The sequence below is a fragment of the Orcinus orca genome, chromosome 12 (assembly GCF_937001465.1).
Source record: "Orcinus orca chromosome 12, mOrcOrc1.1, whole genome shotgun sequence".
Classification (NCBI taxonomy): domain Eukaryota; kingdom Metazoa; phylum Chordata; class Mammalia; order Artiodactyla; family Delphinidae; genus Orcinus; species Orcinus orca.
The window spans coordinates 48,466,373-48,584,865 of record NC_064570.1 but is presented as its reverse complement, the minus strand read 5'-3'; the positions used below and the strand labels follow the sequence as shown (position 1 = coordinate 48,584,865).

General features: G+C 39.9%; 1 protein-coding gene and 1 pseudogene across 2 annotated transcripts; one reads left to right on the top strand and one right to left on the bottom strand.

Moving 5' to 3' along the window:
• Positions 1–3,839: 3,839 nt before the first annotated feature.
• Positions 3,840–113,229, bottom strand: METTL24 (methyltransferase like 24). Of its 2 annotated transcripts, none has more exons than XM_033418663.2 (5): positions 112,446–113,229; positions 78,391–78,507; positions 70,784–70,923; positions 61,590–61,818; positions 3,840–5,632 (listed from the first exon to the last, which is right to left on the bottom strand). In XM_033418663.2, exons 1-5 carry the CDS (start codon positions 112,761–112,763, stop codon positions 5,318–5,320), a joined length of 1,119 nt encoding a protein of 372 aa, XP_033274554.2. In that variant the 5' UTR covers positions 112,764–113,229; the 3' UTR covers positions 3,840–5,317. The 2 variants fall into 2 exon arrangements, with proteins under 2 accessions (XP_033274554.2, XP_004264774.2); XM_004264726.3 differs by having other exon boundaries at positions 78,409–78,507.
• On the top strand, positions 46,941–55,793 carry LOC125960714 (40S ribosomal protein S8-like; annotated as a pseudogene).
• Positions 113,230–118,493: the final 5,264 nt, after the last annotated feature.

Genomic DNA, 118,493 nt, shown 5'->3' with positions numbered 1-118,493 from the left:
AACTACCTTAAATTTTTTTGTCCTAGAAAAACAATGTGATTTTAATCATTTTTGTAGAAATACCAGCCCCTGTCCTTTACATCATACCTTCTTTCTCTCATAAACTGAAAAATATTCTCCATGCTACTGTGAGTTGTGACCAAATACACTGACTCTAAAGTGTGTTTTCTGGGAATTGGTTAAAAAAAAAAAAAGGACAATGAGGAATGAGAAAGGAAGATTGAGGTTTTATATCCTAGGGTACCTTCTACCAATACTTGAGCCTTTAATTATTATTGTATTTATTCGATTCAATTATTATATAGCTCTCAAGTCCCTGAGGTCAAGAAAGATCTTCAGGTTAGCATCCTTTAATCAGGAATGAGGACTATTGCAAGCAGTGCAATAAACAACCATGTCAAGAAAAGGACAAATTGTGCCTAAAATTAAATTAACCAAAATGAGAAATATTGGTCCATCTAAATTCCAAAGACATTTTTAATACCAGAAAAAAAGTCAATAACAAATGATGATGAAATAATTTCACTGAAAAATCCTTTGTGAAATAGCTTTCTTTATATTCATATTCAACAATATTTATTGAGCACCTTTGACCTAGCAGGCTCCATGGTAGGCACTGGGAATACTGACATGGTGTTTACCCTCATGGAGCCTACAGTCTGCTGGGAAAGCCATTACACAAGCAGATCCATTAAAGTAAAAGGAGTGTGAAGCGGGGGAGAATAGAAGACATTGTAAGGAAACATAGCTGGGGGCCTTCAATATGGGAGTCCCTGAGAAAACGATGTTCGATCTGACACCAATCCTTGAGAAGTAATACTTTCTTGTACAGATAACTAATAGCTTATTTTTATTGATACATAATTGTGGTTTCTCAATAATGTTATGGAACCCACTTGGACTTTTGGTTATTATATATACCCACCTAGGGGCGATGTCAAAATATCCAATGACCGGTAACGCATGACATAGAGCAGTTAGAATAGAACCTAAACACAGGAATGGTGCAGGGTCCTGGAGGATGCCTATTGTGCTGTGCATTAATTGCTTGATCTTGGGGCGATCTGGGGGTCTTGTGGGAGGCAATGCAGTGGAGGAGAACCTCTGGAGGACTGAGGACCACAGTCATTCACCAACTCTGCTCCCTGGTACACACTGATTGCATATCTGTCCTATATATACTGAGTTTCTATATTAAAATAGTCTAGATTAGAATCCAAACTTAACAGGAAAAAAACCCTTATTACTTCAGACAATCTTATTGCATAAAACCAATCACTAAGAAAAACTTATAATATTTTATATGAGAATATAAATTGCTAGTTTTACACAGCAATTAGTTTTAACAAGTGTTGGGGACTAGCATTTCTCCATACAGCGCTAAATATAAAGTGTGACAATATTAAGCTTGCTTGATTTACTTTTCTTAAGGACAGAAATACAATAAAATTATAGAATTTCTAAATTTAAGCAGTTTAAGAATATCCTGAATCTTTGGATTACGATTTCATGTGATAAGTAAAGTTCAAATACCTCTTTAAATGTAAGAAAAAGGAACATATTTTAGCATACAATTAAATGCACTGAATTCACAAAGAACCAGCAATTGGCTAGTACAAAAAAGAATTATGTTATTGCTTAAAAGGCAAAATAAGTTTATCTCCAAAAGAAGAGAATTATATTATGTAATTGAGCTTGTAGGTACCTACCATTGTATAGTCAAGTAGAATAATCTGTTTAAATGAGGCCTTCATTTTTCATCTGGAGAAATATGACAACGAGGCCGGCTTCCTGGTATTAATTCAAGCTTTGCAAAATCCAAACATGTAACACTTAGGAAATGCAAATCTTGTACTGTATTTACTATATACTAAAATCTTATAGTCAAAGCAGAAATGCTTACATGAATAACTGATTTGGACTAAACACTGTAAATTCATGAATTTGCTTTTGTTCCACCCTGATGTAAATACTAGCGGACCTTCAGTCAATTCTAACATAAGTTTGTTTATCTCTTCCTGGCTCACTTCATTTGAACTATGTCAAATAGTTACAAATATTTATATGATAACCTATTATAACTGTGTCAAATACAATCACTCTAAGAAAAGGGAGAATGGGAAAACTGCTTTTCTTTGACTTTAATCTCAAATCGTGATTTAGCACAACCTTTTGTGCTAAAAGGTTGACCTCTGAATCTCTTACATCCTCATATGTCTTTCATCCAAAAAGGAACAGTTTTTAAAATCATCTGAGAAGAGCATTATTAAATTTCTATCTTCAGATTCATTTATGAGCACTGCTCTGGTAGGAGTTAATTAAGAGATGTATGTCACAGATATTCACATCTGAGCTCATATATCTGCAGGTCAAAGGCGAGTTTGAAACAAAGGAAACTTACACTACACTTCCAAGTGACTGGGCCTTCCCTAAAATCTAGGAGCAAAGTGCGGCATATTGGGACCAATGAGGGCCAAGGGTCATTTCCAGGACTTGCAAGATCTTTCCTGGCAACCTGAATATATTGACAGAGAAACTGTTGGGACCCCATATTTTTTCAGTAAGCCTCCATTTGGTGGGCACATTTTAATTAAGTAGACTGTTTAAATTAAACCTGCATGCTATAAAAATGATCCCAACTCTAACAGATTTGCAGGTCTGGTATTAGTAAATTTGTAGGCTTTTCTTCCCATTTACTAATCGGGAGGCAAAAATATGTCCTTACGTTTGTCAAAGGCTATTGAAGCAGACGGAGGAGGGGCCCTGCATGGGCTTTGGGATCTGGCAGTCTGAGATATGGATTCCTACTTCACCATTTGAATAATCTGAATAAGGTATTTAACCTCTCAGAGTTTCCTTACCTGTATAATTGGGAAAATTACACTTCCTTATAGGACTGTTTGGAGAATTAGGAATAATCTATGCACAGTACTGGGCACATAGTAAGCTCTCAATGAATAGCAGCTCTTGATTTTGTATGTTTGTTTTTTGTATTTTGTTTGTGTTGTTTTTGTGGTGCTCCTGGCACCTAGGGGGAGGGCCAGGGATGCTGCTAAACATCCTACAATGCACAGAATGGCCCTCCCTCCCCCAACAAAGAATTATCCAGCCCCAAATGGAAATAATGCTGAGGTTAAAAAACCCTGGCCCACACAATAAACATAATAATTCTAGAGGCAGGGAAACCATAGCAACAGTCAGAATATTCATCACAAATTTCAAACTCTCCATGAAGGGAATGAAGGACAGTCTTAGAAAAAATATCATAAAATAAGTACAAATAACAATTGAACAGGCTGCCTAGTAGGTGGGTGTGGGTGGGTGTGTTTGGGATTTATTTTGAGTTTGTCTTTATTTTTTTCTTAACAGTACTTCCATTCTTGCTCAGATATATATAGTGTGATGAAGTCAATGTTCTGCACCACCAATCCAGAATCAATGGTAACCTGTCCTGTACAAAGGGGGCTTTCAGTAATGCCATTAATCTTCAATCCCATGAGTTAAAAATCTTGGTATGAGTGTGAATACATCTAAAACCTAGTCACACTAGATACTTAGGATTAGTATACTTCATACCTTGGTATATAAGAAGGGTTAAAAATTTTAATGTATAAAAAGATCTGTGTTTACTTTAGTGTATAAAATTTTTATTAAAAAATGAAAGACAATCTGTGATATAATCCAAACAGGACTGAAGTTAACTTTGTTTTGGAGGCTACACCATGCAAACTAACAGTAAAAACCACTTTTGAGTTTGATAAACTTTTTGTACTTTTGAAATACCTAGGGACATTGAAAGCAACTAAACTGTTATTTCAAATCAAAGTTATTCAAGCTGGTCCTCTCACTTCAGTGACTTTTATTAGTGTACTATAAGTTTTAATATAAAAAACCTCATTTATATTTTAAAAAATCATCACTACTAATTCAGAAAGTCTTATTCCCTTTTGAACCCAAGTTAGTAAGATGATATAACTCTATTGTATTTTGGTTTCTCACCTGAGGAATGGTATTTTCAAACCACTGCAAAAAGCAAAAAGCCAACCCAGGGCATGTCTAGGGTGGAAGGAGGTAAAACGATGGGGAGAAGGAATCGAGGTCTAGTAGTAATCAGTACTTTATGCTCTCCCAAAATTCCTTAAATGAACAGTGTATGTATTCCTGCTCTCTTGGGATATAAAAAATACCAGAAGATGTACTTAATTTATAATAAGATAATAATTTGATTTATTTTTATACTATTTAATTAATTTATTTGAAATAGGATTTTTGAAAATCATTTGTAGGGGGAAATGTCTAATCCTCTAAATAGAAATGATAGAGATTGTTTGAACTACTGAGAACATGCATTATCTGCTTAATTAAAAAATATATACAAAAAAGGATTGGTATTACCAAAACACACTGTACCTGTCCCGGGAAAGAGAGAGACTCTGGCCCTCAGGCCACAGGCTTACAATGAATGCCAACTGGCAGCAAGGAAAAACTTAATCTTGGAGATAATAAAAAAAAAAAAAAGATTTGACACCATAGGCAAGTCAGAGGTTGAGAAATCAGGTTTGAAGACACCCAAGTTCTGCTTTGTGTTTAGTTTCATAGGAACAGAGGGGATTTAAGGCTGAGCATGAAAAGAATCCTGAGTTGAATAACTTGATACTCTAGTCTTTTAAACGCAGTTACAGAATTTGGTGTGTGTGAGTTCCCAGAAACCAGAATCAGTGGTTCTTATAAAGTCACAGCATGGCCTCAACAAAAACTGAGGAAGAATAATTGAAATCTACAAGGCTGTAAAGAATGTTATTGACACAGTGAACAAGAAAATCCTAGGAAAAGGTGAGTTAACATCAAATGAAAGGCCCTATTTTAAACAGCAGGCTACACATTTAAGGATCTCATCAACCCAGTAAAAACAGAAATGTGAAATAATTTCTTTTTCATGGTGGTAAATTCATGGATTACAGATACATAATTAATTTTAGGGAAAACTGAGATAAGTGTGGGATTATCTTCCAAGCTGAAATGAAAGAGGACAAGCATCCCCACTCTGTCAGAGGCAGACAGGCAAAGAGCCGGGGTTTGGGCAGATGGAGATTGACTACTGTGGCACTCCTGTGTCCATCCCCTCAGCAAGTGTTAACTGTTCCCCTACCATGTGCGAGATGCCAGGCTACGTGTACTACAAAGGCAATAACACAATCCCTGCCTCAAGCAGGTCACAGGCTAGTGGGAGACTGGACAAGTAAACCAGAATAACTAGAATCATGGACATGATCCATGCTGCAAATATTTCCTTGAGTTGTTGATGAGCTCCTGCATCCTATTTCCATCTTGTATTCACCCAACTCAGAGTATAACAGCTACTCGCATTGAAAATATCTTTCTTCAGGAATAGCTGAGGTTTAGATAAATCTTTGTAACTGTGAAAAAGCCTGAAATCCTGTAGTTCTAACTCTTTGAGGAGGCTGTACCAGAACCGCACAACACTGCTGTCACTGCCACTGACCTCAAACCCGGGCCAGTGGAGATGGATCTCAAAGATGAGCTGTCCAATTTGTTCAAGGACATCTTCCAGAATAAGATTTTCCAAAACTTTCCATTCTGCGCTTTCCAGATCTGCTTTGAGAACATCAATCTGTAACAAAATGATGAAATGAGATTAGCAGAGTCAATAAACATTGTTAAAAATACCACTGATATCAGAAGCATCACTGTGTAGCTACCTTCCAAGAAAGCAGAATTTTTCAAATTTTAGAGTTAGAAGTCTTTTTCAAATGGTCACTTATGACATGAATTCCTAACCTCACACCACACCAAATGTTAATATACAAATAATGAAATACCAGTCCGAAATCATGATGGACCTTCTTACTCTCTGCCCAGTGGGAATGGATGTCCAAGAAGGAGATGCTGGAGCATGTATATCACAAAGCACCATGTCCACAGCCTCTCCCCAGCAACCTATATGCTGCTCAGAGGAACCCAGCCATGTCCTGGCAGAATGGTAGCCTGCAGGGAGGGACTGACAAAGGGCCACTGCCTACAGGAACCATCTCAAAAAACCTTACCCCCCCACCAACTTCATCAGGATTGGAAGCCAGGGAAAGAGTTCTCAGGTATCTGAATTCTGGACTTGAAAAAGAAAATTATTAACATTATTCCATGATTGCTTTAAAAAGTATATACCAGTACAGTGTTCTAAAAAAATTTCTAATAAAACCATTCTCTGTTCATTTAATGAATACACGTTCACATTCCAGGTGAAATGGAACATAGGAAGAAGAGTAGGATGGGAGAGATTTTGCAATTAATCAAGCTACGAGAAGCAGCTCCTTTCTGCTGACTTTGCACAAAATCCGTTAGAATAGCAGAATACCAAATACTTCCAGAAAGCAATGAAAGCTAATTACTTTGCTCCTGGCACTATGCTAAGTGCTTCACCTCGCAATATTCATTTACTCCTTCATTTACTCCTCTCAACAATTCTACAGCGGTGTATCCCTATTTAAAGCTGAGAAAACCAGACTCAGAGATTAATCCATCCTCAGTCACATAGCTTGAGAGACAGTGGTGAACTCTGAACTGAGTCTGTCTACATGGCCCATGTTCTTAACCACGACATGATGTTGAATTCCCATAAACCACAAGAGGAAAAATGGTAACTCAGAGTTCCTAAAAGGCTTTGGTTTGGAAAATAAGGAGCGGGAGTAAGGGTCAGTGAGTACAAGTATTGTACAGTGAGTACAAGTATTGTACAAGTATTGTTATCAGCATCGCCATTTTACACTGGAAAGCAGAGCACCTTCCAGCTTAAAGAATCACTTTCCACATACATTATCTCAGCAAAACAGCCCTATCGGTACGCAAGGATTTGGTAAAAATGACTTTTCTGCTGCCAAGAAATGGAGGGAGAAGTTAAAGGGGATAATTTGACCACACAGAGGAAGGCTGGCACATTCAGACACAAACGGGAATAATCAACATGCAGGGAATCACTGCAATAGAGCAAAGCCTATAGTTCCAAGAGGTGACAGCAAAACCCTAAACAGCTCTTCAGGAAGCTGCTAACTGAAGTCACCAAAATCCTACCCATGAAAGTGAAGTATCTTTGACTTTTCAGAAGGATGAATAAGAACCAAGGCCAATCCTGCCCCAGCCTCTCCTTTCTCTCAGTGCATGTCTATTTGACAAGCTTCTCATTTGCAGCTGAGATGTGAGGCTCTCAGTGAATGGTAAAATTCCTTGTGTCATTTCAGAGTTGACTGGAGGAGATGCATAGAATTCAGATATAATTGATCCAAGAAAATGGCCTTTGCCCGGCATACTGAGACCCTGCAGGAGAGACTTTCACTCACTTGCCTTGGATAGTACCTCCTGGTCCACCAGAGAAAGAGTGATAGTAACAACCCCAAGAATATCAGGAGGCCTTAGAAAAGGCTAGATATCCATAAACCAGATTTTTTGTTGTTGTTGTTGTTCAATGCTTCCAAAATCAAAGGGAAAAGTTTAAAGAAACAAAAGCAACTTTCTTTTCTAAAAGGAAGCGAGCAAAGGCAGGTTTCATGTGAACATATACAAGGCTGAAATAATTCTTGTGAACTGGACACAATAGAGTTAATTCACTCTTTTCTTATCTCTGCTGCCCTGGAGCATCCTTGGCTTTGTTTAATCTTCAAAGTTTTAAGCAGAATATTCCTGAATTAGGGTAATTAGGCTGCCAAAAGAAATACTAAATCAAAACTTCACAGAATTTTTTAACTTATACAGAAAATATTCAAAATCAACATTTGTTGTGTCAGTTACATAGTCAAGAATATCTTAGGTTTCTTACAGGTTCATTTTTTACTATGGCTTTCTGTGAGTTTGGATATACTGAATGTGATCAATAAATCAAAGTATTAGAGGGGCAGAGTAAACTTAATCAGCCTAAAATTGGCCTAAAAATTATATTGGTGAAGTGTAGAAGAATATACTTAACATATTTTTTCAATCATATTTTTAAAACAAGCCATCAATCAGAAGTTATGAGCAACTGGACTAGAGCCCGCAAGCCACAACTACTGAGCCCGCATGCCACAACTAATGAAGCCCACGCGCCTACAGCCCGTGCTCCCCAACAAGAGAAGCCAGCCCAGTGAAAAGCCCACGCACTGCAACAAAGAATAGCCCCCGCTCGCCGCAACTGGAGAAAGCCCGCGCACAGCAACGAAGACCCAACACAGCCAAAAATAAATAAATAAATTTATATAAAAGAAGCTATGCGCAACTGGAAAAAAACAAATTATTAGGCTAATTCATAGCAAATACATGCTTTCTTTAGAAATGCAATTTTCATTTACAAAATGCTATTCCAACTAAAGAGCAAAAAGTATTTCAAACATGACCACACTCCCCCACCCGCTTTTGAATCCAGTGACTGAAAATTCTCCACTTCAATCAGAATTATAAAGGTTGATCTAAATCATGCAGCCCAGGGGTAGTACAGCACTGAGGAAGACATAGCTCTTTCCTATCTTCCAGCCTTAGCGCACAGACAGCCAAATGCGGTGAATAAAACACGGTTTTCTCTTCCAGTGTGCTTTTTCTATTTCTTGCATTCCAGAATGTTCTATTACCACAGCTATTTTGCAAGTGTAATTTCTATTATTACTGCGTAATGCACCCAATATTATTGTTATTATAAGGTGCTAAACATCTCTGAATAAGGTATGCCACTCTTAAGATTCTAATATCAGCTTTCAACAATTATGGCACTAAAAATCATGCAAATTACTATATCGGAATAATCAAGTGTCAATCCTAATACAGTTAGGTTAAATCAGGTTTCTTGAGAAAAACAACTAAATGTTAGCTCTCTGTAAACTCTGGAATAACTGAGGACATATTCTCAAAGGAAGTAGATGAAGCAACCTATTTGGTATAAAATCAGAGGCATTAAAGTAGTCCTCCCATCAAAGTTATCTCCTTTTCCTTGTGCCTGAAATATATAATAAATCACCTTTTATAGAACTTTTTGAGGAAATGAGAATTTTAATTTTAACTGGATTAAGATGTGAGGCCACCTGGCAGCTTCCTCTTCATGGGCACAGTTTATTCTGTGTTCATCCACCCAGAAATGCAGAGATGAGAGGAAAGGAGGGTAAGGTGCACTGGCATGGGTATTAGTTTGCTAGGACTGCTGTAACAAAGTACCACAGATTGTGTGGCTTCAGAAACAGAAATGTGTTGTCTCATTTCTGGAGGCTAGATGTCCAAAATCAAGGTGTCCAACACTGTTGGTTCCTCTGAGAGCTATGAAGGATACTCTGTTTCATGCCTCTCTCCTAGCTCCTAGTGGTCTGCTGGCAATCTTTAGCATTCCTTGGTTTCTTCATCTCTCTGATCTATGTCTTCATCTTTATACAATGTTATTCCTGTGTATGTGTCCAAATTTCCCCTCTTTATAAGGACACCAATCATATTGGATTAGGGACCCACCCCCATCATTATGACCTCATTTAAACTAATTACGTCTGGCTTGACTCTGACTCTATTTCCAGTTATGATCACATTCTGAGGAACCAGGGGTTGTGACTTCAACATATGTGTTTTGGGAGGACACAACAGTGTTTGAAGTAACTACTGCTATAGAGCTTTGGCAAGTATGTGTCAGGAGCCAGTTTTCTGGGGCCAGTGCCCAGGGAAAGTGTCCTGTACCAGAGATCCAAGGGCAAGCAACTACCTGAGGGAATTATGGATGTTGTCCTGATGGTCCCCTACATCAGCCAACACTGACAGCTCCAATCTTGCTAAATGTCAAACCCAAGGCAGATCAACAAGCCTCCAAAGCCAATTAAAACCATCATCATGAAACCCCTTTGCTTCATTCCCTGGGTCTTTCTTGGCCACACAACCAGGCCCAGCAGGTGTGGCTCCTGTTTGGCACCCTCCTGTTCCCTAGCCCATCCCTCTCCCTCCTCTGGAACTCCTTCAGGCAGTCAGTGTCCTCATGCCTACAGCTCCCCACCTGAGCCTTTTCCCCTTTGAGGGGGTTCTCCAGCAGGATAGGAAGATTTTGTTACATGCCTGCTAACTTTCAAGAGGGCAAAAGTGGAAGCTGCAACACCAGCATCATTTCTGCTGCATTCTATTGGCCAAAGCAAACCACGAGGCTAGCCCAGATTCAAGGGGAGATGAAATAGATGCCACTCTTGAGGGGAGGAGTGGCATACACAGAAACGAGGAGATAGTCATTGTTCACAGCCATGTCTGCAGATAATTGACCCCAATGATTGAAAACAATATTATTTTATATACAAATCCATGAATGAACTACAGTATTACCATAGACATGAGCCTTAAATGAACACAAGCAACACTCCAGGAAAAATGAATAATAAAGCCTTTATTCATCAGAATATTATTAAAGAAGGGACATTAGGGTATTCCCTGGCAGTCCAGTGGTTAGGACTCCGTGCTTTCACTGCTGAGGGCCCGGGTTCAATCCCTGGTTGGGGAACTAAGATCTCACAAGCCTCGTGGTGCAGCCAAAAAAAAAAGAAGGGACATTAATTAAAACATGGTATTTTCTGTTACATCTGGCTTTCCTTGGAAGTTGACAGAGAACATGGGATATCCAATGGATTAAAGATGACTAATAAAGAAAATTCTGAAAAGAACAAGTAAACATGTATAAGTCCTAGATATATTAGTCTACTAGGGCTCCTATAACAAAATACCACAGACTGAGTGACTTAACAACAGAAATTTGTTTTCTCACAGTTCTGGAGGCTGGAAGTCCTAGATCAAAGTGTCAATAGGCTTGGTTTCTCCTAAGGTCCCTCTTCGTGGCTTGCTGAAGGCTGCTTCCTCACTGTGCTCACATGGCCTTTCCTCTGTATGAGCACTCCTGGTATCCCTTCCTCTTCTTATAAGGACACCAGTCCTATTGGATCAGGGACCACTCTTACAACTTCATTTTAACCTTAATTACCTCCTTAAAGGCTCTATGACCAAACACAATCATATTGAGGGTAAGTGCTTCAATTTGTGAATTTGGGGAGGACACAATTCAGTCCATAACAGATATAAAACAGGTATTTTTGCTGTACTTTATTTAGAGGCAACCAGTATCTCTGCACGAAGAGTTTTAAAATACATCCCTGTTACTGCTATGGCAGCCCGGTTGCTGGAGAGGGCCAGCGGTTCTTCCTGCATAGCTAATGGCTACTCCAGTTCTGGGTAGTAAAAATGTGAGCCATCTAATTAATTGAAGGTAAGTCATAGACACTGTGGCAGATTTTATTTTCCAAAGGTGGTCTCACCATTAATGCCCATTTCACATGCTTTTCTACAATATGGCCTTGATCTTCCTCCCATCAAGAGATGAAGTTGATGTCCCCTCCCCAGGGATAGCTTCTTGGGATGCAACCTACACAGTCACACCAGGCCCTGCACTTAAAAGGGCTCAACACTTGGTTTAATGCTCTGTTGTCACTGACTTGAATTTCTTAATACGTTTTGAACAAAAGACCCTACACTTTCACTTTGTACTCAGCCCCACAAATTCTGTATCCTGTCCTGTTATCCTCCCCCTGAATCTTGATGGGCTTGTGACTAGGGACTACTAAAGTCTGGTAGAAGTGACTCTAGGTGACATTCAAGCACAGGCCATAAAGGTGATGCAGCTTCTCCTTTGTTCACTGGTACTCTTTCTCTTGAAAACTTTAGCCAACATGCAAGGTGCCCAAGTGCCCTGAGGCCACCATGCTATGAGTCCAAACTAGCCCTTGCAGAGAGACCATACGAAGAGACTCAATCAATATGAAGAGAGTGATGCCTGACTGACCCCAGTTGCTCCAGCCAGCATCTGACTGCAACCCGATAAGAGATCCTGAGCCAGAACTGCCCAGAAAAGCCCTTCCCAAACACTGACCCCCAGAAACTGGGAGAGATAATAAAATGATCAATTGCTGGTGTTTTAAGAAACTTTAAGTTTTGAGGGTGACTCATTATGTGACAGGAAATAACTACAACAGAGACCAAGTGCTGTTTATGCAAGTCTTCTTTTGAAACATTACAAGTTACTTGTATAGTGTCAAATACTATATTTTCCAAAGCTATGACTTCTAGAAATTAATGTATATTTAACCAAAGATATTTTCTTATTAAAAAACCAATACATAGTCATTATTTAAAAATTAAGGCTACAGATAAGCAAAAAGAAAAAGAATTAAAATACACATCATCTAGAGTTTAAAAACAATTCATTTGAACACCTGGTATATTTCTTGTTAAACATTTTTCTTTGTCTTAAACACACACACATACACACCCCACAGATTACAGCCTACATGGGCATAATTCAAATACACATGTTGTTTATAAAATTAGAATTATACTGTTTTAAAATCTGCTTTTTAATGTAACAGGCCATGAATATTTTTCCAGGCCAATAAATTTTCATCTAAAACGTTCTCTCAAATAGCATCCTTGGGAGCTTTCATAAGAATGTGATGGAGGTGAGTAAGGCCCCTGCAGGAGTGAGGGAGATGTGGAGGAGGCCCCAGACCTTCTGCCTCGATTCAACAGGAGCAGCTCCCCTTTTCCCTCTTTTATATGCTTGGAATCCCTTGTAAATTTTTGCTTAAGAAAGAGCTTTCCTGCCTAAGAAAAAAAGAATTTGGAAGCCTCCAGCTATAATTGTTTTTTTAACAATTTTTATATTGGTTTAATTTACTTAACCAAATTCCCCTTCTGATGGTCATTTAGGTTCTTTCCAACTGGATGATGTTACAAACTGACATGTTCAACCAACTTGCAGCTAAATATTTAAGTGTGTTTGATTCCTTCCTTAGAAGAAGAACACTCCCAGAAACAGAGTAGCAGGTTCAAAGCATAGGCACAGTTTACACCTTTAATAATTTTACTAACCAGCAACCCCTTCCTGTCCCTGCTCTTGAGAAACTGAGGACAAACCAGGTTGCCCTAAGGTGGGAAGCATGGGCAGGCAGACCACAGAAGGCTCCTCCACTGTTATCAGCCCAGTCTACACTCGCTTGTTTTCTTACCCTGAAGCCACATGACACTCTGGAGCATTCCTAAACAGACCTATACTTTTATGTCCCAGTGATTCTCTAGATAAGACAAAAACCATTTAAAGAAAGAGAAAACAAGACAAATCAATTTTAACTAAGTACATGTTAAACTGTTTTTATATAACTTTTTATTTTAAACATTTTAATAAAAAAATGCTTTATCTATTGTTCTATATTAAATCTTTAAAAGAAGATAGATTCTTTTTCCACCCAGAAAATGTGTATTAAAGCTTCAAACTGGCATTACCATCCCTCATAAAGCTAATTAATCATTATATTAGGCAAAATCCCTGGCTAAGAGCCAAAACTACATAACACCAATAAAATGTCAATATTAACCATACAGCTTATCAATCGACTAACACAGAACAAGGGATTTCCCATTCATACCAGAATTGACCTGCAAACACAGCTGCTTGCCTCACTATGGGCAGTCTGGTTCTGAGGCAAAAATCAGACACTACGTATATGGCATTTACAGATATATCTCACATTTTGTAAAAGATAGATTCCTGAAAAAGTGTGGAAATTGATTTTTGTAATTAGGCTCTATTTTTAAAATTATTATTTATTTCACCACTCATTGAGTTATTTATAAATATTTTTAAATTAATTTCTCAGCAATTACTTAGCACCCCAACAATACATGCTGCATTCATTCTCCATATTCACCGTGGTTTAGGTCAATATTCAATCATAATTTTAAAATTATTTTATCAATACAACTTCTTCCTGGCTTTTAGTTTAATTATGAAAAGTTGTTATTTAATGATTGAAGCAAGGTAAATCCAGGCTTTTATATACTGTCTGCTTAAAGCAAGATATATCTGCACCTACAAAATTAAAAGCTGAACACATTAGAAAGAGGATCTTGTTTTTGTAGAAAAATACAAGAAATTTATCTTAAGTGAAGAAGAGGATTAAAAGTCTCCTTAAAAGCCTTAAACTTCAAACACACTAAATCAGGCCCAATTATCATTGTTGGCTGGCAGAAATGTAACATTACAGGATTTTTGCTACCACTACAGAAAGGGGGAGATAAGACTTGCCCTGCATAGTATGGGAAATATGAAGGGTCACTCTAAGCTAATGTAGGAGCAATTCTGAACTAATAATAAAAGAAAATGATTTGTATGTAGTAATCGGCTCACAGAAGTGACCTCTGCAAGGAGCAACACTCTGTAAATGAATTTTAAAGGAATTAAGGGAAACATTTACAAACACTTTTTTCTTCTGCCAAATCTCTAGCCTATTCCAAAGGAGTTAACCTGAAGCTGCCGGGCAAGAACATTCTGGGCTGGGTGAGGTCATATAACATGTAACCCCAGAAACCTAGGTCAGAGACAGGAAATGGGTGAGCTGGTGACAAGTCAAGAAGTCAGCAGGGCTACAGGTGACATGCAACAGCAAGGAACCAAGCAGTGCAAATTTAGGCAGGATTGAGGTGGCAGCAAGGGACCTGGCCCAGGGCAGAGTCAGGCAGCACCAAGGACAGCACCAGGCAACTGCTTTAATTTCCATCAGCACAAAAAGTTCTATTGGACAGTGCTGCTCAGAGTATCACATGCATCAGAATCAGCTGGAGGGCTTGTGAACACACAGGTTCTGATTCAGTGGATCTGGAGTGGGGCCTGAGTATTTACATTTTTACCAGGAGCCCAGCTGATGGTGATGTTACTGGTCCAAGGATGACACTTTGAGAACCACTGGGCCACACATCGGACTTGGCCGATGACACTGGGTGAGCTTTTCATGGTGTGTTTGCAAAGAACTCAGCCTCAGCACAGGCTGGGTTCTCCCCCTTCTCATAAGCAGATGCAGAAAGTATCTACGCACTGGTAGGGACTTCCCTGGTGGTCCAGTGGTAAAGAATCCATCTTCCAATGCAGGGGACATGGGTTCAACCCCTGGTTGGGGAACTAAGATCCCACATGCCGTGGGGCAACTAAGCCCACATGCCACAACTACTGAGCTTGTGCACCTCAACAAGAGAGTCCACGTGCCACAAACTACAGAGCCCATGCACTCTAGACCCTGCACACCACAACTACAGAGCACACACGCCCTGGAGCCCGCATGCCACAACTAGAGAGAAGCCAGCACGCCACAACAAAGAGCCCGCGCCACAACGAAAGATCCCACATGCCTCAAGGAAGACCCCGAGTGCTGCAACTAAGACCCAATGCAGCCAAAAAAGAAAAAAAAAACGGGAGAGAGAAAGAAAGTATCTACACACTGGTCATCTTTGGCTTGGAAGGTATATGGTGGGCTTCCAACACCAGATGTTTTCTTTACTAGGATACAGTTAGGTCAGGGTTTCCTAAACATATCACCAAGGTGTTGATAAGGCTTGTACTCCTTGACTGTGTACAGAAAAATGTGTGTTTATTTCCATGAGCACTTTTCTAAGAAAATTCTAGTCTCTGGGACCTTGGCTCTGGGGCCAATTGCCTTATCACATGGGTCTAGGGCACTCAACCACTGCGTCACCAGGGAAGCCCCCAGTCAACCTAATTTTAAATACATTCAACATATTCTAGTATTCTTAGCTGCTAATAAAGAGTGGTGTCCCTGTTGAAAAATTTATTTAGAATTGAAATCTTCTGTGAAGAAGTAGTTAGTGGCAGTGAAACAGACCAGGAATCCATGCCTGCTGGAAATTAACTTATTCAGCACTTCCTGAATTGGTAAGCAACTTTCTAATTCTGGAATTACTACTCTTCCTCTAGATTCCCTATATATTTCTTTCTGGCCTCCTCCTCCTTTGCTCCAAAACCATAGCATTTCCTCTCCTTCCAGAATTCTTATGACCACCACATTGCACTCTCCCTTCCTCTCTTAACGCATAAATTTACAATGCATTAACAAAATGGATCTGCAAAATACACCTGGTCAGTTCTTTTAGCCTGAAAAATCTAGGTTTGAGTCATCATGTTAATGAAGTTAGTACTATTCTTGATCTGTTCTATACATCTGAAATTCTAGTATATGCTTAAGAAGCCAGATACTGACTTATTATCTTGACCATTCAATGAAATCTACACATTTGTATATTTTTATTGAAAGCACAGATGCTTTCTCTTGAAGAATCAAAGCAAAACTCAGTCAGTCCTGAACTGGAGCAAGAAAATAAAGATATCTTTAGTCTTATAACGCTCTCATAATAACATTCACTTTAGGCAATTTTAAGTTGAATGTGTCAAGTCTTTCACCTGCAAAACAAATGTAACTTATAATTGGGGTATATCCAGGTTTTGTGAAGCTTGAAGCTTATTTAATTTGAGGACCCTTTTTAAGAAAAAGAATATAAAATTACAAATACAGAATTAGGTAAAATCACTTCTGCTTATAATCAAGACATATGTACAAGTCCCAACTCAAGAGAAAAGAGGATTAAATGATAGCAAACTATAAACAGATGTATGGCTAAAAGCCAGAAAATAAGGGAAAAAATAAAAAGAGTTTTTTAAAAACCTACAAGAAAAAAATTCAAGCAGTACCAGTTTTGAACCTCCTGTTAAATTTATGTAGCAATTTCAATGAGGGGAGAAAAACTTTATACACAGAAATATCAGTGCCGACTATCACATATGGAAATTATCAATAAAATACCCAAAGAAATCTGCTAGATATTCAGACACAGCTTGTATCTAAAGCCTCATCTTAGGGAAAATGTTAAGACAATGATGGAGAAATAACCACTCATTGGTTCTCACTGGATATTACTTAAAAGTCCCTAACATTTGCTCTAGATGCGCCATCCCTCAGAACATACCTTTTTATCTTATACCTACTGGTAATAAAAAAAAAAAATTAATAGCCTACTTTAATCAAGCACTTGCTATATGCCCACTCAAGCAGCATGCTAAGCACTTTTCATTCAATGCCCCAATTCATCTCCCAACAAACAAATGAGGTGTTTAATTATCCTCATGCTACAGATGGGCTAACTGAGGCCTAGGTAGGTCACACAACTTGCAAGAGGTGAAGCCAAAGCCAAACCCAAGTAGTTTCCATAGAAACCTGAGATTCAGAGAAGTTAATCAACCAACCCAGGTCACACAGCTATTAAGTGGTAGAATCAGGAAATCTAACTGGGTCTGACATCAAAACAGACGTTCTGAACACCATATTTTTATATCCTCAGAATGTTAAGGAAACCAAGCACAAAATATGATATTGTGGAGGGTTTCTGGATTTACAGTTCCCTTTGCAAAAATGACAGACAGGTGGAAAGCAAATATGAAGTGTTTATTAACCTAATACATCTTTGTTGAGCTCCTAGCATGTGTATGGCCCCCTTGCTGCCATTCTTGGGGGTAAAAGGTAGCAATTAGGCCTGGCTTTAGACAAAACACCCACATTTTAGCAGTTGTATCAATAGCTTATTTTATCATTGGAACTAGTGCCCTCTCCCCTTTGTTCCACGTACTTTTTCTAGAATAATAACATTGTCACTATATTCATTTCATAACTTTTGTATGACCAAAAGGCATAACTTGGGGCTGAGACATTTTCTTTACCAAGTCATGTTTTATAAAGTTCCATACAAAGTAATATAAATACATAATAATAAGAAAACCACCATTTGCATCTGTGGAGGCTGGAACAACAGACACAAGACTTGTGTCCCTTAGCTAAAGAGGGGTTTCCTCCCGCTAATTCATCCCCTCCACACCAAAAATGGATTATGTATTCCCTTTAATTCCTAATTTCAGATTCAGGTCCAACCAGAAAGGGCCAGGTCTATAGCCAACACCATGTCATGTGTTAAATTGTCCAAAAAAAAAATTATTTGAACCCTAGCATACCAAGAAACAAATATATGACATTCCATCCACCTCAGGCCTCTCCATTCCCTAAAGGGCAATAATTTGGGATGCTGTTTGTTTGTTTCTGTTTATAAAAATAAGACACGAATTTGTTAAAAATTGGGAAAGTACAAAAAGATATAGAGAAGAAGGAAAAAACTGTTTAAAATCCCAGTCCCAAGTGGAAATAACTATTAACATTTTGGTTATATTTCTTGTAGTATTTTATCTACCTTAGAAAATAATTGAGATCAAACAGTACATATAATTCTGAAATCTCTTTCTAATGGGGAGTTTTTGCTTTGCTTGTTTTTTCACTTTAAAAGGTCATCTGCTTAATACTCATGTACGGAGCCCTTTTTTACAGGCAAAGAGCATTTCAACAGCTTGACTGGAACATTCTAGAGACATCTGAAAACAGGCCAAGCTTTTCTTAGACATAATTCAGTAGGCTGTCCTGGGACTTTCTGCTCCATAGAAGTGAAGATGCGCCCTCACAATTTACCCTCCATAGAGTTACGTGACAAGATGGGAACTGACCTTCCTGAAAAATAAGAGTTGTCATTCTATTTTCATGCTAACATGAATTTAGTGAGAAATTTGTATTTTTTCATGTTTTACAACATCTACTGATTTACACCTGGCACTCTCTGAATTACACAAGCAGGAAAGATTGCAAATTCAGAAGAAAGGAAGCACATATGGAGAAGTGGAGGAGTCATTTAAACATTTATCAAGATAAAAGTGTGCAAGAGCCTCATTCGTTTGACAAGGAAGAGGTGAAAGAAGAGGGTGTGAAGGAGGAGGAGGGGGGAGAGGAGACTCAGCTTCATCCTCCAACTGCCCTGTGCCTTGTAGAGGACTTCTGGTTGAGATTTCTCCTTTCCAACAGCCCTAAAACCTTTCTTATTCCTCAGTCTCACAGCAAGTAGAATGGCTGCCCAACAGTTAAGGTGAAAAGATTCCTTTACTACTTTGTTTGCTATGAATTGACGTGTGGACATTTGGCAGATGATCACCTGAAAATCACCCAAATCTATACACTTCTAACTGAATCAAAGAGATCAATACATATAATAGATTTTTTTTAAGCCTGTGTGTTGGCCCAGAACAGAGAGAGTGGAGGTAATCATGAAAGTTTTATGGGTTGTCAGCCAAGGACTTCATCATCTTGCTTGATTTCAGTGGTAGCTGTTTTTATAATTTTTAAATTGAGGTTCCCAGGATTCTCTATCCTCTTATTCATCTTCCTTTATTTTTTAAAAGAATTGCTGATGCCTGGGAGGTTTCAGCCATGAGGCAATGCAGTTTTATTGGAGCTAGAGGAGTTTTCCAAATGGCATCTTTTCAATAGAAACAAAAGGAAGGATGTCGTTTCCCTAACGTGCATACACCCACTTGTGGAGCTTGGCGGCCAGTCCGTTGTTAACCTGTCACCACGAACAACACCTTCCCTATATTTCAGGGAGTGAGTGGTTTCAGGCAGACATATTTCAGGCACCAAGGTTAGCTCTGAATCATGTTAAGTAGAATGACAGCCTACTGGCTACTTCCCTGAATAATGTAGTAATAACACATAAACTTCTTGGAAAGCCAAAACTCTTACAAGACATTTTACTTAGCAAGTTTAAATTCTTTCAGTTACTAGTGACCTCATACCAGTGTTTTCCATAAATGTCTAAATGGAGATAAATGTGTTCTAATTGTCTTGTTTCTTATGAGAGGAGGAAAAGCAGTACCATCTTGGTTCTTCTGAAGTGAGTTGCCAAATTTAGTTGAGTTCCTTACTAACTGGATGTTTAAAGAATTCATGCCAAAAACAGCTTCTTAATGTCTTTAGTTAAGAGCATACATCTTTAATTTGTTGTTTCAAAAAACTGAGCGTGGTGTACTGTATCAGATGCGAGCTTATTGATCTATGTGCTAGAAATTGTCAACCAGATACACATTTGAAATTGAAAAAAAAATTAACAGGGAAGGATTAAAAGGAGTTCATAGTTTATTGTAAAAAGTCTATATAGCCTATATATTTTTTGAAGTCAGTTCTCAGTTATCTATGGGGTAATTTCAAAACCCACATTCAAAAAGCAGTTAGACATGTACACTTCATAGCTAAATATCAAATATTTATTTTTAGTTATATACAATTTGGATTAACCAGATCCCTGGAGGAAAATAATAAATTGTTGACAGTGCACAACCAGCTTTCATTATTTGTGGGTAATGTGACTTATTTCTATTTTCTTCATAGACAAAACCCAGTTCAAATTTGTTTATAGCAAGCCCCAGAGCAACTTTAAATGTTTTAGTAATGAATATTTCTTTTAAAATGAATTCTTAAATAGTTTTAAAATGTTTCATGCTGTAGCTTTAATTTTTATTTTATTTATTTATTAACATCTTTATTGGAGTATAATTGCTTTACAATGGTGTGTTAGTTTCCGCTTTATAACAAAGTGAACCAGTTATACATATACATTATGTCCCCATATCTCTTCCCTCTTGCGTCTCCCTCCCTCCCACCCTCCCTATCCCACCCCTCTAGGTGGTCACAAAGCACCGAGCTGATCTCCCTGTGCTATGCGGCTGTTTCCCACTAGCTATCTACCTTACGTTTGGTAGTGTATATGTGTCCATGCCTCTCTCTCACTTTGTCACAGCTTACCCTTCCTCCTCCCCATATCCTCAAGTCCATTCTCTAGTACGTCTGTGTCTTTATTCCCGTCTTACCCCTAGGTTCTTCATGACATTTTTTTTTCTTAGATTCCATATATATGTGTTAGCATACAGTATTTGTCTTTCTCTTTCTGACTTTGTAGCTTTAATTTTTTATTGCAGTAGGATTTGACTTTTTTTTCAAAAATAAATTTGTTTTATTAAAACGGTTGTAAAAATGCAACTGGGACAGAAATGTATAAAACAAAAAGTAAAAGTACCTTATTCCTGCCCACATTTTAAATTTTGGTAGAGATTGATAGATGTAATAGCTATTGCTAAAATGCCAAGGCTGACTGATAGCACCTTCACCAACACTGGCTCTTATCAATCTTTTTAGTACTTGCTTGCCCAATATTTCTAATGAACTATGCCTTCTCTCAAGAGTTCACAGCCTTGAATTGTCCACCTTCCACAATGTTTCCAGAATTATCTACCTAATTTTAAACCTAATTACAGTAAGTCCCCTACACACGAACGAGTTCCGTTCCAAGAGCATGTTCGTAAGTCCCATGTGTTTCTAAGTTCAACAACGTTAGCCTAGGTACCCAACTAACACAATCAGCTATACAATACTGTACTGTAATAGGTTTATAATACTTTTCACATAAATAATATGTAAAAAAAAAGACACAAAAAATAAAGAAAACAATTTTAATCTTACAGTACAGTGCCTTGAAAAGTACAGTAATACAGTACAACACCTGGCATACAGGGGCTGGCACTGAGTGAACAGGCAAGAAGAGTTACTGGCTGGAGGAGGGAGAGGAGGTGGGAGATGGTAGAGCTGAAGGATCATCAGCAATAGAAGATGGAGGGCAAGCTGCAGTTTCACTCACGCCTGACGTTGACTGCACGGTTCTGGTTCCTTGCTGGATTCAATTCTATCTACCCTCTTAATAAAATGATCCAGCGATGTCTGGGTAGTAGCTCTTTTCTTCTCATCATAGATGACACTGTAGCACTGGATTGCATTCTGAACGGCCGCTGCAACCTTCACGTACTGTTCTATGTTTGGGTCCTATGCCTCAAAAACTAACAGAGCCTCCTCAAATAAAGACAATCCCCTTGCCATTTCCTGTGTCATGAATCTCTTCAGTTCTTCAGTTACTTCTTCTTCGTCCACTTTTGTTTCCATCGTTATCTCTTGGCGCTTCTTAGCAGTACCAGCTACATTACCACTGCTTTTACGCTTGCTTCTGGACATCCTGGGCTTGAAATAAGGATACTGTACTACTGTACTCCATACGGTACTGTACAGTAAAGTACACAAAAGCACAACCACTTGTAGAGGATGCACGAACGTGACAGTGTATGCCAGACATGTGAACACGTGAACTTATGTGACTGGACATGCGAACACACGTTCGCATATTTGAAAGTTCTCAACTTGAAGGTTCGTGTGTAGGGGCCTACTGTATTTTAGTCCCCACTTTCAGGGCCTCTGCTAGCTCCCTGTAGCTACAAAATGAAATCCAAGCTCCTTTACAGGGCTCACTAGGGCCCTCACGGCCTGGACTTAACCTCCTTTTTTTTGCCTCATATCCTTTTTCTCTCCACAGATCACTTTTTGTGCAAGCCACGCTGAATTTTTTACCTTTTTGCAATTCACGATTCTCTTTCTCAAGTCTCCACCCCTGCACTTACTATTTCCCCTCACTCCTACCTCTGACAACCTCCCATTCCACTTCTAAGAGCCAGCTGAAGTATCACCTCTTCTGTGATATCTCCCTGACCCCCCACCTAAAAGGAGCTATACATCTCCTCTTCTGCTTCTCTTGCATTAGCACTTAGTACATTTCAGGATAATTTTTGCACAAATGTTTGTCTCCCCCTACAGACCATGATGTCTTTGAGGGAAAGGACCCTCATCATTGCTGCCCTTCATTGGTTGAGTTCCTGATTTACAGGAGAGCCTCAAAAAGTGTTTAGTGAACACCTAAAAAGTGTTCAACAGTATCCAGCAAAACTGAAAAACAACAACAAAAATCCAGGCTCTCTTCTTTGTCTGTGGCATGGAATATGAAATAATTCAGAGTGCTTAGTACATAACAAGCATTAACAACCTATGGCTGCCCTGCACAAGGAAAGCATGCTAAGAAACTGCTGTTGGGCACTTCCACAGCCACAATCGAAATGACCAAGAAGGAAATCTATACCTAAGTATTTCTCCTTCCTGCCCTCCTCTGCCTTCCTCTCTCACCTCCTGTGACTTCACACCCATGGCATTCACTCTCAGATGCCCTCTGGCTGGACAAAGCTCTTTACTACAAAATGTTCATCAAGCCAGACACAGAAATTTCCTACTTTTCCATCTCGGTCAACTTCCACTCCCTCAGCCAAGTGTTATGAGACACCTACCCGAGAAACAAATGAGGTCATATGGTTTAAGTAGCTGATGTCCAGGCAAGAATAAGCTCAATCTTCCAGAGAGAGATGGCTTTTTAAAAGATTAGCTAATTGGGACTTCGCTGGTGGTCCAGTAAAGAATCTGCCTTCCAATGCATGGGACACGGGTTCGATCACTGGTTGGGGACCTAAGATCCCACATGCTGTGGAGCAACTAAGCCTTTGCACCACAACTACTGAGCTCATGTGCCTCAACTAGAGAGCCTGCGTGCTGCAAACTACAGCGCCCACACGCTCTGGAACCCGTGCGCCACAACTAGAGAGAGAAAAACCCGCACGCTACAATTAGAGAAAAGCCCGCGTGCTGCAACAAAGACCCCACGTGCCATAACTATGACCTGAGAAAGCCAAAAAAATAAACAAAATAAATAAATATTAAAACCGGAAAAAAATAAAAGATTAGCTAATTAACTCAAATGAATCTAACCAGCAGAATGTACTTAAGAGATATTTTTATTGGAAGGCATTCCTGAAGTCCCTTGGACTTTCTGGGTATTTAGACCCTACCAGCCCCAAGACGGAAGAGATGGTGTCAGCAACCAGACCCCGTATTTCTGAAAGGTTGCCCACATCAGGCACATCTGCAGGCATTTCTCAGTGTACCTTCTTTAGAGGGTCAGTGCTCAGAAGATCACAATCGCTCAGTGTATACACTTTTGGTCTGGTAGAAAGAAATCATTAAAAAGCAAATAAGGGGCTTCCCTGGTGGCACAGTGGTTGGGAGTCCACCTGCCGATGCAGGGGACACGGGTTCGTGCCCTGGTCCGGGAAGATCCCACATGCCGCGGAGCGGCTGGGCCCGTGAGCCACGGCCGCTGAGCCTGCGCGTCTGGAGCCTGTGCTCCAAAACGGGAGAGGCCGCAGCAGTGAGAGACCCTCGTACCGCAAAAAAACAAACAAACAAACAAAAAACAAATAGAATTAAGGCAAGAGAGCAAGGAGGGAAAAGATTGAGAGAAGAGTGACAGATGAGAAAGGATGTCAATATTGGGAGAATCACATAGGAGATAAAAAGCCCAAACAGATGACACTGGGCACTCACACAAAAAAACTACTGAAAACATCAGAAATGCATCCATCCCATCATTAAAATGCTTTTCCCCTAAAAAAGCTGAGTGTCCTATAACATATTAGCTAAAAAAAAGAAACAAAAACAAAAAGACATAAAAGACTGAGTGGATTAGAAAACCACAGAGTACTTTTCTTCCTGAAATTATGAAAGCCTGCTGAATGGCTGAAAGTGTCTCTGCTCTACCCTCACTTCTCGTGATATTAGTTTCCATCCCCAATTTGATCTGATTTCCAGGGCGGCCATTTCTCTTATAGCCACACATGCTGAGATCAAAGGATGGAGAGGCTGTTATATTCAAGACTAATGTTATAGAGAGAAGAGTTGGAAAGGGCTCAAAATTCATTATATATATAAAAAAGTTTTCAAGGCATAAAAACCATTTTCAGGGGAAGCCAAAACCAAAAATAGTAGCAACTTTAAACTTCATTTCAGGAGCATGAGGGATGTTATACCCCTCCATGTGGTTGCCTAGGGAACAGGATTCATTTATTCTTTGCTATTCAATAATATCTTGGAAATTTCTACCCTATATTATACCTATGATTGTTAAATCTACTCTAAATGGAAAGGCTCCTCAAAAACTGCACTTTAAGTTACAGTACAGGAATCTTTGTCAGGAAAATGTCATATAAAGCCAAAGTTCCTTTAATATCTCTTGCTGTTCCAATACATTAACATTCTTCTACTGGGATAGGAGATTTTCTTATCCACAGTATCTTATTCTTCATTTTGATTACTGAATGTGGAGTCTTCTTATACGTAACTGAATTTGCCTCAATTAAACACACTTATATGAGCCTGTCAAAAAATATAAATAGGAATATTCTGGTCTGAACTAAAGCATGCAAAATTATTCTGACTTTCCCCTAAACATTAATGAAAGAATACCCTTGATAACAATGTGTAAGAAGCAAAAGGAATGATATTTGGTTTTCTGTACATGACAAATGTTCTTCAGCTTTTGTCTGTTATAGGCCCAACCATGAGGGAGAAAAGTTCGAGTAACTGCCATGGGGAAACTTATAGAAAGTGCCATCCATGACATTAGCACATGTTTGTTTTATGTAAAAACCACACTGCTGGCCAAATCCCTGTCCCTCTACTTCCTGTACCTCTCTGAGCCCTAAGTAATTATTTCATTGAGTGCGCTGGGTCTTCCATTTCTGGTTCCCTGTGTTGTTAAATGAACAAAGGGCATTCTGAGAGCAGACTCTCCAGTGGGTAGAATATTCCTTCTGTTTATGTCCCTTGCTCATACTTTTTTTCTTTTTTGGCTGCGTTGGGTCATCGTTGCTGCCTGTGGGCTTTCTCTAGTTGCGGCGAGTGGAGGCTACTCTTCGTTGTGGTGAGCAAGCTTCTCATTGCAGTGGCTTCTCTTGTTGTGGAGCATGGGCTCTAGGTGCACAGGCTTCAGTAGCTGCTGCACACTGGCTCAGTAGTCGTGGCTCACGGGCTCTAGAGCTCAGGCTCAGTAGTTGCGGTGCACTGGCTTAGTTGCTCCGCGGCATGTGGGAATCTTCCCAGACCAGGGCTTGAACCCATGTGCCCTGCATTGGCAGGCGGATTCTTAACCACTGTGCCACCAGGGAAGCCCTTGGTCATGCTTTTGGCTTCTCCACACATTAGCACTTTTTACAGGAAAACTAGATGAGGTTAAAGTTTAACTCTTTACTTTCCTCTTTGAAACAGCTTGTGTTAAAACCTACATTAGGGAAGAAACTGAGACCAATGGCTAAAGAGGGGGGACTTCGTGATTTGGCAAGTTCAATTTTCTATGAAGTTTTAAGATCCTGGCTGTCCTGTACCTAAAACAGAGACTTTGTACCTCAAATACATATCTTCCAGTACAACCATCTCTGAAATGATAGCCATCAGCTGAACAGCAAAATCTCAATTAACCAGAATCTAACCACAGGAGAAAAATTTCTACTTGTCATAAAGCACTGTCTTGGGCAATATGGGGCTGAAAAATATGCCAAAATAACTTTTTCTGCAGATCAACTTTAAGGGAGTTGAATGATGAAAGAACAAACTCATATAAGAAATCTTGTTTTTAAAAAATGAAAACAGTCCAGTGGTTAAGACTTCACCTTCTAATGCAGGGGGTGTGGGTTCAATCCCTGGTTGGGGAGCTAAGATTCCACATGCCTCACGGCCAAAAACCCAAAACATAAAACAGAAGCAATATTGTAATAAATTTAATAAAGAGCTTTTTAAAAATGGTCATCAAATATATCTTAAAAAAAAAATGAAAACAGGGGTTTCCCTGGTGGCACAGTGTTTGAGAATCTGCCTGCCAATGCAGGAGACACGGGTTCGAGCCCTGGTCTGGGAAGATCCCACATGCCACGGAGCAACTAGGCCCGTGAGCCACAACTACTGAGCCTGCGCGTCTGGAGCTTGTGCTCCACAACAAGAGAGGTCATGACAGTGAGAGGCCCGCGCACCGCGATGAAGAGTGGCCCCCCGTTTGCCGCAACTAGAGAAAGCCCTCGCACAGAAACGAAGACCCAACACAGCCATAGATAAATAAATAAATTTTAAAAAAAAATGAAAACAATTTCCAGGGATGGTCCTAAGATAAGTGCATACCCAGTTCTATCTTCTACAGCTAATTTCTATACCACAAGAGTGAAGTTCAGAGTGACTTTACAGGATTGTCAAATACCTCACTTTGCTCACTTTATTTTTTTTTTATTAACTAGGGCCTATTAATGGCTTCTATGGAATACTGGATACAGATGTTTGAACATGTAAATGCTGAAGTGGATTAACAATCAACACAATTTTATCAGTTTTAAGTTTTAAATTGTTTTATTTGAGAATAAGCAATTCTGCTACAGAAAATGAGAAATCAAATGGGATAGGTGAAACTTGTAAGATATGCTAAATACAGATAAGTAACTTATGAGACATTAGGCATAAATAAAATACATAGATGTGCTGAACATAGAAAGAGATAGAAATGCTGGGTAAACACTAAAATTGTCACTAAACATTACACATACATGATGTATGAGACACTTAATATTTATGAAGTCTTAAATTGGTCACCCATTGGTTACACCCATTCTAGCTCCACAGAGAGTCTACAAGATAAAATCCATAGCTGCTCATAGACTAGTTGGTGAGCTTACCATTGTGGCCAGACACACTTGTCCCTGTATCTCTCTAATTGAGCTTTCTTGCTCCAAACCTCAGGTCTGTTCCTTGTAACCACACCATCAGCAGGGAAGGCTGATGAGAGAGGAAGGGTTGCAGGGGGAGAACGTGGGGTGGGGGGAGAGGAGGCGGAGACTGACCAACTGACCAAGACTCATGCAGTGTGGTCCTTCTACCTCACTTGCACCCAAACCTAAGTACATACACCTACTCCATCTCTTTCCCCTTACTTCTCACTGTGTGTTTTTAATTGATTCAATAAACCATGTGATTAAAGCATCTTAATTTGTGATGCATAACCCATGGGATAGTTTACCTGGTAGTATATGTGAAGGCTATATTGCATCAAGGTAATTTCCCACATGACAAAAATCATCAGTGTTTCTTAAGCCTTCATACTCTCTGCTAATTGTCTGCCACCAAGGGCCAATAGAAGGAAAATGAATGGAAGGTGGCAACCAATTATTAATTGGCTAAAGTCGTTAATCCTGCTTAGTCCTACAGCTTGGTTACACGTGGCCTTTGTTCTGAGTTTATATTACATACATATAAAGAGTTATGTTTTCTCCTGGTGAAATTATTCCTAGGTCAAATCATTAAATTACAGATATTGGTATTTCACGATGTTCCACAATGAGTATAGTGGCCTATAAAGGGGGTTATGAGCTCAGGATGCTCACCCAGCTGAAGTTTCACTACCATCATTGTAGACAGATGCTCACTAACAGTGTGAAACTAACTCATTTAACTGCACCTGTACTTATTTGTTACATATTTCACATGGGCCAGGCACTATGTTGTGTGCTGCAGTGGAGAAAAGGTGAATATGATAGAGTCACTATCTCAGAAATTTCATAGTGCATCATAGAGAAACAATGTATCACAAAGATACACTACATATCCAGGTAACTATGATACACGGAGCTAGCTACGTTCTATAAAAGACATGCAAACAAACCTTTAGAGACCTTTCTTTGTTTCCTGGTGCGCGAGGAGAGGGAATTCAGAGCGCTGCTTAAAGGAGCTCCAGAGACGGGAGCAAGCCATGGCTGGCAGCGCGAACCCCTGAGACGGGCATGGGACGCTAGGGCTACTGCTGCCACCACCAAGAAGCCTGTGTGCGAGCACAGGGCACTATCCACACCTCCCTTCTTGGGAGCCTGTGCAGCCCACCACTGCCATGGTCCCAGGATCCACGGACAGCTTTCCCAGGAGAACGCACGGCACTCCTCAGGCTGGTGCAACGTCGCGCCGGCCTCTGCCGCTGCAGGCTCGCCCCGCATCCGCACCCGTCCCTCCCCCAAGCCTCAGTGGGCCACAGCCCCCGAATCAGCGGCTCCTTTAACCCCGTCCCGTCTCAGTGAACAACAGACGCCCTCCGGAGACCTACAAGCACAGAGGCGGGGCCATATCCAAAGCTGAGCCCTGGGAGCTGTGAGAACAAAGAGAATGGGAAATCTCTCCCAGCAGCCTCACGAGCAGCAGATTAAATCTCCACAATCAACCTGATGTACCCTGCATCTGTGGAAAACCTGAAAAGACACCGAATCATCCCAAATTGAGGAGGTGGACTTTGAGAGCAAGATTTATTATTTTTTCCCCTTTTCCTCTTTTTGTGAGTGTGTATGTGTATGCTTCTGTGTGAGATTTTGTCTGTATAGCTTTGCTTTCACCATGTGTCCTAGGGTTCAATCCATCCGTTTTTTTGGTTTTGTTTTTTTTTTATTTAAAAACAATTTTTTTTCCTAATAATTATTTTTAATTTTAATAACTTTATTTTATTTTATCTTACTTTATTTTCTTTTATCCTCTTTCTTTCTTTCTACTTTTTCTCCCTTTTATTCTGAGCCGTGTGAATGAAAGGCTCTTGGTGCTGCAGCCAGGAGTCAGTGCTATGCCTCTGAGGTGGGAGAGCCAACTTCAGGACACTGGTCCACAAGAGACTTCCCAGCTCCATGTAATATCAAACAGCAAAAATCTCCCTGGGATCTCAATCTCAACACCAACACCCAGCTTCACTCAACAACCAGCAAGCTACAGTGCTGGACACCCTATGCCAAACAACTAGCAAGACAGGAACACAACCCCACCCCTTAGCAGAGAGGCTGCCTAAAATCATAATAAGTCCACAGACACCCCAAAACACACAACCAAACGTGGACCTCCCCACCAGAAAGACAAGATCCAGCCTCATCCACCAGAACACAGGCACTAGTCCCCTCCACCAGGAAGCCTACACAACCCTCTGAACCAAATTTAGCCACTGGGGACAGACACCAAAAACAACGAGAACTACGAACCTGCAGCCTGCAAAAAGGAGACCCCAAACACAGTAAGTTAAGCAAAATGAGAAGACAGAAAAACACACAGCAGATGAAGGAGCAAGATAAAAACCCACCAGAACTAACAAATGAGGAGGAAATAGGCAGTCTACCTGAAAAAGAATTCAGAATAACAATAGTAAAGATGATCCAAAATCTTGGAAATAGAATACAGAAAATGCAAGAAACATTTAATAAGGACCTAGAAGAACTAAAGAGGAAACAAGCAACGATGAACAACACAATAAATGAAATGAAAAATACTCTAGAAGGGATCAATAGCAGAATAACTGAGGCAGAAGAACGGATAAGTGACCTGGAAGATAAAATACTGGAAATAACTACTGCAGAGCAGAATAAAGAAAAAAGGATGAAAAGAACTGAGGACAGTCTCAGAGACCTCTGGGACAACATTAAATGCACCAACATTCGAATCACAGGGGTTCCAGAAGAAAAAGAGAAAAAGAAAGGGACTGAGAAAATATTTGAAGAGATTATAGTTGAAAACTTCCCTAATATGAGAAAGGAAATAGTTAAGTCCAGGAAGCACAGAGAGTCCTATACAGGGAAAATCCAAGGAGAAACACGCCAAGACACATACTAATCCAACTGTCAAAAATTAAATACAAAGAAAACATATTAAAAGCAGCAAGGGAAAAACAAAAAATAACACACAAGGGAATCCCCATAAGGTTAACAGCTGATCTTTCAGCAGAAACTCTGCAAGCCAGAAGGGAGTGGCAGGACATATTGAAAGTGTTGAAGGAGAAAAACCTGCAACCAAGATTACTCTACCCAGCAAGGATCTCATTCAGATTTGATGGAGAAATTAAAACCTTTACAGACAAGCAAAAGCTGACAAAGTTCAGCACCACCAAACCAGCTTTACAACAAATGATAAAGGACCTTCTCTAGGCAAGAAATACAAGAGAAGGAAAAGACCTACAATTACAAACCCAAAACAATTAAGAAAATGGAAATAGGAACATACATATCGATAATTACCCTAAATGTAAATGGATTAAATGCTCCCACCAAAAGACACAGACTGGCTGAATGGATACAAAAACAAGACCCATATATATGTTCTCTACAGGACACCCACTTCAGACCTACAGACACATACAGACTGAAAGTGAGGGGATGGAAAAAGATATTCCATGCAAATGGAAACCAAAAGAAAGCTGGAGTAGCAATTCTCATATCAGACAAACTAGACTTTAAAATAAAAACTATTAAAAGAGACAAAGAAGGACACTACATAATGATCACGGGATCAATCCAAGAAGAAGATATAACAATTGTAAACATTTATGCACCCAACATAGGAGCACCTCAATACATAAGGCAAATACTAACAGCCATAAAAGGGGAAATCGACAGTAACACATTCATAGTACGGTACTCTAACACCCCACTTTCACCAATGGACAGATCGTCTAAAATGAAAATAAATAAGGAAACACAAGCTTCAAATGATACATTAAACAAGATGGACTTAATTGATATATATAGGACATTCCATCCAAAAACAACAGAATACACATTTTTCTCAAGTGCTCATGGAACATTCTCAGGATACATCAAGCCTTGGTAAATTTCAGGAAATTGAAATTGTATCAAGTATCTTTTCTGACCACAATGCTATGAGACTAGATATCAATTACAGGAAAAGATCTGTAAAAAGTACAAACACATGGAGGCTAAACAATACACTACTTAATAATGAAGTGATCACTGAAGAAATCAAAGAGGAAATCAAAAAATACCTAGAAACAAATGACAATGGAGACACAACGACCCAAAACCTATGGGATGCAGCAAAAGCAGTTCTAAGAGGGAAGTTTATAGCAATAAAAGCCTACCTTAAGAAACAGGAAACATCTCGAATAAACAACCTAAACTTGCACCTAAAGTAATCAGAGAAAGAAGAACAGAAAAACCCCAAAGTTAGCAGAAGGAAAGAAATCATAAAGATCAGATCAGAAATAAATGAAAAAGAAATGAAGGAAACGATAGCAAAGATCAATAAAATTAAAGTCTGGTTCTTTGAGAAGATAAACAAAATTGATAAACCATTAGCCAGACTCATCAAGAAAAAAAGGGAGAAGACTCAAATCAATAGAATTAGAAATGAAAAAGGAGAAGTAACAACTGACACTGCAGAAATACAAAAGATCATGAGAGATTACTACAAGCAACTCTTTGACAATAAAATGGACAACCTGGAAGAAATGGACAAATTCTTAGAAATGCACAACCTGCCAAGACTGAATCAGGAAGAAATAGAAAATATGAACAGACCAATCACAAGCATTGAAATTGAAACTGTGATTAAAAATCTTCCAACAATCTAAAGCCCAGGACAAGATGGCTTCACAGGCAAATTCTATCAAACATTTAGAGAAGAGCTAACACCTATCCTTCTCAAACTCTTCCAAAATACAGCAGAGGGAGGAACACTCCCAAACTCATTCTATGAGGCCACCATCACCCTGATACCAAAAACAGACAAGGATGTCACAAAGAAAGAAAACTACAGGCCAGTATCACTGATGAGCATAGATGCAAAAATCCTCAACCAAATACTAGCAAACAGAATCCAACAGCACATTAAAAGGATCATACACCATGATCAAGTGGGGTTTATTCCAGGAATGCAAGGATTCTTCAATATACACACATCAATCAATGTGATACACCATATTAACAAACCGAAGGAGAAAAACCATATGGTCATCTCAACAGATGCAGAGAAAGCTTACGACAAAATTCAATACCCATTTATGATAAAAACCCTACAGAAAGTAGGCATAGAGGGAACTTTCCTCAACATAATAAAGGCCATATATGAGAAACCCACAGCCAACATCGTCCTCAATGGTGAAAACCTGAAACCATTTCCACTAAGGTCAGGAACAAGACAAGGTTGCCCACTCTCACCACTCTTAGTCAACATAGTTTTGCAAGTTTTAGCCACAGCAGTCAGAGAAGAAAAGGAAATAAAAGGAATCCAGATCGGAAAAGAAGAAGTAAAGCTGTCACTGTTTGCAGATGACATGATACTATACATAGAGAATCCTAAAGATGATTCCAGAAAACTACTAGACCTAATCAATGAATTTGGTAAAGTAGCAGGGTACAAAATTAATGCACAGAAATCTCTGGCATTCCTATACACTAAGGATGAAAAATCTGAAAGTGAAATCAAGAAAACACTCCCATTTACCACTGCAACAAAAAGAATAAAATACCTAGGAATAAACCTACCTAAGGAGACAAAAGACCTGTATGCAGAAAATTATAAGACACTGATGAAAGAAATTAAAGATGATACAAATAGATGGAGAGATATACCATGTTCTTGGATTGGAAGAATCAACATTGTGAAAATGACTCTACTACCCAAAGCAACCTACAGATTCAATTCAATCCCTATCAAACTACCACTGGCATTTTTCACAGAACTAGAACAAAAAATTTCACAATTTGTTTGGAAACACAAAAGACCCCGAATAGCCAAAGCAATCTTAAGAACGAAAAACAGAGCTGGAGGAATCAGGCTCCCTGACTTCAGACAATACTACAAAGCTACAGTAATCAAGACAGTATGGTGCTGGCACAAAAACAGAAATATAGATCAATGGAACAGGATAGAAAGCCCAGAGATAAACCCATGCACATATGGTCACCTTATCTTTGATAAAGGAGGCAGGAATGTACAGTGGAGAAAGGACGGCCTCTTCAATAAGTGATGCTGGGAAAACTGGACAGGTACATGTAAAAGTGTGAGATTAGAACACTCCCTAACACCATACACAAAAATAAGCTCAAAATGGATTAAAGACCTAAATGCAAGGCCGGAAACTATCAAATCTTAGAGGAAAACATAGGCAGAACACTCTATGACATAAATCACAGCAAGATCCTTTTTGACCCACCTCCTAGAGAAATGGAAATAAAAACAAAAATAAACAAATGGGACCTAATGAAACTTCAAAGCTTTTGCACAGTAAAGGAAACCATAAACAAGACCAAAAGACAACCCTCAGAATGGGAGAAAATATTTGCAAATGAAGCAACTGACAAAGGATTAATCTCCAAAATTTACAAGCAGCTCATGCAGCTCAATAATAAAAAAACAAACAACCCAATCCAAAAATGGGCAGAAGACTTAAATAGACATTTTTCCGAAGAAGATATACAGAGTGCCAACAAACACATGAAATAATGCTCAACATTATTAATCATTAGAGAAATGCAAATCAAAACTAAAATGAGATATCATCTCACACCGGTCAGAATGGCCATCATCAAAAAATCTAGAAACAATAAATGCTGGAGAGGGTGTGGAGAAAAGGGAACGCTCTTGCACTGCTGGTGGGAATGTGAATTGGTACAGCCACTATGGAGAACAGTATGGAGGTTCCTTAAAAAACTACAAATAGAACTATCATATGACCCACCAATCCCACTACTGGGCATATACCCTGAGTAAACCGTAATTCAAAAAGAGTCATGTACCAAAAAATTAATTGCAGCTCTATTTACAATAGCCAGGCCATGGAAGCAACCTAAGTGTCCATCATCGGATGAATGGATAAAGAAGATGTGACACTTATATAAAATGGAATATTACTCAGCCATAAAAAGAAATGAAATTGAGTTATTTGTAGTGAGGTGGATGGACCTAGAGTCTGTCATACAGACTGAAGTAAGTCAGAGAAAGTAAGACAGATACTGTATGCTAACACATATATATGGAATCTAAGGAAAAAAAAATGTCATGAAGAATCTAGGGGTAAGACAGGAATAAAGACACAGACCTACTAGAGAATGGACTTGAGGATATGGGGAGGGGGAAGGGTAAGCTGTGACAAAGTGAGAGAGTGGCATGGACATATATACACTACCAAACGTAAAACAGATAGCTAGTGGGAAGCAGCCGCATAGCACAGGGAGATCAGCTCGGTGCTTTGTGACCACCTAGAGGGGTGGGATAGGGAGGGTGGGAGGGAGGGAGATGCAAGAGGGAAGAGATATGGGACATATGTGTATGTATAATTGATTCACTTTGTTATAAAGCAGAAACTAACACACCATTGTAAAGCAATTATACTCCAATAAAGATATTAAAAATAAAATCACAGTCATATCTCAAAGACATTTGTCACTCTTTTCCAATATCTAAATATTAATATTCTAGTATCATTTTTTACTCACTGAATTACAGCCTCTAGTAAATGTGGAATTATTGTGTGAAAAAAAAAAAAAAATTTTTGGGAAACTCAAAGAGGTAAGCAATCACATTCACTGTAAGAATCCCCGTAAAGTAAAATGGTACAAATTCTCTTAAGGGTAATTTAGCAATATGTATGAAAAGCCTTAACACTGCACAGTTTATAGTAGTTAAAAACTGGAAATAATCGACATGCCTAACATTTTGGGAGTGGTTAAATAAACTCTGATACACCTATTAATCAGAATATATGCAGGTCTTAATATTTACATTGCAAATATGTATTTCATTATAGGTTATAGAAAAAGTATAAAATACACACGGTAAAAAAAAAAAATGTTCGGGCTTCCCTGGTGGCACAGTGGTTGAGAGTTCGCCTGCCGATGCAGGGGACACAGGTTCATGCCCTGGTCCAGGAGGATCCCACATGCCGCAGAGCAACTAAGCCAGTGCACGACATCTACTGAGCCTGCACTCTAGAGCCCGCGAGCCACAACTATTGAAGCCCGCGTACCTAGAGCCCGTGCTCCACAGCAAGAGAAGCCACTGCAGTGAGAAGCCCGCGCACCACAATGAAGAGTAGCCCCGGCTCGCCGCAACTAGAGAAAGCCCATAGGCAGCAACGAAGACCCAACACAGCCAAAAATAATAAATAAATAAAATAAATAAATTTATTAAAAAATAAAAAAGTACACACACATACATATGTAAGTAAAACTCTTCACGTTTATTCAAATAGTGGGTAACATACTATTTGGATCTTTGTTTGGGGCCTTTAACATTTATCTCAGATATCTTTATGTATTAGCAAAATATAGTTCTATAGCATGTTTGTAAATAGTCACAGAGAACGCAATTGTATGGATAAATATATTATTATATATTTATATATTATATATGTATTATATTATGTAATATATAAATATATATTAATATATAAATTATACATTAATAAATATTTATTTATATATAAATATTTGTTGTATTTATAAATATACAACATATAAATGTATGTTTTATATTAATATATTAATATATACATTTATATATAATATATATTTATATATTAGTATATATTTATATAATAAATATATTTAAATATATATAAATCCAACAAAATATGTACAAGATCTATATGAGGAAAATCACAAAACTGTGATGAATAAAATCCAGTAGGAACTAAATAAATGGAGAGATATTCCACATTCACGGTTTGGAAGACTCAATATTTTCCAAGATGTCAGTTCTTCCCTGTTTGATCTATGGATTCAATGTAATCCTAACCAAAATCCCAGCAACTTCTTTTGTCAACAAATTGATCCGGAAGTTTATATGGAGAGGAAAAAACCAAGAATCACCAATGCAATATTGATTGAGAAGGACAAAGTTGGAAGACTAACACTAACTGACTTTAAGACTTACTATAAAGCTATGGTAATCAAGACATTGTGGTACTGACAAAAGTATAGACAAATAGATAAATGGAACAGAATAGGTAGCCCAGAAATAGACCCTCATAAATAGTCAACTGATCTTTAACAAAGGAGCAAAGGACAGCATTGGAAGAAAAACAGTCTTTCAACAAATGGTGCTAGAAAAACTGGACATCCCCTACAAAAAAAAAAAATGAATCTAGACCCAGACTTTATACCCTTTACAAAAATTAACTCAAAATGGATAATAGACCTAAATGTAAAATACAAAACTATAAAACTCCTAGAAGATAACATAGGAGAACATCTAGACAACCTTGGATTTGACAATGATTTCTTACATACCACAGCAGAGACATGATCCATGAAAGAAATAAGATAAACTGGACTTCATTAAAACTAAAAACGTCTGCTCTGTGAAAGAAAATGTCAGGAGAAAAAGATAAGTGACAGACTGGGAAAAATATTTGCAAAGGATACATCCAAAAACAGAGAAAAAACTCTTTGAATTCAGCAATAAGAAAACACACAACCAGATTAAAAATTAGACAAAGACCTTAATACACACCTCGCCAAAGAAGACACACATATGGCAGTTGAGTATATGAAAAAATGTTCCACATCATATGTCAGTCATCAGGCAAATGCAACTTACAACAGCAATGAGATACCACTATGCACCTATTAGAATGACCAAAATTTGCAACACTGATATTAAATGCTGGCAAGGATGTGTAACAACAGGAACTCTCATTCACTGCTAGTAGGAATACATAATGGTCTGGTACAGCCGCTTTAGAAGACAGTTCTGCAGTTTCATACAATATTAAACACTATTTTTATAAGATCCAAAGGAGTTGAAAACATTTCCACACAAAAAACAGCAAATGGATATTTATAGCAGCTGCATTTATTATTGCCAAAACTTGGAAGCAATCAAGATGTCCTTCAGTAGGTCAACAGATAAACTGTGACACATCCTGATAATGGAATATTATTCAACACTAAAAAAAAAAAAAAAAGAATAAAAAGAGCTATCGAGCCATGAAAAGACATGAAAGAAACTTAAATGCATATTTCTAAGTGAAAGAAGTCAATCTGAAAAGGCTACATACTGTAAGATTCCAACTGTATGACATTCTGGAAAAGGCAAAACTATGGAGACAGTAAAAAGATCAGAGGTTGCCAGCAGTCTGGGGCAAGTGGGCAACAGGAGAGATGAAGAGGTGAAAACAGAGGATTTTTAGGGTAGTGGAAATACTCTGCATGATAGCATAATAATGATACATGTCATCACACATTTGTCCAAACCCACAGAAGACTGAATCATATCATAAACTATGTACCACTCTAGTGGGGAACGTTGATAATGGGAGCTCTGCGTGTGTGGGGGGCAGGGAGTATACTGGAAATCTCTGTACCTTCTGCTCAATTTTATTGTGAACATAAAACTGCTCTAAAAAAAATAGTCAATAACAAAAGAGCAGATTATAAAATAGCATATACAGTATGATCCCATTTTAATTTTGTTAAAATATATTTACTATACAGAGAATAATCTGAAAGGATTGACTATATGTATTAATAGTAGTTATCTTAGAGGTAGAATTAAAGGTGATTTTAATTTTCATCTTTTTACTTTCTGTGTTCTCTATTATCTAAATTTTCTACAATGAACATATGCAATTTATATAATTAAAAACCACTAAAATAAATGTTTTTAGGAACAGCTTTGTGGATGAGACAGCATTTGAAGCAGACCTTGAAAGATGAGTGAAATTTTGACTTGTTCAGATACAGAGAAAATATGAGTGACAAAAGGAATTGTGACTGAAGTTATATGGGGTGAGGAAGTTTTGGCAAGTTGGAAATAAAATTGTCTGGTTAGGTTAGAGCATAGAATATCTGTAGAAAAGTGGTGGAAAATAAAGAAGTTGGAAACTGAATTGAGACCTTGCACATCAGATGAGGTGTTTATACTTAACACAGTAAGTAGCACAGTAGAGGAACAATAAAGACAGAGGTGGGCAACAGCACATCTTTCATTTAGTCAGAAAATTTAGTTATTCAGAATATTCTTGAACACTTAGTTAAGCCAACAGTTGGTGCTATACCTGATGTGTCTCCAAAAAGGAGTCAAAATTATCTAACAGAGGGTTTCAGAGAGAGAAAGATCAACCTAGAGGAGATTCAATGTCATAAGGCAAATGTAGTGGCAAGTATTAAAGAGTTATTACTATATAAAATACCTTCGAAGACATCAATACTCACCACCCAAATGATTCCACAACGGTATACTCAATAAGCCTGTGGGGCTTATACCCAAGACATGGACATGGGAAAAAATGACTGAATTACAAGCTTTCTACCAATGCCATGAAGCAGGTGAACTATTTGAAATGCACACCAACCATATTTATTACTGTCACTGCAGAAAGATTGATCCCAGGGACATTGAAGGCATGTCTGGACATCAGATTCACATTGCTGCTGTTCTAAGCACTTCCAAAATCCAATCCAGGATACTGACTCTCTAACGTTTTCTAGAGTAAATGGCTGACCTATCGGAAATACCCCACTATCACTAAGAAAGCAGAAGAACAATGAAATACACCAAATGGTCCACACCATAATATTCCATTCCAAGTATTTGAATATCGGCCCAGAACAATTCAAATCAATTCAACCCAGCAACTATTAAATACACAGCTACCATCTGGGGATCAACAGCCCAGGCACTGTGTGCTAGGTTCTTTATAGACCTTTTGTCTTTAATCCTAACAATCTCACACAAAAGGTATTATCATCCCCATTTTACAGAAAAATAAAGCATGGCTCAGAGGGCTTAATTTGCCTATGCTTTTCACACAACTAGCAGGAGGGAAAGGCAGCATTAGAGACCTTTTGGCTGAAAGCCAGTGACCCCTCCACTGGGCAACCTGGCCCCATACTCCCACCTGCCCCCAAAACAGCATTCGGAAAATGTCATCAACGTTTGTTTTCCTCTGCTAATACCGTGTGCAGGGCAACTGTGAAAAACCCTCAGGACTCATTTCAGACAGATAACTGGATCTCTCTAGCCCATCAGAATAATAATGCCATAGCAAACAGCAAAAACAATCTAAGTTTCTAAGGAAAGAGCTGTGCCAAGTATTTCTGTAGCCAGCCTCTTCCTTTGCCTCAATTGCTAACAAAATTAAAAACTGGGCAGAATAATAAACATGTCTTTCCTTGGTTTGGGGATCAGATAAAAAGATTCCTTTTGTAAAACCAGGATCAAGAAGTTTAAGTCTCCAAATATGCCTATATATCTTAAATATCAGACAATCCCTTGAAAAATCTCAAAAATGAAATTTCAACTGAAAGTATCTATAAATAGCACAGGATTGAGAAAAATGTTACTGGAATGAGAAAATGAGCGAGAGGCCCTTTTGCTATCTTGATAGAACAAAATTTTCTAGGGAATACAGGCAGTGTTCTAAGAATAGAAAGAACATTTTCTCCCTGAATACCCCACGACTCCCTAACATCACTACACTGTCATCTTACATACTCAGGCAGCTTTCTTTTTTCTCCCCCAAAGAAGAGGCAGGGACATATCTGCTGGAAACATCTCAACATCTCTAAGTATTAGACGAGGTACAGAATAAGAAAAAGAACATTACTGGGAAAATGTTTTCCATAATCTTGCAAAAGAGCCGTAGAGGCAACCAAGGAAAAGCTAGTAATCTATTAACAAATGCTCTCACTGACCTCCATTACCATTCCTGCAGTACAGAGGGCAGCTGCATAGCAGGAAGGAAACAAAGGAAAAGGGTCGCCATGGCCTACCCTCCCACCCACCGAACACTTACCGAGTCTCCACTATCGACTAGGCATCAGGAATACAAAAATAAATGGCATATTAGATTGGATTTCTCTGTTAAACACTCCCCATAGCACATCACACTTCTCTGTAGCACTCACTACAGATTCACATTTCTGCCTTTTTAGAAATGTGTTAAATCTTAAGACACGTGTTTGTAGAAATGTAAAGTGGTACAGCCACTATGAAAAACTGTATGGCCGTTTCTCAAAAAAATTAAAGATAGAATTACCATAGGATCCACCAATTCCATTTCTGGGTATATATCCAAAAGAACTAGAGGCAGGGTTTTGAAAAGATATTTGCACACCCTTTGTGAGCATTACTCACAATAGGCAAGAGGTGGAAGCAACCCAATTGTCCACTGACAGATAAATGGATAAACAAAATTGTGGTATATACGTACATGGGAATATTATTCAGCTTTAAAAAGAAAGGACATCCTGTCACATGCTACAACATGGATGAATCTTGAGGACATTATGCTAAGTGAAATAAGTCACAAAAAGACAAATAGTGTATGATTCTATTTATACGAGGCACCTAGCATAGTCAAATTCATTGAAACAGAAAGTAGAATGGTGGTTGCCAAGGGCTGGGGGATGAGGGGAATTGGTGTTCAATGAGTACAGAGTTTCAGTTTTGTGGGATGAAAATGTTCTAGAGATTCCCAACAATGTGAACATACATAGCATTACTGAACCACACTTAAAAATAGATAGATGGTAAATTTTCTGTTATGTGTATTTTACCACAATTTAAAATTTTTTCAATTAAAAAGAGACTTGTTTGCCCCTACATCTTTATTATTTAAGCATAGGTCCTTGCATATAGAAGATGCTTAATATTTATTAGACGGATAGATGGATGGAGGAATGGATAAATGGATGGATGGACTGGACAGATGGGAATGTGAACAGAAATGTAACATATAAACCAATAATTACTATACCATGTGAACATTGAGAAATGGGCCCTGTGAATGTGAAGAAGTGGAGAGTTCTTGTTACGGTTGGTTTGACATAATATCTTTCATATAGAATTACTTTGTTTTACCAACCAACACCACAAAAACGTTTTTATATAGATTCAGTTCTATCTAGTTGAATAATTCCCATTTTTTCTCTTATTTCTCTTCACTACAGTATAATCTGTCCTCTGACCTACAAGACATTAAAACAGAAAAATCCATTTTCTGTCACCTTTGCTTTTTCCAGCACCTCTCTTAATCCGAAAGGGTAATGTGAAATAAAGCTTACACTCAACACTGCAGAAGATGAAAGCGGGTGATAAGTTGCTTGCCCACAGGTTATTAATCAGCTGTCCTCCAGGGCATAGTGTTATGAAGCTGTGTCGTGTAATAAACAGTAGGCGAAAAGAATAATCTCCATTTTCTGACTCTGAAGTGCAGACATGTGCTATAAAACTAAATTGACATCTGTTAGCAGGCTTGTCACATGAACGGTTTTTTCCCGCAGAATCTGGAATAAATTAGATCTTAAAACTTGGAACAGAGAGGCTGCTTTACATAATTCCTTCTAATGGTGTGCTGTGAACCCATCGCACTGATTTTAAAGAGAAGTTCTTATGAGAAATGTTTCATTATCATTTTAATTGCAAAACTGTTGAATGCCACTCCATGCTAGGAAATTTGTGTTTTTTAAAAGGTCCTTATATTTTTAACTAAAAAGTGGCAAATGACATCTTCCTTTTCTAATATTTTCATGGCTGAAAAATAAATCAGCTTTTACCTCCAAGTGAAACTGCGACCACCTTTCCCCATGCACTTGGAGCCTGCTCTGTGGGCGGTTTATTATGCATGGGCACCCCAGAGGCTGGCATGGCTGAGCTCCCGAGGCAGAAACAGCCGGCCTAGGCGTGACCTCACAGATTTGTTCAGGAATCTCTCCCTCAGAGGATTCGCTAATATGATAGCAAGTTCTTGGGGCTCTTAATGTCAAAAGGCATTAAGCATTTTTTAACACACATAAAGGAACTTGCAGAGCTGCCTGACCCAGTGAATCTGAGCTGTGTAGCACTGAGCATAGCATCCCTCTATCGGCCCACCATCTCCTTTAGGAAAGAAAGTCACAAAAAAGGAAACCTTTAGAGGCACCTGGAGCTTAGAGACCCCCTCTGCTCCCTCAGGATTCATTTGGCTCTCACGCCCCAAAGTTTGTCAAAAAGGAAGATTCTCAGACAAATACACCCAGCCCTGGTACACAGCGACGAAGAAAAACAAATGCCAGCTTCCTGGAGCCTAATTTCCTCCATTTGTGAAATCTTCCTCTTTGGTAATAACACTGGACCCCCTTGAAAATCTCAAAGGAGTGAGAGTCAGTCACAGTGCTCTATAAAATAAAGTTCCAATTCTGGTTCCATGAATACTCTTCATTCATCACTGTCACCAACATGAGTTTATTTGCCTGTACAACCTTCTCAAATGGCAGAGATCCATATCGCTCACCTTTTAGTAGGGAACACTGAGGCACAGAGGACACAGAGACTTTGTGAGGAGCGAGGGAGTGAGGCTACAGAAGCTGACAGCCAGGCTCGGGACTCCATTCCTGTTTAACGGGTTTTATGCACAGCAGGGGATGAGGGATTTGCAAACAGAAGGCTGAGCCACTAAAGTCCTCTCTACACAGGGAGGTTCCTCAAAGGGTGATGCTCATATCACCTGGGGCAGAGCGGGGTGGGGTTGGTTAAACATGCAGGCTCCTGAGCTCCATGCCAGACTAGTTAAATCAGAATCTCTGAGGTTGGTCCTGGGCTTGACATTTGAATCAATCTCCCTAGAAGACTGGATGCTTTGACGGTGGCCTGTTGCTGTTATTTTTGGTTTGTTTTCTGGTTTTCTGAATTCTAACACTGAAATCCGAGAAGTGCTTGGTTGTACAGGTAGGAGTGGGTCTCTGGATTCCAGGGCACTGTTCACACACAACCTTTCCGGTCATGGCTTTTGGCCATGGAAAACCAAGGGGAGGACACATCTAAGGAAACAAAAACTGTAGCTCAATGCAGAGGCACTGAACGGTTTGAAAATTATTAAGAAGAGCCAAGCCTTTTTGTTTCACAGCAAATCTCACCATTTACTGATGCGTGAACAGGGTAAAAAAAGCCAAAACTCATTTCCTAAACGTTGAGTGCACAAGTGCTTGACTCATGTTCTCAAGATGGCTTGTCCTTAGGGTCCACTGCAGATTGGTGGAGACAGAAAGATGTCTCTGCATTTCAAATTACAATTCAGTACCATGAATGACTCATGACTCTTAAATTGCCACTGGCTTATTTCACAGAAACACAGCACCATCATGATTAAATAGCAATTCTGTGAGATGAAGGTGCCTTCAAATATACAGAAAGATACATACCTCTCTTTGAAAAAGGAATATAAACAAGTCTAAATAGAAGATTCCACTGGGCCCTAAAAGAATCACCTGGACTTCTACCTTTATCACAGCATATCTTGTTTTCATGCAGTTTTCTACCCAAATGTTCTTCTGAAATACCAGTGACTAAGGCCTCTGGATGCTCATACTGCTGCTGATTAATTCCACGGTAGGTTGTAGGAAAAGGTGAAGTATTCAAACTTTGATACCCTGCACGTTTTATTTAGAAAGGTACCAAGGACAAAGTCAGGTGGACAAGCATATATTTCCTGAGCTCCTCACTGGGTAGTCAGGATGTGACTCCATACAATAAAGAGTCTCTGGTCTTGAGGCCCACGCAGTTTAGTTGGAAGCACACATCTGCGAAGCAGAGGTCCAGCTACAGGGTAAAGCCATTAGTCATCCAGGACTCAGGCATGTCTGGGCCTTGCACTGGTGTGGCAGATGACCAGGGGATATTTTTATAAAGGAGTTTTCCTCCTGAGAAAAAAAAAATGTCCCAGAAAAACAGCAAGTCTAGTACACAAAGCTGGTGCAACAGGCTGGCACATGAATAGAAAAATGACCTGAAGCACAGCATCTGTGCCTCGCTCCACCTTTGGTAAGGACTCAGGTTAGAGGCAGAGGACATCAGGAGAACACAAAGTGGCCCAGTGCTGGGCCTCTGGGTGACACCACTTAAGTTCAGGTCCCAGCACTGACAATTACTATTAATATCCTCCGCTCCTATGCTTCTCAGACTGTGGTACACACCTAGCTGCTAGTCATTGTATGGTCCCCAACCAGCAACATCAGCATTGCCTGGAAGCTTGCTAGAAATGCAGAGTCTCGGGCCCCACGCTGAACCTCCTAAATCAACATCTACATTTTCATTAGATTCCCCAGGTGGTTCACATACACAGCAAATATGAGAAATATTGGTAAAGAATATGATTTAGGGCAAGATAAATAAGGATTTCAAAATCTTTCACGTAAAGTATTTTTAATGTATATTGGAAAACAGCCAGGACAGTTGACTCATGAGTCCATGGATATTATTTCTGCAAATAATTCTAAGGAAGAAAGGTGAATCAATTTAAAGAAAAGTATGAAGGCAAGATGCACATCCTCCCCATTGTATCAAACACAAAGTGAAAAAGAGAATGATGAGGGAGGGGACAAAAAGATCAAAGCAGGGCTCAAAAACAAGATGAACGTCTCCATGGACCAGAACATAGAGCAGTGAGCAAGACTGAAGCGAGGACATGCTGGGTTCTTGACATAAAGCAGGTAAAGCAGTGGTCCTGGGGGTGCATCTCCTGCAGAGAACAGGAACTAAAAGTGCTCCCATGAGAGAGCAGCTGGGCCACATTCATTGATTAACACCAAAGTCTGGAATGGAGTACCCTGGATCCAGAAAGTAGCTCAAAATAAACTGCTGACAACCACTGATGCGGCTATGGCTTAAAACCAGTCATTGGCCTAGGGAGGTGAGAGAAGAGAGACTCACCCCTGCAGACAGCAAATAAGCCAGACCCCAGATGGTTCAGTAACTGAATATTCCCAGTATCACTGGAAGAAGCAGGAGTCCCCAAATGCTTACAAAAGACCAGACCTGAAGGCTATTATAAAATCACTAGGCAGAGAAGGGTGGAACCAAAAAGGAAACAAAAAAGCAAAACCAAACCAAAAACCTTCCACTGAAAATGAACTAACAAATGAAACTCGAAAATACACACAGAAATTAAATGATGAGAAACAGCCAACCAAAGCCAATAACTGGAACATTACTTCATTGCAAGATTAAATTAATTTTGTTGAACAGTCTGACAAAAGTTTAAAACAAGTATGTTTAGGGCACTCAGAGCAATCAGTAAGAATAATATTTACTTTCACAAAGACGGAAGTAGTGGCAATACACTTTGAAATAAAAACATGCAGAACTAAAAAAGAACGGACGGACAGGCAAAACACCAATTAAAAATCTTGGAAGTGAAAAATACAATAATTGTAATTCTTAAAAATATCAACAAAGGGTATGAACTCTAGACTGGACATAGTTAAAAAGAAAATTAAAGAACTGGAAGCCAGCACGGAAGAATTCACCCAAAAGTAGGCCAGTGACTGAGATTTTAAAATATGAAAAAGCAATTGAGAGACAAGGAGGAACCTCTCAAGACTGAGAGGTTCCAAAAGACATCTAAAGGGAACACCAGAAGTAGAGAATAAAGGAAATTGGAGGAGAAGCATTGAAAATATTTTAATTTTTCAAATATTCACAAGGTGTAAAATTAAAAGATATAGAAAGTAGAGTCCCTTCCCCATCCATTCAGTTCTCCTCCCTGGAGTCAACTAGTATCACCAGTTTCTTGTATATATTTTCAGAGAGATCCTATATGTATAAAAACAAGTATGTGAATGATAAAAATCTACATACATTCTTCTGCAATTTGTCTTTGAGATATAATTTATATACAACAAAATTCATATTTTAAGTATACAGGTTGATGAGTTTTGACATACGTATACACCCATGTAACCACCAACACCCCAGAACATTCCCTTGTGACCGTTTCAGTAAATCTCCTCCATTCCACCACCACATGCTTCAGGCAACCACTGGTCTGATTTCTATCACTATAGGATAGTTTTTCTTCTTCACTGAAGAGAATCATACAACATGTAATCTTTTGTGTCTCACTTCCCTCATTCAATATGAGGTCTGTGAGATTTGTTCATGTTGATGTATCACTATACTTGTTCCTTTTTACCGCTGAGCGCTATTCCATCATAGATGGATGGAATGGTGTATGGTATATTGTATATGGTATATTCAAACCATAACTTCCTTAACCATTCACCTGTTGATGGACAATGGGGTTGTTTCCAGTTGGGGTGATAATGAATAAAGCTGTTATGAACATTCAAGTACAAGTCTTTGTGTGGACATATGTTTTCAACATTCTTGGGTAAATACCTAGAAGTGGGTTTGCAGGGTCAATTGGTAAATGTAAGAACGTAGTAAGAAATTGCCAAACTCGTTTCCAAAGAAGTTGCCTTCCCACCAGAAATGTTTGATGGTTCCAGTTACTTCACATCCTTATCATCACTTAGTATCATCAATCTTTTTAATTTTAGCCATCTTGGTGTTTGTGAAGTGGTATTGCATTGTGGCCTTAATTTTCATTTCCCTATTGATTAACAAAATTGAGTATCTTTTCATGTGTGCTTTGCCATCTGTAATATCTTCTTTGGTGAAATGTTTGTTCAAATCTTTTGCCTATTTTTTAGTTGAGTTGTTTCATTTTTGGTTGTACAGCTCTTCATGTATTCTGAATACAAGTCAAATAATCTGCTTAAACACTTCCACAATGGTAAACATGTAGATTATTTCCTGTCCTTTGCTATTACAAACAAGGAGGCAAATAATAATAACCTTGTTCATATATCAGTTCACATATATGGGAGTATGACTGTATGGCAAATTCACAGAAGTAGAATTGATGGATCAAAAGGTACTTGCATCTGCAGTGTAACAGATATTGCCAAATGGCCTGGCATAAAGACTGTACCAATTTATGTTCACGCCACTCTTTATCTTTGATAATCTGATTCCTGAGAATATTGTATCTAAGGGTAGTTTCATTTCCATTTCTCATACTATGAGCAAGTTTAAATACTTTTTCATGAGCCATTTGTATTTCCTTTTATGTGAACTACTTTTTCAGTCTTTATCAAATTTTCTGTTCAGTTGCTAACCTTTTACTTATTGATTTGTTAAAGCTCTTACATACCAGTGAAATTAGCTCTCTGCTTATGAAATGAGTTGTAAATACTTTTCAGTTTTTTATTTGCCTTTTAATTTTGCTTTTGGTATTTTTACTGTGTAGAAATTTTATATTTATATGTAATCAAATTAATCATTCCTTCTTTTATGACATCCTTACTCCAGGATTTTTTACATAATTTTTTAAATTTAATTTTATTTATTTTTTATACAGCAGGTTCTTATTAGTTATCTATTTTATACATATTAGTGTATATATGTAAATCCCAATCTCCCAATTCATCCCACCACTACCACCATTCCCCCCTTGGTGTCCATACATTTGTTCTCTATATCTGTGTCTCTTTTTCTGCCTTGCAAACTGGTTCATCTGTACCATTTTTCTAGATTCCACATATATGTGTTAATATACAATATTTGTTTTTCTCTTTCTGACTTACTTAATTCTGTATGACAGTCTCTGGGTCCATCCACGTCTCTACAAATGATCCAATTTCATTCCTTTTTACGGCTGAGTAATATTCCATTGTATATATGCACCACATCTTCTTTATCCATTCATCTGTTGGTGGGCATTTAGGTTGCTTCCATGACCTGGCTATTGTAAATAGTGCTGCAATGAACATTGGGGTGCCTGTGTCTTTTGGAATTATGGTTTTCTCTGGGTATATGCCCAGGAGTGGGATTGCTGGGTCATATGGTAATTTTATTTTTAATTTTTTAGGGAACCTCCATACTGTTCTTCATAGTGGCTGTATCAATTTACATTCCCACCAATAGTACAAGAGGGTTCCCTTTTCTCCACACCCTCTCCAGCATTTGTTGTTTGTAGATTTTCTGATGATGCCCACTCATTGTGCTTTTGATTTGCACTTCTCTAATATTAGTGATGTTGAGCAGCTTTTCATGTGCTTCTTGGCCATCTGTATGTCTTCTTTGGAGAAATGTCTATTTAGATCTCTGCCCATTGTTTGACTGGGTTGTTTGTTTTCTTAATATTGAGCTGCATGAGCTGTTTATATATTTTGTAGATTAATCCTTTGTCCGTTGATTTGTTTGCAAATATTTTCTCCCATTCTGAGGGTTGTCTTTTGGTCTTGTTTATAGTTTCCTTTGCTGTGCAAAAGGTTTTACGTATCATTAGGTCCCATTTGTTTATTTTTGTTTTTATTTCCACTACTCTAGGAGGTGGGTCAAAAAAGATCTTGCTGTGATTTATGTCAAAGAGTGTTCTTCCTATGTTTCCCTCTAAGAGTTATATAGTGTCCGGTCTTACATTTAGGTCTTTAATACATTTTGAGTTTATTTTTGTGTATGGTGTCAGGGATCATTCTAATTTCATTCTTTTACATGTAGCTGTCCAGTTTTCCCAGCACCACTTATTGAAGAGGCTGTCTTTTCTCCATTGTATATCCTTGCCTCCTTTGTCATAGACTAGTTGACCATAGGTGCGTGGGTTTATTTCTGGGCTTTCTATCCTGTTCCATTGATCTATATTTCTGTTTTTGTGTCAGTACTATATTGTCTTGATTACTGTAGCTTTGAGTATAATCTGAAGTCAGGGAGTCTGATTCCTCCAGCTTCATTTTTTTCCGTCAAGATTGCTTTGGCTATTCAGAGTCATTTGTGTCTCCATACAAATTTTAAGATTTTTTGTTCTAGTTCTGTAAAAAATGCCACTGGTAATTTGATAGGGATTGCATTGAATCTGTAGATTGCTTTGGGAAGTATAGTCACTTTCACAATATTGATTCTTCCAATCCAAGAACATGATATATCTCTCCATCTGTTTGTGTCATCTTTGATTTCTTTCATCAGTGTCTTATAGTTTTCTGAGTACAGGTCTTTTACCTCCTTAGGTAGGTTTATTCCCAGATATTTTATTCTTTTTGTTACAATGGTGAATGGGATTGTTCCTTAATTACTCTTTTTGATATTTTGTTGTTAGTGTATAGGAATGCAACAGATTTCTGTGCATTAATTTTGTATCCTGTAACATTACCAAATTCATTGATTAGCTCTAGTAGTTTTCTGGTAGCATCTTTAGGATTATCTATATATAGTATCATGTCATCTGCAAACAGTGACAGTTTTGACTTCTTCTTTTCCAATTTGTGTTCCTTTTATTACTTTTTCTTCTCTGTTGCCATGACTAGGACTTCCAAAACTATGTTGAATAATAGTGGCGAGATTGGACATCCTTGTCTTGTTCCTGATCTTAGAGGAAATGATTTCAGATTTTCACCAATGAGAATGATGTTTGCTGTGGGTGTGTCATACATGGCCTTTATTATGTTGAGGTAGGTTCCCTCTATGCCTACTTTCTGGAGAGTTTTCATCATAAATCGGTGTTGAATGTTGTCAAAAGCTTTTTCTGCATCTATTGAGATGATCAAATGGTTATTCTTCAATTTGTTAACATGGTGTATCATATTGATTGATTTGCATATACTGAAGAATCCTTGCATCCCTGGGATAAATCCCACTTGATCATGGTGTAAGATCCTTTTAATGTGTTGTAGGATTCTGTTTGCTAGTATTCTGTTGAGGATTTTAGCATCTATATTCATCAGTGATGTTGGTCTGTAATTTTCTTTTTTTGTAGTATCTTTGTCTGGTTTTGGTATCAAGTTGATGGTGGCCTCATAGAATGAGTTTGGGAGTGTTCCTTCCTCTGCAATTTTTTGGAAGAGTCTGAGAAGGATAGGTGTTAGCTCTTCTCTAAATGTTTGACTGAATTCACGTATGAAGCCATCTGGTCCTGGACTTTGGTTTGTTGGAAGATTTTTAATCACAGTTTCAAGTTCATTACTTGTGATTACTCTATTCATATTTTCTATTTCTTCCTGGTTCAGTCTTGGAAGCTTGTGCTTTTCTAAGGATTTGTCCATTTTTTCCAGGTTGTCCATTTAATTGGCATAGAGTTGCTTATAGTTGTCTCTTAGGATGCTTTGTATTTCTGCGGTGTCCACTGTAATTTCTCCTTTTTCATTTCTAATTTTATTGATTTCAGTCCTCTCCCTCTTTTTCTTGATGAGTCTGGCTAAAGTTTTATCAATTTTGTTTATCTTCTCAACGAACCAGCTTTTAGTTTTATTGATCTTTACTATTGTTTTCTTTGTTCCTTTTTCATTTATTTATGCTCTGATCTTGTTTTTTAAATTTATTTATTTATTTATTTTTGGCTGCATTGGGTCTTTGTTGCTGCGCGCGAGCTTTCTCTAGTTGTGGCTAGTGGGGGTTACTCTTCGTTGCAGTGCGCAGGCTTCCCATTGCAGTGGCTTCTCTTGTTGCAGAGCATGGGCTCTAGGCATGCAGGCTTCAGTAGCTGTAGCACACGGGCTCAGCAGTTGTGGCTCACGGGCTCTAGAGCGCAGGCTCAGTAGTTGTGGCACACATGCTTAGTTGCTCTGCATCACATGGGATCTTCCCAGACCAGGGCTTGAACCTGTGTCCTCTGCATTGGCAGGTGGATTCTTAACCACTGTGCCACCAGGGAAGACCCTCTGCTCTATCTTTATGATTTCTCTCCTTCTACTAACTTTTGGCTTTGTTTGTTCTTCTTTCTCTAGTTCCTTTGGGTGTAAGGTTAGATTGTTTGAGATTTTTCTTGTTTCTTGAAGTAGGATTGTATTGCTATAACTTCCCTCTAACACTGCTTTTGCTGCATCCCATAAGTTTTGGATTGTCACGTTTTTGTTGTCATTTGTCTCTAGGTATTTTTTGATTTCCTCTTTGATTTCTTCAGTGATCTCTTGGTTATTTACTAACGTATTGTTTAGCCTGCATGTGTTTGTGTTTTTTATGTTTTTTCCCTATAATTTATTTCTAATCTCATAGTGTTGTGGTCAGAAAAGATGCTTCATATGATTTCAATTTTCTTAAATGTACCAAGTCTTGATCTGTGACCCAAGATGTGATCTATCCTGCAGAATGTTCCATGCGCACTTGAGAAGAAAGGGTAATCTGCTGTTTTGGGATGGAATGTCCTATAAATATCAATTAATCTGGTCTATTGTGTCATTTAAAGCTTGTGTTTCCTTATTAATTTTCTGTTTGGATGATCTGTCCATTGGTGTAAGTGAGGTGTTAAAGTCCTCCACTATTATTGTGTTTCTGTTGATTTCCTCTTTTATAGCTGTTAGCATTTGCCTTATGTATTGAGGTGCTCCTATGATGGGTGCATATATATTTATAATTGTTATATCTTCTTCTTGGGTTGATCCCTTGATCATTATGTAGTGTCCTTCCTTGTCTCTTGTAACATTCTTTATTTTAAAGTCTATTTTATCTGACATGAGTATTGCCACTCCAGCTTTCTTTTGATCTCCATTTGCATGGAATATCTTTTTCCATCCCCTCACTTTCAGTCTGTATGTGTCCCTAGATCTGAAGTGGGTCTCTTGTAGACAGCATATATATGGATCTTGTTTTTGTATCCATTCAGCGAGCCTGTGTCATTTGGTTGGAGCATTTAATCCATTCACATTTAAGGTGATTATCGATATGTATGTTCCTATTACCATTTACTTAATCGTTTTGAGTTTGTTTTTGTAGATCCTTTTCTTCTCTTGTGTCTCCTCCCACGTAGAGAAGTTCCTTCAGCATTTCTTGTAGAGATGTTTTTGTGGTGCTGAATTCTCTTAGCTTTTGCTTGTCTCTAAAGCTTTTGATTTCTCTGTCGAATCTGAATGAGGTCCTTGCCTGGTAGCGTAATCTTGATTGTAGGTTCTTCCCTTTCATCACTTTATTTTTATTTTTATTTTTTTGCAGTATGAGGGCCTCTCACTGTTGTGGTCTCTCCCGTTGCGGAGTACAGGCTCTGGACGCGCAGACCCAGCGGCCATGGCTCACGGGCCCAGCTGCTCCGCGGCATGTGGGATCTTCCCGGACCGAGGCACGAACCCGTGTCCCCTGCATCGGCAGGCGGACTCTCAACCACTGCACCACCAGGGAAGCCCCCTTTCATCACTTTAAATATATCGTGCCACTCTCTTCTGACTTGCAGAGTTTCTGCTGAGAAATCAGCTGTTAACCTTATGGGAGTTCCCTGGTATGTTATTTGTCATTTTTGCCTTGTTACTTTTAATAATTTTTCTTTGTCTTTGATTTTTGTCAATTTGATTACTATGTGTCTCGGCATGTTTCTCTTTGGGTTTATCCTGCCTTGGACTCTCTGTGCTTCCAGGACTTGGGTGGCTATTTCCTTTCCCATGTTAGGGAAGTTTTCGACTGTAATCTCTGCAAATATTTTCTCGGATCCTTTCTCTCTCTCTTCTCCTTCTGGGACCCCTATAACGAGAATGTTGGTGCATTTAATGTTGTCCCAGAGGTCTCTTAGGCTGTCTTCATTTCTTTTCATTCCTTTTTCTTTATTCTATTCTGCAGCTGTGAATTCCACCATTCTGTCTTCCAGGTCACTTACCTGTTCTTCTGCCTCAGTTATTCTGCTACTGATTCCTTCTAGTGTATTTTTCACTTCAGTTATTGTATTGTTCATCTGTTTGTTTGTTCTTTAATTCTTCTAGGTGTTTGTTCCTTAATTCTTCTAGGTATTTGTTAAACATTTCCTGCATCTGCTCGATCTTTGCCTCCATTCTTTTTTCCGAGGTCCTGGATCATCTTCACTATCATTATTCTGAATTGTTTTTTGGAAGGTTGCCTATCTCCACTTCATTTAGTTGTTTTTCTGGGGTTTTATCTTGTTCCTCCCTCTGGTACATAGTCCTCTGCCTTTACATTTTGTCTGTCTTTCTGTGAATGTGATTTTTGCTCCACAGGCTGCAGGATTGTAGTTTTTCTTGCTTCTGCTGTCTGCCCTCTGATGGATGAGGCTATCAAAGAGGCTTGTGCAAGCTTCCTGATGGGAGGGACTGGTGGTGGGTAGAGCTGGGTGTTGCTCTGCTGGGCAGAGCTCAGTAAAACTTTAATCCGCTTGTCTGTTGATGGGTGGGGCTGGGTTCCCTCCCTGTTGGTTGTTTGGCCTGAGGCAAACCAGCACTGGAGCCTACAGGCCCTTTGGTGGGGCTAATGGTAGACTCTGGGAGGGCTCACACCAAGGAGTACTTCCTGGAACTTCTGCTGCCAGTGTCCTTGTTCCCACAGTGAGCCACAGCCACCCCCCCACACCTCTGCAGGAGACCCTCCAACACCTGCAGGTTGGTCTGGTTCAGTGTCCTATGGGGTCACTGCTCCTTCCCCATGGGTCCTGATGCGCACACTACTTTGTGTGTGCCCTCCAAGAGTGGACTCCGTTTCCCCCAGACCTGTCAAGGTCCTGCAATCAAATCGCGCTAGCCTTCAAAGTCTGATTCTCTGGGAATTCCTCCTCCCCTTGCCAGACCCCCAGGTTGGGAAGCCTGATATGGGGCTCAGAACCTTCACACCAGTGGGTGGACTTCTGTGGTATAATTGTTCTCCAGTTTGTGAGTCACCCACCCAGCAGTTATGGGATTTGATTTTATTGTGATTGCACCCCTCCTACCATCTCATTGCGGCTTCTCCTCTGCCTTTGGATGTAGGGTATCTTTTTTGGTGAGTTCCAGTGTTTTCCTGTCGATGACTGTTCAGCAATTAGTTGTGATTCCAGCGCTCTCGCAAGAAGGAGTGAGTGCACATCCTTCTACTCTGTCATCTTGAACCAGTCACCCCCTACACAATTTTTAAAGTTACTTTCCATTTACAATTATTACAAAATATTGGTTATATTCCCCACATTGTACAATACATCCTTGAGCCTATCTTACTCCCAGTAGTTGTACCTCCTACTCCCCTACCCTTATATCACCCCTCCCACCCACTGGTAATCACTAGTTTGTTCTCTGTATCTCTGAGTCTGTTTCATTTTTGCTATATTCTAGTTTGTTGTATTTTTTATTTTCCACATATAAGTGATATCATACAGTATTTGTCTTTCTCAGTCTGATTTATTTCACTTAGCAAAACGCCCTCCAAGGTCAGCCATGTTGCTGCAAATGGCAAAATTTCATTCGTTCTTATGGCTAAGTAGTATTCCAGTGTGTGTGTGTGTGTATAAATATATATAACATATCTTCTTTATCCATTCATCTGTTGATGAACACTTAGACTGCTTCCTTATCTGGGCAATTGTAAATAATGCTGCTATGAACAATGGGGTGCATGTATCTTTTTGAATTAGTGGGGTTTTTTTCCGAATATAACCAGGAGTGGAATTCCTTCCAAATTGGAAAGGAAGAAGTAAAACTGTCACTGTTTGCAGGTTACATGATACTATATGTAGAAAATCCTAAAGATGCCACCAGAAAACTATTAAAGTTCATCAGTGAATTCAGTAAAGCTGCAGGACATAAAATTAATATACAAAAATCAGTTGCATTTCTATACACTAACAATGACGTATCAGAAAGAGAAATTAAGGAAACAATACCATTGTAGCAAAAAGAATAAAATACCTAAGAATAAAACTACCTAAAGAGGCAAAAGACCTGTACTCCAAAAACTATAAGACACAAACAGATGGAAAAATATGCTGTGTTCTTGGACTGGAAGAATCAATATTGTTAAAATGGCCATACTACCCAAGGCAGTCTACAGATTCAATGCAATTCCTATCAAAATAGCAAAGGCATTTTTCACAGAAATAAAACATAAAATTTTTAAATATATATGGAGACACAAAACCCCAAATAGCCAAAACAATCTTGAGAAAGAACAGAGCTGGAAGAATCACACTCCCCAACTTCAGACTATACTACAAAGTTACTGTAATCAAAACAGTATGATACTGGCACAAAAACAGACACGTAGATCAATAGAACAAGATAGAGAGCCCAGAAATAAAGCCACACGCTTATGGTCAATTAATCTGTGACAAAGGAGGCAAGAATATACAAAGGAGTAAAGACAGCTCTTTCTAGCCAGCACCGAGTGATTGGCATCTCTCGGGACAACTGGCACAAGCGCCACAAGACTGGGGGCAAGAGAAAGCCCTACCACAAGAAGCAGAAGTATGTGCTGGGACACCCCACTGACACCAAGGTTGACCCCCCACTGCATACACACAGTCCGTGGGTGGGGAGGCAACAGGAAGTACCAGGCCTTGAGGCTGGATGTAGGGAACTTCTTCTGGGGCTCGGAATGTTGTACGTGCAAGACAAGGATAACTGATATTGTCTGCAATGCATCCAACCACGAACTGTTCTGTACCAAGACCCTGGTGAAGAACTGCATCATGCTCATTGACAGCACACCATACGGACAGTGGCACAAGTCCCACTATGCACTGCCCCTGGGCTGCAAGAAGGGGGCCAAGATGACTCCTGAGGAGGAAGAGATATTAAACAAAAAACAATAAAAAAAATTCAGAAGAAATATGATGGAAAGAAAAAGGATGCCAAAATCAGCAGTCTTCTAGAGGAGCAGTTCCAGCAGGGCAAGGTTCTTGCATGCATCGCTTCAAGACCAGGCCAGTGTGGCCGAGTAGACGGCTATGTGCTAGAGGGGAAGGAGCTGGAATTCTATCTGAGGAAAATCAAGGCCTGGAAAATCAAATAAATCCTCCTCCCTCCTATCTTAGCTTGTGTAATGAATGTGTTTATTGTTCTGAAAAAAAAAAAAGATTCTACCAGCAATTTTACTGGGATCATGTTAAATGAATAAATTAACATAAGAAAGATTAAATCATTATGATGATGAGTCCTTCTACCCAAGAACATGTTATGCTTTTGAATTTGTTCAAGTGTTATTTTAAATTCTTAAATAAAGTTTCCTTCTTATAGATCCTGCACATGTCTTAAGTTTATTTTTATCTTTTTTTTGTTGCTTTTGTAAATGGTGTCTTCTCTGCCTTTATATATTCTGGTTATTCATGAAAGTGTATGTTTTTAATTTTTGTACACTGCACTCAAACAGTTCCTTAAATTCTCTTATTGTTTGATACTTTTTCATTAGATTCTCTTGAGTTTTCCAGTATGCAATCATATTATCTACCAATAATGAGTGCTCCAATAATAATAATACATATGCATATAATAATAACAATTTTTACCTCCTTCTTCCTAAATTTTACCCCTAAGATTCTTTCTCTTTTCTAATTGTGTTAACTATTATCTTAGGAACTGTGTTAAATAACCGTGACTATACACTGTACAATTTTGTTTATATAACAGTATTGAAATGACAAAATTATAGAAATGGAAAACAGATAAGTGGTTATCAGGGGCTAGGGAAAGAGGTGGAGAAAAGGAAGGTAGGTGTGGCTATAAAAAGGTAACATGGGGGCTTCCCTGGTGGCGCAGTGGTTGGGAGTCCGCCTGCCTATGCAGGGGACACGGGTTCGTGTCCCGGTCCGGGAAGATCCCACATGCCACGGAGCGGCTGGGCCTGTGAGCCATGGCCGCTGAGCCTGTGCGTCCGGAGCCTGTGCTGCACAACGGGAGAGGCCATAACAGTGAGAGGCCCGCGAACCGCAAAAAAAAAAAAAGTTAACATGATCCCAACAGTACTAGAAATGGTCTGTATCTGAACTGTATCATTGTCAATATACTGGCTGTGATATCATACTATAGGTTTGCCATTGGGAAAAGGGACATGGAATCTCTGTATTATTTCTTACAACTGCATGCAAATCTATAATTATCTCAAAATAAGATTTTTTTTAAAAGAGCTCTAATCCAGTTTTTTTAAATGATAATGACAGGTATCCTTATTTTTCCCTGACTTTAATAAGGATATTTTCATTGTTTCAACATTAATCGTGATGCCAACTGATATAACAAAGATGCAATTAATCCAAATATATCAGCAATCACGATAAATACAAATGGATTAAATTCACATACATAGATGTATTATAGAAGTATCCATCCATTCCTTTCCATTGAGTTTTTTAAAAATCTGCAGAGACAACAGTCAAATGCAAATGTAATATTTGTACAAATGAGAGAGGGCAAGTGTGGCAAAATATTAACAATTGATGAATTTCAGTGATGAATATATGAGAGTTCATTGTATTATTCTTATTCTTCCAACGTTTATGTTTACATCTTTTCAAAAGAAAATATAAAAATTTTAAAGAGGTAAACTAAAACTCCAGATAATAGCAATGTGGGGCTCATATTCAATGGGTAGTTAAGTTGCTAGGATCCTTGTTGTGTTTAGGAGGAATATAGAAATACTGACTAATTTGATACGTTGTTTTAAAATTTTATAGTTAATAATATACATTTAAAATTTAAGGGTAACCAAGACGAATTTTTAAAAAATAGCCCAATTTAAAAGAATTGAAATTTGTCCAATATGCCAGTAATCACAATAAAGGTAAGTGAATTAAACACACCTGTTTAAAGACAGACTCTCAGATTGGATTTAAAAATACAGTCCAGGCCTATACTTAATATGTCACTCTTACAGGCTACACATAAACTGAAACTATATCCAAAAAATATAAAAATAAAGGACTCTAGAATATCATTTAATATAAAACGTATTTCCCCCCCGCTAAAAAAAAAAGCTGGTATGGCAGAGCTAACAGCAGACAAAACAGAATTTAAGGCAAAGAAGATTTCTAGAAATAAAAAGTGACATAACTTATACACATGGTCCGATGTTCTTCCTGAAAGAATCTTATCATTTTCCATTTCCAGCAGCAAAGTGTGAACAGTATTCCCAACAAGCATTTCAATGTAGGGCAGTATCAACATGTTGTTTATATTTGCAAACTCGATAAGCGAGAAGAAAAAGGAATCTTTTTGTAGTTTAATTTCAAAGCTCATATTCTCTTAAACACAGCACCAAGCATACAACAGATGTTTTGCAATTAATAGCGGGCTGGCTGCCCAGAAAAGCAGAAACTGGCATTCCTTTCAGAGTCCAAGCGGGCACTCAGCCTCGGGGGCAACGTCCTGGGCGAGGGAGGACCTGCCCCCCCAGGGCTGAACAAGCAAGAAGTCAGCTGCACCTGCATCACCTGACCAGCTGCCCCAACCCCCATGGTCTACATCTGCTCTGAATTAACTCTCAGCAGCTTATTTCACTTCTATACAGCACAGGATTTACTTTCTATACAATCACCACAAAGCTGTTCAGTGCCCTGAGGAGGCAAACAAGAACAGTTCTTCTATGACCAAGTCTGAACGACCAATTCCCTTCAATTTCACACAAAACTTTCATTAAAAACTCTTGACTAGAATTAGGTGCAGTTAGCAATTTCCAAAGAAATTGCCAATATATTTTCCCTGGAAACAAAGAGAAAAAAGAAAACATTTCTATAAAATTTAGTAAAAACTTACTGAAATTGTTAATAAAAATTCTTTGAATTTACAATCAAATGACAAATTGACGCCAGGCACTCCTGCTGAAGGCTTTCACACTGTGTTCTCTGACCCAATTCTCAGAAACAATCCATTTAGGTGGTATCATAATATCCCCATTTTACTGACAGTCAAACTGAGCGTCAGAAAGGTTAAATGACTTGCCCAATGCCAAAAACCAACAAGAGCACCCATGCCTCAAACCTAGAGTAATGAGCTCACAGAGGTAAGCTCTAATGCAGTCAGTCCTGTTATTCATATTATCTCCAACATGGTTATGACTGAAAATAATAATTCTCATTAACCAGCCTGGATCATTTAGGATACTCTGTGTAATAAAGTCTTCAGAAGAAAGCAACCATTATGATTAATATGAGCAGAAATCTCAGATTCGATATTTCTAGTCATGTTCTGGAAAAATTCTTATGCATAGTTACAGCAACAAGCACTTCAGCCAAGAGAAGACAGTTAATCATTCCAAATAATGCTGGACCCAGGTGATATTATTCCCTGACAGACTGGGCTTCTCGTGCACACACTTTTGCTGATACAGCTGCTCTCACTTGATGCTCTAGAAAGGTTTTCTGATTTACGGCTTGAAGTTGAAATTACCCAAGAGTTTTAAAAGCAGTAAGAAAGCCACATGCATTTTACTGTCACCATCTCAAAATTCTGCCTTTCATTTTTGCCTACATTTTTTTCCTGAGTTGCTGGAATGTACATATGGCTAAAGAGAAGAAGAAAAATAACTCCTTAAAATGGAAAACATCGCAAAACTATATGTGATATTTTAAAGTCATGAAGTGAAAACAAAACAACAAAACCCCTTTGGTCTCTATGGTCACTTGCAGGAAAAATAAGTGAAGGAGGCATGGCAAACACACTGACATTTTTTAGTGTGTTTTTCCCATTTGTTTTCCCTGCCAGAGCGCTACATCGTATTTACCAGGGTCTGTACACATGCAGAGAAATGAAAACAGACCTTGCCTGCTGCAGGCCAGAAATGAGGTTTCCTTTTATCTGGCACCACGTAGCTTCTAGCTAGAAGCATGTTCCTAATGGAAGCAATCACTCACCAATGGCTTTAGATTTTGTTGTTTTTGTTTTAAAGGATTCACCCAAAAAATCTCTATGAAAGAATACCAGTATCTTTTCGATTTTCAGCAAGGGACTCTTTTTTAAGCGACAAATACATACTTGGCAATTCTGAGCCAGATCACTTTCACTATTTATGGGGTTCTTTCCTCCATTTTTTTTTTATTATGGTAAAAATCACGCAACATAAAATTACCATCTTAATCATTTTTAAGTGTCATTATTAGTGTTTTCAATAAAATAATAGCCCTAAGAATATAAAAAATCCTTTAAAACATTTATCCCTTTTAAGTATCACTGTAAATATTTCTGCTGTCTCAGGAGCAGTGTTGTAAAAGGCATCATGCTTCAGCTACAGCATAAAGGTTCGCCCACTGCAGCTCCCATGGAGTTAATTAAACAAGCACAATTCAGGTGCCTACCTGGTTATCTGAAAATACGTTTTTCATATGAAATGTGGCACAGATAAATTATATCCACAGATCATTTTTCAAAGTCAATTTTATCCTCACATTTTCCAAATCTTTGGCTAAAATATTATCCAATAAAAGCAAAATGGCTTTGTGTTTTTCACCTCTTTTCTCTACTCAGTCTTTTCTTTGAAGAATGGGGGTGGAGGGCCAGGATGTAAAGAGCATTAAGGGGGAGCAGCAAGACTCCTAAATGAACACAAGGAATCAGTAGTTAGCTCTTTGAATAACCTAGAGTTGACATGCTAAAAGGGTCAAGCCTGTAATTTTCAGCTACAAAAAACATGTCTATGAAGGTAACATGCAGCAAAAACAAAACAATATTCTGAAAAAATGCTCTCACTTCTTTGGGTTCTGTTCAAAGATTTTACGCAAAAACCCCTATACGTGTTTCATTAAGGCTCCTAACTATTAAATGCTAGTTACTCTGAATGGCAAGTCAAAATACAAATCAAAATAAATACAAAATTCAAAACACATGTTAAAAGAACACCAAATTCTTTGAAGTTGTTCTTGAAGAAGTTCCTGTTGTCCAATTAAAGGAAGTTTTTGTTTTCTGTTTTTGGATTTTTTTTTTTAAAAGGAGGAGGAGGAAGGGGAGGAGGGGGAGGGGGAGCAAAAAGAACAGTGCAGAGGAAAAGTCTTTTTATTAAAGATCAAGCAGCCAACTCAGATTTAAAATTGAGTTCCATGTACACTGTATCTCAGGAACACCCATTCTGGCATGTCCTAAATTACATGTCATCTCTGGCTGGGAATAATAGGCCAAGATAGGCCAAGCCCAAGAAGAGCTGGTAATCAAAGGCAAGACAACTACACTCAGGAGAATTTCTCTAGTATCTACCTACAGAATGCAATTAGTCACATCTAAAAATTGCTTTCAAAACATGCAGTTCAAAGACTGAGTTTCCTTTTGCTATCCATTCACAATAAAATATTTGTAGAGATTTGACGTCTTTTGACATAATTATATCAGTTGCAATACATATAATGTCCATTCAATTTTACAAAGTACATTTTAATCAAAGCTACATGTATCTTCTGACCTTTAAGAGACTCAAAATCATTGTTACAACAGTGAGAAACAAGCGATCTCTTATCAAACACAAACCTGGTTCTGATTACTTTTTGTATTTGAAGCTGACATAAGTAGTTTGCTCTGTCTGGAAATTTAAAATCAATTCCCAAATGGAAATGGTACTCTTGAGCCCACACCAGAGTAAGTTTCTTACTCTCCTTGCCCAGTCTTGGTCAAAACCTTAGCACTACTCAACAGCAACTAAAATCTTGAAATCAATTTAAAATCTCTATCCTTGCCCAAACGTTATATCTACAGAGCTGACTCAATAAATAATGATAAGTGATCAGTAAGGTTAAAACTGGACCTTCAACTATCCAATCCTTGGTTTGCATTAAAAAAAAAAAATCTTATGAGTTTGTTCACTTTAACTATGAAATCAAATGAAAAATCTGACCTTGTGATGCCCAAATTCATTCAAAATGGTTCTCAGTTTTCTGGTGTTGCTATATGGTTTTCGGGCAGCAACAGCTGGATGGGAGTCCCGCCAGTCGACGGACAAGCGGTGATACCAAAAACGCTCACTCTCCAGAACATGAGCTGATTTAACAGTAGGATCAAAACGATGCACTTCACATCCATCATTGGCCATGCTGACCTCAAAATGGGTATCATCACTTCCCAGCCTGTAAAGAAAGAGGATGAAAATCAACAACAAAAAAATATATGGAGCAAAAGTGTTGTATTGACAAAAATGACAGTGCCAAGGTCAATTTTCTTAGTCATATCAAGCCTTCTCCTGTTTTAACACATGGCTTGTTGTACACATTCCATAAACCTTCCTTCACAGAAAGTATTAAAGCTAAAAGCTTCTGGATAAAAGAAAGGAGAGAAATTATGTGCTAAATGCAGACCAGAGAACCACATGTTCAAACATGTAGAAGCATATCAAATTGATTTTTTTAAAAATGATATAAATTATAGTAGCAATGAAACAAAGAAGACTATCTAGTCGTCTTAAGAGATTTTCTCAGAATATGTCAAAAATATAAGTCTGAGCAACAGTTCCCTTAGGGAGAGGTGCATGGCTATGGCGCTGTGCATGCAGTTTGACTTAAAGACAACAGCTGTTTTCTTAAGAACGGAGTGCATTTTAAATAGTACAGTTAAAGAAAAAAGGCAGACGTATGTGGTTCTACTGGATCTAGTACTCAAGAAGCAAGAGGTATATCACCTAAATTCACATCAGCAGGGGGCAGAAATCATGAATTAGTTGTACTTAAGTACCCAGTTAGGTAACACATATTGTGGAATATTCATAGTTACAAATTTTTATTTACTCATAAATATTCCTTACTTGGTGATATAAGATTCATAACTTTGATTAAAGCATCATTTTGAATGAAAAAACATGAAATTAACCAAGAGAAGATGATTTTTTTTTTAAAAAATGGTGATTATGACTTTTCTGCCCCAAATACTATAATTAGATGTGCTTAAAGATACCAAAATCCCAGAGTATCTATAATGCATTGGCCAAACCTGAACCCAGGGCAGAAATGCTTCATCCTCTTAGACTCTACTATTACAGACTATTTTATAATTTGGAAATATACAAGTTTATTGGGTAACAATTTAGTTAACTAAAGTAAGTCTTCACTACAGAGATCTTCCACCTAAACATTCTTAATATTGTTTGCCTTGTTCTCTCCCTTCACTCCCACTACATTCTTTTAATCTCACTGGACCCATGTCATGTTAGCCCTCTGCTATTCTTCAGCTGTAATTCTCTTGACACTTTTGGCTAGAAAAAGATTCAGCACTCTTCTCACAAACATTCCCATTCCTTCTACCCAAGAGATCCTGTTTCCTATTTTCAACCTCCTATTGAACCCACACAGCTCAGACCATTGTAATCTCTATCCAAGCTTTCCCCCAATTTGTTCATTATCTAATCTGGTGTTGCAGATTGACTTGCTGGCCCTAACTCTTCACCCCTTCATCCACACTACTGCCATGCTCATCACGTATGGAGTGTCCTTTCCTGTCCCTTGATTTTTTGGCTTGGCTATGTGACTTGCTTTTTGGAAGAAAGGGACATGATACCAGTCCTGATCCTAGGCTTCGAGCACTTCAAGAATGAACAATGGTTCACTCTTTTGTACTATTATTGTGACAAAAACATACCCTGGATAGCTTGCTGGTCTCAGGAAACTAAAAGACACGAGGAGCAGAGGTGTCCCAGACAATCCACTGGCCTTCTATGAAACACACAGCTGCCCTTAGCCACCTCAGCCTGAAGTAAAGTCTCTCAGCTGAGCCTGACGTGGATCAACTGAAGCTCAGCTGATCTGCAGACATGTGAGCAACAATAAATAATGGTTTTAAGCTACTGAGTTTTAGAGTGACTTGTTACATAGCAACAGCTAACTGATAAACCTGGCATTAAATGTATATCTAAGAGTTGCAGTAGACGCTGCAAAGCACTTTTTAGTACACAGATTTATTTCTTTATAGATCAGAATGTTATAGAACTCACCTGTCCCAAGAGATTTTTCACTTAATTGAATTTGTTGAAATTTAGGGAATTCCCTGGCAGTCTAATAGTCAGGACTCCACACTTTCAGTGCAAGGGCCTGGGTTTGATCCCTGGTCGGGGAACTAAGATCTCGCAAGCCGTGTGTCATGGCCAAAAAAAAAGAATTTTTTGAAATTTAGATGAGCAAAACCTGTGTTATCATGGAAACATGGAACCCAGTGGAAAAATGGCAGTCCTGTAGCTTTACTAAGAGAACAAAACACTAGTCAAATAAGTACTCATTAAATATAATTTCCATATAAATTTTCTATGTAAAAAAGTGAATGATTTCTCCATGAATTTTCAAAATATAATTTCAAGAAAACACTTTCCACTGTAAAACATGTATGTATTTTAATCAAGCCCTCAGAAATTTTTAAGAATTAACCACATAACAGCTGTGTAACTAGTTTTTTTAGTAAGGCACTATATTATGTATTGATATGTTTTTAATTTAAACTAGCTTCTTACAATTAAAAAAATAACAAACACACTTAGAAAAAGTTAAAGTTGTATATAAGTATATAAAACAAAAAGTTTCCTACCACGAGAATTTTAGCCATCAATTTCCAGAGATAATCAGTTAGCAATTTTTTGTGTATCCTTCCAGAGATTTTCTACACATGTACAAGGATTCTCTATTAGAAATATCATAAGTACACATACACATATATAAGTTAATCATTAGATGAAGGGGAACTATTCTGTATGATACACTAAATAACATGAAACTACTGAAATTTGTAAATTTTCTGTTATGCTTTTACTAAACAAAATCCATTTAATCTAAATGTATAATATGTACTGTACTGGAAAGTAATAAACTACATTTATTTAATCAAGGTCTGTAATTCTTACTTTCATTTATTCAAAATGGTATTGCTACTTCTTCACACTTAGTTTAAATTAGTCAAGTTTGTGGTAGGTGTAAAAAGCAACAGGAAGAACAAATTTAATATACGTAAGTGTTGCAAAAAGTGGCCCAAAGGGGTAAAATCAGGACTCAAATCCAATCCAGGTAGTTCCAAAGCATGTGCTCTTTACACTCTACCTCACTGCAAGTAAGGGTAGGACATAGAATCATGGAAGGAATATTTGTGAACTTAGGGATCTAGGAAATTGTCAGCTACTAGATAGTAAAGCTCCATGAAGTAAAGGGCTGTGTCAATCTTGCTTATTTCTATATCCCTAGTGCTGAGGAGATAGATGAATGATGACAGACAAACCCACAAAATGCTGCACTAAGTAAAAGAAAACTATTAGGTAGGGTCTGGAATTCCCAGAATATACAGTACAATATCCAACACAGCATGGAATGGGCTACATTTCACTGACTTATTCATGTTTATTAATAAATATTTACGGAGCACTTTATATGTTCAAGGCAGTACCCTAGACACCAGAGACAGATAAATTAAACATGATCCTTGATCTGAAGAAACTCAGAAGTAGTAAAGAAGAAAGATTTTTGAACAAATAACTACAATAAATTAAGTAAAAGAAAATTCTTTTTATAGCAAAAATGTATTTAGTCTATAAGGAAACTATTTTCTGCACTTATTTAACTGGAAAGAGAATTCGCTGTAGAAAATTTTACTTTATAGAAATTATCTGTCTATCTGTATCTATATATATACATATATATAGATCATGATCATATGGCTTTTACCTCAAAGTCTAAGACAGTTGTTCCAGTTCCTGCCATCACAACTGCATTCCAGCCATCAAGAAAAGTAAAAGGGGAGGTGAAGGTCACATCCTTTCCTCCTAGGTGCATGGCCTAGAAATTGCACACATCACTTGCACTCATATCACATTGCTCAAAGTTAGTCATATGGCCACTTGTAGCTGCAAGGAAGGCTAGAATATGCAATCTTTGGCAAGGTGGCCACGTGCCCTGCTAAACTCAGGAGTTCCGTTACCAAAGAAGAATGGAAGAATGAATACTGGGGGACAATTAGCAATTTCTACTATAACCCATTTTTGAAATAGTTAAGCTGTTAATACATATATTCAAAGGTATAAGCCTTCATGAAGACTGTAACCTACCCTTCTATGTGGCAGAGAGATAAATTATATAACTCATGCTTATAAATATTACGCTGTATATGTTAATGGAGAGGTTTGAGATCACAAAAACTCTTCAGTACAGAAAGGTCATCAAATCTGAGGGATTTGTTGAAGAAATAGGAAGGGGGCAGATAACAAGACTAAACAGCCAAAGGTAGTAGAATAACAGAGTAACCATTTTTGCCCTCCTCTCCTGATGTCTCAGAAAGCAACAACTAGGATCCCTAAGTGTGGGTGTGCAGGATGTGCACTAAACAACTCTAGGGGGCACCACGCCTAATCACTATAATGATTATGCAGCAGATAAGTAAAGGTTCTTGAGAGAGCAAATGCCTTTCCCATGTTGTATAAAAGTGTCCCTTGAACTAGCTACAGTGCTGGCAACTGCATCCCCTTTAGTGTTACTGAAGAGTAGAAGGGATGGATGTGGCACTGTTTCAAGTCCTTGGTTATTCTTTTAAAATATTTCCAAGAGTATTGAGGTGACTATCCTTTATGTTCCCTAAGAAGCAAAAGCTCAGAGTATAAACACATGAAGAGATGCTCAAGATCATTAGCCAGTAGGGAGAAACAAAATAAAACTATAATGAGATACCATTTCACATCTACTAGGATGGCTATAATCAAAAAGACCAATAATAGTAAGTGTTGATGACAATGTGGAGAAATTGAAACCCTCATACATTGCTGGTGGGAACATAAAATGGTATATAACCAAGAGAAATGAAAACATATGTCCACACAAAAACTCATACATGACTGTTCATAATAATATTATTCATAGTAGCCAAAAAAGTGGAAACAACCCAAATGTCTATCAGCTGATGAATGAATAAATAAAATGTGGTATATCCATACAATGGAATACTATTTGGCAGTAAAAAGGAATGAAGTACTGATACATATTACAACACGGATGAACCCTGAAAGCATTATGCTAAGTGAAAAAGCTAGTCAAAACACCACATATTATATGCTTTCATTTATCTGAAATGTCCAGAATAGGTGAATCTATAGAGACAGAAAGTAGATTAGTGGTTGCCTAGGACTGGGAGACAAAGAGCTGAAAGAGGGATGGAGGGAATTGAGAGTCAGTGCTACTGGGTACAGGCCTTATTTCTTGCGGTGATGATAATGTTCTAAAATTGACTGTGGTGACTAAAAACAATTGAATTGTACCCTTTAAATGGATGAATTGTGTGTTATGTGAATTATACCTCAATTTAAAGCTGTTTAAAAAAATTAAAAAATAAAATCAGAGCAGATACAGGGAAAGTTTTTAACTCTCATCACTGAAGACAGAAAGGTTGGAAGAAGTAAGACAATTAGTGTTTTTCCCAGGAGGAGTTTCAGTCGTCCATTCCTCATCCTAGCAGGAACCAGAGAATCTGGCCAAATAATTATCTAGATCTGTAAACTGCCAACTACTAGAGAAGGAGAAATAGGTTTTCCAAAGCATAAATGACATTGAATAGTGGATTAAAATATTTTATAATTATTAATTTTTATTAAATAACATTGCATAAAACGACAAGACTTCATCTAAAATATATTCTTAACAGGGATGATATCACACCTAAGGAGGCAAAAATTGATTCTTGAGGGCCAAAAAAAATCTTCTTGTTTTTATGTCTAAAGCATAGATAATACATATGTTACATAAACAGATATACGGTGTATCTATAGTATTAAAATTTCATGGGGAGAGTGATTAGGAAAAAAATTGTCTAAAAAGGGTCCTTGGGTCCATGATTTTCTGATTCCTCATTCATATAGAATATGAGCTCCTGGGCTTCCCTGGTGGCGCAGTGGTTGAGAGTCCACCTGCCGATGCAGGGGACGCAGGTTTGTGCCCTGGTCCAGGAAGATACCACATGCCGCGGAGCGGCTTGGCCCGTGAGCCATGGCCGCTGAGCCTGCGCGTCCAGAGCCTGTGCTCTGCAACGGTAAAGGCCACAACAGTGAGAGGCCCGCGTACCGCAAAAAAAAAAAGAATATGAGCTCCTGCTGTGCTAATTAAACTATTGAAAGATAAAAATTTTGGCTCTGAAGCTCATTCATTCCTCTTGAAATGCTCAGGGCAACCAGAAGTCCCAGATTTTCTGCCTAAGATATTGGCTCTTGTTGCCTAACCATGTATCAGTATCAAATTTTCTTCTGTCTCACATTGAGAATCTGTCTTCAAACCAAGTGGTATTAACATGTCAGAGAACTAAAGGAGAGATGAAAAAGATTTACCTATGTATTATCCCTTCTCAAGTTTTCTCTTCTATTCCCACTCCTACCCCTGAAATATAATCTTTGACATGAAGGATAAAAAGATGATTTTCCCAATGCACTTTAGCTACCACCCTCATCCCCACCCCATCTCCCCACCATCACCCCTCCGCCTCACACACAAAAAGACTTTCAGGGCAGGCCCCATCTAAAGTCATGCAGCAGACAAAATATCATCATGTGAACCCACATCCTCTCCTCCTATCTCTTCTCTTTCTCTTTCTCCGTAACATAACCTTCCTTTTCAGTGCCTTCCCCTATCTTAATTGGTCTATTCTATCCCTTTTCAAAATTAAAAAGGAGCTTCTTTAAATTTTCAACTGAACTTTACTCAGAGTATACTCTCCTAGGAAAAGGTCTTTTACATTAACTACAGAATAAAAAGCTTTGTTTCTTAGTAAAGAAATTTCAGACATCAGAGAGAAGGTAGAGGTGATGGCTGCTTCTGTTCTTGGGAGTGGAAGAAAGGTAGGACATGGATCAGAAGGAGGGCATTCAGCCTCTGCTTTCTGATCAGTATATCCTCAGATCCCTTCTTCCTCTCACCCCCAGAAGGCCACCACCCCTCCTCACCCCTCCGTTGCAGCTTCATTCATTATGCTCAGGATAGGAATGGCTGCCACAGCCCTGAGGTTTGGAGCACATACTGCCTGGATGTGGGTGCCCCGTGACCCACCTGCCACCTGCCCTCCCCACCCATCTCACAGCTATCCCAACACGCCTAAATGCTTGCACCTCAGGACCACCACTTCTTCCCTCAGCATCAATTGAGGTGTTGTCAGTTGGCTATTTACCTGCCCCTGAAGCAAGCAATTCACCTGAGAAGATTCTCAATCCTGAGTAACAGGACAATCAACATAAACATCCACAATCCAAAGCATCCTTTTTTAGGACATAAGAAATATTTTCTTTAGTTTCCAGTTTTCAATTAAGCATTGTTAGGTTTTAAATCAAATGTTGGCACTTAAAATCTATTCACTTCTTTTCCCAGTAGAATTCAACTGCTCCTATCTGCTCTTTACAAAGTTGATTTTGAATAGTGAACATTTAAATGAAAATAAGAAACTACCTTTTTACATGTAATAATCTGAAATCTCACAGCAGAACCACTTCATCTAATGGCTCTGAAGTATAAGGAAAGCAAAAAGGAACGTGAAAAATTTCCCCCAAAACAGCTTTCACAGTTTTGTTTTACACAGTTGTATGCTTTAAATGAAATTATTCCGGGGTGTAAAATATTAACCAAAACATAAAGGCAGTTTGGAGCAAGAAAACAGGACCAAGCTGAGATCTCTAATTTGCATGTAGTACTGTGCAATTATTTTTATGACCTATTTTCATACATTGTTAATATGATATAAAATAAACTTTCGACTCTCACAAGTTCCCATTCTTTATACAATCTTGCATCATAGCTGGCGGGCTCCCAAAAAAAGAGCTCTGTTCTAATCAACTGGCTGAGCAACTCATTTCCTAATCTTCAGGCTCCTAGTTTAAACCATGGCAGAACCAGCTTCCCTCTTTAGTCTTCTTGCCTCAAGCAATCTTTATGTAGCAAATATATATTTAGTGCCTACCGTGTACCACGCTCCACTGATAATATACCATGGCTCTTCATTTAACCCATAGAAGAATGTGTCCATTATCCTGAAACTTATTTCAAACTTGTTGTTTTTGCTTTTGTTTTAATCCACAATGACTCTAAGAATTCTTGTTTGGTGAAGTTTGACAACGGTCGTGATCCTCCGTGCGTTAGCACCTTTTGGTGGGTCTCCACAGCACCCAAAAATCAGCTCTGAACCCTTATCATCTAGGATTCTGGGTGGCAGCTGTCACTCATGAGCCTGAATGTAAATCATAGAGGAGATGAAACCTATTGGTGAGGAACAAGCAGAGGACACTTGTGAGGGTCCCCAGTATTTTGTAAAGGACTCCAGGGATCTTGCCTGAGAACCTAACCACACAGCTTCTAGAGTCGACGCAATAGAGTATTCCAAACAAAAATAACCCTCTCCTACCTTTTTTTTGAGACACATATAATTTGAAAATTCTCGGGACTGTTTATATGAATACTGATGCGTTTCGTATATTTTTTATATAATCTCATTATTTTATATTCACCCTTTTACAAAAAGCTCTCTATATCTATGCGTACATTTAGGTCATTTTCAGCCTGAATAACTGAATATCAATAACTTCCCACAGTTTTGACAAAATCTCATTATTTTCATAGGAGTTCCCTCTTCTTTCTTTTTACAGTGTAAAAGTACACACAGATTTACCATTGGCATTGAACATAAAATAAACATAAAACATAAAAATCCAACAGTGGCCATTTGTCTTGGGTCACTCATCATAACTGAGCATAAAATTTCTAACATACTCACTGTTCCTTTTTTTTCTAGGTGCATTCTTAATACTTTTCTGTTTCTAATAAGAATGCTCTAATTCTAGCTGAGAATCATCGGCTTCACCAAGAGGATCATCATCATGCTGAAAATGGAAGTTGTCAACTTACTACCAACAGAATGGGAGAGAAAGTGGCCCTGGCCACTGGTGCTCTGCAAGTGCCCACAGTTACATAACAGAGAGATGAGTCTGAAATGATGGCAGGAGAAGAAGCATAGCACCCGTTATACCCTGCAACCATTCATAATTTGTGTTGCTGAAAAAGCGTTGGCTGCCTGCAGGAGCGTTTTTTGTTTTCTGCTGTAAAATGTACTTACCCTAAAGAATAGAGGCGGCACTGCTTGTTGCGAATTTGATGACCTAAGCCAAACCTGTCATCAAGACAGACAGACCAGGGCTTTTTTGAAGGGCTGGAGTCAGTAGCCAGGCTGTCTGTGCTCACGTGATCACACGCAATCTGTAAGGATTGGAAATCAATGTGAATAATTTAAAGCACCGGGTGATAGATGGTAGGTAGAGATTTAACTGCTTTCCCAGTCCCTGAAAACCGTAATGGGAGAGTTATGTCCTTCTCCACTGCTAACTACTCCCCTCCCCAGGGAATCACAAGACTGCTGTAAAATGTTTGGAGGAATTCCAAATACTAGATTATAAGTAACCTCGTGGAGACTAGAGGCAGGTTTGAAGGGAAGTTAAGAACTGCTATAGCCTTGTGCATGGAGTATACAGGGGAGAACAAATCAGGAGCAAGGAAGGCAGGGAGGAAAAGTCAGGAAAGCTCTGCAGAGGTGTGTCAGTCTTGGAGGAGGAACAGAACATGACTAAGAGGCTGAGACCAAGAAGGGCATTCCAGACATGGAGAACAGTGCTCCCAAACCACAGAGGTCTGTTACCCACAGCATTCCTATTAGAAATTGTGAGATATGACCAAGAGCATAGATCTTTGAAGGATACAAGATTATCTACTCTTTATCTCAGGCAGATACGGTCGGGCCACCATGGTCTGACCAAGCATGTGTTAACCAAGGTAAACAGCTTGGGGTCAAGTGAGACTAATGCATAGTTCCTACTAATAAAACAGTACTCTCTGGGTTACACTGGTCCATTGAAATTCCTCCTGGGGGGAAAGGGCAAGAGCCCCAGCCAGGAAGGAGGTTTTCCAGAGCTAGCCAAAGCAACTCTCTTAACTCATCCATCAAAATTAGATAAGAAAACCAAAAGGAACATGTATCTAAGTCAAGTGGAAGGAAGCCAGTCTCTAATTTCAAATGCACATTAAGTAAACATACTTAGTGAGGAATTCTGACTTGTGTTGGAGGCTGGCACTGTGTGCACAACTGAGGCTGTTGGAACCAAAGAAAACAAGTTCTGTGGCCAAGGTATTTATCTTACTGAGCAACAGTATTTCCGCCTAATCCCTCAAAACTCTCACAGTCGTCATGATGCTCCATGAATCATGCAGCAGCTTTTGCTGTCACATCACAGACAACAGACCACTCCAGATGCAAAGGATGTTTTGAGGTTCACTGCTTTAATACATTAGAAAACATAACAGGACAATTTTCTTCTTAAGAAGGTACTCCAGACTTGCCCAATCCTTTTATTTAACTGATTTTCCAAAATGTTAATCTGAAAAGAGCATATTACATGGAGCCAGCATCTCCCTTATTCTTGCTGTAATCTAGGGCTGGCCTGGCAAAATTATCCTGGCACTATCTATCAGTGACTGAGAGAGAGCCTTCTGCTAGAATCTGGACATTTTATAGGAAAGCTTAAAAAGTGAAATCCTAAATATTTATCTGTTCTTTTCTTTTGATGAAATAAAAACTCACATTTTAAGGCAAGAAAAATTTAAACATGAAATTTTATAACCCACCACACGCCTTGTATGTGCAGACATCTTTGGTGAACTTTATGTACAATGCAAATACATCTTTCCCCTTAAAGATAAGAGACTGGTGCAGAACAGACTGGGTCAGATGACCTGGGGAGATACTGGGCCACAACTAATGGAAATTCTTAGCTTAAATACTTACTTAGGACCTTATTAATGTTACTAGCTATATTACTTGTAGTCTGCCTATTTTGCAAGATAATTGTTTCTTGTAGTACTACCATATGTGTGATGGAGCCTTCAATAAAATTAATGATGATTAGATGACTTGAAACAACTGACCAAATATATAGTCCTGTAAGAGCAAAGACTGTAATAGTGTAACTTTGGACATGAGAAGCAACAAGAGCAAGCATTTCCTAGACCATAACAGACTAGAAAGACAGATGGTCCAGAGGCTTTTGACTATACTTAACAGGGCCAAGTCCAGTAATAGCATATTAAGTAGCCTATCAATGAAATCCTTGACTGACCTGGGAATGAGCATTCCTAGTGCCGTGAGACTAATTGATCATGAAATGCCTCCCAAACCTTGGTCAGAATTAAGACCAAAAGGGAGGGGATTGTAGAATAAAGAATGTTGCCCACCACCTAGTTCTACAAGAATCTCATTAGCCACTGCAGTCACTGACCTACAGTACACCCTGAAAGGAATTCAGGGCAAAATCAGGATGAGACATTCTGTGCTCTGGAAAAACTGGCAGAATAGGCCTTCAGATAGTTAGATATTTTCAGGGGAAAATGTATGAATCCTGTTTCTTGCATCTGCCCATACTTAGAAAAGCACTATAACTATTAACTAAGATACCTGTTCCTTGCTATTAATAGTAACTTTCTACCAAGATGTGTTATTGATTGCACGGACCCCTTTGTCAAAATCATATATCTACTAACCTCCCCCCTAACTTCCTCAGAACAGTCCTCAGAGCTGAGAGACCATCTCCCAGGTAATAATCCTCAGTTTGGCCTGAATAAAATTTTCCATTTCTTTCTCAGATTCACTATTGATTAATTTGTCAATATCCTCAACCCAGTATCTTGCTCTCAATACTTCTCTATCCACAACCATGGTTTAAAGAAAAAAGTGATAATAGAAAATGGAATTGAATCTTCTCTCAAGCAACTAGTACAGAACACACTTATTAACTGGATCCATCAACATGTTAATTTGTATAATTCATTTCCTACGATTCTCCCACAAATAAATGGAAATTATGCCTCTGCCTGCCCACTTCTTGCCTCCACTCACCCACCCAAAGGAGAAGCTGCTAATCTAATTAGTCAAAGCTCAATGTTCATCTGGCTGGTTTTCACTAGTAGGTAGATTATGATGCCTTCAACCTTCACTGGAACTTGGTTCCACGCCCTGGCTCCTGCAGGCAGTTAGTTAAGCCCAGGCAGTTTGGTGGGCCCCAAAGACGTGCCTGGATCTCCTAAGACTGAACCTTTTGTTCTAGGGCAGCTTCCTGGGGGTATTTTTATTAAAGTGGTATGATGATTTATTTATTTATTAAAATGGTATGATGATTTGCTATTGTTTCTTTGTATGTACTCTCCCTAAAAGCCTCCAAAAGACGGATCAGGAGACTGACATTCGCAGGTACTTGTTCATAGAACCCTCCCAACACCATTTAAACCTAACTCTAGCCTCTCCCACTGCGTTTCTCAAGGTGTGGCCCACCTACATTCTGATGGATGTGGGAGTACTTAAAAATGCAAATTCTTGAGTCCCACTCCATTCTATAAAATCAGAATCTTTGAGGCCGATGCACATGAACATGCATTTTAATAAGCTCCCCCAGGTGATTGTTACGCAGGTGGTCCTGTGAGTTTCCTGGCAGCCTTTTGTAAAGTCCCACTGAAATGTTCCAGCCTGGCCTCACCTGTGCCTTAGCAAATTAAGGGAAGAGGCTACACTTGGGCCAGAGCTTTCAACTGAAAACAGCAGCCTCTCCAACCTCACCCCTAGCAAAGGGCCAGAGAGGCGGCCCCTACAATTAGCCAGAGGCCCCCAAGAGTCCGCTAAGTCAAGATAGAGGGCTTTGAGGTTCAGCTGCTCCTCCACTGAACCTTGAGGAGTGGGGTTTTATTCTATTAAAGTTAACACTTTAAGCATTTCTTCTTCTTCCACAGACTTCATCTTGCACAGATATCCCTACTGGAAAAACATTCTTTTCCATTCAATCTCTGCTAATGTTCCCCTTTCCTCTCCTAGCTCAAAAATAGAACACAGAAGTTTTTCCATTTTAACCATTTATTAACCATCTCATTAATATACATTAGCTTTTGAAAACAACTAGGAGTAAGGACTCAGTAAAATTCAGCTCCTAAAAATTAATTAAATATTGATTTTTCAAACTTTGTTAAGATTTATGGCCAGGGCTTCAATGAACTCTCTTGTGAGCAAAATCAGCGAGGGCAGTAACTCCTAGCTAAGTTCTAACTTAGGTAATTATGGGTTTTTTTCTCCCTCTCTCTAATTCCCCTTGTAATTTTAGCCATATAAACAGAATTAAGCCTGGACAAAGGAAATAGACTCCAGGAAAAAGTGTTTTCTGAAATGCTTTTTAGTTATTTAACTTGAAGGGATCTAATTTATTTTCATTTCATTTTGTATCCCAAAAGCCTGAACAGCATTTCTGCCAACCCATAAGTAGAATCTGGCAAAGGGAGGCCTTAAATTTTGGGTACTTGGCAAGAATTACTTCAATAATCAAACTGTATGTTAATGAAATACATTATTTTGAAAGGTAAAATATCAAGGAAAGAGTTGTATTTTTGTTGCTTTTATCCCGGTTTGTGTGTGTGTGCATGTGTGTAGCAGTAAATATAATAGAAACTTCTTGTAAAAAAGTTTGTAAAATTTGTAAAATCTGAATCTCTAGATCCATAGGTTCTTATGTCATTCTTACAATCAGTTAGATGGGTAGATGATTAGATAGATAGATAGACTGACTTTAAAACGTATTTTTTCTTTTTAAAACAGCAACTGTTGCTTAGATTAATTTCATACTGCAAGCCATGCTTCCTGAAGGCATATGGTTCGGGGGTTGCCATAAAAAGCTGGATCTGGAGCCTTCCTTTAGAACAGAGCACTGGGTTTATGATTTAACTGTTTCTTGTTAGCAGCAGTGTATCGTCTACTCCAGAACTCAGAGATGTAACCATGGCCTTTCACATTAGAAAACAATACCTAGTAAAACTGAGCTTGATGTTATGCCCACTCTACCCAAATACCTTGCTCTGTGCTTCTGTTCCCAAGCTCCTTTGGCCTGGGGAAGTTTACCCACCCCATCTGTCCACCCTGTTAGAGAACACACAGCTCTCTTGCATCCTAGCCATTCACCACTGTGGGCCGGGGGTGGGGGGGCGGTATTTAATTCAGGTTTGACATCCCAGCCAGTGCCTAGCACAGCGTCATACACAGAGCAGGTACTCAACAAATGCCTGCTGAATTGAGGAATGAATAAATCAACTGATAAACATATCAAATGCTAGGACTTGCTGTACAAGCTTGAACACGGATTTGAGGGAAATATATATATATATATATATATATATATATATATATATATATATATATAAAAGCAGTGTAAGAGGATGGAGGTGGAATTTGCTTAAGTACCTACAGAGGGTTTTTTTTTCCCTTGCCCATTATGACTCACTACTGCTAACTGTGAAAATTTTAGGTAATAGTGACTCTAATATTCTGCCAGCTTTGCAGGCTTTCATTGTCAAGATGAGTTCTAAATGAGGCATAAGCTCCCAAAGCAGCCGAAAACTCTGCATTACATAGAGAGGGGGAGGGAGCACTGGTCAGTAGGATTCTGATTAAACCAGTTAGTGTCATCTCTGAAGAGCTCCCACCTGCTGGTCTAGTGACTCGGAAGCACACAAAAGCACAGGACTTTAACTGGGTAAAATGACCTCTGATTGCAAAGCAATTGTGAGGTCTGGAACTTTATCTTGTTCTTTCTAGAGGATGAAAAAGTCTTCTAGCGAGCTTTAACAAGCAACTCTCTATTATTATACTCATCAAGCTGAATAATAATTATATGTCCATTTATCTACCTTCCCGACTAGTTTGTTAGCCACTTGAGGGCAGAAACTGTATTCCCAAGGCCTATGCTCCTGGCACATAGTAGGTGCTCAGTAATACTTGGTTAATAACAATTCTACACTAGTCTTAACAAAGTACAGGCTCACGGAGCTGGGAGGAACCTTAGAAATAATTTGATACAATCTCTTCGTTTTCAAGATCAGAACAGCCAGAGCCAAACAAGCAAAATAACTTGCCCAGGGTCACAACATTGAACTACATCACAGGATGCTTTTTTTAAAGAATTTTTTCCCTCTCAGCCCATAACTCATGGGAAAACTCCAAGAGGGGCTTGAAACAACACTTTCATGCCTCAAGAGCTTCTTCTAAGTTAACATGCCTTTTATAAGTTACAGAACATTAACCTAAAATACATATAAAATAGAATTTAGAGGCTTTCATGTGGTCAATTTATACTGGGGGGTGAAGCTCACAATTCTCAAATTCAACTCATAAATTTAACACCTCTCATTTTTCTCTAGGGCTTTTAAGGGCTTCTTATAGTCATAGTTAAGAGATCCAGCTTCTTATTCTTCGTGTAAAACCAAACTATAAAATTAAAATTTCAGTATTTTAATTGTCTGTGTGAGTCCACCAAATTAATTTGCAGCAGCAAAATAAGATGAAATTATGTAAAGCACAGGGACCAATTTATCATCCCATTACTCATGATGAATTCAACAAGCTTTTACTTCCATGTCTAGGTGACAAATATTAAAATTCCTGGTTGTCTGACTGCATCATATGAGAAATGGGACTTTCTTTTACCCCTAAACTAGCCTTCTAAAATTCCAGAAATATATGCTCTCCCATGGATGAAAAACGGGCTTGGCCGCCAGTGAGGTTTGGGAGGGGAAGTGGGTTGCCAAGAGCGAGTGGGCCAAAGGGAGATCAAAAGACCCAGGGACCCAGGGACCCCCAGTGCCATACCAGCTCCATAGTGCAGCCTCCTCAGCTGCAGCTTCACAGGCAGTCTGAGTTACTAGCACCTCTCAGTTCAGGGCGAAGTTTCCCTCGGGCCTTGATTTTCTTTTCCGTCTCTCTTTCCCCAAGATCAGGCTACTTGAGAATGGAACCTCCTGATTAATGTGTCAAGAGCCATAGACTCTCCTTAAGGGAGGGTCTCTGCCTGCTCGGGTCGCCCGGGCAGGAGCTGCCACAATGTGTTAAGTCACTAATGAAGGCCAGTGCTCAGTAATGATTTAAAGTGCCTTAAGAACAGAGAGTCTTCGGATTCAGTAGCTTCTCTTCCTGCTGCCTGCAAAGCCTCCTTTACTCTCTGGCCTAACGCATCCCTGTCTGCCAAGCTTCTGTGGCAGAAAAGCGAAAAGGCAGACTTCTCCAAATACAAAATGGAATTTGAACCTCCAGATGATGGTTTTGGTTTGTGACACACTGGACTGCCTACTCATGGGCACGAATCTGTCGCTTCACATGGTTTTCCAAAACAATTTTCTAAAGTGGATCTTTAAAACACATCGGCATGAATCATTAAAACATCTCAGGGTGACGATACTCCTGGAAGGGATAAGATGCCGAAGCAGATGGAAGGCATCTATTATATGCCTCTAAGTGAGTGAATATATTTAAGCAGCTAGGCATCAGAAACTCTATCAAGTCCCTATCAGGAGGCACTGAGAAACTCCCCAGCCTTCTTTAAAAGGGAGTGATTAGTGGGACTTCCCTGGTGGTCCAATGGTTAAGAATCCGCCTTCCAATGCAGGGGACTCGGGTCCAACCCCTGGTTGGGGAACTAAGATCCCACATGCCATGGGGCAACTAAGCCCGTGCGCCACAACTACAGCGCCCATGCACCACAACTAGAGAGAAGCCTGTGCACCGCAACTAAGACCCGACGCAGCCAAAAATAAATAAATAAATAAAAATTTTAAGGGGGCAATTAGCGTCTTTTACAGAGTCTCCATACCCACTTGTGCCTGAAACACAACCTGAATGGTGCTGATGTATCTCAGGAACCTCAAGGCTTCTTCATCCAGGGACCGAGCAGGGCCTGCCCAAGGCTGGAGGTCTATATGCCACCGGGGACCCTGTAAGGAGAAAACATAGGTCAGTGTGTAAGGTATCAGGAGCTTGGGATGGGGGTGGGCAGGATGCAGAGCATCAGGGAGGCAAGACTACTAGCCGCCTGCAAAACAAACACGGCTGCACTTTGCGGCAGGGAGTTGGTTCAGAGCTGCTATAGGTAAGGCCACATCAATCACAGGGAGACAAATGAGGCCTGAGAAAGCCCGGCTACCAGATTAAGCAAGAGACTGCAAAAGCTAGAGGGGATGTCTGTTTCGAGCTTCTGATCAAAGGCAAACTCCACTCGACCCCGTCAGGCTCTCTCAGCTGCGGCTTTGTATTACCCGGAGCCGCTACCCGTTGTGGAGAAAACCTCCCCTGCCTACTATGGTTTCCAAGGCTTAGAGCTTCAGAAATAGGTGCCTCCTAGGGGCCAGTTTTGTTGTCATGGTCCCATAATGCCTGAATCCTCAGGGCGCTTGGGCACCTTCCCCCCGAGCAAGCGGGGGGCGGCACCCAGAGTTCTAGACCTCAGTGCACCTGTCATCTGGACCATGCACCTGCCAACAGTCCCTGGAGCTGGCACTACCACGGCTGGCAAGGGTGGCCTTCTAGCACTGTGAGACAACCTCCAGCTTTCAGCTGAGGACATGAGGAGCTCCCAGGAGCAGGGGGATCAGAACCCTAAGCCCCCTTTTACAGCAAGGGTAGAGTGGATGAAGGGTTGGAGGAAAGTAGTGGTGATCTAGAAGAATAAAAAATGGGGACCCCTCCAATCAAAAGGAAGCACTAGTCATAAAATCCTTGCTAGAGCTCAAGTTCCCCGCCTACAGCTGTCACCACCTGGAAACCTCTGGAGGCTCACTGTGATCCCAAAGGCAGAGTACTGCCCAGAGTGTATGATGCGGAAGGGCAGGGGCCTGGGCAGGGAGAAGCCCCAGCAGCTGGCAGGGTGAACATCTAGCGTCAGGAAAGACTCTGGGGGTCTGGGCACAGGGGTTCCTGCAGAGTGGTTAAGATGGGCCCCTAAACCCCATTTTAAGGTGAGGAAAGGGGCAGGGGAGGGTTCTGGGGACAATATAAAGGGACTGTTCATGTACACACATTGTTCTCCAGTCAGGTATTGCAATGGTCTGAACGTCTGTCTCCCACCCCAAATTCCTATGTTGAAATCCTAATGCCCAGTGTGATGATGTTAGGGGGTAGGACTTTGGGGAGGTGCTCATGTCATGAGGGTGGAGCCTTCATGAATGGAATTAGTGCTGTTTTAAAAGAGACTCCTCATAGCTCCCTAGGCCCTAACACCATGTGAGGACACAGAGAGAAGTCAGCCATCTGCAGCCCAGAAGAGGGCCCTCACCAGAACCCAACCACGCTGGCACACCAATCTTGAACGTCCAGCCTCCAGAACTGTGAGCAATAAATTTCTGTTGTTTGTAAGCCAGCCAGTCTGTGGTATTTTGTTATGGCAGCCAGAATAGCCTAAGACAGGTATTATGGCAAGAACTGTCCGTCACCCACAAAGAAATATCGAAACAGGCTAGCCCTGAGGCACTTTAGTACATTTATGGTTTTTTTGCCCCTAAATGGGGTGGCCTAGGTTACTTGAGGTTAAACGGAAAGCAAGGAAGAGCGGGGGGCAAGCAGGTTAGTCAGTGTGGAGCCAAGTGTGTGGGCTTGGGGAAGAAGAGTACGTACACTCTGGCATGAGGGTCAGAGATAAATGCAGACACTTTGTAAGTGGTAAGGCGTTCTTCCAGGTTAGGCATTATGAGACTCTCATCACTGCACCAAGTCCCGAGAACCCACAGTCTTCTTGGCTAGTCAGGTCTGCACTGCCTTACGGTGGCGGAGACCCCTGCAGTCCTCTGGACTGAAAAAACCCTCACTGATTTCCCACAGGCTGTCTTTTCCTCAGGAATCCTTAAGGCAGGGACAGTTTCATGGCCACGCAACCTGCACAGTCTTAGAAGGGCCTGTGTTTGGCTCAGTGCTGACACCCTTAATAATTTTTTAACAAGAGCCTCCACATTCTTATTCTGTGCTGAGCCCTGCAAATTATGTAGTCAGTCTGCCCTGAGGGGCACCTTTTTTTGGGAAACAGTCTTTTCGTATAGCTGTTCCTGTTCTGTGAAGGTTGAGTAGGCAAAGAGACTCCAGTCAGAGAGCCTGAGAACATTAAGTAATGTATCTTCCCAGTTAATGGCTCCCACCCCCTACTTCTTTGTTCCTTCTCTAAATTAGCTGTTGACTAGCATTCAGTCAAACAATACTTATTGAGCATCAGCCACTCTGTGCCAGGCACTGGTCGGCACACGTGGGAACAACACCTGGATGCTCCTGGGAGGTGCTCACAGTCTGGTGGGGGAGACAGATACATACAAGATAAGTTTGACAGGGAAATGCCGAAACGTTAGGGAAAGTCATTCTTTCTGGGAAATTACTTAATTATGAAACCATAAATTATAGACACACTTTAGTACAAACACCTCTTAGTTTTGCTTGGTCACACTCCTTTTGCGTCTAATGACAAAGAGTGTCTTCCCAGGTTGCCGCTGCTGTCAGCACAGCAACACAATGCTGCATGCAAGCTTGTCCAGCCCTGGGGTTTAAAACTCCCCACATGACTGTCATGGAACCCTGACAAGTACCCTGGCACCTGGCCCAGGAGCGTCTTGATGAAAATGATAAAGTTCCCACATTATGGTTTTCCTCTAAATCAGGGATCTGTAAACTTTTTCTATAAGAGGTCAAACAGCAAATATTTTAGGCTTTGCAGGCCATACAGTTTCTGTTGCAATTCCTCACCGCCTGTTGTAGCTCAAAGACAGTAAGTAAACAAATGGTCAGGACTGTGTTCCAATAAAACTCCATTTACAAAAACAGCCAGCAGGCTGGATTGGGCCTGCAAGGCTGTAGTTTGCTGACCCCTGCTCTACTTGATTCTAATTTGGTTGTAGACCAGCCTAGAGGAGAGTGTTTACTTGAAATAATGCAGGAGACACAGATTATGATATCTAGGTTACAAACAACTTTGTCATCTGGGTGACTGGGGAAATATCGGCCAGGTCCCAGCAGGATACAGTGGGAAGAATTTAATAGAGAGACTATTTATAATACAAAGGTGTAGGCAGAGTTTAGGAAACAAATAAGGAGTAATGCAATACCTGTGGCTGGTAGCACCAGGGAGCCCTTACAAACCCTGAGCCTGAAGGAGCAAGGAGGGGGAGGAATTTGTGGAACCCAGAGAGGGAAACTGCACGGAGAAGGTGTTTCATAGAAGAACACAGCCAATCCCATCACATCCAGCCCTATTACATACCCACCCTAACTGTCAAATCGAAGGGGAAGCTAGAGAAGAGGGAGGCTGTGGTTGGCCCACAGGTCAGCCTAGGGGGTGCAGAGCAGGAGGAGCAGGATGGAGAGTGGCTCTAGACAGGCAAGTGGAAGGCCTCCTGCACAGCATCTCTGGAAAGAGGCACTGAGACTTGACCAGGGAGTCATTCATTCATTCAGTGGCCATTTGTGCCTCGTGCCAGGCTCTGGGTTACAATTTAATATAGGACAGAGCTGTGTACACCAATAAATGCAATGAAGTTCTGCAAGAGCTTTGACTGAAATCTCTACAGGGCACAATGGGGTCACGGAGAGAAGTACCCAAGTACCACTCCAAAATAAATGCTAGAGAATCCAAATGTAGATTATAGGAAGCAGTCTCCAATGTGAGAAGTCCAAAACTCTCATTAAGGAGACAACTTAAAAACAGTAGAAGCACTTAACCTGGGCTAACACACGAAAGGAATGTCACAGATCAATAACAGTGAATCCATACGTGACTCAACATGACAAAACTATATAATTATCTTAAGAATCCACAAGCAGTATCCATCTTGCTATCTGATATTTCAGTTTCACTGAGCATTGACCACGACAAAGCTAAACGCGACAGCTGGAATGGTGAATAACGTAAGTTGAGGGGCCTCAGGTGGGGATATAATAGAAATACACAGCAGACAGATGCCCTCAGAAGTGCTCTGGCTTAATGCTTTGGTTGAGCTGTTTAAAAAACATTTCACATAAAGTAATGTTCTCATCGGCATCAGTGTGACAGCAGTTTGTGATTATTTCCCCAAGGAAACCACTAGCTTTTATCATCTCTTCCAATTATCACTTGTCTTGATTCTCTAGTGCACACATCAATATTTGCCCTTCAAAGATCCCACAAACAGAATTCTCTGAGCACCTTAAAATACCCATGGTTGGTGTTTACTAGTACAAGGCAAAAAAACCCATCTTTTTCTTTTAAAAAGATTTTATCATTATGATTTTACCCTCAAACAGTTCCCTAAAATGCCAGCGTCCACTATTAGCCATGTGGTCCAAGTATCAAGTGGCCAGGGCAAGGCTACCCCCCTCACTCCCAGGAGGTGGGAAGGTAGATTCCCAGTCCCTTTTGTCACCCCCACTTCCTCTTCAGGTGGGTAAAGGAGCAGCTTAAGCAGAAGGTGGTGGAGGTACAGTCACTGGGGTCATTGGGGGCTGGTCTGTCTGTCCCTGGCAGGCTTGAGCTGAAACGTCAAATGGAGCATACACAATGCGTTGCCACAGAGAAGCGGCCAGGCTCCTGAGCCCCTGCAGGGGCGGTGGGCAGGGTCGGGGGGCGTTGTCCAATTCCTTTGCAATCTGTGGTCCGGCCCCCTACCTAAACCACCAGGCCAGTCGTTCAAAGGAGACCCTCCCACAACAAAGACAGCCATCCCAGAAAAGGCAGGGTCCCAGGTTTCTGAGGAAAGGCAGCAGCCCCCACCCCTTTTCATCTGTGAAGGATTCATCCTGCACTTCCTCCAGGAAACATGCGTTGCAAAGTGAACTGGTTTCTAACGAGCGGAAATGTTTTGATTGTACAGAAAAAAATTCCAAAAATTAACACTAAGCAAAGGATTCTATACACAACTAACTCATGTTGTTTGAGGGTTATTTTGCAGACATCTGAGCATCTCTTCCCAAAGGGTAAAAAGTGATCGCTGAGTCAGCCCAAGTTGGTGCACAGAGATGATGGATCTGGCTCTAAGGACCGCAGCAAGCACAGCCGTGCGGCTTCCACATATTTTTATAATTTATGACTTCAGCATCAAATTTGTTTCTTGAAAAAAGAAAATGATTCTTTCAAGCCAGAGAAACTGAATTCCAAGATTTTACTAATAAAAGATAATGCAAAAAATAAAGCAATCTTTTAAAATACTCTTTTGCCTACCAGCCTATATGTATGCATATAATAGAAATATATTAACTCAAGACCACAAGCCCCAAGCAAAACTGGTTGCATTAAAAAATATGTATATACATATGTACATATATATATACACACACATATAAAAGCAGAGCCACCCATGACCTGAAAAGAGAATCATCGATTCTGCCTTGTGCAAAAGCTTTCTTTGCCTTGAAATTTGGAACAGCAGCTTCCTTCTTCAGAGGCCGTTTTCCCCACACCCATGAATGACCTCATGCAGGCCACACAGAAATTGTCCAATTAGCAACAGTTCCACCATCAGTTGTACAAGCAAGTTTTGTACATGCATGTTTTTTACTTTCTTTTAAAATAAGAACCAAAGAAGAAGTCTAATGGTCCCACTCCTCTGTGTTTCAATGCTACAGTTCTTTGGGGATGAAATTGTATGATAAGTGATTTAAATAATCAGTTTCTTTATTGTGATGGATAATTGGTAGAGTGTCTGGGATATTTTTACGATGTTTCAATACTCTCAAATGCGCATTCCCACAGCTACTAAGCTCTTGAATGGTTTTAGAACCAGCAATTTTCTGCTGGGAGAGACGGCTAACAATTGATTTTCTGTGCTGTGGTTGTGCCTGTGGAAAAGAACAAGGTTGTGAGTCCTTGACTCAAACTAAACAATACGCTGAGCCTGTGTGATGAGTTGATTTTGGGAAGCCTAAGCTTTCTAGAAAAAAAAAAACAAACTCAAAACAAGCAAAATCTATTTATTTGGCAATTCTGCTGCAATTCTGTGCTAATTAAGAACATCTGTCAGTAGGCAGGAAACAATGATTGAAGGAAATTGTTTGCTCCTTTTTAGAAGGAGAAGGGGGGCTGTGGGAGTTGTTGGGGGAGGCGGAGGCACAAAATGGTACCTGGGCAGAGCATGAATCTAGGTAAGCACCACCACTGTCTTTCTGGAATGCCCTGAGATAACCACAGTTTCTAGGACTTCGCTCGAGTGGGATTAGGGGCTCCCAGAGTCTGTGGGTGGCAGCTCACATGTCTCTCCCCACCAGTCTCATGTAACAGGACTTTCTCTCAGAATCAGTCCTGCTTTGGAAAGAGCAGGGGTCAGTTACACACTTTATGGTAACATTTAAAATTCAGGTACCCCATGCAAAAATTTCATTAAAAAAATTATCTCAGTCTCAGTTCTGGGTAACATGGATAAGCACGCCCGCACCCTGTGTCTGGCACTGAATACGGCAATAAAACCTGGACAGAATGCAGAGGGCAGCCATCTGAGGAATCTGAAAAGTAAATACTGGCAGGCAGATTGAAGGCCAGAACTCAAAAGTACCAGGAACCAGCAGTGAGGTCACCACTGTTTTTCTCCTGGTATCCCCCTCAAGCCCCAACTCAGGCAGCCGCACACTGGATGTGGACATCATTGCAGACCGAGAGCTCCAGGAGAAGCCCTCAAGGGCTCAAGGAGGGAAGGGGTCTCCTAATGCTCAGAGAAAGCAGGGGGCTTCCCCATTTCCCTCTCTCCTTGCATTTCTTTTCCTTCATTCTAGCATCCCAACTCCCAGGCAATCCCACTGCAGTGGTGGAAGCCACAGCAGGAGTCCGCAAGCACCTAAAACTCTGAGGAAAGGGAAGTTTCTTCTCTGATCTGAGGTTGTGGCCCCAAACCCTGCTGAGTATTTTCTCTCTTCTCGGGCAGCTTGGCCTTGGACGTGGACATAGTCATGGGAAGGGTGCCATAAAACACAAGCAGAGCAAAGAGTAACTAAAGTCTAGCCTTTCCAGCCAGAGGTGCAGAAATGCAGGGAGCTAGATAATACGGTCAACCCTCGGTATCTGTGGATGCGGAACACTGGGGATACTGAGGGCCGAACGTACTATGCCATTGTATAAGAGACTTGAGCATCCACAGATTTTGGTATCAGTGCACGTGCTAAAAACAATCCCCTCCCCACCCCAGATACCTAGATACTTGCATCTGCACGTGCATCTGAACCATTAGCGTATCAAAAACTTTGAGAACCAAGCTAACAGACAGACTTCCACCAGGTGCCAGACTGGCCCCTGGTGTCATGCATGTGGGACAGATCTGAAGAACACTGCAAAGATTTTGAAAACAGAACTGATACTGAAACCATAATCCATAGAAGGCTGGCTGGAACTTAAGACCTGAACCCAACCAGGTCAAGTGCCTGTAGAAACAAATATATGGACATTATCTATAGTATTTAAACATGACTCAAGAGTCTCACGATATTACATACAAAATACCCAGGATATAACCCCAAACTACTCAGCATATGAAGAATCAGGAAAATCCCAATTGGTGTGGGGAAAAGACAATCAACATATGCCAATGACATGACACAGATACTGGAATTATTTGACAAAAACTTAAAAGCAACTATTACAGAAATACTCCAAGAAGTAATAGTGTACACTCTTGAAACCAACAGAAACATAGAAAGTCTCAGCAAAGAAATAGGATATATAAAGAGCCAAATGGACATTTCAGACCTGAAAAATACAATAAACAGATGGACTCAATAGCGGAATGAATATAACACAAAAAAGAATCAGTGAACTTGAAGATAGATCAATAGAGAGTATCCAATCTGAACAACAGAGAGAAAACATTATTTGAAAAAGAAATGAGGGCTTCCCTGGTGGCGCAGTGGTTAAGAATCCGCCTGCCAACGCAGGGGACACGGGTTCGAGCCCTGGTCCGGGAAGATGCCACACCACAACTAAGCCCGTGCGCCACAACTACTGAGCCTGTGCTCTAGAGCCCGCGCACCACAACTCCTGAAGCCCGTGCGCCTACAGCCCATGCTCCACAACAAGAGAAGACACCACAATGAGAAGCCTGCGCACCACAAGGAAGAGTAGCCCCCGCTCACCACAACTAGAGAAAGCCCGCACGCAGCAATGAAGACCCAATGCAGCCAAAAACAAAATAAATAAATAAATTTATTTTTTAAAAAAATGAAAAGAGCCTCAGGGACCTGTGGACAATATCAAGAGATCTAACACTCAGTTACTGGAATCCAAGAGGAGGAAGAGAAAGAATGCAGTGCAGAAAAAAATATTTAAAGGTATAATGGCTAAAAGATTCTCATATTTGACATCAGACATAAACCTAAAGATTCAAGAAGCTCAGCAAACCCCTAACAGAAAGACACAAAGAAATCTATGCCCATACACATCTTAATCAAACTACTGAAAACTAAAGACACTGACAACAACAAAAAGCTCAGTCTCTTTAATCTTGTGATAGACTTAATAGTGGGCCAGGGTCCAAATGGCTAGATGGGAAAGGCAGAGCCAGCTGAGCTCAAAAGGGCTTCTTACCCTGAGGTCCCCTCCCTGTCAAGGCCCAGTCCCACCTCCCCAAGTCCATCTGCTAAATGTCTTTGGCAGCAGAAAGCACATATACTGAAACCCAAATCCAGAGCACATTGTGAATCCCTTCCCCATCAATCTGCCTGCCGCCTCTGCAACATTACACAGAGCGTAGGCTGGGAAGCAAGGGAACCAGAAATCAAGTCAACTCTGACAAGAAAAATGCACTATCATTCAAGCAGATAACTTTTAGGAAGAAATTTTTTAAATAAAATAAAAAATAAAAGGACAAGGAGGAATAAATGCTCAGCTCTGGATTTATTCTCTAAGTTATCCTGGTAAGTTGGAAAGAAATGCCAAACTAATTTGAGTTGGGTTTTGTTCTTAAACTGACATCTTTAAATTCACTGTGTTTTCTGTGTGTGGCAAAACAGTTCAAGTCTGGGTGAGATTGAAACACACAAAGGGATGGTGAAGAGAATAAAATATATAATGTATTTTAGGTTTTTATCATTGACAACAGAAAGAGAAGCCAAATTCCTGGAGTAGATCCAGTGAAATGCAGAGGTTTTCATTCATTTTCATGATATAGAAACTATATAACATCTGCATACACAGTAGGCACTCAAATGTCAAATCATGGATCTCACTAGGGTTACACATCAACCATGAAAGGAAGGGAGGAGTTTCATTTGTCTTATGAAAGTAAGATTATACAAGACTGTTTGCCTAAGAAAGCAAAAAGGAATGTAGAAACAGCACTTATCACATTTTTAAGGATTCACTCTCTCTCTCTCTCTCTGGCACACACACACCCCTCCATATACATGCACACTGTATTCAAAACATATAAGTTACCCAGACTTGGGACTCAGAATCTTAGAAGCTTAACATCATCTGAATCAACATCAATCTGTTATGAGGTCATGGATTTACTTCAGTTTGAAAACTCCAGCCAGTTAGTATCCCCCAAGTTATTTACCAGTTCCCAAAACATGACCCTCTCAAAATGGAAGGTCTGCAGGACCCCTATAAACCCATTTCAAGGATTCTTTTTTTTTCTTTTTAACATCTTTATTGGAGTATAATTGCTTTACAATGGTGTGTTATTTCAAGGATTCTTGAATCCTGAGAAGCTGCCAAAGCCAAAGGAGACATGGAGTTAGCAGAGGGCAGGGAGAACAGGAAAACCACCAGGAGGGAGGGAGAGGAATAGAGAAGGGAAACAAGAAAGTGGGGGGCATGAGAGGAAAAGGGGTTGCTCCCCCAATGCCTGCTCAGCAATCTCCATCCTCCCCACAAGTTCACCTGGGACCCAGGGTTGTACAATAAGTGGTACCCAGGACTCTTTGGTGGCTCTCATGAGCCACATGAGTCCTCAAACCTCATGCCAAACCACAAGTCCCCCCCATGGGTTCCCTCAGTGTGATCCTGAGGCTGCCAGTCACGTCCATGCAGATGCCTCCCTAGCCTCTCAGCCTCCGAACCTCTAAAGAGGCTCTGTGGCACAATGTTGAGCAGAAAGCCTGTCAGTGGCAAGGCTCAGTGCTGCTGAGCAGTTTCACAGGGAAAGTGTTTCAGTTCTACAGTCTAAACAAGACATGATTTTTATTACCAAAAAGAATTAAAATGCATCATCCAGCATCACCAAGTGCAGGGAGATGGGGATCATGGCAAGAAGAATGCATCCCAGAGGCCACATCTGAGATGCAGAGCTGCAGCATCCAATAGCCACCCCACAGGCTGACAGGGGGAACAGCAGCTGCATGTGGCACAATGCATAGATGGGACACAAAGCCATCCCTGGAAATCAACCAGACACACTGGATGATGCTTGGGTAGCCTCCTTTGAAAAAGGACGTAGCAAGCAAGACAAGGTGCTCTGCCATGAGTAGGACAGCCGAGGGTGGGTGGGACAGAAAGAGGAAAATGGGGTTCAGGACCCCAGAAAAACCACACACCACGGTTCAAGGGTATCATCAGTTTCCTGATGAGGCTGTCATATCCCACTGACTATAAGCCATCGGTTGCACACAACTATTTATGTATGTATATGTGTACGTGTGTATGTATGCATATATGTGTTTCTCAGTTTTAAGTGTCTGTTCATTCATTATTAACTGTCACCTTTATATTGTCCATATATACTGTCCATATTGCCACTCTCTGGCCCTTTTGATTATGATATAGTATCTGGTAGCCTAAGTGAATCCTACTGACAATTAGAGATAAGACTCTGGTTCTGGGACATTCCTCACATGATTCTATATTTATAGAACATTTTTCTGTCTGAGTGCACTGTAAGTTATAGTGTCTGACAAGTAGAAGCAGCCCAATAAATGTTTCTTTTTCATCTGTGGGAGGCTGCCAGCAGTGTAAAACAAGGCAGAGAGAGAGCTGGCTGGACAACTCTGGAACCAAAAGCACTTTAAGCTTCAAACCTAAATGGAAGCTTATCATTAACTGGCCCTTTTCAGGAACACGAAGAATTGCCGAAGGAAGCAGACCTTTTCGGAGGTCAATTATTACCGGGTTTGTAACTCTCTGAACTGAGAGTTCTTTGGTGAAAGAGAAAGGGACTCTCAAAGGTTAGAAGTGAAGCTGCCAAAGTGTCATCTGACCTTGGCCCAGTCCCCTTTCCCCATCTCAAACTGGAAATAACAAGAGTAAAGGGGACAGATTGTAAAAATAAATACAGCAGATCTAAACTGATGAAAAATGTTGACCATATTTCTTAATTGTATGAGAAAGGAGCACTAACACTCCTTGCATTAAAGAAAAACAAGCAAACTTCCATCCACAGGAAGAGCTTTAAAAATAAACAAGTTATAGAATTCAGAAGACAGAAACTATTTCTAGCCTTAAATTTTATTTGTTTCATACTAATAGAGAATTACTGTATTCTAAAAGACCTAAAGAGTGATCTAGACCAACTCCTTTATATTATAATTGAAGAAAATGAAGCTTAGAGACGTGAAGTGACATACAAGTCACATAGGTAGGAGGAGGAGGGCTGTGACTTGGACCCATACCTCTAGGCTGCTAGTCCCATCGTTGCTCTGCTACACCATGCTGCCTTCATCCCAGGTCCAAGAGTTTTATCTTCCCCATATCTAGTTTTACTGTTAAGACAGACATTTTGGGCTTCCCTGGTGGCGCAGTGGTTGAGAGTCCGCCTGCTGATGCAGGGGACACGGGTTCGTGCCCCGGTCCAGGAAGATCCCACATGCCATGGAGCAGCTGGGCCCGTGAGCCATGGCTGCTAAGCCTGCGCGTCCGGAGCCTGTGCTCCACAACGGGAGAAGCCACAACAGTGAGAGGCCCGCGTACCGCAAAAAAAAAAGATAGACATTTTACGCCCAAGAGCAACTTAGAAGGGATTCCCAGGTGAAAACCACAATGGCTGTCTTGCACTTACACACTCATTGATGCAAGGGGTAACAAACTTATGAAATTCTTCATCCATAAGATGTGGAATATACTAAAAAATTCACCAGTGGCTCTGAAAATGTCATGGACTATGAATCCTCAGTGAGTTAAAAAGGAGGATTAGAAAAGATTCAGGCCTCTCTGATGAATGGCAATGGTATATCTAAGTTGAGGCAAGGGCATCTTGAGTCCCTGAATGACAGCAAGAAGGTGAGATCTTGCCTCTCACCTCCCTCCCCAACCCACACTGGGAATATAGCATGAGTGATAAATATTTCTTCTTTTAACCTACTGAAATTTTGATGATGTTTGTTACTGCAGTATAACCTAGCCTATTCTGACTGATACAGGTCCCTAAAAGGCACTGGGTAAAAGATGGTTATCATTATTATAAATGCATCCCCACAGAACCTTCCCAATGCCATGCCGTCAAGGACTGAATGGTAGGCTAGAATGGATGATTGGTCTTATGGAGATTCTCCCATAAGAAAAAAAAGGAAGTGTAACCAATGACAATTCATTGCCAAGACAAGACTCAGGGAAGTTAGGAAGTGCTCAGATAAAGACCATAAGGACACTGATTACAAAACAGATCCTACTCTCTGGTCTGTTTCCTAAAAGCATCTTGCCCCTAACATGCCAGGCCAGGCCTTTTCCCTCCTACCCAGAATTCTCTGCCTTATTCCCTAGTCAGTTCAAATTCCACTTATTCTTCTGGATCCAGTTTTAGTCCCACATACTTCCCCCAAATTTCCTAATCACTCAAGCCTCTACTATACACAAAATAAACTATGCAAAGCTGGATCTTCAGCAACTATTGCTTGTACTTCTCATTTATACTAAATCAGATGTTTGCTATAATTTGTTTCAAGTGTGTCAATCTTGTTTCTCAAACCAGACTACAAGCCTTGTGAGGACACCATGTGTTTTATTTCTTTTGCAGTCCCCCAGAGATATTATTCCAAGGGACATTTTTACATTGATTTAAATGCCAGGGAGGAAAGAACATGATAGCATTCTTAGGATTAAGGACAATTTTTTTATTACTTTTGAAGAAAGTAGGGAAATTCACTAGCTGGGCTCTATAGTAATATCTTAATCTAGCTAAATATAAATACTATTTATTGAGGTGGAAATAAATTATTATCAACCTTAAATGTCTTTGATTCAAATTAAAATAAAAACAGAGATGACAAGTTTAGCAGGAATTCTGACAGAAACTTTAAGAAAGCATTGTTGAAAAAAAAAGAAAGCAAGCATTGTTGAGAATTTAAGCCATTTCATTCAAAATTAACATTTGTTTTGGTACATATGTACAATGGAATATTACTCAGCCATAAAAAGAATGAGATAATGCCATTTGCAGCAACATGGATGGACCTAGAGATTATCATACTAAGTGAAGTAAGTCAGACAGAGACAAATTATATGATATCACTTATATGTGGACTCTAAAAAAACTGATACAAATGAACTTACTTATGAAACAGAAATAGAGTCACAGATGTAGAAAACAAACTTATGGTTAACAGGGGGTAAGGCGGGGAGGGATAAATTGGGAGATTGGGATTGATATATACACGCTACTATATATAAAATAGATAAATAGGGCTTCCGTGGTGGCGCAGTGGTTGAGAGTCCGTCTGCCGATGCAGGGGACGCGGGTTCGTGCCCCGGTCCGGGAAGATCCCACATGCTGCGGAGCGGCTAGGCCCATGAGCCATGGCCGCTGAGCCTGTGCGTCCGGAGCCTGTGCTCCGCAACAGGAGAGGCCACAGCAGTGAGAGGCCCACGTACCACAAAAAAATAAAATAAAATAGATAACTAATAAGGACCTGCTCTATAGCACAGGGAATTCTACTCGATACTCGGTAATGGCCTATATGGGAAAAGAATCTAAAAAAGAGCAGATATATGTATATGTATACATGATTCACGTTGCTTCACGTTGCTGTACACCTGGAACTAACACAACATTATAAATCAGCTATACTCCAATAAAAATTTTAAAAAATATTCAGAGATCCTGCAGATTAAGGGGAGGCTCCTGATGTCGTGGGTTAAAGAAGTAATTTTTCATCTCTGGAGACTTGGGTTCAAACCTCACTGAACCCACAAGAGAAAACAGGTTTTGTGACCTCAGTCCATCCCGCAATTTGTCACCATCCAGCAGAAGCAAAATCCTTCCTGAAAGCCATTAATCAAAGAAAGTGGAGTCATCAGAGCTTAGGATTTATGGGATGTGGGTAAGCTAAGAGGCTACAGGTGACACTGTCAGCCTAGTTAGAAATGGGATCTAGGACACAGGCTCAAAGGTGGATAAAGGTACAGATGATAACATTGCCTATACTTTCACTTCCCCCTCCTCCACCTCTGGCAACCATCCATCTACATTGTATCTCTGGAGCTTTACCCATTCTGGACATTTCACATAAATGGAATCATACAATGTAAAAAAAAAAAAATTCTGTTAAATCAAAAGAAAAAATTTAGAGATTCTGAAGGTAAAAAAAATTAACAATTGTTTTGATAGAAGGGTAAGCTGGGACAAAGTGAGAGAGTGGCACTGACATATATACACTACCAAATGTGAAATAGCTAGCTAGTGGGAAGCAGCCGCATAGCACAGGGAGATCAGCTCGGTGCTTTGTGACCACCTAGAGGGGTGGGATAGGGAGAGTGGGAAGGAGACGCAAGAGGGAGGGGATATTAAAAAATTTTTTTAATTAACATTTGTTTTGATAGATTAAAAGGTTAATTAATATTTATATACTGGTTATAAAATTTAAGTTAAATCTGTACATATTCTATATCTTGAAATCAGTTAGCTTTTATCCAAATCTATTTGTTAACAAGAGCACAGAGCTTTTCTATAAAATTGAACGTTTTTTTTCATAATTCTAAAGATTGTTGGCATGTAACCTTGAAACTATAAATATTTGTTATTGTAAATTTTGTTAAATGCAGAAAAATTAAATGCTCAGGTAAAGGTGAAAACTATGTTTGCCATGGGAGGTTGATTCCACAGAGCCTTGTAGAGATTGACCTTCTGCTCATAACTGCCCTGATCTAGTTCTAATCATTCAATCTGTACAACAATGCTGTGTAGATCCTCTTTTTTTAAATTAATTTATTTATTTATTTATTTTTGGCTGCGTTGGGTCTTTGTTGCTGAGGGTGGGCTTTCTCTAGTTGCGGCGAAAGGGGGCTACTCTTTGTTGTCAGTATTTACTCTACCTGTGTACTCCTGCTGCTACCAGTTTAGTCATATTTTTACCAGGAGTCATTTGATTTGTTCCCAAACCAGTTTATATCAGTTGTACAAGTTACTGAAATTATATAATTTAATTAAAATTTAGGTAAAATGATGAAATTGTGCACAGAAAGAAAACGGGTTCTCTTTTCTATAAAAACCAAGTCGAGAAAAGCTAGGTGCTCTTTTTAAATACTGTTGCGGGTTAGGCATGGGTGAAGTAACTGTAAAAGAGAATAACAAAATCACTAAAATCTAGAGATGTTCGGCACTCAGATTGCTTCACAAGTGTCAAATTCTTGCTCTACTTTAAAGAAACCAAAACTGAAAATGGTGGGTTATGCAGTTCATGGGTTTTTGCAAGAGACCAGAACTCCAGCAGGGGCTCATACTCAGAACAAAAGACTGGCAAAAGAATGCACTTGCATATGTTTTAAGTTAAAATAGGCTGTGTGTATGTATACTTTTGGGGATTCTCTATTTTAACCACCTTCTATGTAACTAACCAATTACTGTGAACTGGTGACTATGGATATGGGCCCACTTGCTAATTATATCGTTTTAGAGATTCCATAAGTGCATAGTTAGAGAGTGCAACGTTACCAATTAGCTTAGATGCTGGACTAACGATGGTGAATAGCTAGAGAAATATAAACATAAAGCAGGACTGTAAACAAGGCAGAAGACTGGAAGAGATGACCCATAACATAATAAACATAAGCTTCTCAAGAAGCTATGAATTTTTCTGCCTTAAAAATTTTTTTTAGCATTCAATATTTTAACAGCATGGAACATGCACTTATTTACAAATGAAAAAACATAAAAATCAATACCAGGGAGGAACCATTGGCTGCTATTCTGAAAACAAAACCTGGCTCTTCTTCAAGGTGTAGCCTGAGACCCCGGAGAGCAGAAGAGGCCATCAGTAGGATTGGTAATACCTCTCAGCACCATATCTCAACACCAGGCCTCACCTGTGCTGGTCCCGACTCTACAGGCTGTTAACCAGGACTCCGAGTTCTACCTTCTGAGGAAGCTCAGCCCAGCCAGCAGTGAGATGATTCCAGCAGACAAAAGCCCATCACACGGGGGCACCCCTCAGTTAGAGACGAACACTAGTTATTGAAACATTTATCCCAACTTTAGGAATCAACCGTCCCAACCATAATGGAACCTGTCTTAACCCAGCACTCACACCTCCCTCAGGGAGGAGGTCTGGGGTATGGGAGGCTGAGGCATTTGTATTCTGAAAACGCCATGAATGATTCTGATCCACTCTCAAAAGAAGAATTTTTGTGAGGCCCATGAACCCCCTGAAATCACCTGTAAACAAATGTGTATGCAAACAGATGTTCAGTATTCTGGAATGCTTATCCATAGCTTTCATCTAATTGTTTTCATCAAATTTTCATAACTCAAAAATTGTGAAGACTCATTGTTCTGAACTTGATTCTAGTCTTCACCTCACTAGTTGTCTACACAATCCTGAGGAAATCTGAGAAGCTGAAGACAAGCATTCCCTGTACAGAGCCTTCCTGTTATATTTCTCTTTTTTGCTCTAATTTTTTTTCCTCCAAACTCCAATCTGTTCCTATTTCTTCACTTCTATTTTTAAATTGAAAATTTTTGGCTTCAAAATAACTATAATCTAAGAACTCCTCCAATAAAAGACACAGAAAATTAAATTTCCAATTTCCCTTACTCCACTTCTCCCACTCTTTTTTTTTTTTTGCGGTACGCAGGCCTCTCACTGTTGTGGCCTCTCCCGTTGTGGAGCACAGGCTCCAGACGCGCAGGCTCAGTAGCCATGGCTCACGGGCCTAGCCGCTCCGCGGCATGTGGGATCTTCCTGGACCGGGCACGAACCCCTGTCCCCTGCATCAGCAGGCGGACTCTCAACCACTGCGCCACCAGGGAAGTCCTCTCCCACTCTTGTATGGTTTTGTTACTGAAACTTTTTTTAAAACCTTAAGAGAACTTTTGCTCTGTTTTTCCTATTAGGTTAATGACTTGACCAAACATATGTGCCTTTATTTTAATTATCAGCATCCTGGCTTGCCTATATTTTTAAAATAACAAATTATACATAGAGATAGTACTCATAACAAGGAAGGATACAATGTTGTATGTGTTAAACAGGCTCCGATCTGTGCTGGTGGTTTGCTTTTATAAGTAAGAACATTCTCTGTCCAGGAGGAAGGCCTAGGCACTCAGATTTTCCAAAACAATTCTCTGTATCCAGGGTACCCAAAGAAATTCAAGCACTTCAGTTTCAAAACTCAGTTTCAAAACTCAGGAGCTGTCTGCTCCTGACTGAGGTTAATGTCCTCTAAGTGCACATTAGTTAAATAAGCCATTTTTTACTATTTCTGTACAAAATGAATATTCACTATTCAAAAGAACATGACCTATCATAATTATATAATCAGTTCAAATTTGTTCTTAAGTAATGTAAGGCATGCTTGAAAATTCCAACCTGATAAAATAGCTAAAAGTAAGCTTTAAAATACATTATTTGGGGCTTCCCTGGTGGCGCGGTGGTTGAGAGTCCGCCTGCCGATGCAGGGGACATGGGTTCGTGCCCGGGTCCGGGAAGATTCCACATGCCGCGGAGCAGCTGGGCCCGAGAGCCATGGCCGCTGAGCCTGCGTGTCCGGAGCCTGTGCTCCGCAATGGGAGAGGCCACAACAGTGAGAGGCCCGTGTACCGCAAAAAGAAAAAAAAAATGTTAAAATACATTATTTGACTTGGAAAATATCTAAGAAGTCTTTGTATCAAACTTAACATCTACAATAGTCAACTATTTTTCTGAGATCCAGACTTCAGCATGGAGGTAGCCATAGTATATAGTAGAAACAATACTAAATATGACCTCAGCCAACTTGGGTTATAATCTCTATTTACCTTGAACTAATTATTTAAACAGATTCTTTCTTGGTGGGATGGAAATAACAGCCATCTCACTTATAAAGCTACTATGAGAGCCACTTGGGGTAACATCAGAGCAAGCCTTTGGAAGGTGGGGAGAGTTGTATAAAAGCAAGGTATTGGTATAACTGCTGTTCCCTTTAACACAAATGCCCTCCAAAATGTATAAGATGCTCCCTGCACACAAGTCATTATGAATGAGGTGACAAGGGTCCTGTGGGTGAAAGTGAGAAAAAGAAAGAGCCAAGGTAACTGAAGTCCTAAGCAGAAGAACTCACTCCTAGAAGAGGTGCAGTGGGCTGACCCGTGCTCGGCCACCTCTTTTGACAAACCCCTGGTGCTCTGGGTCAGAGCTCTGCACAAAAAAACTGATGCACTAGGAGGCCAGCAAGCTCACAGTGATGGCAGCTTCAGCTTCCCCCTTATCTGGCAAACAGCCGGCTCCTGGATTCCTAATGTACGGCTGCTTGTGTCTGATTCTGCAATGCGTCTGCCACGCCTGGGGAGCTGATGGGAGAGTGAGCACCATGCAGTTCACCAGTAGCCAAGTGACCACTCCTGAGAGGCCAAGCCAGGTACTTCCTAGAGAAGCAAGCATGTGGACTCTGCCCTTCTGTTGAGCACACCCATGCCAATTAGTGAGCACCATCAGGCTGGGGTCCCAGGGCTCTCTCACAGTTAATTTACCTTTATCCAGACAGAGCAAAGCATGTGGTTTCACACCTGCCATTTATTCCATGGGCTTCTGAGAATTTTTTTTAACTGAGATATAATTCACACACCCTAAAATTTACCATTTTTAAGTGAACAATTAAGTGGCTTTTAAACATATACATGGATTAGGCAACCATCACCACTAATTCCATAATATTTTCATCACCGCAAAAAAAAACCATTTCCAGTAGCAGCCATTTCACATTCCCCTCTTCCCCCAGCCCCTTAGCAAACACTAATCTACTCCTGTCTCTATAGATTGGCCTATTCTGGTTATTTCATTAAAATGGAGTGATGCAACATGTGGCCTTTTGTGACTTTTTTCTCTCACTTATCATGTTTTCAAGGTTCATCCACATCATAGCATGTATCAGGACTTCATGCTTTTTATAGGTGAATAATATTCCACCATACAGATATACCACATTTTGTGAATGCATTCATCATTTAATGGAAATCTGGGTTGTTTCCAACTTATGGCTATTATGAATAGTGCTGCTGTAAACATTCATTTATACTATTCAAACAAGTTTTGTGCAAACATGTTTTCAATTCTCTTGGGTATGTTCCTAGGTGTGCCATTTCTAGGCACTCTTGAACCCTAAAGTTCAAGTTAGCACCCTCTATGTAAACTAATTTCCATGGCAGACAGAAGGAAATATAGTTCACCAGGGACCCCAAAAGCCAAAAGAAGTAATGAAGACACGTATGAAGGAAAAAGGAAGTTCTGCATGAAGCAACATATTACTGTTCCCAAAATGTCACTAGTAATATATTTCCCCTATATCACAAAACAGCAGTAGCCACAGCCAGGATGAGGGGACCAGCACTGGACATAAGCTGGCACAATCAACAGGTAATGAGTGCTTACTACATACATCCAAGGCACTGTGCTGAGCACATTATACAGACTGTCTAATAGTAGAGAGGATGTAGGAAACATGATTTTTGTTGTTGTTGTTGCTGTTGGTTTGCGGTATGCGGGCCTCTCACTGTTGTGGCCTCTCTCGTTGTGGAGCACAGGCTCCGGACGTGCAGGCTCAGAGGCCATGGCTCACGGGCCCAGCCACTCTGCGGCATGTGGGATCTTCCTGGACTGGGGCACAAACTCGTGTCCCCTGCATCAGCAGGTGGACTCTCAACCACTGCGCCACCAGGGAAGCCCAGGAAACATGATTTTTTAAAACAAACACTGATTGCAACCAATTCTGCTTTCCTGCCAGAGTGGTATAATTCATCTCTATGCCAGGCCTGGAAGGAGAGGAGAAAACTAAACTGCCTGAGTAAGAAAATGACATGCATTTGGGATTTGTTTGCTGTAAGTTCAAGAGAATAGGATGGGAAGTGATGGTCTGAAGGCTTGAAAAATGGAAGAAAGGGATTGATGTGTAGATAAGAGAAGGCAGGATCGATCGTATAGGAGCCTAAGAAGAAAAGACAGCCAGTAAGAAATTCCCAATGGGCAAGAAATCTTTAATCAATTTTAAGTTGAATTTGTTTGGAACTTCACTAACATCTCTATTACCCTAAGACCTTCACCAATGCCTGCATCATTCTGGGGGATAAAAGAAGTGGGCAGAGCAGAACAGAGAGGAGACAGCAGTGGCCAGAGGTAAAACACTTAGCTAGGAGAGTGATCAGAAAATGTAAGCCCCAGATATTATCAGAACATTGAGGGGAGGAAAGGTACTGGACCTCTCACAGCACACGGCTCAAACCATTTTAAGTATTAAACAAAGAGTGAACCCAGAAGCTGGAAAAAATATGGTCATCTGACTGTCACAATATAATCTCAACAAATCTACATGTGTGTTAGAAAAGGTGGGTAACAGGCAGTAGTAAGCAAACACCAGGATTTAAACCATTTTAACATTCACTGCATGGCAGTGGTCTCAAAACAAAGACCTTGGATAACTATGATGACATTCCCATGAATGGTTACAGAGGACCAAAACATATTCTCAGTATCCCTGTTGGAAGCTAGGACCATTCTTCTCATGTTGAGGATGGCAAAACTCTAGCACAAGAGTCTCGTGGACTCGACTGAGGCAAGTGTAGGTTGCCCTGAGGCTATTTCCACAGCAGGGGTTGGCAAATGTTTTCTGTAGAGTCAGATAGTAAATATTTTAGACCTTGCGGAGCCAAGAGGCAAAATCAAGGATATTAAGTAGATTCTTACATAATAAGAGAGAAGATAAATTTCTACATTTTTATTGATAAAATTCAACATATAATAAAAATTGTGCAGAATGTTTTGTAACATAGATATACTATATTACTTTTGGATAGTATTTTGCTTCACTGGGGTTCAAAGTCAGTGTTTCCTAACATCAAGTCAACTGAAAATGTTTATCTTATAAAAACCATTCTTTACTCATGGGCCATACAAAAACAGGTACAGGCTGGATGTGGCTTCAAATCTCTGTAGTATAGTCACTGTTGTCTGAAGCAAAGTCAAGACTGGGAGCTCTGTTCCAAGAGTCTGTGGTGTAAAACCCTGACTGAGAAATTAAGAGATCTGGAGGGGGCTTTAGAAAAGCTCTTGAAAGATCCAAATGTTCCTCAAACACATTGGTCTAGTACCCCAGCGGATTGAAATAACCGTTTTTCAGCCCTATTTACTAAGCACCTGCTTTGTGCTAATGCTATCATAGTCTCTGGGGATAGAGTGGTGAGCAGAACAGATGAGCCCCTACCTTCATAGGAGATGAAACTGCAAACAAGAATTAGAGAAGGAAAAAATATCAGAGAGTGGGAATGCCATAGAGAAAATAAGAGAAGGTATTAGAAGAGCAACTGGGATAGGGAGCTACTTTGGATAAAGTAGTTTAGTAAGGAGTTCCTTTTCCTCGACATTCTTATCAATCTTTGTTTTATCAGACATTTTGCACTGTTCCAATATGACTGGGGGTGAAAATAATCCCACTGTGTTTTGATTTGCTTATTCTGCTTATTGGTAGGATTTATCATCTCTCTGCACTCACACTCTCTCTTTCCATATTATAATTATATTATATTGTTATTTGATAGTTATATATGTGTTATATATGTATGTCTTCCAGGTTCCCTCTTCTGTTAACTCCTAGTTAATGCCCTGTTTGTTTTACTGTTCAGTTGTTTATCTTTTTTCTTATTGTTTTGTTGGGTTTTTTTAAACTTTGAAATATTAATCCTTTATTTGTGATATGCATTGCAGATATCCTCTCCCAGCCTATGACTTGCCTTTTAACTCTGTGGTGTCTTTTGTTTACATGAAGATTTTAATTTTCAGCTGGTAAATGATCTATCTGACGTGAGACTTGGTTGTTAGCTGCCCATTTCATTGGGCAAATTGAAAGAGTCACGGATTATGAGTTTAAACCTTCATCCCATCCCTTTTAGTTATGTCTTACTCACATTTATTAATGTCTCTAGCCTCAGCTCCCTCATCTGAAAAATAAGGACAATTCCTACCTTGCAGATTTTTTGTGAGAATTGAGTGAAAGAATACTAGCATTGGGCTTCCCTGGTGGTGCAGTGGTTGAGAGTCCGCCCGCCGATGCAGGGGACACGGGTTCGTGCCCCGGTCCGGGAAGATCCCACATGCCGCGGAGCGGCTGGGCCCGTGAGCCATGGCTGCTGAGCCTGCGTGTCTGGAGCCTGTGCTCCGCAACGGGAGAGGCCACAACAGTGAGAGGCCCACGTACCGCAAAAAAATAAATAAATAAAAATAATAAAATGCATACAAAGTACCAAGTAGAATAATACGCACTTAATTATTAGACTAAAATGTGGAAGACAGAACCAGAAAAACAGTTTAGCAATTAGCTCTTTCACCCACAATTACTCCAGTGAGTTACAGTAAGCGGCAGTTAATAGGAGATTTGTAAACATTCTTTTGAGTGAAAATTGTATTTTGAAAGCTTGGAAACACATTTTATACAGTCAACCCTAACATGGACGAAAATTATTTAACAGAGCAATGTTGTAAAAGATATTTGTAACTGGATTTAAGAGAAAAAAATCACAAACTTATATGAAAAAGTAAGTCTTAACAATTTTATAATAAATGAGTTACATGAGGAATAAGTTTATAATAAAAATGCTAACAAAAATTTAATATTTACTTTAGCTTTTATTTAAGATTAAAAATATTCCAGCACCTCTGATGGCTCAGCATATTATATATGCTTTAAATTTCAAGAATAATAAAAGAAGTATTAAAAATTCCAATGAATATTGTGCTTTACACCACACAGACACACGTGCCTATACCTTTTTGAGATTCAGGGGCTAGTGTCACAGCCAGCAATACGAGGCTGAACAGAGACAATCTTCATTTACAGGACTATTTCCATAGGCCAGGTGTTTTCACCTACTCACTCTCCTTTAACCTTCATGAGTTAAGTACTACTACATTTTTACAGAGGAGGAAACTAAAGTTCAGACAGGGTATGCCACTTGTCCACATCCAGTAAGTAGGGGAGCAGAATTTAAACTTCTGACCTCAAGTGTAAAATTACGAGCCCATCTTAGAGGTGAGGATGCATCATAATGAAGTGTTTTCATGACATTTGCAAATACAAGTAAATAAGTCTCCTAGGATCTCACGCGTTACTTGGCTTCTCTATATTCTACCCCAAAAATTGCTGAAAGAAGAGGTCTCCTTCCATATGTGACTGAATCCTTCTGCACTCAATGGGCATGTGTTTTGCTAATTAGGGTTTTTTTTTTTTTTTTTTTGCTGTACACGGGCCTCTCGCTGCCGTGACCTCTCCCGTTGCGGAGCACAGACTCCGGATGCGCAGGCCCAGCGGCCATGGCTCACGGGCCCAGCAGCTCCGCAGCATATGGGATCTTCCCAGACCGGGTCACGAACCCGCGTCCCCTGCATCGGCAGGCGGACTCTCAACCACTGCACCACCAGGGAAGCCCTAATTAGGATTTTAAATTGATTTGTTGTGCTGCACTCAAAGTAGATGGAAAATAAACTAAAAATACTGTTGTCATTGTGCGCAATAGCAAACACTATACAACATGAATACTGCCTCTGATGTGTGGCCAGATTCTGAAAACAAGCTTGGAAGTCTTTCAGCTTGCTCTAACTAAAAATGAGTAAGCGATTGCCATGAAGATGCATTTAAACATGGAGTTTGATTCATCTCACCAGAGGCCTTCGGTTCATTTACACTCATGGCTTTATTTATTCAAATAACTTGCCCTTTTTCTCTGCAGAACTGCAGACCATCATCCCATCATTGCTCTGCACAAAGAATCTAACATAAACACGTCAACGAGAATCACTGTACTTAACAAACTCCAGGACATGCCACAGCACTGTTTATAAGATGTAAATCGCGTCTTGTTTTATTTCACTGTTCTGCTAAATTCAGATGTCTGCTTCATTTTAGATCTACATCCCCTGAAAAGAGCCTCGCATGCTTTATTCAACACTGCCAAATGTGCAGATTCAGTGAGGCACTGGAAATGGCAAGCATGAAACATGACCTAGACGATGTCCATTTAGATACGGATGATTGAAGTGTTACCATAGTGTGGTGACCGTAAGTGCTGCTCACCAAACAGTTCCTGTCTCTGACTTCTGAGCACATGGCAGACCCCTGGCCTCCTGCACTGGGTAAGGCCCAGCAAACAGCTCTGGTCATTGGATTGTGAGCAGGAGTGTTATATCTGGCTTCTGGTCAGGGCATTTAACAATGCCACGCAAGACTCTCTAGAGCACTCACTGCTCTGCCGAGGTGACAGGCAATGTTCCAGACTGGGGTCCAGAGAGAGGATGAAGACAGCACAGAGCAGCACCCCACTCCTGCCAACCAGCAATGGATATGCAGCATAAGCAAGACAAACCTTTGTTGGTAAGCGCCCTGAGATTTGAGGGTTGTCTGTGATCACAGCATAAACTGGCCTCCCCTGCCCGATACCCTAGACAAATGGTGCCGTGAAAAAGGGCTTGGTGTTTCTAGTGATAAGTCAGCAGATTTGTATGATTTAGTATCTGGTGCTAAATGTTATTATCTTGTCAGGGAAAGGTCCCTTAGCCCATAGTTCACTTGGACCCCAATCATCATGTTCCAAAATCTGAATTAAACAGAGCAAGCAAAATTGAAGAGGGAAAGCTACAGCTGTAACCTTCCCAACTGCCAACTCTAATTTATTGATCTGCCAAGGTTCTTGGTTGTAAACAACAGAAACCACTCTGGCTAGTTAAGTAGAAAAGGAATTAATTAAAGATTTATTAGCTTACAGAATCTCAAGAGCAGGAGGAACACCACCGTGGACACCAGTGTAGACCGCACTACCGCATCACTGGGCACAGACTCCATGGCTCATTTCACCACCCTAGGCACTGGATGTCTCTGCTAGAACCTGGAGCTCTGTGATCCTTGTGCTGAAGCTTGCTTCTTCAAATCTCTGAAGTACAATCCAAACTCTCACGCGGGTGTATGTGAATGGTAAAGCCCAGGTCACAAGAATGCCCTTTAGGGCCAAGGAAATTTATTTTTTACCTTTTTCTTAGAAAGGTGGAGAATTCCTCAAACACAGGAAGGGAATCCAAAGGTGTGGCAAAAAAAGAATGATAAATACCCATTACACCTTTGGTAATGGGTAATACGGATAACTAACGTACTCAATACTCATTTTAGTCCATAATCAAGTTCCGAGAGTTGTCCTGGTTTCTGCAGCTCTTTCTTCAGTTCTACCCTAGTACCCTTCCGATGAATCCGTTTTTACTAGTTTCAGTTGGGTTCTGTCACTTGCAACCTAGAGAGTCCTGATACAGAAGTAATCATATGTTAAAGAATCCCAAACCAACCAGTTGTAAAAAGGGCTATAAATATTCAGATGCTCTGAAGAATTTTTCAGATCTTTTTTGCAAAGTAACTTTCTGAACTGACAGACAAAAAATCAAAGAACATAAAATTCTAATAACTTTGGTTTGAGAACCCTAATGGGGATCACGGGATGAATACTGATTATATTTACCTTCTCCACAAAAGTCCTCACAAATAACGTTTTACTGGTGGTCCAGTGGTTAAGACTCTGCTTACAATGCAGGGGGCGCCGGTTTGATCCCTGGTTGGGGAACTAAGATCCCACATGCCACGTGGCACGGCCAAAAAAATATATATTGCCTAAGTATAGATCTTGTGTATATATACCAAACTGAATAAAAAATCAGAAGTATGCACAAGGTACCAACTTATTGCTGAGTGCTACTTGGAAGTAAGGCTATCTTTAACAGTTTTAAATAGAGAAACAGTTAACCAATAAAGAAATACACACACACAGAGGCACAGAGGCTAAGCTCCGAGATTATTATTTTTAAAAAAGACCTACACTCTATTTCCAGGTGCTCAGAAAGTCTCTCCTTTCTCTAAAAATGGCTCCCTGCACAGGGACAGGGGCTGCTGGGCTATTTGTGGCCTGTGGTTAGTGCTGGCTGACCCAAGGTGAGTATCTAAGAGACCAAACCCAGGAGTTGAGGGAGGTGAGTCTTACTGTGGTGGACCTGGAGGGAGAAGCCCAAGGAAAGCTGGGAATTCTAGAGTAACCTATTCTTTCTCTCCTCAACAGTATGATCATTTAACTCTTCCTCCAATTCAGTGGTAAATTCCAAAGTTTCAATACATTTAATTCTTTTTTTTTTTTTTTTTTTTTTGCTTAAGCTAGGCCAGAGTCCATCTTTCTTGTTTATAATCAAAAGAATATTGTATTAACTAAGTACACTCCCCTATAATCTTACTCTCCCCAATAGCCAACTCTAGCCTTAGGTAACTCAACTCTCTTGACTAGGAATGACTTAAAAGACCTTCAGCTTCTGTGTATTTAAGTATTTATGTGCCATGCTACCATTGAGCTTAGCAGCATTAACCTCGCTTGTCACTTTTTAGGAAAAACAATTGCAAATTTTTTTTAAATAATAGTTTTATTTTTTTACATCTTTATTGGAATATAATTGCTTTACAATGGTGTGTTAGTTTCTGCTTTATAACAAGGTGAATCAGCTATACATATAGATATATCCCCATATCTCCTCCCTCTTGCATCTCCCTCCCACTCTCCCTATCCCAACCCTCTAGGTGGTCACAAAGCACCGAGCTGATCTCCCTGTGCTATGCGGCTGCTTCCCACTAGCTATCTATTTTACGTTTGGTAGTGTACATGTCCATGCCACTCTCACTTCGTCCCAGCTTACCCTTCCCCTCCCCGTGTGCTCAAGTCCATTCTCTATGTCTGCGTCTTTATTCCTGTCCTGCCCCTAGGTTCTTCAGAACCTTTTTTTTTTTTAGATTCCATATATACGTGTTAGCATATGGTATTTGTTTTTCTCTTGCTGACTTACTTCACTCTATATGACAGTCTCTAGGTCCATCCACCTCACTGCAAATAACTCACTTTCATTTCTTTTTATGGCTGAGTAATATTCCATGGAATATACGTTCCACATCTTTTTTATCCATTCATCTGGACAATTGCAAATTTTGACATCTGGCTCAGAGGTTGAAACTTCAAATGCCTTCACAGATCAGACAGATAATATAAAGGGAGACAGTGCTGAACTGGACTCCACTGGACACTATATGTCATATCTGAAGATATTTATGTTTAGATACTTAAAAACACCGTGTGGCTCAAACAAAATTCTTCACGGGTCCAATTTACCTCCCTGAGCCATAAACTAACAAGCCACCTTGCTATTAGTTTAAATTACATGTGGTCCTAGACTAGAAGGCTAAAACTCAATTTTGTTTCAGTCATTCGAGCAGAATAAAAATGCTTCTTGGACAGCAAATTTTCCCACCCTGTTTTAGCAGAAAACTCTATAGGTCATTAATGGGATTGATGTGAGGTATCTAAGAGGACTCAGGGGCTGCTTTTAGAGAAGCTTATCAATGCTAGCATCTCATGGTAAATGAAGCAGGCACCTGTTACTTTCTATGAATCACAGAATAAAGAGCCAAACTCCTTATAAGGACTCCAAAGGTGTCATAACACAGATGGAAAAAAATCAAATGTCTACCACTCTTAACAGTCTCCAGTTTAACTACACAGCTCTGATTCTCTTCACAGACCAAAAATGAAATCCAATTCGAGAAAACCAATAAGGCTTTCTGTTCCTTGGAGAAAATGAACTGGACAAATTGCACACAAAAAAAACTAAAATCTCCACCACCAATTGTTGAAAACAGTGGGGCCTCCATTAGCAGTTTCTTTGCCCACAGAATGCTCTCTGAGGAACTGCGGGGTTTGGAAGGAGTGCAGAAGCCTATTCTCCACCTACAGCACATCAAAGTTTTCATCAGAACCTGCTTTTCTTTGCGAAACTAAGCAACTGCTCTTTCACACCCACATATTGCTGGAGCACATTCAATTACCCTCAACGACTGCTTAAAATGAAAATGCTTTGCCTCCTGAGGACAATGTGAGAGGATTAATGAATGTTGTTCTTGAAGGACAGAAGTGTAGGGATACAGCAGAAACCTAAGTAGCTGGAAACTACTGCTGGGCCATATTTTACAAGCAATTCAAACCTACCTTCAAGTATTTTGTAAAGAAGAATAATGTTTAAGGCAGTTGGATATATCAAGGGGCATACTATGCCATTTTTCCTCCTTCTTGATGACCATCATGGAATTAGAAAACTAAGAGGATAACAAGAAGTGATGAAGAAAGACTAACTTTTGCCATATGGTTTTTCAGGAGAAGAGGAAACAGCACTTTTTTTCCCCTGACACATTGTTCCAAAGGATCTGTAACTAACAAACCAAGCCAGCACATTGCTGGGTTCTGTAGGCCTGTGACTCAGAAGTCACTTTTCTACCCAACATATTAAATGTCAAGCAAAATACATCCGATAAGAGAGAAGAAAATTTCTTCAGGAAGCTTGTCTCCTGTATGAATACTAATGAAACAAAATTCATATTTTAAGGCAATACGAGAAAAATTTAAACATAAGATTCTTTTCTCTGCCTGTTTGGACCTCCTCCCTTCCTTCCAGCGTGCACTGTGCATCTGCATTATGCATTAACCAGACCACCCCAATGGCAGAAATACCCACTTAACCATAAAGATCAATTTTTCTTCTTCTGGAGCCAGCCATGTAATTCCTTAGAAGTTAAACTTCCTTTCTCAATCCTGTAAAAGGTCACGATGACCCACCACTCACCTTATACATGCAGACTTTTTGGTGAACTTTATGTACAATGTTAATATATCATTTCCCTAAAAGATAGCAACTGGTACAGAACAGACTGGGTCAGATGACCTGGGGAGATATTGGGCCTCAACTAATGTAAATTCTTAGCTTAAATACTTACTTAGGACCTTATTAATGTTACTAGCTATATTACTTGTAATCTGCCTATTTTACAAGATAATTGTTTCTTGTACTGCCAAATGTGTGATGGAGCCTCCAATAAAATGAATGATGATTAGGCAACTTGAAACGAATGCCCAAACATATAGTCCTGTAAGATCACAGATTGTAATAGTGTAACTCTAGATATAAGAAAAAGCAACAACAGGCAAGCATTTCCTAGACTATAACAGACTAGTAAGACAAGTGGTCCAGAGGCTTTTGACTATTGTTAACAGGGCCTACTCTAGTAACAGCATGTTGAATAGCCTATCAATGAAATCCTTGACTGACCTGGGAATGCGCATTCCTAGTGCTGTGAGACAAATTGATCATGAAATGCCTCCCAAACTGAGGTCAAAATTAAGACCAAAAGGGAGGGGATTGTAAAATAAACAATGTTGCCCACCATCTAGTTCTACAAGAATCAAGTTATTAGCCACTGCAGTCACTGACCTACAATACACCCTGAGAAAGGAATTCTGGGCAAAATCAGGATGAGGCACTGTGCTCTGAGAAAACTGGCAGAATAGGCCTTCAGATAGATATTTTCAGGAGAAAATTCATGAACACAGTTTCTTTCATCTTCCCATACTTAGAAAAGCACTAAAACCATTAACTAAGATATCTGTTCCTTACGAATGACAGTAACCCTCCACCAAGTTGTGTGCTTGACTGCACTTAGCCCTTCTCTAAAATCACTTATATCCTGGCCTCTCCCTTTACCTCTTTGGAACAGTTCTCAGAGCTCTCTGAGAGACTGTCTCCTGGGTTATAATCCTCAGTTTGGCTCAAATAAAATTTTCCATTTCTTTCTTAGACAGACCACTGATTAATTATTTTGTCAAAAGTACTTCTCCTGTGCATATGAGACATATATTTTGCTGCTGTCTTTTAGGTGGATTGCCAACGTGTAAAAGAAACATCTACCCAAGATTGTAGAAAAAAGCATAAATCATGAAGACCATCATTAGTCCGCTATTAACGTCCCCTAGAATAACTTTACCCATGTAATCATAGTAAACATCTGTTTAAGAAAGAAAAACCATAAAGAAACACAGACAGAAAACAGAGAGAAAGGAAAGGAATGAAATAGAATTATAGTGGTATTTGTAGGCTTAAAGCCTCTGTAATATACAAAAATATATGGGTTCCAGGGGAGTCCTAATCACATAAGACACTATTTATCCATCATGTCTCATTTGTCCTCAATTCATAATGCTGTAAGATTAGAACCCCTGATGTGAAAGAAGATTTACTATTTAGAGCTATTTCTTTCTTTCTTAGGTTGGTGAAAGAAGGGGATGAGAAAAGAGGAAAAGAATTATACCGGAACTACACTTCACTTCTCTTTTTTATAATAGATTATTTTCTTTGAGAGAAGCATAAGCTATGATTAAAGTGGCAATATAATTGCTAAATTTTTGAGCCTCTAACACCTGCAAAGGAAGCATGTTGACAAGAAACACTCAGCAACCCAATTATTTCATGCAGGTTCTCATCCACCCAGAAAGCCATCCTCAAAATAGAATGGAACTTTTTCTCCTTCACCAATCTGGTAGGTGCCTACGGCAAAGTAACCAAGAACTTAAATAACATTATTTATCATTATCCCCAACAAACAAAATTTAAATAAAATAGGATCCAAGGAGTTTAACACATAGCTTCCAAACTTTAATTATATCAATTATTTAACTGTGCATTCAGTTTATATTACACCTTGTCTTGATGGGAGGCTAAAAAGGAATAAGACTTGTTCCCTGAGAGATAAGGGACATTGCACTCTGTTCCCAGAAGTGGGAGAACAGATTAGATAACTAGTCTTTCCAGTTTTGAGGAACATTTTAATTCAACTGTGAAATAATGGAAAAATGAAATAAATTCAAGATCTCTACTATCTAGGAATTTGGGAACCTTAGAATGTATACCTTGAAAATAAGAAAATAAATAACTAAGTAGCTAGGGAAAAGAAAATCCAGGGAATTTTTTTTCTTTAAGAGGCTAAAAACTAAAACGATACTTTAAAAATAGTAATTTTTAATTGCTATTTTCACTCAATTCTTTCTTATATATTTTTAACCAAAGACACTTAGAGTTATACGTAATAGGTTGAAATAATAAGATTCTTATTTGTTTTACTTATTGGTGTCTTGGGAGTAATAAGCATTTACTAAGGGTCACTTTGGGAAATGTGATCCTTTCCATCACAAACAACTGTGCAGACAAAACATTCAATCTGAAATAGATTATTAGGTCAAAACACGTACAAAGCAACTCACAAATCAGAATGCACTTCTGTTGTCTCCCAAACTGGCAAAGATAAGCAAGGAAGTAGGAATGATGAGTAAAGGTTTCCAGGCCACGATCCTTGACCTGAATGTTCAAGGGTGGAAAGGGCATGAATCATAGGAAAGAAGGATGGGGGTAAAAGCATCAGTGTAAACCAAAGGAATATAAATAGGTTATAACAAAGGACATTTAGCAAATGGCTGAGGCTAAAGACTTGGGACAGATTAGTGAAAATTAAAGCTACCATTATTGAATGCTTACAACATGTAAGGTTCGATGCAAATATTTCCTTTTTTGGGGGGGAGGAGTATAGTTGTTTTACAGTGTTGTGTTACTTTCTACTGTACAGTGAAGTGAATCAGCCATATGAATATTTCTTTTTTTTAAATTTAATTTTAATAAAACTGAGCCCCAGGGCTCAGACTCAGATCTCTGTCTTTGTTAGCCACCCTCACTGCCCAGATGATCTCCTGCAGTCTCATGGCTTTAAAAGCACCACTTGTACACTGATGACTCCCACACCTCTATCTTCAGCCTGGACATTTCCTCCACCTCCAGACTCATATGTCCAACTGCGTATTTGACATTTCCACATGGATGTCCAAAGGATATCTCAAATTCAAGATGTTTAAAACAAAACTCCTGATTTCCATCCACTCCACCGAAAACACAAAACTAAACAAACAAACAAACAAAAAAAACCTACTCCTTTCTCATCTTCCTGCAAAATATATCCAATATTGGACCACTTCTCACACCTCCACTTCAACCATCCTATCTAAGCCACCACTATCTCCTGCAGGAATCACTACAGCAGCCTCCTAAAGGAGGTGGATTTGAACTTACTCTCCAGTAGCCCTCTGAGTCTATGCATTTCAAACCTTTCCATTTGTAGGACAGGCTCCAGTTATCGATTCTGTTATCTGAAGTGGAGACTGAGACTAATCATTTAAGAATGATTCTTGAACAGGTGAAACGGAAACAACGGAGGCTGAGAGCAGATGTGAAAGGGCAAGTGCAAGGTGGGATTGAAGGTGCCAAGGATGGAACATTTGAGGACATCCAGAGGGACAAAAAAACCTGAACTCCTAAGAAATATCAAATCCTAGGTCAAAGGTCCCCTCCGGGTTAGCCTTTCTTGACTCCCCAGGCAGAGTTCAAGACCTTAAGTATAGCAATGGTCACAGTACTGGATGTCTGTGCTGTGTGCCTCCCCCACTAGACTCTGAGCTCATATTGTGTCCCCAGCACCTGAAGCAGCGCTGGGGACCTGGTAAGCCCTTGGCAAAAGAGTGTTGAAAAGCCTTTAACAAAACATGGTATCATGTAAAGTGCGTTAGGATCATGAAGAAGTGACTACATTCTTCTAGAAAAGCAAATTAGGACTTTACATAGGAAATGACGTTTCAGATATATATATATATATATATATATGAGTTTATCCAGGAAGATAAACACTGATGGCCTAGACAGGGACAGCAGCGGTGTGGAAAGACAGAGGGCAAGGCTTGGAGAGGAAGTGAGGGAAAGGAAAACAGTAGTAGAAATTGGTGGACATGATATTGAAAAGTAAGGTAGAAGTTAAAGAAAGCAGCAGAGTCCAAGGAAGAGTTTTTCTTTCTTCCCAATAGTGGGGTGGTGGGGAAGCTGGAGGGATGCAGGGAGGATGTTTCAAAGAAAAGAGGGAAAGCAAGGCAAAGGACGTTGTTAGGGTTGATGGGTATAAAGACCAGGCAAGCTCATACCTGCAGTTCTTAATCTTTTCACTCCCAAATACCAAGTAAATTATGGAGCTCCAACAGGTGGATAGGAGGCCAGAGGCTTAACAATCAGAGGTTAAAATTGAGTAAGATAACGACTAAATGTGTGAGCCAAGAAGTTAATGAGGGAGTGAGACCAACACTGTTGGTGTTGTAAGAAAAACCCCGGTTATTACTACAGTCCTCCAAGTTCCAATTAACTTCCCATTAAGTGGTGCTGGGGGCTTGACTTCTCACCCCACACCCAACAACCTGCCAAAGTCTGCGGTGGAATTCAAGGAAATTTCGACTAAGTGTATCTTCATCACCGCGATGAAGGTAGAATGGAAAAGCAATTCACAGTGGATACCCACCCAGCTTTGTCCAGGCCTCAAGGAGAAAACGGGGAGGGGCACAAAACATCAACAAAACCACAACTTTCTTTTCCTGGCCTTGTAAATCGCTCACGCCCTCCCTCCCCAAAAGATAAGCTCCTTGAGAGCAGGGCTTGGTCCTTCCCTCCTGGATGCCCGCATAGCAGGGGGCCTGGCACACAGTGGGCGCTCAGCAAATACTGGTTGAATATTGAATGAGGGCTCTGTAGCGAGGACCGGGAGGGGGATCCGGGTCTAAGGCCCAAGACTGTATCTTTTGCAACTGACCTTACGGCGGGGACGCCCGCGCGGAGGGCAGCAGCCCGGCTCCTGCGTCCCGCTCCCGCCGCCCCCCGGCGGCGCTCGGCGCCCGCTGCGCACGTACGTCACCTGCCTCCGGCTGGCACCGCGCCGCTGGGCCGGCGCGGGCGGTAGGGGCGGCTCGGGCGGTCGGGGGGCCCGGCCCGGCAGGCCGCTGCGGGCCGGGGGCTGGGCCCCGGCGCGCCGCAGCTCCGTGCAGAGCCGCAGGCCGAGCAGCAGAGCAGCGCCGAGCAGACAGCGGTGCAGGGCACCGCAGCCCCTTCCCGGTAGCCTCTCCCACGCCATGGCGGGCCGGTCCCGGGGCTGCGCTCCGCCGCCCGCACGCGCCGACCCGCAGCCCGGAGGTGGCCCCTCGGGCCGAGCTGCCAACTGTGGCGACTCCCACGCGGGCCGGGGCGCGGGCTCGGACCCGCCTCCCTTCCTCCGTCCAAGGAAGCCTCGGCGTAACCTTATCCAGCCCGGTCGAGAGCGCCCGGCTGGCAGGGGAGAGGGACGACGGGCCAGGAGGGGTCCCAGCGGCGCAGGCGACGGCAGGCGGCACGCAGGCGGCTCGGCTAAGCCAGACTCCGGGCCCAGCCCCACCTTGAGGGTCCCGGAGGAGGCGACCCCCAGCCCGGCCCCCGGAGCCTGAAAGCTACATAGCCAGAAAAAGCACGAAAAAAAAAAGTCCTAACGGGATCCTAGGCTATAACTTCATTTTCTAGTATTAGTGTTGTTGAAGAAACACAGGAGGAGGATAGGTGAGCTGACAGGTTTTGCTACAAGGAACAAGTTCTGATTGTCAAGCAGTTTGTGCCATTAAGCACATTATAAAAATACGTCACACTTATGCTCAGGTTTACAACTTCTCTCCCTCAAGAAAGAAGGGAAAGGGGGAGGAGACAATAGCGCTGGATGCAGAATAATCAAATTAAAGTTATTCCATTTCTAAATTCTGCCCGAAGCCAACCCGTGCTTTCTCCTCGTGTTATGAAATGTGTAGGAGGTGAAGGAAGGGGGGGGCGGGGAAGCCAGCTAAGATATCTGACAGCAGGGAGAGAGAACAGAAGTTACCATGGCATGATGTAAATCAAATTAATTTAGCTCCAAACACACACCTCCCTGCTGTCTTGCAGAGAAAAACAGGGACAAATTTATCTTTCGGCAAAATGCTCCCCAGCTGGTATTTCCATCACCACCTTGACCTCAATTAATCAGCCTGAACGCTCACAGCCTGAAGTCCAGTGTTGGCTGATTCCGTTTTCAATTGTTAGTAAAATTCTTTCTCACCACCCGTTCGAGGTTTGGGTTTGGGTTTGAGTTTGCTTTCTTTAGCTGGGGCTACGTTTTTTTCATACTCTACGCTTGCATTTTCCATGCTTTCATGTTAGATTACCCCTGCCGAACAATCGTCTCCCCCTGACAGCCTATAGCAAGGACAGCAGAGAACAAATACGGAAACCCCACCTCCATTTGAATTTTGGGAATTTCCCATAGAGTCCGCCTTTCTAAAATCTCCTTGGCTTAAGAAAGATGTGATTTAATCTTTGTCACTCACAGAGCACTTGGGCTATTTCTCTACATGTAACAAAACTTCTCAACCTGATCTAGTCCACTCCCTGGGCACGCTAGGTCCTCAGGCTTCTGAGTGTTTCATTATGATTTTTGTATTTTTCATAGATGTAGCCCTCTGGCTATTGCACAATAGATGGGCTCTGTTTTAAAGAATCCAAGCAGGTACATTTTTCCTGACACAAACTCTCAGAGAAAACCTCATTATTCTGTAACTGTTTAAACAGCATGAGCTGTGGTGTTACACTTGAACTGTGTGCTGAATCAGGACCCTGCCTTTCAGAAGCTGTGAGACTTTTGCCAACCTCTATGAGCCTCAGTTTTCTCACGTGTAAATAGACTTGTATATCTGGTAGAATGACAAGATTGCATAAAACATTTTATGTTCAGTACCTAAATAATGCATGGTTATAGAAGTTATTCAATTAATAGTAACTGTTTTTATCATTTACCATTAAAAAATCCTGGATGTTATGAAAAACAAAATTTAAGCATTCCAAGGTAGATAAACATAAGAAAGTAGAAGGGTATTTGTATATCCTTAAGATATTTATCTTACACAGTATTCTCTGGATTAGGAGTACCCAACAGCTGCAGAAACAACCACTAAAAGTCAAGATCCCACAAATGCACTCTATTAAATAATTGTGTGAAGCTTTTGAAGATATGATGTGTATTGTGCTTGTGGTGATTGTGGATCACCAATGTCTGATGCGGACTTTGCCAGAAGTTTTAATTTCTATGCAACCAACAAAGTGCCACTAACTAAAGAAGTCATCTTTTGAAGATTATGATACCACTAAATTATACCCTCTGCTCATCTGCTGAGTTCCTCTCCAGGGGAGAAACATGAGGAGTATCCTATATTATTAAAATGAGACTCTGAACTGGGGGTAGAGGAGGGGAACACAGAACAGTGTAGCTCTTGAGAATGGGCAAGAGGCAAGATGACCTCATGTTTTCCCTTATCTCATTTCTGTGGTTCTCTAATATTTCCATTATGCAGGGGAAAATCCAAATAAAATGTAATATTTAAAGGCCCTTTTTCCTTACCATTTGCAAATGTCTCATTTGTTTATTATTAATAAAAAGGAACTGTTTATATGTATGTAGCATCATTAATTTTCTAGGAAAGAATCTCCTATTTTTAACTTGCATGCATATTTCCATGTGTTGTCAATGGTAATGAATCAGGAAATGGGTCAGTTGATAGAGGAAAATCTAACTGATCACTGTGAGAGCTGACAAGCAATCTTTCATTCACGACCTTTGCTTTTCTTATAGACTTGAACTTGTCTCAGTCATTTCTGGATGTTTCCAAAATGCAGATAATCATTAACCACTGAGTCGTAGGTTGGTTAAATGTGCAGTTGAGTAAACCACAAAAGCAGCTTTCATCAGATCACAAATTACATCCTCCTTAAGGTTTCAGCCAACAAAAGGAGTGAAACCGAAAATTTTTACTACTAATCTCCTAGACACCATACATTTCAACTTGCACACATGCTGTAGTGCAGTGGTTCTCAATCAGGGATAATTTTGCCTCCTAGAGGACAAATGGCTATTTCTGAAGACATTTTGTTTGTCTGTTTGTTTGTTTTTACTTTGTGGGTTTTTTTAAAATTTTTGTTTATTTTTATTTTTGGCCACACCATGTAGTTCCCTGACCAGGGATTGAACCCGTGCCCCCTGCATTGGGAGCGTGGAGTCAACCACTAGACCACCAAGAAAGTCCTAGCCATGGATGTTAATGTACCAACTTTTAATTAGAGGCTGTCCAGAGAGAGAACAGAAGCTGACAGACTAGGATCCTCACCTCTACTAGGTGGTTATTTCTGTTTCACAATGTGAAGTATCCAAACTGAATTAAAGTTATCAAACTTAGAAAGGAATGGAGCTGTCATTAACATCTTCCCCTAAACCCCATTCTCTTTTCTCCACGTAATACCTGTTCATTGTGGAAAATATACACAAGCAAAAGAAGATATCAACAATCATTCATAATACCACAATTCAAATAGAGCTATATTTTGTTCCTATTTTTATATATATATATATATAAAACAAAAGTGAACTCGTGTCATGTGTATTTCTTTATAATCTGCTTTTGTAACATAATGCTATATAATTTACATATTAAATAATAAAGTATATTATTTAATATATAATTATATTATTTAAATCATATTTAAATACATAATTTATCATGTATTACATAATATGATGTCTGGGATTTGCTTAAAAACAATCCAGTGGGGAGGTGGGAGATAAGCAGGGGTATAAATGAAGCAAGAACAGCTGTGAGCTGATAATTGTTGTAGCTGGGTGATGGGGATTCACAGCTCTCTACTATTGAGTATGTTTGAAATGTTCCATAATTAAAATGTCACTAAACATTAACATATTAACCTACAACATCATTTTTAATGGCTGCGTGTACCACAATTTAACAGATCTTTCACTGTTGAATGATTAGATCATTGTCAAGTTTTCGTTTTATAAACAATGCTGTGATAGACATCTTTGTAGCTAAATCTGATGAATCAGAGGTAGACTGAGAAAAAGAAAGAAGTCAAGGATGAGTCCAAGGTTTTTCCTCAGTAACTAGAAGAATTAAGTTGCCATTAACTGAGAAGGGAAAGGCGCAAGTAAGAGTTGTCTGGGTGAAAAATCAAGGGTTTGATTTTTGTGGTCATGTTAAGTTTGGGAAACCATCCAAGTGGAGATGTCAAGTAGGCAGTTGGATTTAAAAGACTGGAATTCAGGGGTGCAGTGAAGCCTGGAAATATAAATTTGGATCATCAGCATATTGATGTTGGGAGTGAGGGAAGTAATATTTGAAGGCTTAGCTCTGGGGTTGATCAGTTTAAGGTCAAGAAGATGAGGCGGATCCAACAAAGGATTTGTAGATAGATAGGCAGAAAAGTAAGAATGTGGTGTCCCAAAAACCAAGTGAAGAACGTATTTCTAGAAGTAAAAGACTGAGAGGTCTAATAAAATGTGGGCTGAAAACTGCCCATGAGATTTGATAACACCATGCTTTTTTATTACCTGTCTCTTCCAACTAGAACGTAAACTCCATGAGGTCAGGGACTTGCTTTGATTATTGCTATAATCTCAGTTCCTTGAACTGTACCTGGCATGTAGTATGTGCTCAATAAATAATTGTTGAATTGAAGAGTGAATCAAATCTGTATTAATAATTATGTTAAATTTTTAAGGGCAGAATTGATAAGTTAAAGCAAAACTGAAAGTCTTTCGATGTGAAGAGCTATTATTAATTTTTCAGTCCATCAAAAAAGACTGTATTAATCCCATTTAAAGCCCATCAAATACTCCTTTGTTATCAGTGGGAAACCTCAAAGGATAGCTTGAGCCAGCCTCTAAGATAAACTAATCAGTTTATTTTTAGTTCCCTCCTACTTCTCTCACTACACTTGAACCAACTTGATTTCCCCTCCAATGCCCATCTCAAGCTGCATCTTAGATGGGATTGTGTTCACTGAACTGTCAATTAGTTTCCTCCTCCCCACCCTAAGGATGTAGCTAAATATTAAGATGACTTCAACACGACTTAAGTCCCCATCAGAAGCATCCATGTTAAAGGAAGAACTCATCAAGATGAAAGCTTTCAAGACCTAGAAGAACAAAGTTATAATAGAATGACAGACACTGGAACTGCTATTTGGGGCTGGGAGCCCTCCCTAAAATCACACCACTGCCTAGTCTACAACCTAATAAAGCCGGCTTTGGGCTAGTCTTATGGAAAATGCTTGGAGGATATCTCCATTTCCCCGGCCTGCTTGGGAAAGAGCTCTTTCCTGCCTCTTTTGAATCCCCTAATGCTGTGTTCTCTCATTCTTGGTGTTTGTCTTACTCAAGCATTTGTGGACTTGCTTTATCCTTCCTCTACACAGGCTGTTTCTCAAGCATGGGATGGGGTCTTACTCACCTCTGCAACCCTGCAATGCCTTTTGTGGATACGGCCTCAATCAGACCTCCAGAAGTGTTGACAAACAGCAGACATCACACCCAACCCCGCTGAAATCAGACCCAAGATAACACATTTCTTCCAGCAGATCCTGGTGCTCATCCACCCTAACCAATAAAGAATCATGCTCAAACCCGTGCTGGATGGCTCACAGGTAATATTTCCAACCTGGTTCCTTTCTTCCCCTCAAGGAACTTGGGAAGAATCAGGGAATGCTTCACATAAGCCACTGGGAAAAAAGAAAGATGTGGGTGTGGGGAGAGCAGTACATGGAATGGGTGAAAATTATGAGGGCTGATAGCTCTAGGCCTGGAAAGGAAGTTCATAAAAGACACATCACACACACACACACACACACACACACACTCACTCACTCACTCACACACACTTTCCTGTATTCTGAAAACATATCTGAAGCATTGTTAGATAGGTTTATTTATAGACATCAACTCTCATGATGAGACATTCCTGGA

Bases quoted from the DNA above. Each gene is read 5' to 3' on its own strand.
- METTL24 (XM_033418663.2), bottom strand. From the start codon at position 112,763: ATGGCGTGGGAGAGGCTACCGGGAAGGGGCTGCGGTGCCCTGCACCGC. The intron at 61,819-70,783 runs GTAAGTACATTT...CTTTCTTTACAG, and splicing joins TGCCGCCTCTATTCTTTAGG to GCTGGGAAGTGATGATACCC. The intron at 5,633-61,589 runs GTCAGATTTTTC...ATTTTGTTACAG, and splicing joins ATGAATTTGGGCATCACAAG to ATTGATGTTCTCAAAGCAGA.